This window comes from Mirounga angustirostris, unplaced genomic scaffold (genome assembly GCF_029215605.1).
Source record: "Mirounga angustirostris isolate CCGP_5_RB_7025 unplaced genomic scaffold, mMirAng1.0.hap1 SCAF_13, whole genome shotgun sequence".
In the NCBI taxonomy this organism is placed as follows: Eukaryota; Metazoa; Chordata; class Mammalia; order Carnivora; family Phocidae; genus Mirounga; species Mirounga angustirostris.
The window spans coordinates 877,877-1,016,320 of NW_026991721.1; the positions used below are offsets into that span (position 1 = coordinate 877,877).

The 138,444-nt window shown below is 60.9% G+C and overlaps 5 protein-coding genes across 7 annotated transcripts; 3 read left to right on the top strand and 2 right to left on the bottom strand.

Moving 5' to 3' along the window:
- Positions 1 to 573: 573 nt before the first annotated feature.
- Positions 574 to 29,583, top strand: MUC5AC (mucin 5AC, oligomeric mucus/gel-forming). Its single transcript, XM_064576419.1, is given in 58 exon segments — positions 574 to 646; positions 1,926 to 1,997; positions 2,587 to 2,646; positions 2,853 to 3,114; positions 3,442 to 3,556; positions 3,871 to 3,961; positions 4,607 to 4,716; positions 4,846 to 5,038; positions 5,278 to 5,327; positions 5,329 to 5,546; positions 5,808 to 5,946; positions 6,134 to 6,244; positions 6,796 to 6,865; positions 6,941 to 7,078; positions 7,164 to 7,328; positions 7,679 to 7,773; positions 8,205 to 8,331; positions 8,503 to 8,758; positions 8,835 to 8,887; positions 9,217 to 9,317; positions 9,487 to 9,638; positions 9,859 to 9,997; positions 10,101 to 10,214; positions 10,309 to 10,488; positions 11,190 to 11,429; positions 11,652 to 11,808; positions 12,352 to 12,480; positions 12,704 to 12,866; positions 13,275 to 13,318; positions 13,406 to 13,594; positions 14,226 to 14,824; positions 14,953 to 16,481; positions 16,528 to 17,407; positions 17,674 to 18,192; positions 18,421 to 18,618; positions 18,698 to 18,970; positions 19,387 to 19,686; positions 19,915 to 20,105; positions 20,196 to 20,310; positions 20,395 to 20,609; positions 20,707 to 20,853; positions 21,865 to 21,905; positions 22,189 to 22,397; positions 22,789 to 22,963; positions 23,291 to 23,541; positions 23,626 to 23,809; positions 24,234 to 24,441; positions 24,786 to 24,964; positions 25,333 to 25,420; positions 25,526 to 25,629; positions 26,739 to 26,840; positions 27,089 to 27,126; positions 27,617 to 27,739; positions 27,825 to 27,923; positions 28,257 to 28,376; positions 28,595 to 28,658; positions 28,759 to 28,999; positions 29,244 to 29,583. Coding segments are annotated over 58 exon segments (11,538 nt in total).
- Positions 29,584 to 45,349: 15,766 nt separating this feature from the next.
- On the top strand, positions 45,350 to 74,896 carry MUC5B (mucin 5B, oligomeric mucus/gel-forming). The gene is given in 53 exon segments (XM_064576420.1): positions 45,350 to 45,419; positions 47,512 to 47,583; positions 48,000 to 48,047; positions 48,363 to 48,624; positions 48,743 to 48,857; positions 48,991 to 49,081; positions 49,336 to 49,442; positions 50,303 to 50,504; positions 50,965 to 51,090; positions 51,200 to 51,317; positions 51,415 to 51,553; positions 51,882 to 51,992; positions 52,241 to 52,310; positions 52,675 to 52,812; positions 53,184 to 53,348; positions 53,685 to 53,779; positions 54,680 to 54,806; positions 55,015 to 55,270; positions 55,580 to 55,635; positions 55,721 to 55,821; positions 55,904 to 56,055; positions 56,364 to 56,502; positions 56,587 to 56,700; positions 57,405 to 57,584; positions 58,835 to 59,074; positions 59,297 to 59,453; positions 59,997 to 60,125; positions 60,226 to 60,370; positions 60,463 to 60,506; positions 60,596 to 60,793; positions 60,995 to 64,305; positions 64,307 to 64,429; positions 64,492 to 64,663; positions 65,418 to 65,424; positions 66,333 to 68,161; positions 68,274 to 68,458; positions 68,721 to 68,892; positions 69,637 to 69,902; positions 70,111 to 70,297; positions 70,388 to 70,613; positions 70,694 to 70,872; positions 70,941 to 71,010; positions 71,237 to 71,337; positions 71,650 to 71,681; positions 71,972 to 72,152; positions 72,319 to 72,423; positions 72,515 to 72,552; positions 73,052 to 73,168; positions 73,327 to 73,413; positions 73,524 to 73,646; positions 73,853 to 73,898; positions 74,095 to 74,203; positions 74,595 to 74,896. Coding segments are annotated over 53 exon segments (11,838 nt in total). The 3' UTR covers positions 74,800 to 74,896.
- An 11,686-nt stretch (positions 74,897 to 86,582) lies between these two features.
- LOC123856829 (uncharacterized) lies at positions 86,583 to 87,957 on the bottom strand. Its single transcript, XM_045892983.2, has one exon. The coding sequence runs from the start codon at positions 87,955 to 87,957 to the stop codon at positions 86,899 to 86,901; it is 1,059 nt and encodes a 352-aa protein (XP_045748939.1). The 3' UTR covers positions 86,583 to 86,898.
- Positions 87,958 to 88,068: 111 nt separating this feature from the next.
- TOLLIP (toll interacting protein) lies at positions 88,069 to 106,620 on the bottom strand. Of its 3 annotated transcripts, XM_045892984.3 has the most exons (6): positions 106,457 to 106,618; positions 96,034 to 96,183; positions 94,135 to 94,317; positions 92,948 to 93,100; positions 92,099 to 92,189; positions 88,069 to 89,144 (listed from the first exon to the last, which is right to left on the bottom strand). In XM_045892984.3, the coding sequence occupies exons 1-6, from the start codon at positions 106,487 to 106,489 to the stop codon at positions 88,930 to 88,932; spliced, it is 825 nt and encodes a 274-aa protein (XP_045748940.1). In that variant the 5' UTR covers positions 106,490 to 106,618; the 3' UTR covers positions 88,069 to 88,929. The 3 variants fall into 3 exon arrangements, with proteins under 3 accessions (XP_045748940.1, XP_064432049.1, XP_064432048.1); XM_064575979.1 differs by lacking the exon at positions 92,948 to 93,100 and having other exon boundaries at positions 106,457 to 106,620; XM_064575978.1 differs by lacking the exon at positions 96,034 to 96,183 and having other exon boundaries at positions 106,457 to 106,619.
- A 119-nt stretch (positions 106,621 to 106,739) lies between these two features.
- LOC135362315 (basic proline-rich protein-like) lies at positions 106,740 to 108,463 on the top strand. Its single transcript, XM_064576421.1, has one exon. The coding sequence runs from the start codon at positions 106,740 to 106,742 to the stop codon at positions 107,982 to 107,984; it is 1,245 nt and encodes a 414-aa protein (XP_064432491.1). The 3' UTR covers positions 107,985 to 108,463.
- The last annotated feature ends 29,981 nt before the right edge of the window (positions 108,464 to 138,444 follow it).

The window sequence follows — 138,444 nt, forward strand, 5'->3', positions numbered from 1 at the left end:
GCTCCCCGGCCCAGTGGGTCCGGCCACTTCCACCCCTCGTGACCATGAGGCCACGTGTGACTCAAGCTGGCCTGGGGCTGCCCACTGCATGCCTAGAGCCAGGAGCCAGAAGCCCAGTCAAGGTCCGAGGCGGTGCCAAGCCGGGGGCTGCACTGTGGGGCAGGGTCCTGTCGCTGAGGGTGCTGCCCCCTGAGCCCCTCTTCGGAGAGGGTGAGGCCCTGGCAGCCCCAGCAGCCCCAGGAAGTCTGTGGGGTCCGGCTTCACAGAAGCATGCCTAAGGAAGCTGCAGGGGTGAGGGGCATGGCAGGAGGATCCCTGCAGGCCAGGACTGGAGAACCCTCAGGAAACCAGGCCCCACCTGGCAGCTACGCCCATCTCTGCCTGGCTCCGGCTGCTGGCCAGCCGAGAGTGAGTGCCCACTGTTTGCCTGAGTGAGGGGAATGGCAGGCCCTGTCCCGCCCACCCACGTGAAGCTACTGGGCCGGAGCCAGCTCTGGGGCTACAAAAGGCTCCTGCCCACTCAGGTCCTTCTTCAGACGCTGCCCCTGGGGACTTCTCCCCTCCCTCTGTAGGATGGGTGTCGGCTGGAGGAAGCTGGCCCCACTCTGGGCCCTGGCCCTCACCCTGGCCTGTGCCCAGCACACAGGTAAGGCTCCCACTGAGCGGCTTTCCCGGGGTGGCCCTGACCTGGCATCCCCGTGGTTCCCCTACATCCGGGGGCGGCTCTGGGCCCGGGAGGGCAGCAGGCAACTCCGAGGTCTTACCCTGGGCCCCAGGGAAGCTGAGAGTGGCTCCCGGCCCCTTGGCCCTGGGCTCTGGCCCTCGCTGTCTTGCAGTTGCCAGCTTGTGGGGTTGGGGAGCTCTCAGGGGCCGCGGGGGTCCACGTGGGGGCAGGGGCCCCTGAGGTGGGGAAGCAGGAACCCAGCGTCTCCGAGCCCCTCGTCTGTCTTCCTGTCCATCCATGTGTGATTTCCTGCTGCTTGCTGCCTCTGCCCCCTGCTCTGAGCAGGTCCTTGGGGCCCTGCAGCCTGGCAGAGCTGCCCACCTGTCCCTGGGAACCCCCTCACCACACGGCCCAGTCCACCAGCTCGTTTTCCACATCTGGGCCTTGAGAGGGGTTTCCAGGGGGCCTCAGCCATGGGGGGCGGGTGTGATCGTGAGGTCCACACCGTGAGGATGCTGGGGAGAGGCTCTTGGACCCTCTGAGGCCCCCTCCCACCCAGGTCTGCACCTTGTGGCCTCTGCGTCCCAGGGGATAGCTGGGTCCTGGGCAGGTGCTGGGTGACAGGGTGCTCCCAGAGGAGCTGCCCGGGGCAAGGGGGCAACGTTCCCGAGGCCCTCAGCACCATGGGCACCACAACATGGCACCCCGCGCGCCCGCACCCTGCAGTCCCCGGCCTCCTGCCACTGCGCGCACAGGGCCAGCCCTTGCTGGGCCCTCCCGGGGCATCTGCGTCAGGGATGAGCATAGACTGTCCCTGCAGGGTCAGGGCCTGGGCCGGGCAGCCTCACCCCACTCGGCTCCGCATCCCCCAGTCTATCCCAAATTCTCCCCCAGGGCCCTGGTTGTCTCCTGGCACACTCAGCCGACCCATAGCTTTTACCGTCTGGTCCCTCCACAGGCTGCCATGCAGTGTGCTCTTTATGTCCCAAGCAGGGAGATACTCAGTGTGAATGAAGGAATAGTGAATGAATGAATGCCACGTCAGGGCCTGGGGACCCCCAAGTGCTCGTGGGGCCAAGCTGAAGGAATGCCTATAGAAGCTCATGGGCCTGACGTGGGCAGCATGGGCAGAGACCCTCCCCGCAACCCCAGCCCTGCGCAGAGAGAACCCCCACCTGTTCTGGGCCCTTCCGTCTGCTCGTCCCTCTCTCTGTGCCCTGCCCGCCTGGCTCAGGCCCAGTGTCCTCTCTTCTTCCCATAGGCCAGGCTCAGGATGGCTCTGTGGAACATGGCCACAAGTCCCCAGACCTTCCCGTCCCCCAGGAGCTTGGTGGTGAGTCGACCCCCACCTGTCAGGGCTGCCCTGCCCCACTCCCTCGGGGCCAGAACTTGGGGGGCTGGAGGACACCCCCACACACAGCCCCGGTCGGTCACCTGGGGGCCCCCGAAGGCTGCTTGTGTCCCCGTGGCGGCTTCAGACAGGAGGACAGGCTAGAGGCCCGAGCTCACAGCGACGTCCTCCTGTCTCCGCATAAGTCCTGATCCCTTAGCCACATATGCGTCCCCTTGGCCTGGGGCGGGGGGCTGGCGGGTGGCCTCTCTGGGGATTCCTGTGCCGCCATGCTGGGCGTGCTGCCCTGGGAGAGAGTCATTCCCCCAAACTGGGCTCAGAGGGAGGCTCGTCCGTGCCTGGCCTCAGCGCCCAAGGGGTCGTCCTGGGCACCTGGTGCTGACTCGGGCATTTCTGAGACTCTGGGCACCAGGGACGAGTTCTGGGCAGAGTCCCGGGCCAGACAGCTCACAGCCCCTCGGGGCGGCCCAGAGGGAGTGGTGCCGGCAGGCTTGGCGAGGGCAGCAGAGACGCCCGACTCCGGCCACAGCCGTGCTTGTGGGCAGCCTGACACGGTGCCGCATTCCCGCAGGCCACCCACTCCGTGTGATGACCGTCCTGCCCCCTCTGAGGACAGCCCCGGTGGTGCGAGGTGAGAGAGGGTCTGTGAGGCTGGGCAAGGGGGCGGCTGGAAGGGGTCCCTCTGCCCAGGTGGACGCGGAGTAAGTCCTGGAGGGGGTCTGTGTTCCCAGGACGGCCTGGGTCCAGGCAGCTCCTCCCCAGCCGCCCGGGCCCCGGGCAGCCGCGTCCCAGGCTCGGGGCGCAGGGCAGCACCCTCAGGCCCGCCTTGGCCCACAGCCCGGAACCCCGCGCACAACGGGCGCGTGTGCAGCGCCTGGGGCGACTTCCACTACAAGACCTTCGACGGCGACGTCTTCCGCTTCCCGGGCTTGTGCAACTACGTCTTCTCAGCGCACTGCGGAGCTGCCTACGAGGACTTCAACATCCAGCTGCGCCGCGGCCGGGCGTCCAACGCCACCACGGTCATCGGAGTCACCATGAAGCTCGATGGCGTGGTCATCCAGCTGACCAAGAGCTCCATCCTGGTCAACGGCCGCCCGTGAGTCTGGGTGGTAGTGGGGGGACGTGGGGTCGTCCCCGAGCACCGGTCCCCCCGGGCACTCCCCAGGTCTCTGTGCTGGGTGCCTGCACACGCCCCCAGAGGCCCAGGGCTCTTTTCCTGCCTGCGGAAGTAGCCCCCTTCCTAGTTCCTCTGTGCCACCGGAGCTCCGGGGTCCCCCGTCCTTCTCGCGCCTGGGGCACTGTCCGTGGGCACAGGGATCTCGTCACAAACGTGCCCGTAGGGGCCCTCCCTGGCCAAGGGCCAGACCTCCATTGCCCTGTCCCTGAGTGCCCTCGGAGCCTCAGCCTGGCCCTCTCTCCGCAGAACTCAGCTGCCCTTCAGCCAGTCCGGGGTCCTCATCGAGTTCAGCGGCAGCTACCTGAAGGTGGTGGCCAAGCTGGGCCTGGTCTTCATGTGGAGCCAAGATGATAGCCTCCTGGTGAGGCCGGGGCCCGGGCCGGGGAGGGGGGCACCGCCAGCCCAACAGCCTCCCCAGAGAAGGAAGAAAGTGGTCTGGGCAAGGGTGGGTGGGATGGCCAGACCCCACTGCACAGGGCCGGTGAGGCGGGGCCCGGGGGACCTAGTCCCCCCCCGATGAAGACCCTGCTGGCGTGGGGGGCAGGGGTCCACAGCCCACGACACTTCTGTGAGGAGCCCCCAGCCCCTCCTTGGGAATGTCCCACACCTCCTCTGTCCTCCCTGTCCTGAGACGTCCCTGTGGGGCCAGGCGTCTGACATGCATTCTCATTCCAGCTGGAGCTGGACCCCAAGTACGCCAACCAGACCTGTGGGCTCTGCGGAGACTTCAGCGGCCAGCCGGTGTTCAATGAGTTCTTCTCCCATGGTAAGCCCCCTCCCCGCGGCTGCCCCACGGTAGCCGGGCCCCTTCCTCAGCGCTGCCTGGAAGGCTGTCTTCCAGAATGTCCTCAGCTTGTGTGCCCGTGTGCACGCACACTCAGAGCCGCACGCACGCGCCCACACGTGCTCACACGCACCAGCTCACACGCACACGGGCCTCCCGCGCCCTCTGCACCGTCTCCGAGCGGACCCTCTCACCGTTTCTTGGGCCTCCTGCTGCCGGGAAGTGGTATTTCGTGTGACCCACACCAGCCAGAGGCCCCCACCCCCAGATCCCCCTTGCCAGGCCTGTGAAGCCCACAGGAAGCTCACCCATAAGGGGCTTGCAGCCCAGGGGAACGCACCTGCCCAAGCATCTGGGGGCCCCGTACAGGCTTGGCTGGGCTCCGAGGGCCGGGGTAGGTCAGGGTCACTCTCCAGCCCTCTGGGCTGCGTGCTGACAGGCCTAAGCCCTCTGCCTGCAACCCCGAATGACTTGGGTGGTTCCTCACTTAATCCTCAGACTCCCCGAACATCCTTTAACCCAGCAGCGTGGATGGGGGAGGAGGTGCAGCGGGGACCCCTCGGGCACCTTGGGGGAAGGTGCAGAGGCACCGGGAACCTAAAAAGCCTGGCGTTGTGCTTCCTGCAGGTGTCAAGCTGACCCCCATCGAGTTTGGGAATCTGCAGAAGATGGACGGCCCCACGGAGCAGTGTCAGGACCCTGTCCTTGTACCCCTGAGGGACTGCTCACCTGGCCCTGTAAGCCCTGACGTGAATGGGCGCCGGGGGTGGGTCCTGCGCCTGCGGGGCCGAGGCGGGGTGGGGGCCGGGACTCCAGGGGAGGGTCCGGAGCCTGCACTCAGCCTGGCCTCCTGGCTCCGCGCCCAGGGTGTCTGCGAGGAGATCCTGAGCGGCTGGCTGTTCTCGGGCTGCCGCGCTCTGGTGGACCCCCGCCGCTACGTGCAGGCCTGCCGGCAGGACCTCTGCCTCTGTGAGCACGCTACCCACACCAGCTGCATCTGCCACACGCTCGCCGAGTACTCCCGCCAGTGTGCCCACGCCGGGGGGCAGCCCCTGGACTGGAGGGGCCCCCACCTCTGCCGTGAGTGCCCCCGTCGTGTTGCCCTGCTTTGGCCCGGAGGTGGGTGCGGGATGTGACTCGGCTGCGTCCTCCCCGCTGCAGCCCAGACCTGCCCCCTCAACATGGAGTATCACGAGTGCAGCTCGCCCTGCGCGGACACCTGCTCCAACCTGGAGCACTCCCAGCTCTGCGAGGACCACTGTGTGGCTGGCTGCTTCTGCCCCGAGGGTGAGAGGAGCCCCCCGAGAATCACACAGATGCCTTCGGGGCCCCTGGGTCTGAGGAGCCCCTGAAGGGCAGAGCGACCGTGGGCAGAGGGCGGGTCCCCTCCCCCTGCTCAGGGGGCGGACTCAGCCTGGCACCTGCCGTACGGCCTGCCCGCTTCTGCAGGGATGGTGCTCGATGACCTCGGCCAGGCCGGCTGCATCCCTGCAACCCAGTGCTCCTGTGTGTACAACGGGGCCGTCTACGCTCCAGGAGCGAGCTACACCACAGACTGCACCAACTGGTAGGACCCCAGGCCCCCGCCCTCCCGTACCCCTGGACGTGTCCTGGGATGGCCCCCGGGAGGCTGTGGCCCAAGTGCCGGCTGTCATCTCTCACCTGGGGCCCCGGGCACGGGCCAGGGGCTCGTCATGCAGACACCGGGGGGCCCGGTCTGTGCAGTGGTGCAGGCGGGTCTGGGCCAGACCCGTGTCCACCTGCCAGTGTGGAGGCTGGGCTGGACGCTCCCAGGGGCTGCACACGCATGGTCTCTGCCCGTACTCAGCACCTGCTCCGGGGGCCAGTGGAGATGCCGGGAGCTGCCGTGCCCGGGCACCTGCTCGGTGCTGGGGGGCCCCCACGTCTCCACGTTCGACGAGAGAGAGTACACAGTGCACGGGGACTGCAGCTACGTGCTGGCCAAGGTGCGGGCCCCAGGTCCTTGCTCCAACACAGCGCTTTCAGCCGCGGCCGCCCCGCCCGGGCTGCAGACAGCTGCGGCATCTGTGGCCCCCCGCTCCTGGCGCCACCCCAAAGGATTTCCAGGGTGGGCGGGGAGGCGGGGCGGGGGGCTGGCGCCTCTGGGCCAAGCGTGAGGACCTGTGTCTGCAGCCCTGTAAGAGCAGTGCGTTCACTGTGCTGGCCGAGATGCGTGGGTGCGGCCGGACGGACACCGAGACCTGCCTGAGGAGCCTGACGCTGAGCCTGGGCGGGGGGCACACGGTGAGAGCAGACATGGGGGCCGGGGGGCGCACGGTGAGAGCAGACCCGGGGGTTGGGGGAGTCTGTGTCCCTCATGCAAGTGACCTCTGCCCAAGCCCTTGACCTGGCGTGGGCAGCGAGGGGCCGGGGCTCAGCCTGAGGACCCTCCCACCCCACGGGTCTCTGAGTGTTGGTCCCTAGATGGAACCGCTTGGGGGAGGGGCACCATGGCCTCCACGCCTGCCCCCACCAGCCCTGAAAGGAGGGACCAGGGCACCCCCGGTAGCTCAGCTTCATTGAAGACACCTTGTCTCTATTTTATTTTTTATTTATTTTTGTTCTTTATTTTTAGTTTTTCATAAAATCACTTGGGTTTTTACCTGAGAGAATGCTCGGTCCTTGAGGGAAACGTAGACAAACAAACTGAGCCCAGGGCAGAACTCAGCTCGTCAGCCCCTCCTCAAGGGAGCCTGTGGCCCCCTGGGGGAAGGGGTCCTGCAGGCACATGTCACAGCCTCTGGGGCCACCGGGGGCGCTGGCTGAGCCCTGACCCCGCTCCCTGCTCCTCCCAGGTCATCACGGTCAAGGCCGGCGGGGAGGTGTTTGTGAACCAGATCTACACCCAGATGCCCATCTCAGCAGGTGAGAGTGTCGGGCCTGCCCCCCGAGGGTCCCGCCCCTCACAGCCCACTGAGGCCTTGTCCCCTGTGTCCACAGCCAATGTCACGCTCTTCAGACCCTCAACCTTCTTCATCATCGCCCAGACCAACCTGGGCCTGCAGTTGAGTATCCAGCTGGTGCCTATCATGCAGGTGTTCGTGAGGCTGGGGCCCGAGCTCCGCGGGCTGACCTGTGGTAAGAGGCGCCGCCTGCCCTGGGAGCCCGGGCCCACCCTCAGCGGCCAGGGCTCACGGGGCCTCATGCTTGCCCTCCCGCCCAGGCCTGTGCGGGAACTTCAACCAGAACCAGGCCGATGACTTCCGGACCCTCAGCGGCGTGGTGGAGGGCACGGCTGCCGCCTTCGCCAACACCTGGAAGACCCAGGCCGCCTGCCCCAACGTCAAGAACAGCTTCGAGGACCCCTGCTCCCTCAGCGTGGAGAACGGTACGTGGGTCCCCGAAGTCCCAGGGCCCACCTGGGTGCCAGTGACCCCGGGCCACAGAATCCACTCTGGCCCTGGAGGAGGGATTCAGGAGGTAAACAGGCAAACTCGCCAACGAATTTCCCATCACTTCTGGTAAAGCTGTGGTAACTTCTGGAAGAAGAGGAACAGGGTGTTGTGGGGGTGGTGGAGGCGCGCCCTGAGCGTGCCCGCCCGCCCACCGTAGCAGGGGCGCCCGGGAGGGAGCCTGGGACCCTGTGTGCTCCTGGCGCCCTTCCCTACGGGAGGTTGCACACGTCTGTGTAGCTTCCACTGGACGCCAACCGTCCAGCCTGCTGACCTCTGTCCACAGAGAAGTATGCCCAGCACTGGTGCTCCCGGCTGATGGACGCCCACGGCCCCTTCGCCCGGTGCCATGCTGCCGTGAACCCTGGCACCTACTACTCGGTAACGCCCACCCACCCACCTCTCCCCCCCGGCCACACGGCTGCCCTCGGTGCGGGGAGAGGGGCTCCGTGAGGGTCCGACGTGGTCCGCGGTCTGGAGTTCATCGGTGCCTCCAGCCCTGTAACCAGGCACTGGGGCCGACAAGCCCTGGGGGTTGTGGCTGGCTGGGCCCTGGAGTCCACGTGGCAGATCGGTGGTGGCCGAGACGCTCTGGGGTCTAAGCCTGACCACACGGGCTGGCACCTGTCAGGTCCCAGACAGGAGGGGCTGTGGTCCTTCCAGCACTCACCTGGAGGGGAGCTTGGTGCCAAGATGGTGTGCGGAGGGCGTGGGGGCCCCTGGTGCGGGCGCGAGGAGGGGTCCTAGAGGAGGCAGGGGCGGCAGCGTGGGGGATGCTCATGGCGTGTGGGTGACGACGGCCCCGTCCCCAGAACTGCATGTTCGACACGTGTAACTGTGAGAAGAGCGAGGACTGCCTGTGCGCGGCCCTGTCCTCCTACGTGCACGCCTGCACTGCCAAGGGGGTGCTGCTCAGCGGCTGGAGGGACGGCATGTGCAGTGAGTGTCCCCCGGACATGTGCTCTGGGGCCTCGGCCCCGTGCGGGCTCGGAGCCCTGGAGCGCCCCGGCCAGCCGGGCCTGGGACCCTGCGGCTGGGGCAGGGGAGGCGGGGGTGGGTGCGGGCGATGGTTGCCGTCCTGACTGCCTCCCCCCACCTGGCATCCCGCAGCGAAGCCCATGACCAGCTGCCCAAAGTCGCTGACCTACCGCTATCACATCAGCACCTGCCAGCCCACCTGCCGGGCCCGGAGTCACGAGGACGTCACCTGCGGCATCAGCTTTGTCCCCGTGGACGGCTGCACCTGTCCCCAGGGCACCTTCATGGATGATGCGGGCAAATGTGTGCCAGCCACCAGCTGTCCCTGCTACCACGGGGGCTCCGTGGTGCCCAACGGGGAGTCGCTGCATGAGCGTGGGGTCATCTGGTAGGAGCCCTGCCGGCTGGGCTTGGTGGGCAGGGCGGCCGGGATGGGCGACCCTCTGACCACCCTCTCGTCCCAGCACCTGCACACAAGGCACGCTGACCTGCGTCGGAGGCCAGGCTCCCACCCCCGGTGAGTCCACAGTGAGGGAGGGGCTCTCGTTGTCGCCAAGCTTTCGGGTGGCCGCCCCCCAGTCAGTGTGACTGGTGGGTGTGGAGGGGTTTCTCTGTCGGGCCTGCTCAGTGAGGGGGTGGTGGCGTGTGTGAGCACGCCCCGCACACGCGCCCTGTGGACACTCACACGCTCACACACACGCGCTACGCACACACGCACCCTGCTGGCCGAGCCTCAGGGCGGGCGGCACAGACTCGGCCGCTGGGACACACCGTGTGCAGCCGTGTCTCTCAGAGCCAGCCTGGCGGGTGGCGGGTGGGGACCCTGAACGGCCCCTACCTCCCCAGTCTGCACCGCACCCATGGTCTACGTCGACTGTCGCAACGCCACGCCGGGGGCTGCCGGGGCCGGCTGTCAGAAGAGCTGCTTCACCCTGGACATGGACTGTGTGAGAGCCCCCACCCCCAGTGACCCCCGTGGGCTCCTGCCGAGGGGCCCTCTAGGGCTGCTCCCGGGAAGACGGCTGCCTGAGGGCTCCCTGGGCTCACTGTGGGCCGTGGGGGGGCCCTCGGCTGTTGACCCCCGGCCGGCTGAGCCGTGTCTCCTGCTCCCCACAGTACAGCTCCCAGTGCGAGCCTGGCTGCGTGTGTCCCGACGGGCTGGTGGCTGATGGTGAGGGCCACTGCCTCCCTGCAGCCGATTGCCCCTGTGTGCACAACGGGGCCAGCTACCCGCCCGGCCAGACCATCCGGGTGGGCTGCAACACCTGGTACGCGGCGGGGAGGGGGCTCCCTGCAGTGGGTGGTGCGGCCCCAGCCCTCGAGGTCTCCGGGGGGGGCCGCAACACCCGGTACGCAGTGGGGAGGGGGCTCCCTGCAGTGGGTGGTGCGGCCCCAGCCCTCGAGGTCTGCCCATGGTCCCCGCAGGGCCCATCCCCACCCCCACTGCCCATGCCCAGCTTGGGCCTGACCGGTGCCCCCTGCCCCCAGCACCTGTAAGAACAGGATGTGGCAGTGCACAGAGGACGCCTGCCTGGCCACCTGTGCAGTGTACGGGGACGGCCACCACCTCACCTTCGACGGAAAGAGCTACAGCTTCAGTGGGGACTGTGGGTACACGCTGGTCCAGGTACGTGGTCCCGGGGGCTCCCCGGCTGTCCCATGCGGTCCTGCAGTGCAGCTCTGGGCACCCCAGCCTCCCAGCTGCAGGAACACCCTCTGCCTGGCCACAGGACCACTGTGGGGGCAACAGCACCACCAACCGCACCTTCCGCGTGGTCACCGAGAACGTCCCCTGCGGGACCACGGGCGTCACCTGCTCCAAGGCCATCAGGCTGTTCCTGGGGGTGAGTGGGGGGTGGTGGGAAGGGACGGGGACCACCTTGGAGGGACGCCTGGGAAAGCGAGCGGGGACAGGCCTGAGTGACCCCTTCTGCGCAGAGCTACGAGCTGAGGCTGAGTGATGGCGGTGTGGAGGTGACAGAGAAGGGGGCGGGGCAGGAGGCCCCCTACTCCATTCGCCAGATGGGCATCTACCTGGTGGTGGACACCGAGGCTGGCCTGGTGCTTCTGTGGGACAGGAAGACCAGCATCTTCCTCAAACTCAGCCCTGAGTTCAAGGTGGGCCCCCCTCCCCGGGACGGCCCGCCCTCACCCCGGACCAGATGGCGTGCCTCGAGGGAGGCGGCAGGAGGGAGGCCCTTTGCTGTGCGTGCTGTGTCTTGCAACTGCTGGGACGCTGTCACAAACGCGTGGCTCCTTCTCGTGGTTCTGGACACTCGAAGTCCCGTGCAACTATCCCCAGGCCCGCTCACTCTGGGGGCTCTGGGGGAGGATCCCTCCTGCCCCCTCCAGCGTCTGGGGCCCCAGGGACGCTCCTGCCTCTGCCTGCATCCTCATGTTACTGTCTTCACTCGTGTCTGTGCCCACACGTCCCCATGGCCACAGCCCATGCCCACCCAGGGCGTCCTCACCTCAGCGGGATCCCCGTCTGCAGTGGCCCTATTTCCACATGAGGCCACGCTCACGGGTCCCGGGTCAGGACCTGAGCTGGTCTGCAGGGGACACCACGTGGCCCCCAGTGCTCCTCTCCTGCACCCCCTTTCCTGCAGGAGGGACGCCACCGTGACCCTGTGTGCTGAGTGGGGCCCCACACACGGTGAAGGCGGAGAGCCACCTGCACACCTGGGGCCCCCCTCCTCCTGGGGGCCGTGGGGATGTGGGGCCCCAGGGGAGCGTGTGGGGTCACAGGAGGCTGGGCTGGGCTCTGGCCCCTCCTACACACGCCCTGAGCCCCCCGTGCCGCCGTCCCCCGTCTGCAGGGCCGGGTCTGTGGGCTGTGTGGGAACTTTGACGACAACGCCATCAATGACTTCACCACGCGGAGCCAGTCCGTGGTGAGCAGCGCCCTGGAGTTCGGCAACAGCTGGAAGTTCTCCCCATCCTGCCCCGACGCCCCGGCCCCCAGGGACCCCTGCACCGCCAACCCGTATCGCAAGTCCTGGGCCCAGAAGCAGTGCAGCATCATCAACAGCGCCACCTTCGCCGCCTGCCACGCCCACGTATGCGGCCGTTCCCCGGGGCGCCCGGGAAGGAAGGGGCGGGCAGAAGTCGGGGGGCCCACGTCACCGTCCACCCTTTAGGCCAGCCTGTGGTCAGCCCCGGGGGCCCACGCGTCCGCTGTCCCTCGCTCTGGGGGAGACCGGCCCAGGTCGGGCCACACCGCAGGCCTGACCCCCAGGAGCCCCAGACCCCGAATCCGAAGGCTCTTCCCCTCCCCCCAGGTCGACCCCGCCAGGTACTACGAGGCCTGCGTGGGCGACGCGTGCGCCTGTGACTCGGGGGGCGATTGTGAGTGTTTCTGCACGGCGGTGGCTGCCTACGCCCAGGCCTGCCACGACGTGGGCGTGTGTGTGTCCTGGCGGACCCCGGCCATCTGCCGTGAGTGCACATGCTGCGTCGTCAGGGTGGAGGGGGCCGCAGGGACTGACAGAGTAGTGTGTGGTTAAGGCTGGTCGGCTACGGGTTGGGCCGGAGGCGTTGGAAAGGGAAGTGAAACGTGGGAATGGGGGGTGGGTGTCGCCGGTGGAGAGATGGCAGAGTGTTCTGGAGCCGAGAGGGGTTAGCAGAGCCCCCACCTCCCACCCGGTTGGCACCTGGCCAGTGGGGAGCATCGCTGTGGGGCCGCTCTGGCCGGAGTCCCCCACCCCAATGGGTGGCACCCCCAAGAAGCCAGGGGACCCACGGCTGCATCTGACCACGGGCATCCGAGGCCCATCTGCTCCAAGGCCCCATCCGGAAGGCGCAGGGAGGGAATGGCGTGAGAGCAGCCCACGAGACTTGGTGGAAGGCTGGGGGCAGGGGAGCTTGCCCGGCCCGTGTGGGGCCCCCAAGGCCACCTTGCAAGGGCAGCACCCCGCTGGGGCCGCAGGGTGGCTCACTCCGGGCCGGAGCTGGCCCACTGAGCCGCCCGCTTGCCCACAGCCCTGTTCTGCGACTACTACAACCCCGAGGGCCAGTGTGAATGGCACTACCAGCCATGCGGGGCGCCCTGCATGAGGACCTGCCGGAACCCGAGCGGCCGCTGTCTGCACGACCTGCCGGGCCTGGAAGGTAGGCTGCCACCACGCTGGCCAGAGGGGGCTGCCCTGGGGGCCCTGGCACCCTCGGCTGGGCTGGACTCTTCCCAACCCCTTGAGGCGCCTTCGTGAGCGCAGCCCCACGCGTCCGCCGTGCTGTGGGTGAGAACTGGGGCCAGGGCTGAGCCAAGGCCCCGGGAGGGGGGAGGTGGTCAGGCAGGGGGTCTGGCTGGGACTCAGGCTTCTCTGGCCTGCAGGCTGCTACCCCAAGTGCCCGCCCGGGGCCCCCATCTTCGACGAGGACCAGATGCAGTGTGTGGCCATGTGCCCAACCCCACCCCCGCCGCTGCCCTGCCGCGTCCAGGGCAAGTCATACCGGCCAGGCACAGCGGTGCCCTCCAACAAGAACTGCCACTCCTGGTGAGTCGTGTGGCCAGAGGGGCGAGGAGCCTGGAGTGTGCGCGAGATTCGGCCGGCCACCTCCTTCAGACTGGTGGGGGGCTGCCACAGCCTGGGGGTCCTGGGGTCCAGCTGGGAGCCTCCCTGTTGCAGAATGGGGGTGGGCAGCCTGAGGGATGGCAGGGAAGGGGGTCAAGCAGGAGCCGAGTCATGATGCCACCCCGAGGACCCCCTGGAAGTGTTGCCCCGGAGAGGAAATATCCATCAGAATGTCACCAGGGTGCGTGGCCTGCTAGATGCCTGCCTCCATCGCTCGGCGATTGGAAGGGGCTCCCCGAGGCTCCGTGTCCACCGGCCAGGCTGAGGGGCGGCTCTGGCACGGCGGGGTGCCCTACACCCCCAGACTCACTTCCTCCTTCCTGCCACCAGCGTTTGCTCCGAGAGCGGCGTGCAGTGTGCCTACGACTTGGAGGGTGAGCAGCAGGGGGCCTTCCTGGGGTCTGGGGACTCGGGGTCCCTGCCTGCCCACAGCCCTAACGTGCCCGACCGTCTCCTCACAGCCTGTGTCTGCATCTACGACGGACGGCGCTTCCGCCCGGGGGATGTCATCTACCACACGACAGACGGCACAGGCGGGTGCATCTCTGCCCGCTGCTCCGCAAGCGGCGCCATCGAGAGGCGCGTCTACGCCTGCAGCTCCATGACCCCCACACCGCCAACCACCTTCTCCTTCTCCACGTCCCCGCTCGGTAAGGCAGACACGCTGGGCGCCTCTCCCTGAAAGTCCAGGAGGGGCCCGGAGCTGGGCAGCCTGCCTTCCTTGCGGCTGGGAAGGCCCAGCTCAGCCCGTCTCCCTGGCAGAGACTAGTGTCCTCAGTGGCACCATCAGGGCTGGGGCTCCCAGCACAGGGCAGAGGCCATGGGCAAAGGTACCCGAGGCCGGCCTCTGGGACGAGGGCCACCGGGAGCACCCTGGGAAGTTCTTGCCCGGCCACGGCTACCTGCTCACCTTACATTGCACTGAGGGGCAGGCAGCCCGACTCCTCTCCCTCCGCTGGGGGCATCTTAGAGCCTTGTCAGGGCTTCCCTCAGAGTGCAAGTTCTGCTCAGGGCGTGCCTGGGGAGCAGGCTTCCCCCTAAATGAGATCAGTTCACCTGTTCTTTCAACTGCTGTGGGCTCCACACCTGCCTGAGCCCGGTGTGTCCCGGGGACTTGGTGCTTGCTCTCCCCAAGCGCCCATTGTAGGTGGAGACAGTCACACCAGCTTGACATGGTGAAACCCACCAGGCTGCTGATGGAGGGGGGCAGGGACAGGGGAGGAGGGGATGCCTCAAAGACCCCAGGAGACTTAGCCCTTCCGCCTTCTTTCCTGTCCTCAGTTGTGAGCTCAACACGCCCGCCCCGCACGTCCCCCACGCGTGCCAAGAGCACGGTGCACACAGGCATAACATCTAGTCCGGTTGTCCAGCCCCGCCAGACCTGTGGGGAGGAGTGCCAGTGGTCGCCGTGGCTGGATGTCAGCCACCCGGGGCGGGGCATCGACAGCGGTGACTTCGACACACTGGAGAACCTCCGTGCCCATGGGCACCAGGTCTGCACAGCACCGAAGAGGGTGGAGTGCCAAGTTGAGGGGGCCCCTGGAGTGCAGCTCCAGGCCCTGGGGCAGCATGTGGAGTGCAGCCCCACGGTAGGCCTGACCTGTTACAACCGCAACCAGACGTCAGGGCTCTGCCACAACTACCAGATTAGGGCTCTGTGCTGCTCCCCCTCGACCTGCCCCCGCTCCGGCAGCCTGGCCTGGACCACCTCTCCTGCAGCTTCCAGGAGGACAGACACTGGGCCCACACAGAGGGTTAGCAGGACCCCATCTGTGCCAACGGAGAGCAGAACTTCCCCAGCCACTGTCACTTCAACTGGCACAAACACTCTCTCTACAACTAGCGGAACACCTGCTCCAGGTACCCCTACACCCGTCCAAGTTACCTCTACAACCACCCGAGGTACCCCTACACCTGCCCCGGGTACCGCCACGACCACCCTGGGAACTCCTACACCTGCCCCAGGTACCATCACAACCACACCAGGCACTCCGACACCTGCCCGAAGGACCACTACAACCACCCCAGGGACTACACCTGTCCCGGGTACCACTCTAACCACTCCGGGTACTACACCTGCCCCAAGGACCACCACGACCACCCCAGGAACTCCTACATCTGCCCCGGGTACCACCACAACCACTGCAGGTACTCCTACACCTGCCCCGGGTACCACCACAACCACACCAGGTACGACACCTGTCCCAAGGACCACTACAACCACCCCAGGAACTCCTACATCTGCCCCGGGTACCACCACAACCACACCAGGTACGACACCTGTCCCAAGGACCGCTACCACCGCCCCAGGGACTACACCTGCCCCGGGTACCACCACGACCATACCAGGTACGACACCTGTCCCAAGGACCACTACAACCACCCCAGGGACTACACCTGTCCCGGGTACCACTCCGACCACTCCGGGTACTACACCTGCCCCAAGGACCACCACGACCACCCCAGGAACTCCTACACCTGCCCCGGGTACCACCACGACCATACCAGGTACGACACCTGTCCCAAGGACCACTACAACCACCCCAGGGACTACACCTGTCCCGGGTACCACTCTAACCACTCTGGGTACTACACCTGCCCCAAGGACCACCACGACCACCCCAGGAACTCCTACATCTGCCCCGGGTACCACCACAACCACACCAGGTACGACACCTGTCCCAAGGACCGCTACCACCGCCCCAGGGACTACACCTGCCCCGGGTACCACCACGACCACCCCAGGTACTACACCTTCCCCGGGTACCACTCTGACCACTCTGAGTACTACACCTGCCCCAAGGACCACCACGACCACCCCAGGGACTACACCTGCTACGGGTACCGCCACGACCACACCAGGTACTCCTACATCTGCCCCAAGGACCGCTACCACTGCCCCAGGGACTACACCTGTCCCAAGGACCACTACAACCACCCCAGGGACTACACCTGCCCCGGGTACCACTCTAACCACTCCGGGTACTACACCTGCCCCAAGGACCACCACGACCACCCCAGGAACTCCTACATCTGCCCCGGGTACCATCACGACCACACCAGGTACGACACCTGTCCCAAGGACCGCTACCACCGCCCCAGGGACTACACCTGCCTTGGGTACCACCACGACCACCACAGGTACTACACCTTCCCCGGGTACCACTCTGACCACTCTGGGTACTACACCTGCCCCAAGGACCACCACGACCACCCCAGGGACTACACCTGCCACGGGTACCGCCACGACCACACCAGGTACTGCTACATCTGCCCCAAGGACTGCTACCACTGCCCCAGGGACTACACCTGTCCCAAGGACCACTACAACCACCCCAGGGACTACACCTGCCCCGGGTACCACTCTAACCACTCTGGGTACTACACCTGCCCCAAGGACCACCACGACCACCCCAGGAACTCCTACATCTGCCCCGGGTACCATCACGACCACACCAGGTACGACACCTGTCCCAAGGACCGCTACCACCGCCCCAGGGACTACACCTGCCCCGGGTACCACCACGACCACCGCAGGTACTCCTACACATACCCAGGTGAAAACTACTCTCTTAACTCCAAGCCCAATGCCAGTTTCAACAACACGTGAGCCTTGTTTCAAAAAGTGTAGATGGACCCAGTGGTTCGACAGCAGCTACCCTGGGCCTGGTATAAACAGTGGAGATTTTGACACTTTTCCTAATTTGAGATCCAAAGGACATAAATTCTGTGAAAAACCCAGTAATGTGGAGTGCAGGGCAAAGTTTTTCCCAAACATCCCACTGGAAGAGTTGGGGCAGGATGTGATCTGTGACAAGAGTGTGGGGCTGATATGCCTGAATCAGAACCAGTCACCCCCAATCTGCTATAACTATGAAATCCGGATTGAGTGCTGTGAGCTGGTGGATACGTGTAGAAGCACCAAACACCCTGTGACTTCTGAGACCACACACTCAACTCCAAAGGAAACCGAGACCCAAACACAGCTTGCTCGGACCACTGGAATTTCCTCGTCTCCCACACATGTCATTGTCATCTCAACGCCGGTGCACCACTCAACCAACACCATAACTGAGTCACACTTGGTCTCCTCACCTACGACTGTCACCTGCCAGCCACAATGCACGTGGACCAAGTGGTTTGACGTGGACTTCCCGTCCCCGGGGCCACATGGAGGAGACATGGAAACCTACATCAACATCAAGAAAAAGGAAGAGAAAATCTGCCGCCAGCCCGAATACATCTCGCAGCTGGAGTGCCGGGCCGAGAGCCACCCCGAGGTCAGCATCGAGAATCTGGGCCAGGTGGTGCAGTGCAACCTCAGCAAGGGCCTGGTGTGCCGGAACCGGGACCAGGAGGGCGATGTCGGGATGTGCCTCAACTATGAGGTCCGGGTTTTGTGCTGTGAGCCCCCAGAGAACTGCTCTACCCACAAAACTGTCACAGTCCCTCACACCCCAAGTGTGAGCCCCACCAGCCTAACCGAGACCACCACCCACCTGGTGACATCTCACTCAACATCTGTGCCATCAACCACTCCAAACTCTCTCCCAACAACCAGCTCAACCTCTGTCCCAACAACCAGCCCAACCTATGTGCCCGAAACCAGCAAAACCACTGTGCCAACCACCATCCTGACATCTGCACCAGAAACCAGCAAAACCACTGTGCCACCAACCAGCCCAACCTCTGTCCCAACAACCAGCTCAACCCTTGTGCCTGAAACCAGCTCAACCTCTGTCCCAACAGCCAGCCCAACCTCTGTGCCACCGAGAAGCCCAACCTCTGTGCCAGAAACCAGCTCAACTTCTGTGCCAACAACCAGCCCAACCTATGTGCCCGAAACCAGCAAAACCACTGTGCCAACAACCAGCCCAACCTTTGTGCCAGAAACCAGCTCAAACTCTGTGCCAGAATCCAGCAGCCCAACCTCTGTCCCAACAACCAGCTCAACCCCTGTGCCACCAAGCAGCCCAACCTCTGTCCCAATAACCAGGTCAACCTCCGTCCCAACAACCAGCTCAACCTCTGTGCCACCAAGAAGCCCAACCTCTGTGCCAGAAACCAGCTCAACTTCTGTGCCAACAACCAGCCCAACCTATGTGCCCGAAACCAGCAAAACCACTGTGCCAACAACCAGCCCAACATTTGCACCAGAAACCAGCAAAACCACTGTGCCAACCACCAGCCTGACATCTGTGCCAGGAACCAGCTCATCCTCTGTTCCACCAACCACCCCAACCTCTGTGCCTGAAACCAGCTCAACCTCTGTGCCAGAATCCAGCCCAACCTCTGTCCCAACAAGCAGCTCAACCTCTGTGCCAGGAACCAGCTCATCCTCTGTGCCAACAATCAGCCCAACCTCTGTCCCAACAACCAGCTCAACCCCTGTGCCTAAAACCAGCTCATCCTCTGTCCCAACAAGCAGCTCAACCTCTGTGCCAACAACCAGCCCATCCCCTGTGCCTGAAACCAGCTCAACCTCTGTGCCACCAAGCAGCCCAACTTCTGTCCCAACAACCAGGTCAACCTCTGTCCCAACAACCAGCTCAACCTCTGTGCCAGGAACCAGCTCATCCTCTGTGCCAACAACCAGCCCAACCTCTGTGCCAACAACCAGCCCATCCCCTGTGCCAGAAACCAGCTCAACCTCTGTGCCCAAATCCGGTACTTCGTCTGCTCTTACAACCAGCACAACCCCTGTTCTCACATCTGAAACAACCCACTCCCCTCATGTGACTGTCACCTGCCAGCCACAATGCACGTGGACCAAGTGGTTTGACGTGGACTTCCCGTCCCCGGGGCCACATGGAGGAGACACGGAAACCTACTGCAACATCAAGAAAAGGGGAGAGAAAATCTGCCGCCGGCCCGAATCCATCTCGCAGCTGGAGTGCCGGGCCGAGAGCCACCCCGAGGTCAGCATCGAGAATCTGGGCCAGGTGGTGCAGTGCAACCTCAGCAAGGGCCTGGTGTGCCGGAACCGGGACCAGGAGGGCGATGTCGGGATGTGCCTCAACTATGAGGTCCGGGTTTTGTGCTGTGAGCCCCCAGAGAACTGCTCTACCCACAAAACTGTCACAGTCCCTCACACCCCAAGTGTGAGCCCCACCAGCCTAACCGAGACCACCATCCACCTGGTGACATCTCACTCAACATCTGTGCCATCAACCAGTCCAAACTCTCTCCCAACAACCAGCTCAACCTCTGTCCCAACAACCAGCTCAACTTCTGTGCCAACAACCAGCCCAACCTATGTGCCCGAAACCAGCAAAACCACTGTGCCAACCACCATCCTGACATCTGCACCAGAAACCAGCAAAACCACTGTGCCACCAACTAGCCCAACCTTTGTGCCAGAAACCAGCTCAAACTCTGTGCCAGAATCCAGCAGCCCAACCTCTGTCCCAACAACCAGCTCAACCCCTGTGCCTGAAACCAGCTCAACCTCTGTGCCACCAAGCAGCCCAACCTCTGTCCCAATAACCAGGTCAACCTCCATCCCAACAACCAGCTCAACCTCTGTGCCACCAAGAAGCCCAATCACTGTGCCAGAAACCAGCTCAACTTCTGTGCCAACAACCAGCCCAACCTATGTGCCCGAAACCAGCAAAACCACTGTGCCAACAACCAGCCCAACATTTGCACCAGAAACCAGCAAAACCACTGTGCCAACCACCAGCCTGACATCTGTGCCAGGAACCAGCTCATCCTCTGTTCCACCAACCACCCCAACCTCTGTGCCTGAAACCAGCTCAACCTCTGTGCCAGAATCCAGCCCAACCTCTGTCCCAACAAGCAGCTCAACCTCTGTGCCAGGAACCAGCTCATCCTCTGTGCCAACAATCAGCCCAACCTCTGTCCCAACAACCAGCTCAACCCCTGTGCCTAAAACCAGCTCATCCTCTGTCCCAACAAGCAGCTCAACCTCTGTGCCAACAACCAGCCCATCCCCTGTGCCTGAAACCAGCTCAACCTCTGTGCCACCAAGCAGCCCAACTTCTGTCCCAACAACCAGGTCAACCTCTGTCCCAACAACCAGCTCAACCTCTGTGCCACCAAGAAGCCCAATCACTGTGCCAGAAACCAGCTCAACTTCTGTGCCAACAACCAGCCCAACCTATGTGCCCGAAACCAGCAAAACCACTGTGCCAACCACCAGCCTGACATCTGTGCCAGGAACCAGCTCATCCTCTGTTCTACCAACCACCCCAACCTCTGTGCCTGAAACCAGCTCAACCTCTGTGCCAGAATCCAGCCCAACCTCTGTCCCAACAAGCAGCTCAACCTCTGTGCCAGGAACCAGCTCATCCTCTGTGCCAACAATCAGCCCAACCTCTGTCCCAACAACCAGCTCAACCCCTGTGCCTAAAACCAGCTCATCCTCTGTCCCAACAAGCAGCTCAACCTCTGTGCCAACAACCAGCCCATCCCCTGTGCCTGAAACCAGCTCAACCTCTGTGCCACCAAGCAGCCCAACCTCTGTCCCAACAACCAGGTCAACCTCTGTCCCAACAACCAGCTCAACCTCTGTGCCACCAAGAAGCCCAACCTCTGTGCCAGAAACCAGCTCAACTTCTGTGCCAACAACCAGCCCAACCTATGTGCCCGAAACCAGCAAAACCACTGTGCCAACAACCAGCCCAACATTTGCACCAGAAACCAGCAAAACCACTGTGCCAACCACCAGCCTGACATCTGTGCCAGGAACCAGCTCATCCTCTGTTCCACCAACCACCCCAACCTCTGTGCCTGAAACCAGCTCAACCTCTGTGCCAGAATCCAGCCCAACCTCTGTCCCAACAAGCAGCTCAACCTCTGTGCCAGGAACCAGCTCATCCTCTGTGCCAACAATCAGCCCAACCTCTGTCCCAACAACCAGCTCAACCCCTGTGCCTAAAACCAGCTCATCCTCTGTCCCAACAAGCAGCTCAACCTCTGTGCCAACAACCAGCCCATCCCCTGTGCCTGAAACCAGCTCAACCTCTGTGCCACCAAGCAGCCCAACTTCTGTCCCAACAACCAGGTCAACCTCTGTCCCAACAACCAGCTCAACCTCTGTGCCACCAAGAAGCCCAATCACTGTGCCAGAAACCAGCTCAACTTCTGTGCCAACAACCAGCCCAACCTATGTGCCCGAAACCAGCAAAACCACTGTGCCAACCACCAGCCTGACATCTGTGCCAGGAACCAGCTCATCCTCTGTTCTACCAACCACCCCAACCTCTGTGCCTGAAACCAGCTCAACCTCTGTGCCAGAATCCAGCCCAACCTCTGTCCCAACAAGCAGCTCAACCTCTGTGCCAGGAACCAGCTCATCCTCTGTGCCAACAACCAGTCCAACCTCTGTGCCAACAACCAGCCCATCCCCTGTGCCAGAAACCAGCTCAACCTCTGTGCCCAAATCCGGTACTTCGTCTGCTCTTACAACCAGCACAACCCCTGTTCTCACATCTGAAACAACCCACTCCCCTCATGTGACTGTCACCTGCCAGCCACAATGCACGTGGACCAAGTGGTTTGACGTGGACTTCCCGTCCCCGGGGCCACATGGAGGAGACACGGAAACCTACTGCAACATCAAGAAAAGGGGAGAGAAAATCTGCCGCCGGCCCGAATCCATCTCGCAGCTGGAGTGCCGGGCCGAGAGCCACCCCGAGGTCAGCATCGAGAATCTGGGCCAGGTGGTGCAGTGCAACCTCAGCAAGGGCCTGGTGTGCCGGAACCGGGACCAGGAGGGCGATGTCGGGATGTGCCTCAACTATGAGGTCCGGGTTTTGTGCTGTGAGCCCCCAGAGAACTGCAGTCACACTTCTGTGAAGCCCCACGTGACTTCACCTACCAAGCGCTCGTCCCCTCCCGAGCCTACCTCCGTGGTGTCCGCTGTGCCTTTGCCCAGCTCCGTGGCGCCACCCACCACGACGTGCTACTGCAGCGTGTCTGGCAAGCTCTACTCCGCAGGTATGTGCACCGCGTGTGGTGCCCCCGGCCGCTGCTGTCCTGTGCACAGGAAGCCGTGGTGTCTGGGAGAGGGGCGGGTCCCTTGCCCGTGCCGCTGGGCTACAGGGTGTCTCCGAGCGCGGCACTGAGCCATCTTTGAGGATTTCTTCCTTTTGTTTCTGGGCAGGAAGGCCTCTACCAGGTCTGCCCTTCGTGTGGACGTGGAGCTTGGAAGAGCCACTCTGGGCTGCGGCTCTCCCCCAGCACGGCTCCGCTCACCCCCGCCTGGTCTTTTCTCTCACAGGATCCATCGTTTACCAACAGACCGACCTCGCCGGTCACTGCTACTATGCCGTGTGCACTCTGGACTGCCGCGTGGTCAGGCGGACGGACCAGTCCTGCCCCAGCAGCGTGTCACCTCCTGCCCCGGCCACCTCCCCCCACGGCTTCTCCCCGTCGACCTCCGTGCCTATCACTGAGCAGGGGTGCCCCAACGCAGTCCCCCCAAGAATGGTAACTCCCCCTCTCTGCCCTTCTCAGAGGCTGGTACAGGGACTCTCGGCATCTTTCCAGTTCAGCTGTGGGCGGGAAAGTCAGTCACCCGCGGGCTGAAGCAGGCTGACTGTTGGGAAGTGGCCGGTTCTGGTCCTGCAGGGCTGCCGAGAGGGGGTGCCAACCGGGGAGCCGGGAGTGTGTGCAACCAGCAGATGACGGGTGCCCGAGCGGGTGGGGCCGGGCAGCCGGGGAGGGAGTGTGGGGTCGGGGCAGCGCTCCGGGGGGAGGCCCTGTGTGTGGAACAGGGTGGCAGGGGCTGGACAGGGCAGGTCCCGTCCCCTGCTGGCTTCCCGCGGCTCCCGTCTTGGGGGACTGCAGGCTCCCCAGGCTGAGAGCCGTCCTTCCACAGAAAGGCGAGACCTGGCCCACGCCCAACTGCTCTCAGGCCACTTGTGAGGGCAACGCAGTCATCAGCGTGCACCAGCGCCGCTGTCCCCACGCTCAGCCGCCGACCTGTGCCAACGGCTTCCCCCCCGCCAAGGTGGCCGACCACGACGGCTGTTGTCCAGGCTACCAGTGCCAGTGTGAGCCGGGAGCCAGGCGGGGCAGTGGGGCCCAGGGTGTCCCGCCGAGGGGGCGGGATGCACTTGGGTGAGCCAGCAGGGAGGACTGCCCGACAGCGAGGTGGGGAATGGATGGCGCCAGGCCTCCACCGGGGCGCCGAGGGGAATCCCGCCCGAGCCCCAGGGCCCCCGGGGCCGTGTCAGGAGGCAGGAGGCGAGAGGGCCTGGCCCCCCGCTCAGGCCTCCTCGGCTCCCGCCGGACGGAGTCCTGTGCCAGTGCGGGCAAGTGCGTCCCGGGGCAGACGAGCCAGTCGGGAGGCCCCGCGTAAGGCCGCTCTGCGCCCGCAGGTGTGTGCAGCGGCTGGGGCGACCCCCACTACGTCACCTTCGACGGCACGTACTACACATTCCTGGGCAACTGCACATACGTGCTGGTGCAGCAGATCATGCCCGTGTATGAGCATTTCCGCGTGCTCATCAACAACTACTTCTGTGGGGCCGAGGACGGGCTCTCCTGCCCGCAGTCCATCATCGTCGAGTACCGGCAGGACCGCGTCGTGCTGACCCGCAAGCCCGTCCTCGGTGTGATGACCAACGAGGTGGGGAGCCCCCCCGGCAGCTCCCCGCGGACCGGGGCGGCCGGGGGCGCCGCCTCATTCTGCCTCGTCCTCGGCCGTGTCTAGATCATCTTCAATGAGAAAGTGGTCAGGCCCGGCTTCCAGAAGGATGGCATGAATGTGTTCCAAATCGGCATCAAGATGTACGTGACCATCCCCGAGCTTGGCGTCCAGGTCATGTTCTCCGGCCTCATCTTCTCGGTGGAGGTGCCTTTCAGCAAGTTTGCTAACAACACAGAGGGCCAGTGCGGTGAGTCCCGTCCCCACCGGGCCCTGCGGACGCGGGGCCCTTTCTCTGCGGGAGGCACATAGCCGAGAGTGTCCGCCGTGGGAAGGGTCGCGCGGGGGGAGACCCCCGGGGACCGCGTTCTCGGCCGGGGCGGAGGCTGCTCGCGTGGCCCCGAGCCTGCAGGTGTTTCTGCTTTCCAGCCGCACCGAGAATGTGCGGGACGTGCACCGGAGGGGCCGGGGCCTGTGCCCCACGCCCGAGGCTCACACCCATCCACCCTCCACAGGGGGTAGGGAAACGCCTAGGGTCAGGTCCTTCAGCCAACCCATCAGGGCTGCCCCGAGCGCCAGGGCCCCACCCCCAGCTCGGGGGCCCCGCGGCCCGCGGGTCGGGGGCTCTCGGCTGTCCCCTGCCGGCCTGACGCCCAACCCCCCTCCGACCCCAGGCACCTGCACCAATGACAAGAAGGATGAGTGTCGCCTGCCTGGGGGGGCGGTGGCGGCCTCCTGCTCCGATATGTCCGGCCACTGGAAGGTGACAGCACCCCACCAGCCACTCTGCCACGAACCTTCCCCGACGCCCCCTCCAGCCAGGCCCACGCCTTCGCCCACCCCGTGCTCGTCGTCCTCAATCTGCCAGCTGATTCTGAGCAAGTGAGATTTGGGGAGGGGCCCAGGCAGGCAGCCCCCCGACCCCACCCTCCACCGCCTACGCGGCTCCCAAGGGAGCAGGGGGTCGGGGCGGGTGGAGCAGAGCCGCGGGTCGCTGCTGGGACACCAGGCGCCGGGCCGGCCGGGTGGGTCGGCTTCCGCTAGCTCGCTGTGGGTCTGGGCCCGCGTCATCACCCCAGGGCAGCACCCGGTCTCCGGGCCGACGGGGAGGCCCAGGGGAGAATCTGAGAAAGAAACAGCCGTGCTGCGGCGGGCCGTCCTCCTCGGGGCACGCACACCTAGGGCAAAGCCCGGGCTGCCCCCTGACCTGGCCTCGCTGGCCACAGGGTCTTTGAGCAGTGCCACGCTGTGATCCCCCCGATGACCTTCTACCAAGGCTGCGTCTTCGACTGGTGCCATAAGACCGACTCGGACGTGGTATGCTCCAGCCTGGAGCTGTACGCGTCCCTCTGCGCCTCCCGCGGCGTGTGCATCCACTGGAGGAACCACACCAGCCACGCGTGCCGTGAGTGCCTGCCCTGTCCCGGCGAGCCACGGTGGGCGGCTAGTGGCCGAGGGACAGACACGCCGGGCTGGCGGTCAGCAGCTGGGCTTCCTGGAGGAGGAGGCTTGACTCCAGGGCAGAGTGTACTCAGCTCCTGGCGAGTAGTGGGGGCCCCCAGGTCGGGGTGCCCGGGGCCTGGAGCGCAGGGGTGGCAGTTGTGGGCAGGCAGGGCATGCAGGGGTGGGGCCCTAGGGGGCCAGCTTCTGGGCTGCAGAGCCCCCGGCAGGCGTCAGGCACTCAGTGGGTTCCTAGGGATGAGGCTCACGGCAAGGCCTGGAGTTTGCTCTGGGCTGGTGCCCTTGGCCTCAGCTGTGCCCCCCACCCCACAGCGTTCACCTGCCCCACTGACAAGGTGTACCAGCCCTGTGGCCCGTCCAAGCTCTCCTACTGCTACGGGAGCGACAACACCAGCCTCATGTACGCACCTGCCTCTCCCTCCTAGGCCTTCCCCAGAGCCCCCGGCTGGCCTTCTCCTACCCTGGGGGGCATAGGGACCAGGCCAGCCCTCTGCTGTCCCCACAGGGCTCTGCAGGACGCTGGCCCCATCACAGAAGGCTGCTTCTGTCCAGAGGACATGATGCCTTTCAGCACGAGCTCTGACGTCTGTGTGCCCATAGACTGCCACAGTATGTGCCCATGGGTGGGGCTGGGGGCTGGCAGGTGCACAGGACCAGCTCCCCCCATGGATCTGTGCTTCCCAGCCAGATCCTGGGGCTTTCTGCTGCGGCTCGGGACCGCCTGGGCCCCCAACATGGGTCCTGCCCCTGAAAGGTGGGGGGCCGCGGCTGCCCACCTGTGACCTCAATCTCTCTCCCTCCAGAGTGCCTGGGGCCCCACGGGGAGCCTGTGGAGGTGAGTGTGGCCAGCTGGGGTGGGGGGCGGGGCGTCCTCTCAGTGCCAGAGCCTCAGAGGAGGGGCAGGGAGGGGTCAAGGCTCCCAGAGGGGGGCGCCCGCCCCTGGGGTGGCCCTGTCCTATCCTCTAGTGGGGCCCCCTCCTGCTCCACTGGTTCACAGTGAGAACGGAGGTGGTCACCCACCTGGCGCCTCCCACCCATCTCCCGCCCCTGAAGCCCTCTTCCCCGCCGGCTCCCCCCGGCTCCCCCCGGCTCCCCCGCCGGCCCTCAGCCGTGGGCTCCCGGCACCCCTCTGTCTGGCTGCAGCCATGCTTGGACCGGCGGGGGCCAGGCCCAGGGTCCTGGGCTCACTCGTGCCTCGCCTGCAGCCCGGCCACACCATCCACGTGGACTGTCAGGAGTGCACCTGTGGGAACAGCACGCTGACCTTGATCTGTCAGAGGAAGCCCTGCCCCCTGCCCCCAGCCTGCCCCGTGCCCGGCTTCGTGCCCGTGCCTGCAGCCCCCCAGGCCGACCAGTGCTGTCCCCAGTACAACTGCGGTGAGCTCGGAGTTGCTGCCCCCCTGCCTCCGCCTGAGTGCACAGGGCCCCTGCCCACCAGCTGCACGGGGGGGGGGGGCACAACCAAGGGGACAGCAGCCCCCCGCCCCCCACAAGGCCTCAGCCGGTGACCCCCCCCAACAGACGTGCTCTGGGACGGGTGGGTATGCCAGGAGGGCAGGGGCTCCTCTGCCCAGGCCACCCAGAGTGGCCCGGCCCTTGGAGAGCTGGCCCGCTGGGTGGGCGGCACTGCTGGGGACCCCTGGGGACAGCACTGGGCTGGAGTGGGGGCGTGCAGAGCCGGACGCAGGCCCCTGAGTGGACCCTCCCGTCCACCGCAGCCTGTGACCCCAGCTACTGCCCCAAGCCCGTGGCCTGTCCCGAGGGCTCCGGCCTGATCTTGACCTACGAGGAGGGGGCCTGCTGCCCGAGCCAGAACTGCAGTGAGTGTCTGCAACCTCCTCGTGGGCCGCCCGGGCACTGCGCAGGGGGGGTGGGGGAGTCTCTCTCAGGGTCCTCTGTGGCTCGGGGTGACCCTGGACAAAGGCGCAGCTGGGGCACCACTGCCTGATGCCCGTGGCCAGCCCACTCCCGCGATACGTGCGGTCTCCACTGCTCTGGGGGCCGGGGGGCCGGGGGGCGGCAGGGGGTGAGGGTGGATCTGTGAGACTGCGCGTCCCCTCTCGGACAGGCTGGAGTGTCTGCAGCATCAATGGCACCTTGTACCAGGTAAGAGCGACACGGAGGCTGGGACCCCCGTGGCACCCAGGGAGCTGAGCCCTCCCTGTCCCTGCCCCTGCCAGCTTCGCCCCGAGATGGGGCCTGCCGGCCGTGCCAGGCCCCCCGCCAGCCCGGGTGCACCTCCAGCAGCCGTGAGCTCTCGGGGACCACAGCCCACAGCCCCGCGTAGCTGAGGCCAAGTTCGGCTCCCCGGCTTCGCCGCTCCTCAGCGTCAGCAGGGTGGGCGAGGCCCGCATCCCTCGGCTCTCTCCTGAACGTGACGAGGGCCCCCAACCTCAGTTTCCCCCGGCTGGGCCCTCTTGAGCATGTGACCTCCCTGGGCACCCTGGTCACAGGGCGCAGGCTTGGGGCCCCCCGCCCCCCCACCAGGAGGCAGCACCTAGGGTCACCCAGCGGGCCCGGCCTGCCTAGCGGGGGCCAGACCCGGAGGGGGACGTTCCGGAAGCTCACCGGCCCTGGCCGCCCCGACTCTCCCCAGCCCGGCTCCGTGGTCTCCTCCAGTCTGTGTGAAACGTGCCGATGCGAGGTGCCCGGCCGTCCCTCTTCGGACACGGCCGTGATCAGCTGCGAGATCCAGATTTGCGACACCCGCTGCCCCTTGGTGAGTGCCTGCTGCCACCGCCCCGTCCTGCCGCCCGGGGCAGCCGGTGCTGGGGCTCAGGCTGCATGGCCACGTCTCCCCGCAGGGCTTCGAGTACCGGGAGCAGAGCGGGCGGTGCTGCGGTGGGTGCGAGCCGCAGGCCTGCGTCCTCAACACCAGCGACAGCTCCGTCCACGTCTTCTACGTGAGTCCTGGCTGTGGGCGGGCTCGGGGCCACGGGGCCGCGGGTGAGCCCTGGCTGGGGCGAGGCCACACTTCCCAGGAGCTCCGGGGGAGGCCGGGGCTCGGGGCCAGGTCCCACCCCTGCCTGGATGGAGCTGCTGTGAGGTGCACAGTGGCAGCAGGGGTGGGGAGTGCTGAGCCGGCCGCGTCCTGGCGCACTGGGGGTCCCTGGGGAGCGGTCATTGTGGGGCTTGCGCCTGGCAGAGGCCAGGAGGGCTCTGGAAGCCCACAGGCCGGGAGGCGGACAACAGGCCTCCCCTGCCCGCTCACCCTGCTGGCCGGCTCCTCCTTGCAGCCCGGCCAGTCCTGGTCAGACCCTGGGAACCCCTGTGTGACCCACGAGTGTGAGGAGCACCGGGACGGGCTTGTGGTGGTGACCAGGAAGAAGGCGTGTCCCCCACTCCGCTGTCCTGCGGTGAGCTCTGGGAGCCCACAGCCCCGCCTGGCCCCCTGGGCGCCCACGGGAGGCCACCGCAAGATTCGCCCGGGGGTGGGGGTGGGGAGCCGAGGTCGGCCCGGTGCGGTGGCCGTGGGGGTGCTGCCCGCCTCCGTGGGGCACTGTCCCCTCCTGTGCGTCCCCCCACTTCTGGGACGGCTGCCCCGGCCCTCACGGCAGCCCTTTTGTCGGCACAGGACCAGGCCCGGCCGAGCGCGGATGGTTGCTGTGTGTCCTGTCCTCCATTCCCATCCCAGCCCAGTGAGCGGGGATGTCCTCGGGGGGTGGCCGATCCGCCCGGGGGGGCCCAGGGCTCCCGGCCAGTCCTGACCCTCTGCACGGCCTCCTGTGTCGCCCCCAGACTCGCGCTGCGCCATGTTTAACGAGTCCCGGGTCATCAAGCAGCAAGGCTGCAGCTCCCTCCAGCCTGTGCCCCTGGCCTACTGCCAGGGCAACTGTGGGGACAGCGCCTCCATGTACGTGAGCCCCTTCCTCAGCCCGGCCCGCTTGCGCGGGGCAGGGTCTACACTGGGCGCGGGGATGGAGAAGGGCGGGGGCAGGGCGGCGGGGGCGGCGGCCCGTGGACTGTCGGGCATCCGGCTGTTGGGTTTGGGGACCACAGACTCAACGGCCCCGTTGGTGGCATGCCTGGGGGTCAGCCGTGGCTCTCTGGCGGCCTGGTCAGCTGCGGGAGTGTTCACACCCCACAAGGGGCGCGTGGGCGCGTGCGCCTGTTACAGGCCGGAGCGCCTCTGAGAGCAGGTGGCCGCGACACAGGTGGGGCGCTTGGGGTCTGACGTGGCTGCGGGCCACGTGGCGCCCGCGCTGAGCAGGCCCCGCCCACAGGTACTCCCAGGAGGCCAACGCCATGCAGCACCGCTGTGAGTGCTGCCAGGGGCTGCGCGTCTCCCTGAGGAACGTGACCCTGCACTGCAAGGACGGCTCCAGCCAGGCCTTCAGCTACCCCCACGTGGAGGAGTGTGGCTGCGTGGGGCAGCGCTGTGGATCTCACGGCACCCCGGGCCACGCGGAGGGGTCGGGGTCTATGCAGAGCGATGAGGACCAGAGCCAGGAGATGGAGCGTGCGGGCGGGAAGAGCGGGGCCAGGGCCACAGGCCCTCCCAGCCGACTGACCAGCACCCGTCCTCAGGGCTCCCGGCCACCCCCGTCTGGGATACACCGATAAGAGCGTCCTATTCCCTACAGCCTCGGCTCCAGGGGACCGAGACCAGGCTGCCCTGCCCGCCCACCTCGCCCCTCCCCGGGGTCCGGCTGGCCCTTGGATGTGCGGCGGCCCCGACCAACCTGCAGCCCCGCTTGGGACCAGGCTGGGGCGGGCAGGGCTCCTCTGGCCGCGGGTCCAGCCTGCGTTCCCAGGACTTGAGCATCACGGTGGTCGCTTGGACTGGGTGCCCGGCTGTTTGGCCTGCCACCAGGAGGCACAGCCTCACCCTGTCGGCCCTGGGCCACAGGAAGTGACCAACTGGATTCACAAATACACTTGGAGCATTTTGCAACGTGTGGACTCTGTGGTTTTTAAGCTTGTCTGTAAAACCCAGGAATGGGGTGGGGACAGACTGGGTGCCAGAGGGCCCACTCCACACCCTCAGCCGGCCCCCAGGACCAGGCAGCCAGGGAGGTCGGCCGGGGCCCTGCTGCCTCCAGCTGCTGGGGAACAGCACGTATCCATGCACAGAATAGAGGGAGGGAGGGCGTCCTGTATGGCCCTGCCTATCCACCCCGCTGGTCACACCGGACACCAGTAGGCCTTGCGTGCTGAAGGAACCTTCTAGAAGAGGGCTCCGTCTTTTACCCACAAAGCATCAGACCCCTCACCACATAGACACCGGGTTGGGTGTGTGTGCACTCGTGAGCACAAAGGCCCACCGCAGACCAAACCCTTGCCCCTCCCCTCATCCTCCCTGGGACCCCAACTCTGCCCTGAGAACCTCCACGTTCCTCAACCCCTTCCTTGGAGGCCCTGGGGGAGGCCCCAGACCACACCCCCAGCAACACGCTGGCCTCAGGCTGGACCCAGCCCCACAGCAGCCCTGGGAGTGTGGACAGGGCTCACCTTGCTCCCAAGACCTGGTCAGAGCAGCCCGGGTGTGGCCGGCACCACCCTTCAGTTTCTGTAGTGCACCCACCAGGACAGTGTTGCCCTCACCCCTGGTCCAGTCCCCAGCCCGGCCCGGCCCAGCCGTCGCTGCAGCCACACGGCAAGGGGGACCGACCTCGGAGCTTGACCCCTCCTATCAGTGACCAGCTGGTGCCGGAGGGGTTCCCTTGGGCTCAGGAGACCACCTGAGTGTGAGGTGGACGGCCACGGCCACACGGGGGCAGGGAACAGGCTGCTGGCCCCGCGGACGCCCTCCTTGGGAGCCGCACATTCTCAGGCCTCTGGCTTCGGGAGCCGCTCTTCCACTGACCGCTTGACCCCGCGGGTGTGGGCGGCACCCACGTCAGTGCCACTGACCCCCCTGAGCGGCTCGGGTGTCAGAGGGAGCCGCCTCTTCCTCGGGGTGGAGGGTGCAGTGACTAATCCCCCACCCCCTGGGGACGGCCCAGCCCCCTGCCTGGATCTGGGGCTGGCGGCAGGAAGTAACCAGAGAGCGGGTCCCTGCCCGCCAGCCCCAGCCCCAGCAGCCCTGGCCAGATTATGCAAGTTGTTTCTGGAAAGAGCTGCAAGCTAGGTGTAGCCACCAAGACCCCCAGGAGGCTCTTCCCACAGGGAGGCTGCAGGAGGCTGTGGGGATGAGTTGTCATCTCTGGGGTGGGGATAAGTGACCAGAAGTGGCCCCCATGGGCCTGGCTGCCCTGGGCAGCTCCAGACCCCACCTCCCACGGCCTCTTCCGAGTCTGGCCCGGAGAGCCTTCCAGGGCCGGGTGGGATGCTGGTGGCTCTGACGGGAAGAGCTGTTCCGCACTCGTGCTTGGAGAGTCCAGATGGGGAGGCAGCTTCTGCCCAAACCAGGGACACCAAGCGCGCCCAGAGATGGACACAGGATGCTGGGGAGCCTGTGACCATGTGGGCGGGTTGCAGCTGCTTCCAGAGCCAGAGCCCCAAGGCCCCGGGGCGCGCGGGGGCTACAACTCTGACCTCTTTGGCCACAGACCTGGGCCTTGGTGCTGGGTTGGCTTCGCAGAGAGCCCAGGGGCCTTGGGTGACGGACACAGAGGCCTCTGGGGCGGCCCCCTAAGCTTTGGGAGCAGAGACCAAAGAAGGATGATTTTGGGGACAGAGTGAGGACTTCTGGGCTTGGGAATGAGGCAGGAGGGCAGCTGGTAGACTCCTGCTGGACGCTGGACACACGGGTGCTGCCCTCGGGGCGCCCCCTTCCAGGTGGGCATGGCGTGCCGGCAGTGGGCCGGCCCCTGTGAAGACCTGGGCGCACCTCAGCCCAGTGACACACTCTGTGGGCAGGAAGCAGCAGACGAAGTGTCCACCTACAAGAGAAAACCCAGCGGAATCAGCAGAAGCCACCAGAAGCAACGACAGTCTGGCTTGGTGGCCGGACCCATGACCCTCGGCCCCTCTGGAAACGTCCATAGTGTCAGAACCGTGCTGTGAACGGCCGTCCGGCGGGCGGTGGGGGCGGGGAATGGCCGCGCCTTGGACTGGGGACATGTGGGACACAGAGCAGGACCGGAAGAAGGAGCCGAGGGGAGTGTGCGCCCGAGACGGCTGCCCCACGTGGCCCCAGGCGGAGCCGCCGCGGTGAGGTCTGGGGAGGAAGTTGGCAAATGCATTGTGTCAGAGGCCCTCACACGTCCAGTCTGCTGTGACAAGGCACAGGGAAGTCAGACCCAGGGGTGCACGCTGGAGCACGGCAGCCCCCGCTGGCCAGGGGGGCTGGGGCCTGAGGGAGACCCTCCTGCTCCCGGGCCTGGCTGAGCTGGGCAATGGTGGGCAGAGCACACAGATTACTCGGAAGAAGGCCGCCGGGCAGTAAGGCAGAAAAGGGCAAGAGGTTGAGGTGGGGGGATTCTGGGGCCTGTGGGCGGGGGGCAGGGGTCCCAGGCTGTACACGCTGCTGGTGCGTCCGAGGTAGGCCAAGAGAAAGGTGGCCAGGTGGTCGAGTGGGGTGCAAGGGTCAGCGAGGACCAGGCTGTAGTCCTGGGGGCCCTTAGTGAGGGGGCCCTGGGGGTCCGGGCAGAGGTGGTTCAGCCCTGCCTTGTCCTTCAGACCCCCACTGCTGGTTGAGGATGGACAGAGGGGTGATGGAAGGAGCGGGAGAGCAGCTGGGAGGCTGGGCTCAGGGCAGGTGGGGAGTGAGGAGGGGTCAGGGGTAAAGGTGATAGGCCAGCCAATGGACAACAGGCAGGAGGGGCTGGGAGGCCGGAGCTCCACAGGGCCACGCTGGAGGTGACGGTGGGAGGGGAGGGGAAGGAAGGGGAGCAGAGGGGAGGGTGGGCCTCCTCGCTGTACTCCCAGACTGAGGACCCTGCAGGGGAAGACGTGGACGTGGGGAGAGATCCCTTGGACGAGACTGAAAATACCAGCTGTGCCCAACAGCTTGGGAAAACACTTTGATGACCTGGGCTTCCTAAGTGCCCTGTTCTGGGCCCAGGACCCCGGGCTGCCCAGTGCCCGCCCCAGGGTCTCAGGCGCCTGAGCAGGGGTTGCCTGGTGGGGCTGGAAGCGGGGTTCCGGGAAGGGTGCCAAGGACAGGTCGGATCCGAGGCCGCCCGACGAGGACCCTCCACTCCTCCAAGGCAAACAGCTTGGGTGGCCCCCCAGTGGGGCTCAGGGGACACGTGCCCCACTTCCCACTCCATCAGTGCCCCTGCCAAGCCCAGGGTCACCCGTCCCTGTGTGAGCACCACAGCCCATCCCCCACGCAGTGACAGAGCAGGTCGGGTGCCCTCAGGGGATGGGGGAGGGGGGACCCAGCCCATTTCAGGGGCTCCGTCTGAGTAGGGGGACCCAGAAACTCCCACCTTGGCCCCAGCCCCTCCTCCTCCCAGGGGAAGCAGCCCCAGGAGCACCCCAGCTGAACACGGAGCCAGGAGCCCTAAGCAGTAGCCCTGCCTTGCATCTTGGTTGGTCCCAAGTAGAGCCCAGGGGTGGAGGGCTCCTTCCTGCACTCCACCCCCACAGCCGTTGGCCCTGGCCCCAGGAGGCCGCCTAACCTGGTCTCAGCAGGAAGCTGGGGCCTGGGGCTCCTCCGTGGGGGGGTTGGGGGGCACATTCCCTGATAGCCCCAGCCCGGACAAGGGTCCTGTTGTCCAGAAGCCTTGTTCTGTCCTCAACCGATGGCTCCCAAGCTTCCATGGGTCCGCGAGAGGACCAGTCAGTGCTAGCGCTTTGTGGAAACCAACAAGAAGCCGAGCCCTGTGGAGAGCAGCCCTGGTGGGGGCCACACCCCACGATGGGTCAGGACCTGCCCCGGAGCCCGGTCGTACGCCCGGCACCTCATCCGCTTAGTGGGAGCTTGCTTGGCTCACGAAGCCCACTGAGTTCTCGTGGGGACTCCACCTCCCCGCCCACGGTCATCACAGATCGCTGTCCCTGGGCAGCATCCACACCTCCAACTCCGGCCATCGGGGAAACCGAGTCTCTGTTTCTGGAGAAACAGAGCTGCTCTTCCGTCTGCATGTGGGTGTGCGTATCACACACACACGGTCTTGGCGTGATGTGCAGATGTGGACACAGGTGGGGGGCACCAGAGCCCCGGGAACAGCAGGAGCCCCTCTTCCAGAGAGGCCGTTGCTGGGCAGAGGGGCCTGGCTCTGACCCTCACCCACCCACACCCCCACACCCCCCCACACAAAGTCCAGCTCACCATGCGTGCCCCCAGCAGCCTTTCCTGACCGCCCAGACATTGCTAGGCACTGCCCCGCCAACCCCGTGAGCTGGGTTAACAGTTCAGAGTTAAATTCACTGACCACTGACCCAGGGGCGGCTCTAGCCCCAGCCTATGGCCTCACGACCCGAGCCTGGGGATGTAATCTTGCGTCCCCACAGGAGCAGCATGGACATGCTCACGTCTAGTGTCTTAGCTCCGCACGCTCCACACCTACTTACTGAGCGCGATGGCCACGTCCCCGCCTTTGGGATGCAGCAGGGGCCCTGGCAGAACACAAGTAAGAAGACATCCAGGCACCAGGGGTCCCCTGACAGCCTCCCCAAGAAAATGTAAGAGGGTGAAGTCGGTGGCTGCTGGAGATGGTGCCGGGCCCCACAGAGGGACAGTGCTCTGCTGCTCAGCCTCCCCAACTGTGGGGCCTGAGCCAGGACAAGGCTGGCATGCAGGATGCGGGTGTGTCCCGCCCCCACCCCCGTCCCTTCTCCAGGTCACTGGTCACTGCTGGGGCCCTGGGGCTGGTGGGGTGGGCCAGCGGGGGGAGTTGGTGGGCGGGCCTTGGTGTGGATGCCCTGGTGCCCCGGCCACCGGCATTGACACCTCTCTCTGCATGAAGTGGGGGAAGTGGGCCCCTCTGCCAATCTTGTGGGTGCTGAGTCAACACTGGGGTTCCTGGAGGAAAGGGAGGGTCTGTTTGCCGGTTGACACTTGGTAATCTCTGCCTTCCACTAGGACGCTGCTGTCCCTCCTGCTGTTTGCTCTCCCTCTACTGTGTTAATCTTGAGCAAACCAGACTCAGTGGTTTGCCTCTGACCTTCTCTTCTGTCCACACCGGCCCTGCCCATGCTGGGCCATGCCTGCTCCCCCCCCCACAACCAGGCTCCCAGACTTCCCAAGACCATGCATGGGGGTGCTGCTTCTCCTGGAGATTCACCAGGGCTGGGGGGAAGGCGGAGGGAGGGGGAGACGGGGAGGAGGAGGCACCTGGTGCACCTGCCTTAGGACCAGCCACAGGGCGGGGCCCCTGGAAGTGCAGGATCCCCTTGTGTGCACGTCAGCCACCTCCTTGGGCTGGCTTTGCCCAGAAGATGGAGTGGCTGCCCGCCCCCTATTTCCTCCTCCACTCCCGGCCTTGTCATCTCCCCTCCACTGCTTGCTGTGTGCTGGCCTCCCTCAAGTCCATTCCCCAGATGGCAGCCAGAATGGAGCTTTCTGGAGAACCTTTTATTTTGATGTGGTTTCAAGTTTATGGGTAAGTTGCAGAGAGAGTATAAAGAGCTCCTGTCTGCCTTTATCCAGATACACGGATGTTTGCATCTCGCTCCCTTCGCTTTTGCTGTTTGCTCTCATGTGTGTGCGTGCACCTGCCTGCCCTCTGTATCCGAGCCATGTGGGTTTAAGAGGCATGCCCCTTCACCCTGACATAGGTGGGTGTGTGCCTCCTAGAAACAAGACAGGGGTCACGCTCAGCGGACTCAGCAGTGACACACAGCACCCTCTAAACCACAGTCCTGATTTTCCGATCCTGATTGTCATAGCCACACATTCTCCCAGACCAGGATTTGATCCAGGACCCCATGTCCCATGAGCACCATCCCTCTTCTCCTTTAGTCTGGGATCTGTCCTCAGCCTTTTGCTGTGTTCCTTGACCATGATCTTTTCAAGGGGTGCAGACTTGTTAGGTTGTGCAGCACCCCCAAATCTGGGTCTGTGTGCAGCTTCCTCACTTTAGGCAGGAAAAATACCACAGAGCAAACGTGTGCTTCTCTGTACTTCGCACCTGGAGGCACCTGGAGGCACCCGACGTCGACTGGACCCATTGCCAGGATGGATGTCCACCTGCATCACTCAGGGTGTGTCTGGCAGGTCGCTCCACTGGAAACCAACAGTCTGCCCCTCGGAACCAAGAAGGGTCTGATGGGAGATGTCTGGGGCCTGCAGGTGCCTCGCCCCTCAGGCTGTCACCGTGACCGATGCCTTTCTAGTCCCGTCCACTCTTCTTGGTTGGCATTCTTCTGCAGGAAGAGCTCTCTCTTCTTTCCCATTTACTTATTTTTAATTTATTCATTTATATCAGAACAGGCTCATGAACTTCTGTTTTCAGTACAAATCTTTTTAAAAATATAAACCAATCAGGAATTAGTGGAGCTGGTAGCTCTAAGTGTTTGTCCACCGTAGAAACACTGAAAAAAACAAGGACAAATGGTCTGAGCCAACTTTGTGGAGCTCTATACATGAAGGTTTACAGAAACCAAGCTAATGTCCAAGCAAGAAAAGGCCATCTTCAAAATGGTCGGAAATTCCTGTGGCAATTTTTTCTCATCCTTGCCCCCACCCCAATCCCAGTGCATTGATGGCTTTGTCCTTGGATTGGCAGCCTGGTCCCCATTCCTCCCCCCAAACCAGAGGGAGCAGAGAATGTCATGTCTGCAGGTTGCTGTGCTCATCTGCTCTAAGCTGTCTGGTAGGTGGGTACCTGGAGGGCTGACACAAGGTGCTCACCTCTGTTTTGCTTACCTTGGCACTCACGTGGCTGAAGCAGCAGGCACTGCTCTCACAAGTTGCTAGGTGACTACAGAACCACAGACTCCTGGAGCAAGCAATCACAGGTGGGGACACACAATAGTCCCCCTTTGGCCTGCACAGGTTGAGGTAGGGCTTTTTGGAAAATTAGGACATCTGAAAGCAGGTACGTGCACATGGGGATTTGGAAAGCCACGACCATGCTCGGGCAAGATCCCCAGGCTCAGAGCAAGCCTACCCGAGTGCTGTGGACTGTCCCAGCACAGAGCCACGCTGCAAGATGGGAGAGCTCTGGAGAGGCAAGGAAACTCTGCCAGAGCATTAGCTGGACATGAACTAAAGGAGCAGAGACTTCAGTGATCATACCAGGTGATCCCTGAAGTGATCAACATTGTTTGGAAAAGTCTCAAAACAAAGGGACACTTCAGCCTTTGACAACAATGAAAGGAAGGAGGAAAAGAAAAGAAAAAAAACCCAGCAAACACCAGAGAAGGGTGAGAACCTAACTTCCAAAACTACCATATTATAATAGTCAAATCCCCAATTTTCAACAAAAATCAAGGGGCTCACAAAGAAACAAGAAAGCATGGCTATTAAAGGGAACAAAATAAACTGACAGACATCATCCCCGAGGAAGTCCAGGTGTCAGAATTACTAGACAAGGACTTTGCAACAACTGGGTTAGGTGTGTCCCGAGGGCCAGAGCAAAGCCTGGACGGGACCAAAGGCAATCAGAACATCGATCCACGCACAAAACGAGAATGTCAACAAACAGATAAAAAAGAGTATGAAAAAAACCACACAGGAATTCTAGAGCTGAAATGCACTACAACCGAAGCAGGAAATTTGCTCGAAGACAGTTATGAGGGGATGTGAGCAGGCAGGACACCATTGAGTCGGCTAACACAGGCATGACGAGGGTCCCAGAAAAGACGAGAAAGGGGCAGAGGTGTTGTTTGAAGAAATCAAAGTGAAAACTTCCAAGAAGCTCAAGAAACTCCAAGTAGGATAAACTCAGAGAGATCGACACTGACACTGTATAATCAGACTGCTGGCAGACATCGCGGGGATCCTGAAGGCACCTCGAGACAGGCAGCTCGTCACCTGCAAATTCTCCCCAAAGACACCGTTAGCTGACTTGACTGCGAAGATCTCAGAAGACAGAAGGCCGTGGACGATAGAGCTTGACGTCCTGAAAGAAGCTGCGGTCAGCCACGGATTCACTATCTGGCAGAACTGTTGTTCAAAAACGAGGGAGTAATTAAGCCATTTCCAGGTAAACAAACGCTGGGGGAGAGCTTCAGGACAAGCCCTCCTCTACAAGAGGTATTGAAAGGAGCCCCTCGGGCTGAAAGGAAGGACACCAGATGGTCAGTCAAAGCTGTATGCGGAAGGAAAGGTCTGCCATCAAGCTAAGCCTGTGGGCAAATAAAGAAGTCAAAATTGCCATAATTTCTGTTTGTCACTCCACTCTTAATTTCGTATGGGATCAGATGCACAAAAACAACCATAAATCTGTGTTGTACCCCCACCAAAGCAGGTGTGATTTGTCACAACAACACAAGGAGGGTGGGGCCACACAGGGGCATGAACAGCGGGAGCTCAGCCGGCACCAAGTCTGAGTAGGCTGTGTGGTGACCCCACGGCCAGCACACAGAGAGGGTCTGCACAACAGACACAAAAGGAAATGAGAAGAGAATAAGAATTTATCACTACACACTGGGTGTTATGCACAAACAATGAATCATGGAACACTTCATCTAAAACTAATGATGTAATGTATGGGGATTAACATAAGAATAAAAAAAAAGAAATTATTTCATTTGAAAAAAAAAAATTATCACTACAGAACCAACCAAGCACATGGAGAACAAAAAGCCAGAAGACACACGGAAGACAAACAGTAACCCGGTGGAGGCCAGTCTGTCCTTATCAGTCATTTCCGCAAATGTACAGACATTGGCGGGATTGATTCAAAAAACACAACCCAACTCCACACCGTCTGCAAGACACTCGTGTTAGAACCAAGGTTACAGGGGCACCTGGGTGGCTCAGGCGTTAAGCATCTGCCTTAGGCTCAGGTCACAATCCCGGGATCCTGGGATCGAGCCCCGCATCGGGCTCCCTGCTCAGCGGGAAGCCCGCTTCTCCCTCTCCCACTCCCCCTGCTTGTGTTCCCTCTCTCCCTGTGTCTCTCTCTGTCAAATAAATAAATAAAAATCTTTAAATAAAAAAAAAAGAACTAAGATTACAGACAGGTAGAAAGCGAAAGCTTAGAAAAATATATTCCATGCAAATAGTAACCAAAAGAGAGGGAGGGTGGCCACATCAATAGCACATAAAGTAGACCTTCAATTCCAAACGATTAGGAGAGAGAGAGTAGGATATTCTGTATTGATAAAAAGTCAATTCCACAAGAACATACTGTAATTATAAAGACACATGCCCCACACCGCACAGATGTAACCGTATGACGCACACAGGACAGTGCGGAGGGAGGAGGCTACAGTCCCATGCACTCCGTGATGGGCAGGACAACCCAACCAGGCTAATAAGGAAACGGAGGACTTGCACACGCCATAAACCTGTCATACCTGCAGACAAATGGAACACCCTCAACAGCAGAAGACCCGAGTTTCTCAAATGCACATGGAACATTCTCTGGGATAAACTATGTGTTATGCTCCGAAACAGGTTTTAATACATTTTAAAATGTCAAAATCATACGAAGCATTTTTCCTGACTACAAAGGCATGAAGCTGCAGATCAACAGTAGAAGGAGAAGTGTGGGGGCGCCTGGGTGTCGCCGTTGGTCGAGCGTCCAACTCTTGGTTCCGGCTGAGGTCATGATCTCTGGGTCCTGGGATGGAGCCCTGCGTTGGGGTTCCATGCTCCGCGGGGAGTCTATTTGAGATTCTCTCTCTCCCTCTGCTCCTCCCCTGCTCCCGCTCTTTAAAGTAAGTAAGTAAATCTTTAAAAAATAAAAGAAAAGAAAAAGTGTGACATTCACAGGTATGTGAATATTAAACAACATGGTATTTTTTTTTTAAAGATTCTATTTATTTATTTGAGGGAGTGAGAGAGCACAAGCAGGGGGGAAAGAGGCAGAGGGAGAAGCAGACTTCCCACTGAGCAGGGAGCCCGATGCGGGACTTGATCCCAGGACCCTGATCATGACCTGAGCCGAAGGCAGATGCTTCACCGACTGAGCCACCCAGGCGCCCCTCAACAACACAGTCTTAACCAACAACAGGTGAAGAAGAGATTAGGGAATACTTAAAGATCAGTGAAAACAGTGAAACACGACATGCCAAAGCCTAGGAGGCTCAGCAAGGGGAGTGCTGAGGGGAGATGCTCGGCTGTGAGCACCGACATGAGGAAGGGTCGCAAATCGGCAGCCACGTGGCACTCCCCAAGGCAGCAGCAAGAGAAGCGAGAACTGAACCTGGAGCTCTGGGGAGGAAGGCGCTCGTGACTGTCAGAGCAGGGATAAAGAAAACAGGACAGAAAGCTGCAGAGAGAACCAGCAAATCCAAAAGTTGTGTCTCTGCAAAGACAAACAGAACTGACAGGCCACGGCGACAAGAGGGAAGACTCAGCGCCCAAGTCAAAAACGGAAGGGATGTTGTTACTGATCTTACAGAAATAAATGTGATCTTAAAGAGTCCTACGAACAATTTTATCAGGTTTGATAAACTGGAAGAGATCGACGAACCAGACAGACGTGCCGTTAGCGTGGAGGGGGATCGGCAGTCACAGCCCTCCCCACAAAGAAATCTCGGGACAAGAAGGCCTCACGGGTGTGGTCTGCCGCGTGTTTAGAGAAGAGCCAGCACCGAAACTTCCCAAAGTCCTCCAAAGCACCGCAGAGGATGGACCCGCTCCTGCCTGGCTCTGTGAGGCCAGCGATCCCCCAATACTGGAGCCGCACACAGACCCGTAACCACCGTGAACGCGGGTGCGGCAGTCCTCAACAAAATACCAGCAAACCAATTCAGAAACGCGTGAGAAAATTATACACCACGACCAAGTGGGTCGTACTCCTGGAGCGCAGGAACAGCTCCGCACACACGAATCAACCAGTCACCCCATTAATAGACTGGGGGGCACATGGCCATCTCAATGGAGGCAGAAATAGAATCTGCCAGAATTCAACACCCTTTCATGATAAAAACAGCCAACCAACCAGGATTAGAAGGACACTCTGTCATAGTAAAAGTGACATATGACAAGCCCACCCCTGATGTCGTCCCCGGCGGTGAAAGATGAGAGCTTTTCCTGTAAGATGGGGAATAAGACAACGACGCCCACTCTCAACACTCCTATTCAGCAGAGTGCTGGAAATTCAGGCCAGAGCAATCAGGCAAGAAAAAGAAATACAAGGTACCACGGCCTGGATTGGAAAGGATGTCACAGATGACATGGTCTTAGGTGTAGAAAGCTCTAAACACTGTTTAGAGTGTTTAGAGTTTAGTCTTAGGTTTAGAAAACTCTAAACTCTGTAAGCTTCCTGCAGTCTGAATATGACCTCCCCAAATCCCTATGTTGAAGTCCTCACCCCAAGAGGTGATGGGGGCTCTGGGAGGTGACTGGGTCATGAGGGTGGAGCCCACACGGATGGGGTCAGTGCCATCGGGAAAGAGCCCCCGCAGAGCCCCCTGACGCCTTGTCGGTTTTGCAAGAAGTCGGGAGTCTGCGCCCCAGGGGAGAGCGTTCTTCACCAGAGCCCTGCCCTTGGTGCCCTCCTGGTGGGAATGTAAAATGCTGCCCCTATTGTGGAATTCCCTAGAAAGTTAAGCACAGAATTATGACATGATTCAGCAAGTCCACTCCTGGGTCCATCCCCAAAGAAACTGCAAGCAGGGACTCGGGCAGATACTTGCACTCCCGTGTTCACGGCAGCCAACGGCTGGAAACAACCCCGTGTCCATCAACAGATGACACGGGAAACAAGATCTGCGTAGTGACACAGTGAGATACCCCTGAGCCTAAGAAAGGGAGGGCATTCTGACACCTGCCGCCACACCTCACAGGCATGATGCTGAGCAGATAAGCCAGACCCGAGGGGTAGGCACTGCATGGTCCCGCTCCTATGGTCCCCGGGGCCATCAAATCCAGAGACAGAGAGGGGAGGGTGGGCACCAGGGCCCAAGGAGTCTCTAATGGACGGAGTCTCTTTTTGGGGAAAGATTAACGGTGATCTGGACGGACGGTGGTGAAGGTTGCAAACCATCCCCCCGCCCCCCGCAGAGCTATCACTCTCTCTGTCCCTCCAAAGCTCCTCTTGTGGCCCCAGATGGCCCTGTGTATTGTGAGCTCCATGCAGCAGGACCTTCATTCTCCTTGTCCAAGTTGCATTCCCAGGGCCCAGGGCAGCCCCACCCTGGGGCTCAGAATTTGCTAGAAGGAAGGAAGGAGGCAGGGACAGAGGACAAGGGCAAGGAAAAGGATCTGTGTGAAGAGCAGAAAAAAGTAGAAGAGGTTGGGGGGACTCATGGTCTCCACCTGGGGCACAGGGTGTCCTGTGGGAGGCTCTCTACATGCTTACAGCCTGGGGGGCGGGGTGGGAGGAACGGGCATGGCCCTTCTCACAGTGGGGTTGGCTCCAGGGCCCAGCCCCCAACACAGCCTCACGCACCACCACCCCAGGGTGACTTGCCCCTCCAGCGGGGTGGTCAAGGACCCCTCTCTGCATCCCAAATGCCTGGCATGGGGCGGAGGTGCTCAGGAATGTCTGTCGATGGACAAGCTGGGGGCCTCAGGGGCCGTGATGTCCCAGAGCATCCTCCACCTGTTTCTTCTGGACCAAGCTGGTCCCCTGAGTCATGCTGGAAACACCCTGAGTGGGTTAGGGGCAGGAATGAGGCCCTGCCTTCCCAAAGCCAGAAGAAAGTGGCCTGTCACCCACATGTCACCTGGGATGCTTCCTTGCCTTGGCCACCCTCCCCACCGGGGTCAATCGGCCTGCACTGTCTGGCTAGCCTGGTAGTCACACCACTGGGCCCCTTGGCCATGGGGAGTGCAAGCCCCGGGGCATAGACCAGGGCTGCCAGGATCAGCTGTCTGGGGGGCAGAAGGCGGCAGGTGTGAAAGGCACCATCCCAGTGACAGTCCGGGGCGTGCTCTGAGCAGACCCAGAGCCAGCTATGCCTGTGCCCCCCCAGGGCCACGCCCCAATCCTCCTGCACCCTCCACAGTGCCCGAGGTGAATCTGGGCAGACCGGCCATGCTCAATAAAGGCCTGAGTCCTGGTGCATCCTGGGAGCCTCGTCCTCGTGTCTGCGCGTCCACGCTGCTGGGATGCAGGGATGCAGGGAGGGGTGAGCTCAGAAGGGGCCCCGGGGTTGCTGAAGACCCCTGCGCACCCAGCAAGCCCTTGAGGGGTGGGGGCAGTCCGCCTCTGGGCTCCGCGGGGCCCCTGGGTCTGTGGGCTGAGCGAGGACAGGGGTGGACCCAGGGCGGGACAGGCTCCTGGCACAGTCCCTGGCGGAGCCCTCCCGAGCTCCAGGAGGCCGCTCCTTCCCGGCAGCCCGCTCTCCTTCCTTCCCTTTATCTCTGTCCTCAGCTCCGTCAAGTGTGAAGCGGTAAACTGGCTGAGCAAACAGGCTCCTGAGCCGCATCCGGGATGTCTCAATAGCTGTGCCCCTGCGGGCCCTCCACCCGTCTCTGCCCAGAGGACAGTGCTCACGGGGAGGGGCCGCGGCAGGCACTGGGCCACGCCAGGTCCCTTGGCTGCCTACTGTGTGCAAGCTGTGGACTGTGGGCAAGGCCCCTGCCCGCATGAAGCTCTCCTTCCGAGGTGGGGGCGGGGAGGGATAGACGGCCAACTCGAAGCCCCGAATAACTTACATTCAGGTCCCGAGTCCAAGGCTCACATGTGCAGGGGTTGGGGGGCGACTGGTGGGGCCCTTTGAAGGCTGGGGGTGCTCGCTGAGTCAGGGGGCCGAGGGATGGGCCAGCGGGGCAGGTGCCTGGGTGTGGCCGGGCGCCCAGTGGGGCACGGACCAAGAACCGGAGCCCTCAGGGAAGCAGGGGCCAGGCCCCGAGGGCTCAGGCTGAGGGAGGCCTGGAGGTTCACAGGGCCGCGGATGCAAGTGGGCAGCATGCCAGGCCCGTCTGCGGGAGCTCTGACGCCAGGGAGCAGGGGCCGGCTCCCGGGCCGGGGCACCTGCTCTAAAGACGCCAGGAGCCAGCAGAGCCCGCACGGCCTGAGGGCCCGTCAGCCAAGCAGAGGTGTGACCGCCCGGCGAAACGCTTCGTGGAAGCTTTGGAGATGGTTTTCCCGTTGCCCCAGCAATTCCACTTCCGTGACTCAATCCTCGGAAAGACAAAGGCAGGGGGATCCCAGGTGTGCGCGCCCACATGGCGAAGCTGCCCGAGGGGATCCCGCGCCTCCCAGCGGGGGTCCGCCCCAGGGGTCACTCTCAGACACACGCAGCCTGGGGTGAGGGTGCCCAGCGTTCTTGCCAGAGCCAGAGAATAAGACACCTGGAGTGTGAATCAGAAGGGGGCAGCTGGTGAGGCCGAGCTGGTCACTGACCCGGAAAAGGTTACCGTGTGACCCCTGCAACCGGGGAGCTGGGACTTCGTGGCTCGCACTCAGGGCAGGACTGGGGTTGAGAGACCCCCAGGCCCCCGAGGTGACCCTGTCAGTCCTGCCGGGGGCCCCCAGGAGCATGCCACCGTGTAGACATCGGCCCCTGCATGGCCTGCTGTCAGCCGAGGACCCTGGTGGCTCAGAGACCATGAGGAGTTGCAGCTTCCTCTGGGTTACCCGGCCTTGGGTCACCTAGCCAACTAAGGAGCGAGGTGAGGGTCAAACCCACCATGCTGGGAGCTCCTGGTCCTGCCTTGGCCAGGGCAGGTGATGGACAAGGGCCAGCCTGGGTGTCCACTCCCAGGGCCTCAGTTTCCCCTCAAATCTGAACTTGGTGACAGAGAGGAGCCTAGAGATCCGCAGGGGCACTGGTCAGCATGGCTAAGGTCTCTGGGCATGGAGCCTCCTCCCAGGACCCCCACAAGCCATGCAGCCCAGGTACCCTGCCCTCCACACATGGCTGACCACCCCTAGCTGGGCAGAAGCCCCAGGGACCAGGGGTGAGTGCCCCCGGCCAGTGCCCAAGGCTGCCCAATGGCTGAGGCCTTGGCCAGGTTCCTGGGAGGGGATCGACGTGCGGGCTGAGTGTGGGGTCGTGCTGACCACCTCCCTACTGAGTGAGCGAGACATGACCAGGGCGGCCCAGGGCGGCCGCATGCAGGGGCTTTGCCACCCAGGATGGGCTGCCGGCACCACCCTCTGGGCACCAGGCTGCCGCCCCTCTCCCTTTGATTCTCAGAAGCTGCGGAGGGGCGGGGGAGGGGGGGAGAGTGGGGGCAGGGGTCCTGTGAATCTGGGGCCCACAGCTGCAAATCCTTCCTCCTCCAGGTGTCTTTCCTGCCGCGGCCCCTCCCCGAAAGCAAACACACGTGGCTGCCCCAGGGGAAAGGACGGAGCCCTGCGTGGCCCAGGAGCCGGGCGCGGGGCCAAGGCTTCTTGCTATATAAGCCCCAGGGCCCCCAGGGAGCGAGCACTGGGGCCCACTCCCTCCCAGCCACCTGCCCGCCGCTGTGCCAGCCTCCAGGATGGGTGCCCCAAGCGGGTGCCTGGTGCTGGCCTGGGTCCTCGCGGCCCTGCTCCTGGTGCAGAAGACAGGTGAGGACGAAGAGCCCGGCTCCGTCTCTGCAGCAGGGGGCCCAGCAGGTCGCTCGCTGGGGGTTCTCCTGCTGGGAACGGCAGGCAGGACCCTGCCCGTGCATCCCCAGTGCGGCCCCCAGGCTCTCAGCCCGCACCCAGAGAAGCTGGGTCCCCCGGGAGAACCGCCGAGAGAGTGTTGGGGTGGGGGCTGAGGCTGGGCGTCTCTCTGGTCCTGGAGCCCCCACGGCAGCTCCAGAATTCCTCCTCAGATTAGGGTTGGAACCGCTGACAGGTGATCGAGCAGCAGGGCAGCTCCATCTGAGCCCACCGCCCGGGCCTCCGGCCTCCCCGGCCGCCCCGTGCACTTAGCATCTAGGGGAAGCACCACTGGCCCTAACACCTACTGTCAACATGAAAGACGGCCTCAGGGGCTGCCTAGGTGACACCCAGCAGGACTGGCCTGGAGCCCTGGCCACTGCAGGCCGCCCCGCCCGGTCCCGGCCCTGAGCGCTGCTCCCGTGAGGCCTCCCCGTGGTGCCTCGCCCAGGCTCGGGGGCCTGGGCAGGTGGACACTGGCCCACGGCTCTCCATCAGTCGTCTCCCAGAGCCCCTGCCCCAAGCCGCCTTTCCTGGGGGCTGAGCAGGGCTCGGAGGTGGGGGGACTTCCCCGGAGTGACTCCCAGCGGGGGTGCCGGGCCCCCCGCCTGCTGTGCGATTCAGGTGCCCATCTGCTGGTTTGCGCAGCCGGCCCCCACTCCTCCCAACTCTTCCAGGCTCATCTGGGCCATGCCGGCCCCAGACCACGTGCCTGACGAGTGGGTCTCGCCAGCGAGCCTCCTCATCCTCCACCTGCGTCTCTCTGGGGGGCAAATCCCGCTGGGGCGGGCGAAGGCGGTCTGAGAGGAGGACCCCACGTCGGGGGGGCTGCCATCAGCCGCGGTGTGAAGGGACAGTCGGGAGCGGGCATTTCTCAGGCCCGGTGATGGAGACCAGGTCTCGCTGGGCGAGTGACCCCACCTGAGGAGGGCCCCGAGTTGAGCCAATTCTTGTGGAAACCGGGCCTGGATGGGGAGGCGGTGTGGGGTGCAAACTGCCACTGGGACACCCTCTGGCTTCTGACTGTGGGGTGCGGCCAGCATCTGGCCCTAGCCAGGCTCACGCGGGAGGGGCTGCCGCTCTGGGGTCAGGGGTGGACGGCGGGAGCAGCTGCGCCTGTGGGAAAGGCAGTCACCTGGGGCCCTCGGAAGGAAAGTTTAATGCCGGGCCAGTCCCTGTGGTTTCCATATGCGAGGTCCCCGCTGGGATAGTGGAACGGAATAGAGGCCTCACTGTGCCCCTCGCCGAGCTGGTTGCACCAGGGACGTGGGGACATCGGGGCCCCCCCTCCCACTCCCCAGGAAGCTCAGATTTGGGCTGAGCGTGGAGACTCCTGGCAGACCGCAGGAAGGAGGTCAGGGCCATGTGAAGGGGGTGCCGCAGCCTGAGCTCGGCAGAGGGGCCTGGGAGGGCTCCCTACGCCCACCACGGCAGCGAGGGGATGTGGGAGCCCGGCCACCGGGGGAGTCAGGCTGGCGGAGGAGGCCCTGCCTGGAGGCGGTGGGCGCACAGGGCCCCAGGCGCAGCCACCCCAGCACCAGGGCCCCCAGGCCTCCCGCCGCCATGACGGACAGTTCTAACTCCAATCTGGCTCTGGTCTTGGGTTTCTGCTAAGTCATGCCCAGAAGCCTCCCCAACTGCGTGAGTCTTTCTCCCCAACAAAGCCAGTCTTTGTCCTTCTCCAAGGGACGCCCGGGATGGGGCCGAACCCTCTTCTGGGGTGGCCAGGGTCAATGGGCCAACGCCTTTTCCTGATTCCATTCTCCCGCCCGGAGCCAGCAGCACCAACTGCCCCATCCCGGAGAGATGAGGCGCCACCCTGGATTTGTAGATGGGGTGGGTGGGGGTCAGCGCAAGGCCACCGGTAGCTGCGGCTCCCTGCAGAGGCCTCCTATCCCAGCGGAGCCTTGCTTTCCACCAAGTCGAGTGTTCACGGGGCCGCCCCCCTGAAGCCTGCCGAGGAAGGATGGCGAATGTCCGGCTTCTCACGGACCCCCGTCCCCTTTCCCTGCAGAGACCCAGGGCAGCGTGGAGCCCAGCCAGGCGAGCACAGAGGCTGCGCCGCATAGTCGGAGGGCAGACGTCGGTATGTGGCCCAGGCTCTGCAGGCAGGAGGGGCTGGGCTCCCAGTGGGCCGGGGATCTGGACATCAGATTTCCACATCAGCTGCATGTCACACAGAGACCCTCCTGGATCCCACCCGCCCACAAGAAGGGACGGCAGGGGGCATGGGTCCCGGAAAGCTAAGGCACAGGGCAGAAAGGCTGAAATGCTCACACGTACTCACACGCCGCGCACATTCACGCGCACGCACACACACTCAGGGCAGCCGTGTGTGTTGGGCAGATGGGGAGGGCCGCGGAGGGGCAGCCCTAGTCCTGGGGCTCGCTGGGCTGGGTCAGGGCGGCCTGCACCTCTCTGTTGCCCCAGGGCCCAACCAGGGAGGAGGATGAGGGGTCCCCGCCTGGCCGCATTTCTAGTGTGACCCACCCTCCTCTGCAGCTTGGAGCACCGTCATCCCGCCCATCACCGTCTTGCCCACCATGAGCTGTGAGTGGACGCTGCCCACTGCTGACGGGGTGGGGGTGGGGGCTCACAGATCTGGGGGGTAAAGCTGGTACGCTGTGGGCGACTGAATGGCCTTGGTCCTGCTGGGAGCCTTCCCTGGGCCAGCCCTCCTGGGGGCTGACCCTGGACGCTGGTGTAGGATCAGGGCTCTCAGGGAGCATCAGGGCGGCTCAGGGCAGCGAGGCGGGCGAGCGGCTGCCCTCCTGGCTCCGCAGCCCAAATCCGGGGACGGCTGCTGGTGGGTGGCTGGGCGAGGCTGGTGGCATCTGCCGGGACCCCAGCACGCGCTCCCCACAGCCCGGAAGCCCGCGCACAACGGGCGCGTGTGCAGCACCTGGGGCGACTTCCACTACAAGACCTTCGACGGCGACGTCTTCCGCTTCCCGGGCTTGTGCAACTACGTCTTCTCAGCGCACTGCGGAGCCGCCTACGAGGACTTCAACATCCAGCTGCGCCGCGGCTGGGCCGGCTCCAGGCCCACCATCACCCACATCGTCCTCAAGACGCAGGGGCTGGTGCTGGAGGCCTACAACGGCTCCATCCTCATCAACGGGCAGCGGTGCGCCTGGCGCAGGCTGGGGAGGGGCTGGGACTCTGGGGCTCGCGGCTCAGGGCTCGGTGGGGGAGGGCCCTGCTGGACACCCTGGCCGCAGGGCGACCGGAACTTTCCACCCCAGGGGGGAGCTGCCCTACAGCCGTGCGGGCCTGCTGGTGGAGCAGAGCAGCGTCTACATCAAGGTCACCGTCCGGCTGATGCTGACCTTCATGTGGAACAGAGAGGGCAGTGCCCTGGTGAGGGCGCCCCCCCACGCCCCTCCCAGCCCGTCCAGGACGGCCTCCCAGCCCCGGGGGGCCAGGGCAGCAGGGGTGGCGGGGCTGAGGGCTTGGCTGGCTGAGGCTGGAGCTGCCCCCCCTCTACCCCCAGCTGGAGCTGGACCCCAAGTACGCCAACCAGACGTGCGGTCTGTGCGGGGACTTCAATGGGCTCCCGGCGGTCCAAGAGTTCTACTCCCATAGTGAGTGCTGCCTGGGGTCAGGGCGGGGTCAGGGAACGGCCGGAAGCCAAGCTGTGGGTCCTGCCCGGGGCACTGGATGCTCCCGAGGAGGCGGGGGGGGGGGGCAGCCTGGGCACTGGACAACACTCAAGCCAGTGACGCCCCAGGAGAAGTTTGGGGTGCCCCGGGCATGGGCAGGGGCCCCCTGGCAGCCACGGCCCACACTGCCTCCAGGGGCCCTCAGCATGCTCCACACCAGCATCTCCTGTCCGCAGATGCCAGGCTGACCCCTCTGCAGTTCGGGAATCTACAGAAGCTGGACGGGCCCACAGAGCAGTGCCAGGACCCCCTGCCTTCCCCGGCCAGCAACTGCACAGACGGGGTGAGCTCCCCCTCCCCGGGCATGGGGACAGCCAGGAGGGCGGGTTCAGGCTTCCTGGGCTGGGTCCTGGGGTGTCCAGGGAGAGAGAGTCTCCTAGCCCTCGGGTGGCGGAGGACGTGGCCACCACTCTGGAGACACACCCTCTCACCTACTCACCTCCCCCGACCGCACACCTGTTCTGAGAGTGTGGGCAATGCACATGTGTGTGCAAACACGTGTCCGCACATATGCAGTCCTGCCCGCGGTGAGGCACTTGGGAGCCCAGGTGAAGGAGCCCTACAAGGAAGTTGGGAGGACCCCACCTTTAGAATCTATCCATGAGCCTTAAATCAGGATGTGGAGCTGCAGTCCCCACCCCCCCAGCTGGTTGGGGGCAGGGGGAGGGGTGCCGGGGAAGGAGGAAGCATTCCTCGGCAGGCTGGCTTTGGCTCTGCTGGGGCTGCCTGAGGGCCTCCCCCTTCTCTGACTGGCCTCTGGGGGTTGGGGCACCTTTCCTGGGGGCTCACACCATGCGCAGGTGTGTCCTGGAGCCCTGGGGGGCGGGTGGAGTCCACAGTCATGGCTCAGTCCCCAGAGCCAAGCAGAACTCTGCACCCAGTGGTGGCAAGTCCACGGTGGTTGAGGGGAGGAAGGGAGGGTGGCCAGCTGGCCGGCTGGCTGGGCGGACGGATGCATGGGAGGATGGAGGGATGATAGGCGATGGGTAATTTGTGGGTAGATGGACAGACGGACAGACGGATGGAGGGATGAAAGGGAACCTCAAGGGGAGGAAGGGGGCCCCCTGGCCTGGAAAAGTCTGCAGGGCCCGGGGTGCCCCACACACGCCGAGGGTGGACGGTGCCAAGCCTCTGTGCTCCCAGGAGGGCATCTGCCACCGCACCCTGCTCGGCCGGGCCTTTGCAGAGTGCAACACGCTGGTGGACCCTGCCGCGTACGTGGCCGCCTGCACCCAGGACCTGTGTTGCTGCCCCACCTGCCCTTGCGCCACCTTCGCAGAGTACTCCCGCCAGTGCGCCCACGCGGGGGGACAGCCCCAGAACTGGAGGGGCCCGGACCTCTGCCGTGAGTGGCCCCCGACCAGGGCCAGCCCCAGCCCCACACCCACTCCGGGTCCCTGGGGACGGGGGAGGGACCCCTGTGTAGGACATCCGGCATCTGGCTGGGGGCCCGGGACAGTCGGCCGGGAGGGTGGCCAGGAGAACAGAAAGGGGACCGGGAGGCTCAGAGGGAGGACCCGGCCTGGGTGCAGGGAGCTGAGCTCACCCCAGAAGCCAGGCGGGCCCAGGGGGGCTGTCCGGGAGGCGCTGCACCCCAGGCTCCCTTACCTGCCGCCTCACCCAGAAGTCAGCTGGGGGCCGGGATAGGCGGGGCCCAGCCTCCCAAGGCGAGGGGCTCCCTGAGCCCGGCTGTGGCTTTGGGGGGCCCCTGATGGCACACGGAAGGCTGGGGGCGGAGGTGGCCTGCCTGGGCGCCCCACGCCTGGGCAGCTTCCTGGGGCCCAAGTGCGTCCTCCCCCCTGCAGCCCAGACCTGCCCCCTCAACATGCAGCACCGCGAGTGCGGCTCGCCCTGCGCGGATACCTGCTCCAACCCCCAGCGCTCCCAGCTCTGCGAGGACCACTGCGTGGATGGCTGCTTCTGCCCCCCAGGCAGGTCCTCCTGGCCCTCGGGGACCGGCCCCCACCCTCCCGGCTGCCCCCGGTCACTGAGGTTCCAACAGCCGCCCCGGCCCACTTATGAGGCCCCTGCTGTCCCCAGGCACGGTGCTGGATGACGTCACCCACAGGGGCTGCCTGCCCCTGGAACAGTGCCCCTGCACCCACGGCGGCCACACCTACGCCCCGGGGGCCTCCTTCACCACCGTCTGCAGCGCCTGGTAGGCCTCCCGGCTGCCCTGCCCCGGGGGTGGGTGCATGGGCTGGGGTCTGCCTCCTGCACATCACGCCCTCTCTGCTCACGGCCTCCCTTCCCAGCACCTGCTCCGCGGGGCTGTGGCGGTGCCAGAACCTTCCCTGCCCTGGCACCTGCTCTGTCCAGGGCGGGTCCCACATCTCCACCTATGACGAGAGGCTCTATGACGTGCACGGAGACTGCAGCTACGTCCTGTCCAAGGTAGGGCCCCGTGGGCTTTGCGGGCCTGCCCGGGCACTCTCGGGCCCCCGCTGCCCCTGCGCAGGGCCCCGTGGTGGCCATCAGAGGGGGCGAGGGCCCCTGGATCTCCTCCTGGGGTCGCATCCCCAAAGGGAAGCCCCCAGGCTCACACTCACGGGGCCAGGGGCTCCCAGGCCCTGAGACAAGCTGCCTGGAGGTGGCCACCGGCGCCCCAGGCCAGGGTGAGCTGCCGTCCGTCTGCACCCACCCGGCAATGCTGGGAACAGGCCACCCTGCCTGTGCTGGGGAGTGGCTGTCCCCCAACGCGCTGGTGGCTTCGCCCTGTCAGACGTGTGCAGAGAACAGCTTCAGCGTGCTGGCCGAGCTGCGCAGGTGTGGCCTGACGGACAACGAGAACTGCCTCAAATCGGTGGCACTCAGCGTGAACGGCGGGGACACGGTGAGGCTCCAGCGGGGGAGGGGTGGACACAGGGAAGCTGGCAAGACACACAGGCCCCAGGGACGTGGATCCCGGTCCTCCTTAAACCCCACGGCCCCGGCCCAGCCCCCAGCCCCGGTCCTAAGCGTCCCACGGAGCTGGAGGCTCGAGGCCAGAGCTCTGCGCCCGGCTCTGGCCCCTGGGGCGCTCCCTGGCCCCCGAGGCAGGCGGGCTCCTCCCCCACCGACCTGGCTGCCTCCCCTCCCCAGATCATCCAGATCCAGGCCAACGGCGGGGTGTTCCTGAACTCCATCTACACCCAGCTGCCCATGTCAGCAGGTATGGGCCCGGGACGGCTGGGCCAGGCTGCGGCGAGGCGGCCTGCCCCCCAGAGCCTACACACAGCCAGCTAGGTCCCTTGCTAGTTCCTCATGGCCTGGGGCAGTTCTGGAATATCCCGTGGTTGGTTTCCTGTCTGCAAGCGGGTATGGTCCGATCTGTGGGGACCTGGTGTGGAGCACGCTCGGTGCCCGGCCTCCTGGGGACCAGGACCGGTCACTCCCAGCACTGCCCACTCCCAGGGCCCACCAGACACCTGTCTCCTCCCAGCCCATCCCCAGAGGACCCGCCCCGCCCCCCGGGCTGTCCCAGGAGCAAGGGGGTTCCGTCGGGCCAGACTCTGACTTGGTCCCCATCCCTGCAGCCAACATCACGATCTTCAGGCCCACCTCCTTCTTCGTCCTGGTGCACACGGGCCTCGGGCTGCAGCTGCAGGTGCAGCTGGTGCCGCTCATGCAGCTGTTCCTCAGGCTGGAGCCCTCCTACCGCGGACAGATGTGCGGTGAGGCCGGCTGGGTGGGCTCGGGGGCCGCTGGTCCCTGGACTCAGCAGCAAGGGGATGCGCTAGAGTCTGGCAGGGAGTGGGGATTGGGAGGGAGCTGCTCCCAGGGAACCCCGCATCCGACCTGCTGCCCCCGGGAGGTGACCTGGGGTGGGGGGTGGACAGTGAGCCACGCTGTCCTTACTAGGGCAGGCTTTGCACAGGGGCTGATCCCCACCAGGGCTTATCTGCAGATGGCTCTGGAACCAAAATCCTGGGATGGAGCTCTCTGGCTGGTCTCCTTGTGATGGTTTCTAGAGGGACTGCGGGGCCAGCAGGATGGCCAGGCTGGACGCCCCACTAATGCTCCATCCCTGGGCCCCGGCCCCCAGGCCTGTGCGGGAACTTCAACCAGAACCAGGCCGATGACTTCCGGACCCTCAGCGGTGTGGTGGAGGGCACGGCTGCCGCCTTCGCCAACACCTGGAAGACCCAGGCCGCCTGCCCCAACGTCAAGAACAGCTTCGAGGACCCCTGCTCCCTCAGCGTGGAGAACGGTACTCCCACCCCTGGGAGCCCTCCGTTTACCGGGGCCGGGCCTAGGAGCAAAAGCTTCCCGTCTCACCAGGCCCTGGGGTGGGTGGGGCTGGGGGACCCCGATATCCGGGATGCATGCGTGCATGCTGGCGGCAGGGCCTGGGGCCCGTCTCTGGGGCGAGCGCCCTGCTGTCCCATTAGCATCATGGGTCAGCCCCACATTCCAGCTCAGCTCTCCCGGGGCGGTGGGGGCCCGGGGGCCTGGGTGCAGGAGCCTAGGCTGCCGGGGTGGACGGCCGTGGGGGAGGAGGGGTGCAGGTGGTGGCCAGCCAGCCAGCTCACCTTCCCTGTCCCAGAGAACTACGCCCAGCACTGGTGCTCCCTGCTGACTGACCCGGCCGGAGCCTTCTCCCGCTGCCACTCTGTCCTCAACCCCGCGCCCTTCTACTCGGTGAGACCCCCAGCTCCCCGGTGCTTCCCTGGCTCAAGGACCCCACAGCACATGCACGGGTCGGTCAGTCCTCCCCTGGGCCACCGTGGGTGTGGCTGTTGGTGTCACCGAGGAGCACAAACCAGGTCGCTAAAAACTAGAGAAATTGCTTCTGGTCCCAGTCCTGGAGGACAGAAGTCCACAAGCAAGGGGTGGGCAGGGCCACGCTCCCTCCTACAGCTACAGGCCCTCCTCCTGCATCTCCCAGCCTCTCGAGGCCCCAGGTACCCCTGGGCTTGTGGCTACATCACCCCAACCCTGCCTCCGTGCCCCTCCCCTGTGTCTGTGTCCAAATTCAGGGCCCATCCCGATGACCTTACCTTAATCACATCTGCAAAGGCCCTATTTCCAATAAGGTCATTTTCTTAGGCCCTGGAGGTTAGGGCTTCTGCATATCTTTTGGGGACACCCAACCCAACCCACAACAGTTGGCTGGTAGGCCACTTTTGCAGAAGCTCGAAGGCCTACCGTGCACACGAATGCACCCCCAGGAGTGTGTGTCTGCAGGTGGAAGCCCTGGCCCACCTCTGCCCATGTTGGGGGTGGCATAGCTCCACCCTCTTCACCCCACGTGCCCCCCATAAGCAGCACAAGCAGTGATGTATGCGGAATGCGGTCGGACCCGGCCCTGGTCCCGCGGAGGCCCCTGCTGACCCTGACCTTGGCCCGGCCTCGTGCCTCCTTGCTGCCCCCTCCCCGACCTGGCCTGTGCGGTCCCTTAGTGCACCAGCTGCCCTCCTGGGCGCCTCACAGATCTGTGGGTGCCGAGGGCCCGGGTGGGAGTCCCAGGAAGGACGCACGGGGAGAGAGGGGCCTCGGTGGGCTGGGGTCCCTGACGGCCCCCCGCGGCCCCGTCCCCAGAACTGCATGTTCGACACGTGTAACTGTGAGAAGAGCGAGGACTGCCTGTGCGCGGCCCTGTCCTCCTACGTGCACGCCTGCACTGCCAAGGGGGTGCTGCTCAGCGGCTGGAGGGACGGCGTGTGCAGTGAGTGTCCCCGGCCAGCCTGGCAGCACCGGGGGAGGGGCGGGGGGCTGGGGACCCCCACTCCCACGTTCTCAGCCAGAGCTTCACGCTTCCTCGTCTGGGCCAGCCAAGGGCCTGGTGTCAGAGGGGAAACTGAACCTCGGGCTGTGTGAGCCCCAGCCTGGAGGGGCCCTCCGGCCACTGACTGGAGCGCTGCCCCTGCCCCCAGCCAAGTATGTGAGTAGCTGCCCCAAGTCCCAGCACTACAGCTACGTGGCGCATGGCTGCCAGCCCTCCTGCCGCGCTCTGAGCCAGGTGGACGTCACCTGCGGCATCGCCTTCGTGCCCGTGGACGGATGCATCTGCCCCTCGGGCACCTTCCTGGACGACTCGGGCGCCTGCGTGTCCGCCGACGCCTGCCCCTGCTACTTCCGTGGCTCTGTGGTGGCCCCGGGGGACGTGGTGCATGACAACGGCGTGGTCTGGTAAGCAGCCAGCTGGGCCCGTGCCCCCCCGCCCCCTGTTCTGGGCCCACAACGGTCTCGCCCCCCGTGTCACACCCGAAGACCCCTGGGCCTCCCCAGAGGATTGTGAAACACAGAGGGGCTCCCTGGGGAGGGCCCCCACCCCTCAGCCGTGCAGTAAAGAGGGACCCCTCCCCTGGCCAGGGAGAGGGTTCCGAGGGTCCAGCGCCCAGGAGGGCGTGTGTGTTGGGCTCTGGGCAGAGCTCTGGGTGGGGTCTGCGGGGCGGTGGGTGGGCAGTGGGCCCAGGCAGGGCGGTCTGTCTCCCACAGCTCGTGTGCGGGTGGGAAGCTGAGTTGCCTGGGAGCGGCGGAGCAGAAGAGCTCAGGTAGGGCCCCCCGCCGCGCCCGGGGGCAGGGGCTTCTGCGGGCCCGGGCTGGGGCCCCTCCCAGCCCAGCTGCCTCCCTCTGCAGGGTGTGCGGCCCCCATGGTGTACCTGGACTGCAACAGCGCCTCGGCGGGCACGCCCGGGGCTGAGTGTCTCAGGAGCTGCCACACGCTGGACGTGGACTGCGTGAGTGGCCGGGGAGGGCGTGCCGCCCCCCAGTGTCCCCGGGCACGGGGGGGACGAGCACTGACGCCGTGCCCGTCCACAGTTCAGCACCCACTGCGTGTCTGGCTGTGTCTGCCCCCCGGGGCTGGTGTCGGACGGGAGTGGGGGCTGCGTGGCCGAGGAGGACTGCCCCTGTCTGCACAACGAGGCCACCTACAAACCCGGGGACACCATCAGGGTGGACTGTAACACCTGGTGAGTCAGGGCTTCCTCCACGGGAGGGAGAGAGGTGGGGGGGAGCGGGGGCCTGGTGTGGCCCCCAGCCCCGGGGAAGCCCTGGACGGTCCCCTCTGTCCTAGGAAGGTCCCCCAGGGCCAGGCCTTCAGAGCTGCCGCCAGGGCCCCCAGCCCCGCCTCACTGCAGGCGCCAAGGGCCTGGAAGCCAGAGACGGGCGGGCGGCGGGCCCGTGCCTGCGCTCCCCCCTTCACTCAGCCCTCTGGAGAGTGCGGCGGGGCGGGGCTGGTCCTGGGCAGCGGGCAAGCAGGTGTCCCCTGCCCTCACAGCACGTGCAAGAACCGCAGGTGGGAGTGCGGCCACAAGCCCTGCCTGGGCACCTGCGTGGCCTACGGGGACGGCCACTTCATCACCTTCGACGGGGAGCGCTACAGCTTCGAGGGGAGCTGTGCGTACACGCTGGCCCAGGTACGCGGGGGCCCCCTCCGCGCCCCCCTCCTCCGCCCGCCCACTCCCGCAGCCCTGAGCTCAGCCTGACCCCCCCTGGCCCAGGACCACTGTGGGGGCAACAGCACCGCCAACGGCACCTTCCGTGTGGTCACCGAGAACGTCCCCTGCGGGACCACGGGCGTCACCTGCTCCAAGGCCATCAAGCTGTTCCTGGAGGTGAGGGGCCACCGGGAGCCCTGTCCCTCCCTCTGCCCTCCGGCTGGATGTCCTAGGGCTGCCTGGACAAATGGCCACAGCTGGGGGGACCTGAAGCTAGAGAAATGCATTCTCTCTCGGTCCTGAGCAGCAGGTGTCCCAGGGCCGAGCCCCCCGCCAGCCTCCAGGGGGGCTCCCTCCTGCCTCCCCCAGCCCCGGGGCTCCACCGGCCCCTCCCCCCGCGGGCCCGCCCCCTCTCTCCTGTCACAGGGACACCTGTGTTTGGACTGAGGCCCACCCTAATCCAGGAGGAGCTCATCCCTCACTGACCCCTGCAGAGACCGTTTTTCCAAACAAGGTCGCATTCACAGGTTCCAGGGGCTGGAATGTGGACACACCTTTTGGGGGGCCTGCGTTCAGCCCACTACATCAGGGTACCCAATTCCAGCAGAGGGACGCCAGAGTTCACCAGACAGGGAGCCGCACGGTTGGCCGGGGGCATCAGCCCCACTGGCCTGTGGCCCCAACCTTCCACGTGACCTCCCCGGGCTCCCAGCACACCCTGCTTGGCCTCTGGCTTCCTGTTCGCTGACAGTGTCCGGAGCCAGCTCATCCTTGACCCCAGTCCTGTGCCTTGGGCCCCTGACTACTGTAGGTCGGTGGGCTCTGGCCCCCAAGCATGCCTCTCAGTCCCTGCAGCCACCACCTCCGTGTGCCCTCTGCAGAACTATGAGCTGGTCTTGCATGAAGGCACCTACAAGGTGGTGCAGAGGGGGCCGGGCGGAGACCTGCCCTACAAGGTCCGGTACATGGGCATCTACCTGACCGTGGAGACTCACAGTGGCCTGGTGCTGTCCTGGGACCGGAAGACAAGCCTGTTCATCCGACTGCAGCAGGACTACAAGGTGAGAATGGGCGGGCTGTGGACCCCTTCAGGCAGGGTCAGAGCCCCTACTCCTAGATCTGGCTCCCAAGGGGCCGTCTGGCAGCTGACACTCCACTGAGGGCCAGGGCGAGTCCACTCACAACGCCGATTTCTGAAAGGCCTGTGTTGAGACCAAACAGACCAATAGGCAGAGTCCTGCTTAGAATGCTGTTCTTGCTCCCTGGTGTCCCCATGCCCACTGGGCCTGCTTGCCCACCTGTCCACTCCCCATCTGCCCACCTGCCTGCCTGCCCGCTGCTCACCTGTCCACCTGCCTGCCTGCCCCCTGCTCACCTGTCCACCTGCCTGCCTGCCCCCTGCACCTGTCCACCTGTCTGCCTGTCCACTGTACCTGTCCACCTGCCTGCCTGCCCCCTGCTCACCTGTCCACCTGCCTGCCTGCCTGCCCCCTGCACCCGTCCACCTGTCTGCCTGTCCACTGTACCTGTCCACCTGCCTGCCTGCCCCCTGCTCACCTGTCCACCTGCCTGCCTGCCTGCTGCTCAAGTGTCCATTTGCCTGCCTGCCTGCCCCCTGCACCTGTCCACCTGTCTGCCTGTCTGCCTGTCCACTGTACCTGTCCACCTGCCTGCCTGCCCCCTGCTCACCTGTCCACCTGCCTGCCTGCCTGCTCCCTGCACCCGTCCACCTGTCTGCCTGTCCACTGTACCTGTCCACCTGCCTGCCTGCCCCCTGCTCACCTGTCCACCTGCCTGCCTGCCTGCTGCTCAAGTGTCCATTTGCCTGCCTGTCCCCTGCTCACCTGTCCACCTGCCTGCCTGCCCCCTGCTCACCTGCCCACCTGCCTGTCCCCTGCTCACTTGTCCACCTGCCTGCCTGCCTGTCCCCGGCACTTGTCCACCTGCCTGCCTGCCCCCTGCTCACCTGTCCACCTGCCTGCCTGTCCCCTGCTCACCTGTCCACCTGCCTGCCTGCCTGTCCCCTGCACCTGCCCACCCGCCTGCCTGTCCCCTCCTCACCTGTCCACCTGCCTGCCTGTCCCCTGCTCACCTGTCCACCTGCCTGCCTGCCCCCTGCACCTGTCCACCTGCCTGCCTGCCCCCTGCTCACCTGTCCACTTGCCCCCTGCTGACCATAGGGCCCACTGTGTGCCCCGCCATCCTGCAAGTTCACAGGGCACTGCCCCGGAGTGCCCCTTGCCGGGCTGGGCTGGGCTCTGGCCCCTCCTGCACGCCCTGAGCCCCCCGTGCCGCCGTCCCCCGTCTGCAGGGCCGGGTCTGTGGGCTGTGTGGGAACTTTGACGACAACGCCATCAATGACTTCACCACGCGGAGCCAGTCCGTGGTGAGCAGCGCCCTGGAGTTCGGCAACAGCTGGAAGTTCTCCCCGTCCTGCCCCGACGCCCTGGCCCCCAGGGACCCCTGCACCGCCAACCCGTATCGCAAGTCCTGGGCCCAGAAGCAGTGCAGCATCATCAACAGCGCCACCTTCGCCGCCTGCCATGCCCACGTATGCGGCCGTTCCCCGGGGCGCCCGGGAAGGAAGGGGCGGGCAGAAGTCGGGGGGCCCACGTCACCGTCCACCCTTTAGGTCAGCCTGTGGTCAGCCCCGGGGGCCCACGCATCCGCTGTCCCTGGCTCTGGGGGAGACCGGCCCAGGTCGGGCCACACCGCAGGCCTGACCCCCAGGAGCCCCAGACCCCGAATCCGAAGGCTCTTCCCCTCCCCCCAGGTCGACCCCGCCAGGTACTACGAGGCCTGCGTGGGCGACGTGTGCGCCTGTGACTCGGGGGGCGATTCTGAGTGTTTCTGCACGGCGGTGGCCGCCTACGCCCAGGCCTGCCACGACGTGGGCGTGTGCGTGTCCTGGCGGACCCCGGCCATCTGCCGTGAGTGCACATGCTGCGTCGTCAGGGTGGAGGGGGCCGCAGGGACTGACAGAGTAGTGTGTGGTTAAGGCTGGTCGGCTACGGGTTGGGCCGGAGGCGTTGGAAAGGGAAGTGAAACGTGGGAATGGGGGGTGGGTGTCGCCGGTGGAGAGATGGCAGAGTGTTCTGGAGCCGAGAGGGGTTAGCAGAGCCCCCACCTCCCACCCGGTTGGCACCTGGCCAGTGGGGAGCATCGCTGTGGGGCCGCTCTGGCCGGAGTCCCCCACCCCAATGGGTGGCACCCCCAAGAAGCCAGGGGACCCACGGCTGCATCTGACCACGGGCATCCGAGGCCCATCTGCTCCAAGGCCCCATCCGGAAGGCGCAGGGAGGGAATGGCGTGAGAGCAGCCCACGAGACTTGGTGGAAGGCTGGGGGCAGGGGAGCTTGCCCGGCCCGTGTGGGGCCCCCAAGGCCACCTTGCAAGGGCAGCACCCCGCTGGGGCCGCAGGGTGGCTCACTCCGGGCCGGAGCTGGCCCACTGAGCCGCCCGCTTGCCCACAGCCCTGTTCTGCGACTACTACAACCCCGAGGACCAGTGTGAATGGCACTACCAGCCATGCGGGGCGCCCTGCATGAGGACCTGCCGGAACCCGAGCGGCCGCTGTCTGCACGACCTGCCGGGCCTGGAAGGTGAGGGGCAGGGAAGGGCACAGGCGGCGGGGTGACCACCCTGGGCAGCACCCAGCACCTGGCCACAAGGGTGAGTCTCCTCCGCGCTGTGCCCGCCCAGGCTGCTACCCGAAGTGCCCACCCAGCGAGCCGTTCTTTAGCGAGGACCAGATGAAGTGCGTGGCCCAGTGTGGCTGCTATGATGAGGACGGGAACTACCACGATGTGGGCGCGAGGGTCCCCGCAGCAGAGAACTGCCAGAGCTGGTGAGGGGGCGGGTGGTGAGTAGGCCGGGGCGCCCGGGAGGGGTGCTGGTGCGGCCAGCAGGCCCTCAGCACTCTCCTCTCCTCCTCCCCAGTGAATGCAGTGCTGGCGGCCTCCGGTGCACGCACAGCCTTGCGGGTAAGGCTGAGGGGCGCCACACGGGGCTGGGGGCTGGGGGCTGGGGGCTGGGGGCTGCAAGTGAGCCCTGTGCCGGCCCTGTCTCCCAGCCTGCACCTGCGTCTACAAGGGCAGGACCTACCATTACGAGGACGTCATCTACAACATGACCGATGGGCTCGGCGCCTGCTTGATGGCCATCTGTGGACACAACGGAACGATCCTGCGCAGGGCTGTGGAATGTCCTGGAACCCCATCCACAACATCCTCCACCTTCACCACTACCGTGGCCCCGCTCTCCTCGACAGGTGAGCCTGGCAGACGCCCTGCTGGGCCTGCCCCCTCCTCCTGAGCCCCAACCCCAGGCAACAGTCTGGGCAGAGCGGGAGGAGGTCAGAGCAGGCGTCCTCGGCGCGACCCACGACCCACGGCCCCAGGTCACCGCTGCTCCTGGGCATGGCTGGCAGGGGTGCAGAGGAGGCTGACGAGGTCCCCGCCCCCGCCCCCAGGCTCGAGCCCCATCGTCTCCACCGTGTGTGTGCATGAGCTCTGCCTCTGGTCCGACTGGTTCGACGGCGGCCCCCCAGAGCCCGGCATGGCAGGTGGGGACTTCGAGACGTTTGTGAACCTGAGGCAGAGGGGCTACCAGGTGTGCCTGGCCCCGGCGAGCATCGAGTGCCGGGCACAGAAGCTCCCCGACACCCCGCTGCAGCAGCTGGGCCAGAAGGTGGAGTGCGATGTGGCCCGGGGGCTGACCTGCCTCAACAGCGAGCAGAGCCCCCCGCTCTGCCACAACTACGAGCTGCGGGTCCTCTGCTGTGACTACCTGCCCTGCGGCACCTCCCCTGGGGCCACCACCCCGCAGCCACCGGCCAGGACCCTGTCCACCCCCGCCACGCAGACCCCGCCTGCGGAGCCCACCACGATAGGAACCCCGGCGCCAAGCAGCACCCCGGCCTTGGCCACCACCTCCTGCCGGCCCCGGTGTCAGTGGACGGAGTGGTTCGACGAGGACTACCCCAAGTCTGAGGAGGCCGGGGGGGACATCGAGTCGTACGACAAGATCAGGAGCGCAGGAGGGGCCGTGTGCGAGCAGCCTCTGGACATAGAGTGCCAGGCTGAGAACTTCCCCGGCAGCAGCCCCGCGGAGCTGGGCCAGCGCGTGCTCTGTGACGCCAGCTTCGGCCTGGTGTGTAGGAACGAGGAGCAGGTGGGCCCGTTCAGGATGTGCTACAACTACAGGATCCGCGTGCTCTGCTGCAGCCACGACCACTGTGCAGAGCCCACCCCTGGGCCACGGACACAGACCACGGTGCAGAGAACCACAGGAAGCCCCTCCAGGGGGACCCCACCTATCCACACGACTTCCACAGTGACGGGAGCCACAACAGGCACCGTGGCCACCAGAGCCCCGTCCACCCCACCCACAGAGATGCACACGACCACAGCAAGGACATCGCCGGGGACCCTGGGAATGGCCACGCCCAAGACCACTGCCACGCAGAGCACAGCGGGCTGTCAGCCACAGTGCGAGTGGACAGACTGGTTTGACGTGGACTTCCCGACCTCCGGGGTCGAGGGTGGGGACCTGGAGACCTTCGAAAACATCAGGGCTGCCGGGGGCACGCTGTGCGAGGAGCCCCAGAAGATCGAGTGCCGCGCAGAGAACTACCCTGAGGTCAGCATCGACCGGATCGGACAGGTGCTCAGCTGCAGCCTGCACACGGGGCTGGTCTGCAAGAACCGGGACCAGAAGGCGCCTTTCAACATATGCTTCAACTACAACGTCCGCGTGCTCTGTTGCCTCCCGGTGCCACACTGCCCCAGCACCGCCGCCCCCAGCACCCGCAGCACCGCCACCGGGGGCCCCACGTCGCCGAGGCCAGGAGCCACGACCACAGCGTCCAGCCAGACCCATGCCTCCTCCCCCGGGACCACCCTGGGGGTCCCTGTCTCCACCACCCAGACGCTTGCTACCCCTGCCAGGACCACAGAGAGGGTCTCCAGCCCCGGTCCCTCTGCCTCCCTGAGGACCCCGACGGCCACCACCAAGCCCACTTCACCCAGTGCACCCACTACGGTCCCCGTGGTGACCTCCAGCACGTGGATCCCCCCCGAGTCCACGCCCAACACGGCCACCCTTGGGACCACGCTGGTCTCCACGTCCCCGCCGCCCAGCTCCACCACGCACTCCATGGCCACCTCGTCCTCCACGGGCTGCAGCCCCCGGTGCACGTGGACAGACTGGTTCGATGAGGACTACCCCATACCGGGCCTGGACGGCGGGGACTTCGAGACCTTCTCGGTTTTCCGCTCAGCGGGGCACGACTTCTGCCAGCGCCCCTGGGACATCCAGTGCCGATCGGAGAGGGCGCCGCACGCGCGTCTGGAGGACTTGGGCCAGGTGGTCCAGTGCAACGTGAGCTTCGGGTTGGTGTGCCGCAACCGCGAGCAGCCGGGGCCCCTGCCCTACTGCCACAACTACCACGTGCGCGTGCTCTGCTGTGAGGACCCCGGCCACTGTGCAGGCGCCACGGCCACGGGGCCCACCACGCCGTCCCCAGCGACGCCCACCACGGGGCGCACCACATCGTCCCCAGGCACGCCCACCATGGGGGCCACCACGCCGTCCCCAGGCACACCCACCACGGGGCCCACCACGCCGTCCCCAGTGACGCCCTCCACGGGGGCCACCACGCCGTCCCCAGGCACACCCACCACGGGGGCCACCACGCCGTCCCCAGCGACGCCCTCCACGGGGGCCACCACGCCATCCCCAGCGACGCCCACCACGGGGCGCACCACGTCGTCCCCAGTGACGCCCTCCACGGGGGCCACCACGCCGTCCCCAGGCACACCCACCATGGGGGCCACCACGCCGTCCCCAACGACGCCCTCCACGGGGGCCACCACGCCGTCCCCAGCGACACCCTCCACGGGGGCCACCACGCTGTCCCCAGCGACACCCACCACGGGGCGCACCACGCCATCCCCAGGCACGCCCACCACGGGGCGCGCCACGCCGTCCCCAGGCACGCCCACCACGGGGGCCACCACGCCATTCCACTCTGTGCCCCTTATCCGGGTCTCCACGGCCTCCACACTCAGCCCCCAAGGCAGTGCATCCACACCTTGGCACACCAAGACCTGGCCCGGCCTCCCCAGTACTGTGCCCAGCACAGCCCCGGCCACCTCCAGCACAGGGCCCAGCCCTGGAGCCTCCCTATCACCCCCCACGCCCTCGGCCACCAGCTCTCCGCCCGGCACCACCTTGGGCCTCTCCACGGCCGCCTCCAGGGCCACGGCACCCACGGGCAAATTCGAGATCCCCCAGCCTGTGACCTCCAGTCACACACAGGCCCCCCCATCCCCCGTGGCCGGGTCCACGGCCTGTGAGCCCCGCTGTGCGTGGACGGACTGGCTAGACGAGAGCTACCCGGTGCCGGGGGCCTCTGGTGGGGACTTCGAGACCTTCGCCAACCTCCGGACCACGGGCAAAGCCATCTGCAAGCAGCCGCTGGAACTGCAATGCCGGGCGGAGGGGCGGCCAGAGACGCCCCTGCAGGAGCTGGGCCAGGTGGTGCGCTGCAGCCTGGAGGACGGCCTGGTGTGCCGTAATCAGGACCAGGCCGGCCCGGTCAAGATGTGCCTCAACTATCACATCCGTGTGCTCTGCTGTGAGGACTACGGCCACTGCCCCAGCACCCTGGCCACCACCGTGGTCACCACGCAGAGCACCAGGCTGGGTCTGACCCCCACGCCGGCCACCAGCACCACGGCCTCCAGTCCTACGGCCCCCAAAACCGGCCGGACCGCGGCCTCCTCCAAGTGCCAGCCCGCCTGCCGCTGGACCGCCTGGCTGGACAGCGACCAGCCCCTGCCCGGCCGCTACGGGGGGGACATCGAGACCTACTACCACATCTGGGACACTGGCAGCCAGCTCTGTATGGAGCCCGAGGCCATCGAGTGCCAGGCTGTGCTCTACCCGGATGTGCCCTTGGGGCAGCTGGGCCAGGACGTGCGGTGTGATGTGAACTATGGGCTCATTTGCAGGAACAACTGGCAGAGGGGGGGCCGTACCTGCCTCAACTACCACATCCGCGTGCTCTGCTGTGAAGACAAGAGCCACTGCACCAACTCCCCCGCCACGGAGCCCACCAGCACCAGCACTCGACGAAGTTCATCGGGGGTCACGAGCCCCACCTCCCAGACCGGCCCCTCCTCCCCCGGGACCACCCTGGGGGTCACTAGCCTCATCTCCCAGATGGGACCCTCCTCCCCCGGGACCACCCTGGGGGTCACTAGTCCCACCTCCCAGACGGGCCCCTCCTCCCCCGGGACCACCCTGGGGGTCACTAGTCCCACCTCCCAGACGGGACCCTCCTCCCCTGAGACCACCCTGGGGGTCACTAGCCTCACCTCCCAGACAGGACCCTCTTCCCCCAGGACCACCCTGAGGGTCACTAGCCCCACCTCCCAGATAGGACCCTACTCCCCTGGGACCACCCTGAGGGTCACTAGTCCCACCTCCCAGATAGGACCCTCCTCCCCTGGGACCACCCTGAGGGTCACTAGTCCCACCTCCCAGACAGGACCCTCCTCCCCTGGGACCACCCTGGGGATCACGAGCCCCACCTCCCAGATAGGACCCTCCTCACCCGGGACCACCCTGGGGGTCACTAGTCCCACCTCCCAGACGGGACTCTCCTCACCCGGGACCACCCTGGGGGTCACTAGTCCCACCTCCCAGACAGGACCCTCCTCACCCGGGACCACCCTGGGGGTCACTAGTCCCACCTCCCAGACGGGACCCTCCTCCCCTGGGACTACCCTGAGGGTCACTAACCCCACCTCCGAGACAGGACCCTACTCCTCAGGGACCACCCTCGGGGTCACTAGCCTCACCTCCCAGACAGGACCCTCTTCCCCCAGGACCACCGTGAGGGTCACTAGCCCCACCTCCCAGATGGGACCCTCCTCACCCGGGACCACCGTGGGGGTCACTAGCTTCAGCTCCCAGAGAGGACCCTCTTCCACTGGAACCACCCTGGGGGTCACTAGCCTCACCTCCCAGACGGGACCCTCCTCACCCGGGACCACCCTGGGGGTCATTAGCCCCACCTCCCAGACAGGACCCTACTCCTCAGGGACCACCCTCGGGGTCACTAGCCTCACCTCCCAGACAGGACCTTCCTCCCCCAGAATTACCCTGAGGGTCACTAGCTCCACCTCCCAGACAGGACCCTCCTCCCCTTGGGCCACCGTGAGGGTCACTAGCCTCACATCCCAGACAGGACCCTCCTCCCTTGGGACCACCCTGGGGGTCACTAGCCCCACCTCCCAGACTGGCCCCTCCTCCCCCAGGACCACCCTGGGGGTCACTAGCCTCACCTCCCAGACCGGCCCCTCCTCCCCCAAGACCACCCTAGGGGGCACTAGCCTCACCTCCCAGACAGGACCCTCCTCCCCTGGGACCACCCTGGGGGTCACTAGCCTCACCTCCCAGACCGGCCCCTCCTCCCCCGGGACCACCCTGGGGGTCACTAGCCTCACCTCCCAGACTGGCCCCTCCTCCCCCAAGACCACCCTAGGGGGCACTAGCCTCACCTCCCAGACAGGACCCTCCTCCCCTGGGACCACCCTGGGGGTCACTAGCCTCACCTCCCAGACAGGACCCTCCTCCCCTGGGACCACCCTGGGGGTCACTGTCTCTACCACCAGCCCTAGCTTAGGCCAAATGTCATCTGGGGTCATTAAGCTGAGCACCACCACCACCCAGCCCTCCTCCCCAGAGACCATGCAGAGAGTCACTGTATCCACCACCCAGATTTTTCCTTCCTCCCCCAGGACCACCCAGTCAGGATCCTCCTCCCCCGAGACCACCCAGGGGGTCCCTGTCTCCACCACCCAGACGCTTGCTACCCCTGCCAGGACCACAGAGAGGGTCTCCAGCCCCGGTCCCTCTGCCTCCCTGAGGACCCCGACGGCCACCACCAAGCCCACCTCACCCAGTGCACCCACCACAGTCCCCGTGGTGACCTCCAGCACGTGGATCCCCCCCGAGTCCACGCCCAACACGGCCACCCTCGGGACCACGCTGGTCTCCACGTCCCTGCCGCCCAGCTCCACCACGCACTCTGTGGCCACCTCGTCCTCCACGGGCTGCAGCCCACGGTGCACGTGGACAGACTGGTTCGATGAGGACTACCCCATACCGGGCCTGGACGGCGGGGACTTCGAGACCTTCTCGGTTTTCCGCTCAGCGGGGCACGACTTCTGCCAGCGCCCCTGGGACATCCAGTGCCGATCGGAGAGGGCGCCGCACGCGCGTCTGGAGGACTTGGGCCAGGTGGTCCAGTGCAACGTGAGCTTCGGGCTGGTGTGCCGCAACCGCGAGCAGCCGGGGCCCCTGCCCTACTGCCACAACTACCACGTGCGCGTGCTCTGCTGTGAGGACCCCGGCCACTGTGCAGGAGCCACGGCCACGGGGCCCACCACGCCGTCCCCAGCGACGCCCTCCACGGGGGCCACCACGCCGTCCCCAGCGACGCCCACCACGGGGCGCACCACGTCGTCCCCAGGCACGCCCACCATGGGGGCCACCACGCCGTCCCCAGGCACACCCACCACGGGGCGCACCACGCCATCCCCAGGCACGCCCAACATGGGGGCCACCACGCCATCCCCGGCGACACCCACCACGGGGGCCACCACGCCGTCCCCAGCGACGCCCTCCATGGGGGCCACCACGCCGTCCCCAGGCACACCCACCACGGGGGCCACCACGCCGTCCCCAGTGACGCCCTCCACGGGGGCCACCACGCCATCCCCAGTGACGCCCACCACGGGGCGCACCACGTCGTCCCCAGGCACGCCCAACATGGGGGCCACCATGCCATCCCCGGCGACACCCACCACGGGGGCCACCACGCCGTCCCCGGCGACGCCCTCCACGGGGGCCACCACGCCGTCCCCAGCGACGCCCTCCACGGGGGCCACCACGCCGTCCCCAGCGACACCCACCACGGGGCGCATCACGCCATCCCCAGCGACGCCCTCCACGGGGGCCACCACGCCGTCCCCAGCGACACCCACCACGGGTCGCACCACGCCATCCCCAGGCACGCCCACCACGGGGGCCACCATGCCGTCCCCAGGCATGCCCACCACGAGGGCCACCACGCCATCCCCAGCGACGCCCTCCACGGGGGCCACCACGCCATCCCCAGCGACGCCCACCACGGGGGCCACCACGCCATCCCCAGCGACGCCCACCAGGGGGCCCACCACGCCATTCCACTCTGTGCCCCTTATCCGGGTCTCCACGGCCTCCACACTCAGCCCCCAAGGCAGTGCATCCACACCCTGGCACACCAAGACCTGGCCCGGCCTCCCCAGTACTGTGCCCAGCACAGCCCCGGCCACCTCCAGCACAGGGCCCAGCCCTGGAGCCTCCCTATCACCCCCCACGCCCTCGGCCACCAGCTCTCCGCCCGGCACCACCTTGGGCCTCTCCACGGCCGCCTCCAGGGCCACGGCCACCCATACCTTGCCAGCAGTGACAGTGACCATGGCGTCCACATCTGTCCTCAGCACCCCGGGGACCCCTGTGTCCCCCAGCTGGAACTTCACCACCCCCTGCCTCTGCCGGGTGTTTGGGCAGCTCTTCTCACCTGGTGAGTGGAGGAGCCCGTCATTCCCTGCCCACTGTCCACCCCGCGCACTGTGCCTCCCGACCTCTCCGGAGCTGACGCTGCCGTGTCTGTCTTGGTGATTCTCTCCTCACAGGGGACGTGGTCTACAATAAGACAGACGGTGCGGGCTGCTCCTTCTATGCCATCTGCAACCAGCACTGCGACATTGACCGCTTCCAGGACACCTGCCCCACCTCTTCGCCCCCCGAGTCCTCTTCGGCCCCCACGGCCTCGTCCTCCCAGCCTCAGGGCTGCGACCTCATCGTCCCTGCCCGACAGGTGCGCCTCCTGCCTGCGCTGTGTGCCTGGTTGGGGCGCTGATGGGGGGCCCAGCCCGGCCCGGGGTCACTGTGGCCCCCTGGAGCCCTGCACGGCAGCTCTGGCTGGAGGAAGGCACTCGGGGTTGGGGCTGGGACGGCACCGGGGTGGCCAGGACCCAGGGCAGCTCTGCCCCGGGAAGGCGGGACCTGAGGCTGTGGCGGGGCGGTGGGGGCAGGTCTCGTGGTCCCAGCTGGTGAGCACCATGCCCACTCTCTCCCAGGTGAACGAGTCCTGGACCCTGTCGGACTGCACGGTGGCTCTGTGTGAGGGCCACAACCGGGTGGTCCTGCTGGGGCGGAAGCCGGCGGCCAGCATCCGCTGCGTGAACGGACACCCTCCGGTCAGAGTGTCGCAGGAGAGCGAGCCGTGTGACTTCCACTTCGAGTGCGAGTGTAAGCGGGGGCGGGTGAGGGGCGGTCGCTCCGGGCAGAGGGCATCGGGGGCACGCAGGGAGCCAGGGCCGTAGCACATAGTGCCGGCCAGAGAGGGTGACGCGCCGCCAGAGCAGGGGGAAGGCCCAGGTTTGCTGAGCCCACCCGCACGGCAGCCTCTGTGGCTGGAAGGGGGCCCGGGGTCAGGGGGCTGTCATCCCAGGGATTCCTGAGCGTCCCTCCTGGAGCTTCCTGCGGGGAGCGCTTCTGGCTTGGCCCCTGGATGGTGTGGGCGTCAGGTTCTGGGGGGAAGCGAGTGCCACACATGGGGGTCACAACATCAGCAATGACCAATTCTCTCTCTCCGGAGGCTGCAGGGAGGGCCCTTCCTGCCTTCTCAGCTTTGGGGGCTCCAGGCATCCAGGACTTGTGGCTGCGAGCCTCCAGCCACGGCCTCGTCTTCCGACGGCCGCTCCTCTCTCTCCTGCAAGGACACTTGTCACTGGGTTAGGGCCACCTGGGTGATCCCGGCTGGTGTCATCTCGGGGTCCTTAACTTAATCACAGACACGAAGATCTCTTCCCAGATGAGGGCACATTCTCAGGGTCTGGGTTGGACATGGGGACACGCCTTTGGGGCCACCATGCAACCCACTCCACCCCCTTTTATAAGAAAGGCAGCCAGGGCCAACTGGGGCCCAGGGGGCTCCCCTGAGGTGGCCATTTTGGGGTGGCACTGGGTGAGGGGACCGTCCATGCCCCGCAGGCTCCTGCAGCGGCTGGGGGGACTCGCACTACACCACTTTCGACGGCACTTCCTACTCCTTTCGGGACAACTGCACCCACGTGCTCATGAAGGAGATCCGCCCACGCTACGGGAACCTCAGCATCTACATGAACAACTACTACTGCGGGCCCACCGGGGCCACCACGGCCGCCGCCCACTGTCCCCGTGCCCTCAGCATCCACTACAAGTCCATGGAGGTCATCCTTACCACCAGCACCAGCATCCGCGGGCAGGAGCAGAGCCTGGTGAGTGGCCCTGTCCCGGCGTCACCAGGGAAGGGCTGCGGGCCCGGAGGTCAGCTCCCAGAGGCACCTGGGGCAGGGACCTGAGCATGGCCGACTGGGGCCCCAGGCCCCAAGGGGAGCATCTGCACTTTGGGGTGTGAGGCCGAGCCCCGAAGGCAGGCCCTGCTGCCCCAACACCCAGTCATGGATCCCCCCGACACATCCCCAGATCCTGTTCGACCAAATCCAAGTGAGCTCGGGCTTCAGCAAGAATGGCGTGAGTGTGTCGGTGACGGGGACGACCACGATGGGCATCGACATCCCTGCCATTGGCGTGAACATCACCTTCAACGGGCACCTCTTCCACATCCAGCTGTCCTACAGCCGCTTCAGCCACAACACCGAGGGCCAGTGTGGTGCGTGGGGGCCAGGGGCGCCCCGGCCACAGCCGCTCAGCACGGGTGGGGGGGGGGTGGAGAGCTTGACCCTGCTGCCCCGCCTCCCAGGCACCTGCACCAACAGCCAGACGGACGACTGCCGCCAGCCCGGCGGAACCATGGCCCCCACCTGCCAAGACATGGCCCACCGCTGGCTGGTTCCCGAGAGGGGCCGGGAGGCCTGCTGGGCGCCTACCCGCCCGCCCCCGACGGCTGGCCCCGCGCCCTCAGCACCCAGCACGCCCGCCTCCTCCCCGTGCCCCCCGGCGCCCCTCTGCGAACTGCTGCGGAGCCCGTGAGTCGCTCCTGCGGGTCTGGCGGTCGTGGGGCGGCAGGCTGCCCCCTGCCCCGGCCTCTGACCGCCCCTTCCCGCAGGCTCTTCGCAGAGTGCCACACCCTCATCCCACCCGACCCGTTCGTCAGCTCCTGCGTCAGTGACGGCTGCCAGGCGGACAGCCCCAGGGCGCCCTGCGGGAGCCTGGAGGCCTATGCGGCCCTCTGCCGCGCCCGGGGCGCCTGCAGCAACTGGCGGAATGCCACCAGCGGGCTGTGCGGTGAGTCAGGGCGGCCCCGGGCGCTCCGGCCCCCTCGGCCCACCTGACTCCTGTCTCTGTGATCCCAGACTTCACCTGCCCGCCCGACAAGGTGTACCAGCCCTGCGGCCCTGCACAGCCCGCATCCTGCGACTCCAGGTAAAGCCTGCCTGAAGAGTGTGCGGCGGGCCGGGAGGGTCTGCAATGCGCCCCCAGCCTCAGGTCCCTGGGGCTTCCTTCCCCGCAGCCCGACCTCTGAACCCCGCCTCCGGGCCCTGGGCGGCTGGTCAACCCAGCACTCTGCCATGCCCTCTGCCCTTCCCCCCACCCCGGACTGCCGCTTCCATGGTTCGAGGGTCCCAGGAATGCCCTCCTGGCCTTGCAGGAGCCAGAGCAGAGCGGGCAGGGGGCTGGCAGAAGGCTGCTTCTGCCCCGACGGACACACCCTCTTCAACACACACACGAACGTCTGCGTGCTCGAGTGCGGTGAGCACAGCCCCAGCGGCCCTGACCCCGGAGCTGCTGCAGAGCCGGAGGCCGAGGGCCTGGGGTGGGAAGACCCTAGCGGGGGACCATCCCTCCCGGGTGCTTGCTCTCCTAGCCCAGTGCCCACCCTGAGGGTGCAGTGTGGCCACGACACCGAGTTCTCCGGGGCTCCTGTCCCCAGCAGGAAGAAGAGCCCTGGCTGGGGGTGGGGCGGCCAGGCCTGCAAGGACACGTGTCAGGGCCTGTGATCTCTGCCCACTGGGTCTGGGACCCCCGCACGCCAACTGAACCCCTTTTCTTCTTCCCTTCCAGCCTGTGTGGGACCAGATGGGTTTCCCAAATCTGTGAGTGTTCTGCTCCTCAGCTACCTGCCCCCTGGCTTGAGCAGAGGGAGGGAGGGCCCCATCTCAGGGCACCCTGCTCTGCCCGGGCAGCCCCTGTGGGGGCTGGTGTGGGGCACCCCGGTGTGAGACACAGCCCTGTCCCGTGGGCTGCTCCAGGATGGCAGCTTGAGCGGGAGGCCGAGGGCTGAGCTGGCCACACTGAGGCTGGGGCCTTCCCTGCTGCTGGAGGCAGCCCAAGAGGCCAGGGCCCGGTCCAGGAGTCTCCAGGGACCCTAACTGCTCTGTTCCAGCCTGGGGAGCGGTGGGTCAGCAACTGCCAGGACTGCGAGTGCCACGAGGGCTCCTTGTCAGTGCAGTGCACCCCCGTGCTGTGTGAGGCCCCGGAACAGCCCCCGCAGTGCAGCCAGGCGGGCTTTGTGGCCGAGACCAGGCCTCTGGCCAACAACTCATGCTGTCTGGGGACGCTGTGCGGTGAGCCCTGTGCCCCACTGGCCGGAGGGTGACGGGGGGGCGGGGGTAGTTGCGGGCCGAGGAGTGGCTGAGGCTGGACCAGTGTGGCAGGAGAATGAGGCCGCCGACCTCTGGTGTGCCCTGGTACAGCGAGGGGCCCCCTGACGGCACCCCAACTCTCCCACAGTCTGCGACACGACCACCTGCCCCCAGAGCCCACCCAAATGTGGGCCGGGAGAGGAGCTGATCCGCACCCAGAAGGAGGGTGATTGCTGCCCCACCTTCATCTGCCGTGAGTGGGGCTGGAGGCTCGGGGGTGGGGGAGTGTCGGAGCCCTTCCTGCCCACCAGCCGGGCAGGTGCTCAGCCCCCCTTTCCTTCCAGGACCTCAGCTGTGTTACTACAATCACACTGCCTACGAGGTAAGGGCTCACCGCCGGGCGGCTGAGTGGGATGAGTAGCAGCGGGTGGGGCCCCAGGCTCAGCTCATCCACATGGGACCTCCACCCCTCATCTGCACATGCCCGGCCCCGCCTGCACCCTCCTGCAGGACAGGGGATAAGCGTGGGGGCTCCGGGCCCTTTAGAGCCACGTGGGGACACGGCGAGGGGGACACGGGGCAGCCCTGTCTGTCGAGCACCTGGGGGAGCTGCTGGCTTGGGGTGTCCCAGGAGCGTCCTCATGGCAAGAGTGTTGGGGTGGGACCGTGCCCTCCCAGCCCCTCCAGCCGGCCTGGGGTCCTGCCTCTGCCCTGGTCTGTGCTCAGCCAGGGGCACAAGCATAATTCCATTTGAAGAAGAAAGAACCCGCTCTCTGTAGGCCTCCCCTTCTCCCAGCCCATCCAGCCGCAGGGAGGGGTCCTGGCCCTGGGGCCCCCGCCACTGTCCTCAATGTCACCTCCACTCACCCGGTCCACTGCAGATCGGTACAACCTTCCCATCCGTCACTCCCTGCCACACGTGCACCTGCCTGTCCGGGGACACCCAGGGCCCAATCGTGCAGTGTGAGGAGAACATCTGTAACACTACCTGCCGCCAGGTAAGCCCTCCTGGGCACACCCAGCCCTGGGCAGGGACATGGCTTCACAGGGACCGGGGTTGCCAAGGAGGTCGCTGGGCCCTTAGGGTGTGGACGGGAGGGCAGGAGGGCTGGGGAGTAGGACTGGGGGTACCCATGGAACCACCCCTGTCCCTCAGGGCTACGAGTACTGGAAGGTGGCCGGACAATGCTGTGGGGAGTGCGTGCAGACAGCCTGTCCCACGGAGGATGGCTGGCTGGTCCAGGTAAGAGGGGGTTCGGTCTCAGCCCCCCAGCTGGGAGACCCTTCCTTTCGGCCCCTCTCAGCTCACCAGATAATTCCCTGCGAGCCTCCACCTTCCCCGTTGCATTTCAGCCCAACGAGACCTGGGTCAACAGCCTCGTGGACAACTGCACGGAGTACCGCTGCGAGGTCAAGAACGGGCTCCACGTGCTCACTCTGAGGCCCACGCCCTGCCCGGACGTGTCCAGCTGCCAGGTGTGTCCTGGGGCTCGGGCTGCCCCAAGGCAGAGGCCCAGCCCAACACACCCCAGAGTCTCAGCCTGGACCCCCACAGCCTCGGAGGCTCCGCCCACATCTCCAACGGGAGGCCCCGCCCCCCCAGATCATCCGCCCGCCCCCCACCGCCCTGGAGGCCCCGCCCCGCCCCCAGCCCACCCTCTGTCTCCCCCCAACCCTTTCAGGGCATCCTCAGGAAAACCGGCTGCTGTTACTCCTGTGAGGAAGTGGGTAAGTCCAGGCCCGCCTACCCGCCCTCCACCTCCGCCCAGTCTCCATCCGTTGATTTCTGCCCGAAGCTGCCCTTGGCCCCAGGACCCCACCCTGAGCGCGGGGCTCGGGAGGGTGGCGCGCGGGGAGCGGCCCTAGGTCGGGATCCTCAGAGGTCCCCTCCCGCACCTCCACCGCCTTTCCTCCATCTGCCCAGACAAGTGCCAAGTCCGCGTCAACAGAACAATCCTGACACACCAGGGCTGCGCCACTCGGGCCCCGGTCAACCTCACGTTCTGCGGGGGCTCATGCCCCGGAGTGTCCAAGTGAGCGAGCCCTGCGCCCCTCCCGAGAGGCCCCTCCCCGCCCCACACTGCCCTGGCTTCGCCAGGTGTGAGCAGTGCGCTTAAAGAGCAGAAGGACCGGTGCGGGGCTGGCTCAAGACCCAGGGAAGGTTCCCCGGGGGGAGGGTCCTGCCGGGTCAGCAAGTTCCGTGAGCTGGTTCTAAGACGAGAGGGGGCCTGGCGCGGGAAGGTCAGAGTTCAGTGACCCTGAGCACCGTCCCGGGCCAGGTCAGAGAAGCCCCTAGTGCTCGGAGGATGAGCTCAGGGCTGCCGGGAGTGGGTCGGGGCCATTGGCTCCAGACCCCAGAGACACCAGGAGCTCGGGGGCTGGGGCTGGACCCGGCGGGTCCTGAGGGCGGCCCTGCGTTTGCAGGTACTCCGTGGAGGCCCAGGCTATGGAGCACCAGTGTACCTGCTGCCAGGAGGCAGGGGTTCATGAGGAGGTGGTGACCATGCAGTGTCCCGACGGGACCACCGTCCAGCGCACCTACACCCACGTGGACAAGTGCAGCTGTGCCCCATCCTGCGTCCGCTCGCCTGAGGCTCCCGAGGACAGCACCCCCATCTTCCTGACCTAGGGCTCCACCACTGTCTGTTGCCATTCTGACCCCCTCCCGCCAGGCCCCCCACCCCAGTCTGGAGCCAGGACACACACCACCCAGCCACGGAAAGCTCGGCCAGCCTGCGGCAGGAGCCCGGGCACCCCTGCCACCTGGGCCCTCGTGGGACCTGTGCCTTGGGGGCTGCCCTAGAGGACAATGGCACAGCGAGGAACTGCTTGAGGAGGGCTCCGGCGGGGGCCTTGCCCTCGGAGCCCCTCCAGCACGTCTTGGCCACTTGCCTGGCCGTCAGGGCCTGGCCCTCATCTGAGACAAGTGCCTGTGCTGCCTGGACTCACCCCCTTCTTCGTGTCAGAGGGGTGCCCTGGAGCTGCTGTGCTGTCCCCCGCTGTGGGCCTGCGTGCGCCCCGCTGCTCCCCAAGCCCCGTGGAGCGGGTTCCTGCTGGCCACCTCCTGCACCGGGATGTGGGCTGGGGCCTGTCCACTGGCCACCAGCTGCCTCCGGGGGGCGGTGTCAGGCAGGGTGGCTGCCCACCCACATGTGAACCTGGGCCTGGGGTGACCACGGCCGCTGGGAGGTGGGCCAGGGAGGGGTTGGTGCTCCCCAGCACTCCCTCTGCCCACCCTGCCCCCATCTTGCAAATAAACGCTGAGCAGTGTGTACACTTGTTGGTCCTGGTGTCTTTTCTGCCCACTGAGTCCCCTGGGCTTCTCCTCTGTCTGGTTGTATGGTACCCCCAGGCTCATGCTGCCCCTCCCCTCTGGGAGGGACAGGTGGGAGGAGGGGTCTGGAGGCCCTCAGGGTCAGTCTCAGGCTGTGGGGCACTGGCTGGGGCCAGGGATGAGCCAGGGGCTCAAAAATGACCCTCTCCATTATTTCCAACCCAGGGGATTTATAAGGAAGCTGGTTCACTGATGTGGAAAGTTTGGGGACCCTGCGGGAGGCATGGCTGTGGCCCAGGTGTGTCAGTGCAGGAAGCAGTGGCCTCGTGGGCTGGGGGCGCACAGAAGGAGGGGTGCCCAGTGCTGCTCGGGCCCCAGGGGGGTTGCCAGCCGCTGCAGTCCCCGCTCCCTGCCTGCCACAGCTCACTGAATTTTCTCCAGGGCGCCTGTCCCACCTCAGCTTGCTCTAGGACTGGCCTTCTTTTCTCATCTCCCCCGAGGGCGGGGATTTCTCGCCAGACAGCTCCACGAGCGTGTGGTGGGGTGCGGGAAGAGCGGGGAGCAGGCGTGGGGTGTGGCAGACAGGAGACGTGCCTGGCTTAACTGGGCAGGAAGGACGAGACATGGCTCCCCAAGGGGCAGGGTGGCTTCCGGTGGGGCTGCCACCTGGGGAGGCAAAGACAGTGCTTGAAGGAAGCTGCTGGCGGGGGGTACGTGGGAGGGTCCTCCCCCCTCCCGAGTCGCATGACCTGCCTCTGCCCTCAGTGTGGTTCCCATGGTGGGGCCGCTGCAGGGGCTCAGCGAGGAGGGCCTGGGCTCTCTTCAGGCCATTGCTGTCCTTTCCCACCCCCGTCACAAGGTCTGGGCAGGGTAGGCCACCCTGGGACCCGGCCGGGCCGGACGGGGACGGCTGCCGGGCTGGCGAGGTGTGTCTGCAAATGAGGCTGGCCGTCCTGGGTCGCCTTCGGAAAGCGGACCCAGAGCCTCACAGTCTGATTTCCCGGGGGCTGTGGCCGTGCCCCCGGCTGAGTCTTTGTGAACCCAGGTGCAAAACAACAGTCTTCCCTAAGCCCCTCCCTGTCATTCCCTGGCACAGTCCCTTCCTTAAACGCATGTGCCTCTCACCAAATCTAAACATGCTCCTAAGGCACCAGGAATATGGGTGTCACGTGCCGTGGACTAGGGCTCGCCTGTGCCACGTGCTGCCTGTGTGCCAGGGGATGCTCTCATTCAATCCTGACAACACCCTATGCAATGTGTGCCATTATTTCCTCTCACTTTACAGATGGGGAAAGCGAGGCACACTGCAATGTGCTCCAGAGTCCACACTGTCAGCCAGAGGTGCCCCGTCGCCCTGGAGAAGGTAACTCTAAAACAACACGGCGCATAAAAACAAAACAGTTACTAAACTTCAAATATTTTTAAAAAGGGGTTTCTGGTTTCCAGATGGAAAAGCATCTTCCCCACAGGCACAAAATTTACCACGACAAAGATAGAAAGAAATTTTAAAATAGAAGAGTGGAAAACAAGGAAGTGAATGATCTGTAAACCCGACAGACATCCTGAACGAAGGGAGGTTTTGGGGGACGTGCCCGTGGTGCGCAGGGGGGAGGGGGCGTGGCCTCAGGGCAATATTTGGATCCACATGTAAGAACAATGATCTCTCAGAACTGAAGGCATGAGCTCTTGACCGAAAGTACTCGGTGAGTGCCAAGGAAGGCCAAGAGGTACATCCATTCAGATACTTGGGGGTGAGATCTGAGGGCATCAAGGTAGAGAAAAACTCGGAGCTGCTGGGGAGACATGACCGTGTGCCCATGCTGGGGTGAACGGGCACCAGAGCCCGGAGACTCTGGCAGGGCCCCTCTGTGGTGCCGAAGGCACAGAACTTGAACGCTGAATCCCACACCCAAGTAAACTATCATTTAAGAGTGATAATGAGGGGCATCTGGGTGGCTCAGTCGTTAAGCATCTGCCTTCAGCTCAGGTCATGATCGCAGGGTCCTGGGATCGAGCCTCGCATCGGGCTCCCTGCTCGGCGGGAAGCCTGCTTCTCCCTCTCCCTCTCCCCGTGCTTGTGTTCCCTCTCTCTCTTTATCTATCTCTGTCAAGTAAATAAATAAAATCTTTAAAAAAAAAAGATAATGAAAAAAGGCATTTTCAACATACAAGGACTCAGAACAGACATCTCACAAGACCCTGTGCGAGAGAAACCGGCAACATGGCGTCACATCTCAGAAACCAAAACGTGGCACGCAGAAGTTCGTAACTTTAATGAGTCGGAGTCACCAGTATTTTTCTTCACAGGTAGCGCTTCCTGGTCCTATTTCACAAAACCTTCCCTGCCTTAAGATCAGAAATATGGTCGGGGCGCCTGGGTGGCTCAGTCGGTTAAGCGACTGCCTTCGGCTCAGGTCATGATCCTGGAGTCCCGGGATCGAGTCCTGCATCGGGCTCCCTGCTCGGCGGGGAGTCTGCTTCTCCCTCTGACCCTCCCCCCTCTCATGTGTTCTCTCTCAAATAAATAAATAAAATCTTAAAAAAAAAAAAGATCAGAAATATGGTCTTCTGGATTATTTTCTAAAAGCTTGACAATTTTGCCTTCCACTTAACTTTTTTTTTACTGGTATAAAACATACATAACATAAAATTTACCATCTTAACCATTTTTAAGTGTACAGCTTAGTGGTATAAAATACACTCACACTATTGTCCGTCCACCCATCCACCCATCCATCCATCCCTACAATCCCTTTAACTTTACCAGAGACTCTATACCCAGGAGGCCGTGCATTTACCTTTATTGAGATCTTTATTTCTCCACATAAAGTTACTAACATCCTTTTATTTCAGTTTACAAAACCCACTTGAGTATTTCTTGCAGGGCAGGTCTAGTGATCACAAACTCCCTCTTTTGCTTATCTGGGAATGTCTCAATTTATCCCTCACTCTTGAAGGAGAGTACCTCTGGACATAGGATTCTTGGTTGGCAGGTTTTTTCTTTTAGCATTTGAATGTATCGACCCACTGCCTTCTGGCCTCCAAAGTTTTCTCATGAAAAATCTGTTGATAATTTATTGAGGACCCCTGTACGTGAGGATTCCCTTCTCTTGCTGCTTTCAGATTCCTTGTCTTTGGGTCTGGAAGTTTGATTACAGTGTTTCTTAGCGTGGATCGCTTTAAGTTCATCTTCCTTGGTGTTTGTTGAGCTTCCTGGAAGTTTATATTCATGTCTTTCCTCAAATTTGGGAAGTCTCCAGGCATTATTTCTTCAAGTATTCTCTTTGCCCCTTTCTCTCTCTTCCCCTTCTGGGACTCCCACAGTGCATATATTGGTCTGCCTGCTGGTGTCCTGAGCTCAGGTCCCTTAAGCTCTGTCCCGTTTTCTTCCAACTTTTTCCTTTGTCTTCCTTGGACTTGATAATTTCCCATCCTCTCTTCAAGTTCACTAATTTTTTTTTTTTTTTGTCTGCACAATTCTGTCTTGGAACCTCTCTAGTGAATTTTTCATTTCAGTTATTGTACTTTTTAGCTCCAGAGTTTCTTTTTGGTTTCCCATCTGTTTATCGGTATTTTCATTTGGTTCATACATGGTTTTCTTGGCTTTCTCCACAACTTCTTTTAGTTGTTTTAAAGTCTTTGTCTAGTGTATCTGTGATCAGGTCTTTTTCAGAGAGAATTTCACTGATTTTTTTTTTCCTTTTTATAACCCATACTTTCTGGTTTCTTTGTATGCTTTGTGATTTTTAAAAAATTCATTTATTTGAGAGAGATGTAGAGAAAGAGCAAGCACAGAGAGAGAGTGAGAGAAGAAGCAGGCTCTCCACCGAGCAGGGAGCCCATGCGGGGCTCCATCCCAGGACCCTGGGATCATGACCTGAGCCGAAGGCAGACGCTTAACCGATTGAGCCCCCCAGGTGCCCCTGCCTTGTGATTTTCTTACTGAACACGGGACATTTGAATTGAATAATGTGGTAACTTTGGAATTCTGATTCTCCCCCTTCCCCTGGACTGGCTGGTTTTTTGTTTTTATTTTATTTTTATTATTGCTGTACACTGTCTCTGTGGATCAGCAGGATCAGCCTGACCTGTAAATATAATGTCTGCTCAGGTCTTTTCTGAGCCTTTTCCCGGGCATCCAAGATCATGTTCTAACTTTCCCCTTATTCGTAGTTGTTTTTGAATGTCCTAGTCTTTAACACCCGGCTCCCAGGAAGGGAAAGAGAGAAAAATGAAGGGAGAGAAGAGCACTAGCCCTTTCCATCCTCTGGAAGTCACTTCAGCTTAAGGGGGGGCGTGTGACAACAGGGGTGGGGTGCGACATGGTTACCTAGCTGTTTGCACCTCTGTGATCAGAGCACAGGTCCCCAGCATCTGCAGGGCAGGGTCCTTTTTGCCCACCAGCTCCCACAAGCTGTGTGCAGACGGCTCCAGGGACACACGCGCGACTGCCTGCCTGGGGCCGGGGGCCAGGCAGCTGCTGTGCTGAGAGCAAACACTGACTGAGATGGACAGCGACTCACTCCCCAAGGACTCCCCCCAAGAGCTGCAAGCCTTCAACAGACTGCAGGGCTCAAAGCAGTTCCATCGGACACGCCCATGCAGCTGTCCAGGCGGGGAGACTGGTTCTCCCCTCACAGACCTTCCTCTGCCTCCTTCCCAGAATCTTCCTGCCTTTACATATTGAGTCCGTCCAGAACTGATGTTTGGAAGTGGCACAAAGCAGGGGCCTGACTGCACTTATCTTGCGTCTGGCTCACTGCACCACTGTCACCCTGCCCTCTGGTCTCTGCCCGGTTCCACTGGACTCTCCATCTGTCATCTTAATGCAGACAACAGTCCTTACAGTCTCGGTTTCTACCTGAGCAGGCTTCCCATTTCGTGCTTCTTTTGCACGAATGCCTGGATTCGTCTTAGCCTTTTGGACTTCCACATGCATAGCATCAACGTCCCAAGTCTTTTTTTTTTTTTTTTTTTTTGAAGATTTTATTTATTTGGCAGAGAGAGACACAGCGAGAGAGAGAACACAAGCAGGGGGAGCGGGAGAGGGAGAAGCAGGCTTCCCACGGAGCAGGGAGCCCGATGTGGGGCTCGATCCCAGGACCCTGGGATCATGACCTGGGCCGAAGGCAGATGCTTAACGACCGAGCCACCCAGGTGCCCCATCAACGTCCCAAGTCTTACACACAACAAAAAGCAGGACTTGTGGGGAAGGAGGTCATGTCGAGTGAATTACTGTGACAGAAACCAACATCTGCACATACCACTTCAATCCATGAACACTGGTCACCCCTCCACCTATTGTGGCCCCCACCCTCCACCCCATAGCACTGCCTGAACTGCTCAGACTTGCTAGAAGCATCTGAGTTCCCCCTTTGTCATATTTTCAAACATTTCAGAAAGAAGTTTTAAACATATGCGATTAGCATTTTGGGGGCTGTTTTCAATGGGGATGTTCCCAATAAACCTAACTTGCTGTATCCCTGTTCCCCCTCAGGAAGGGCTAGTCTGTCCTCTTCCCAAAGGGGCTGCCGTACTGTGCCTCATCTATGAGCACAAGCCATCGAGGGACCCCCCTGGAGGTCCGGGTCTGCTCAGACAGGCCATCCCCAGCTTGCAGGGGACTCCCTGGCGGGCTCTCCTGGGAGAGACTCTGCCACTGTGCCCCTTCGGAAAGGAGCGAGTGCTCTGCCAGACAGAAGGAGGACCCTTCCTTCCTCCTCACGGCCACTCTGGACCGAGCGTCTGGGTGTGCTCCACGTGGCCTCGCTCTCTGCCCGGGCAAGCGGCACTCCACCTTGCCCCACTTCTCCCTGCGGTCAAGGACAGGAACGTCTCCATAACCAGAGTCACTGAGGGCTGAGAGGTGGGGCATCCGCTGCTGGTCCTGCCCACGGTGCCCACTGAGACCCTGTGACCCCTGGGTGCTGCCCCAGCCCCCGGACACTGTGCTCTCAGCTCGCTCCGAGTCCCACCGCCAGTGCCCCGGGCCAGCCCTGCATGCAGGGGCTGCTGTGCCTCCCTCCTGGGCCTGGGGAGCCCCTGACCCATCAGACATCCCCTGCCACCGTCACCGCTTTGCCTGGCAGTGCGGTCCGCCTGGGTGCCGGCCGAGGCCTGCATGTCCCTGCTGAGTGGACCCAGTTCTACTGCCAGGCTCACCAGAGGGAGGGGCCCAAGGCCATGGGACTCACCAAGGGCACAGGGGGCAGGTCGCAGCCATTTCTAGAACTCTGCTGGTGTGTGCTTCACTCGACAACTTGTCCCAAACCTCATCCTACAAGGGGTACTGGCAGGCACCCACGAGAGCTGAGTGACCCCCATGTCATGGTGACCTTCCCCGGAGTCTGAGTAACCTGGGGGTCACGTCCTCATTCTCCCCTGCAAGCTGCTCCTTCCATGGATGGCAGCCACGTGGGTCCACGACGGCCCAGCTGTCTGGGGCCTGAGGTGGGGGACTGGAAGCACGGGGCATGGAGCTTCACGGTGGGTCAGCTTTGAGGGCAGAGCTCCCACCCCACAATCTCAGGGGTGCCGTCCAGCCGCCGAGGGGCGGTCCATCTTCCGCGGGCAGAGCCCCACCCAGCCCAGGGCCCCGGCCAGACCCTCCTCCTCAACACCCCTCAGTCTGGCTACACACACCCCGCGGCCCAGGCGTGAATGCCATGCGCTCTGTTCATTCCTCACTCCCCCACACGGACGCGTATGTCTGCAGGACGACGGCAAAGCAGGGCCACACGTCACGGGGGAGACAGACGGAGCACTCCACGCTGAGTCAGCGAGTCCCGCATCGTAACGTCCATTAGCTTGCTCACGTTTCCACCGTCGTGAGGTTTGTTGCTTGCATTTGGGGGACACCTTACAGTGACGGACGTTACAAGTGCATACACAAGGTACTTTGCATTCCGCCGGGGCTAATGTTTCCACGAGCACGCCAGCAGCCAGGAGCGGACGCTCTGAGGAACCGGCTGCGCTCCGGTCACCACGGACGCACACAGCGAGCCCCGCGCGCGCTGCCCCGCCTCACGGGTCTGTTCCCTGTCCACCGACCGTCAGCACACGTCTCCACTGCCCCCCGCCATGGCAGGGTGGGGCCGGCATTTTCTCCGGGGGGCTTTGCCCAGTGGGACGCAGCACAGCCCTCGACGCGGTCCTTGTACGTCTCCCGACCTGAGAGCTTCAAGCCTCGTGTAAAACCTGGCTGTGGCTTTTCTTCCGCAAAGACTGCTCTTCAGAAAGGAACAGTTCAAAAGGCGTTTGGATCGAAGAGGTCATGACAACAACTCAGCTCCCTCAGCACCAGGGAAGAGGCCCGGAAGGCCTGGGGCCTGTGTGCACCCAGACGCAGGGCGCCCCATGCACTCGCGCCCCGGAGGCGACTGGAGGGCCTTCCTGGTTACTCCAGGGCCGCAGCGCGCGTGAGGCTGGGACCCTAGCCCTTCCTCCCTTTGCCCGCGTGTGGACCAGGCACCTGCTGTGTGGGCACCGGCGAAATGAGCAGCAGACCCCGCTCCCCGAGTTCCCAAGCCAGCCAGCATCTGCACAAGGATGGTGAGAAGGTAACAATGTGTGTCAGTCCAGAAGGTCCAGGAGGTGTGGGAAGGCGCAGGGAGTTGCCGGGGTGGCCAGGAAAGCGGCCCAAGGAGGGGACATTTAGGAGAGGCTAGAGGGAGGACAGCATCTGTGCAAAGGCCCTGGGGTGGGGCTCACCAGCAGTGGCTGGAGCTGGGGGGGAAGTGGGTGGAGGAGAGCAGTCTCGGGGCCCAAGCAAGACGGGGCTGCTGGGCACTCAGAGCACAGGAAGGAGGTGACCCAGCCCGAGCAGATGTGAGGGAGATGCAGCAGTGTGCAGAGGTGGGAGCAGGACTCCGAAGCCCCTGCCCCCGCCATCCTCGGTCCCCACTCCTGTCCCAAACATCCTCTCCTGGCTTGGCCCTCCAGCCGCACCTTCTCCCACTGGAACCCTGAGCCTCTGGGCTGTGCCCAACACGGCAAGGCTTCTGGGGGGCTGCGACCACGGGCTCCGTGTCCACACCCCAGCTCCTCACCTGTGGCTGCTCGCGTTCTGCGTCAGAGCTGTCCCGGCCCCCAGAATGCGAGCAGAAGAGTCCTCCCACCCGCCCTGCCTCCCCCTCTCCTCCGGCATCTCTGCCCCCGCCCCAGGGTGTGCATCTGCAGGGCCACAGGGCGCGGAGCGAGCAGCAGGGGCCTGGCCTCCTTCTGGCCCTCTAGGCAGGGGGCCTGTTTGTCCTCAGTCCTCATCTCTCGCGCTTGTGTGGAGGCATGAGGGGTGCGGCACGGGGAAGACGAAAAGCCGTCTGCTGGGACTGAATGAGTGATGGTGTCTGGACGTGCGGCCGTGGGCAGGTGCAGTCCCCACGATGCAACGGGTGCCTTGTGGAGAGGCCCAGGGAGCCGCCCCGCCCCTTCTGCCACATGAGGACACGGAGGGGACATCAGCCCTCGGAGCTGGGAGGCGGAATCGTCCGTGCTGCACGCCCCGGGCCCGGGTGCCGTCACAGCAGCAGGGACGGACTTTCGGGGATATCCTCACACATACGGAAAACCCAGAAGAGCCGATGCAAAAGCCAGAGCAGAGAGCTGAGAGGCGGCAGGCGGCGAGCCAGGAGCAGCGAGAGCAGCGAACGCGCGCGTCCACGCAGCCCCGGGGACGTGTTCTGGGCGGCGGCAGGGCTCTGGAGCAGCCGGGCCGGGGCTGGAGCTTGACTGCATGGCGCTGGCTTGGCTCTGGGAAGTTGGGCACCCGCCTGAATGACCCTGGGGTGCTGAGGAAGGGACCAGAAGGCTCAGCCTGTGTTCCCAGGGCGGCACACGTGAGGAGGGCACCTGGACCGGGAACCTCGGAGTCGCGGACACCGTGACAAAACCAGTTCCCCAGAGAGCAGAGGCAAGGGCGGCGAGAAGCTGCAGGGACAGGCTTTGGGCCCTGGGGCTCCGGGTCAAGCTGGAGGGGCCGCATGCTCACACGGAACAGCACATGGAACAGTCTCCTCGACGGAGGCCGGCAGCCTCCCCCAGCGTCCAGACCTGAGCTGCCGGCTGGAGGACGGTCCTGCAACACCATGCCGGCAACACAGGGCGGCGACCCCAGATGGGACACCAGGGCCCCACTAAAACTGGGGCTTATGGGGTCGCCTGGGTGGCTCAGTCAGTTGGGCGTCCAGGTCCTGGGATCTCAGGGCCCTGGGATGGAGCCCCGCGCCGGGCTCTGCACTCAGCGGGGCCTCAGCTTGGGGATTCTCTCCCTCCCTCCCTCCCTCTGCCCCCCCCCCACGTGTGTGCACTCTCTCTCAAATAAGTAAATCTTTAACAAAATAAAAATAAATAAAAAATAAAATCGGGTCATGTCCCCAAGCCTGTAATGTGTGATTGGGGTGGACAGGCTTACTGCCAGCAGAGCCCACCAGTGACCCCTTCACTGTTCAGTAACCGCTGGTGCAGCTAGGGGGGAGCCCTGAACCCCAGGTCAAACCGCCTGTCCGAACCACGGCACGGGGGAGGGGCTGGCAGAGCGCAGGGCCGCCTGCAAGGACAGCCCCATCTAGCCCCTGCCCCGACCCGGGGCCACGTCCTGCACTTGCATGCCAGGACCACGGAGCCACTGGGCTCACGGTAACAGGCAGCGTGACTCACACGGAGCGAGCCGGCGTCTCGAGTCCTCCACATCACCGCTGTCCCTGAACTAGAACCCGTGTGCCCCACGTCACACACGCGTTTCCCAGTCGGTACAGATGTGTGTCGCGGAGGTGACGGGCACTTAGTCCCACGCCCCGTGGGGCTCACTGTGACTCCTGACCCGAGTCGAGCGTCCCCCCTCCCACCCCTTCGCTCCCCGGGGGCAGCGGTCTCCCGGGCAGTGCCCAGCCTTCCACCGATCTCCAGTGGCCGCGTCTTCACTGCCAGTAGCTGTCGGGCTCTGTCCCATCCTGTGCACAGCCTCCTGGTCTCTGCTCGCACTGTTTTGTCCTGTTTGCACATTTAGGTCCCTGTGTGGCGCTCAGTGGAGTCCGACTCTGTGGAGGTTTGGTCGTGCGGATTCTGCTGCTGAGCCTTGCTCATGGCTGCTCCCTGCTCGTGCGGACCGTCTCCCCAAGCACGCACGAAGCCGCGTGCGCTTGAGTCCTCCGAGGCCCAACCAACACCACGTTCCTCCAGGAAGAATGTGCCTCTGCTTCCACCAGCCCAGGACGGCTTTCTCCTCCGGGGCTTCCTGGGCCACGTCGGGCTTCTGGCAATCTCCCGTCACCTCCTTCTGCGGCGGGCGCTTTCCTTCGAGCTCACCCTCGCGGCAAGCTGGACACCGGCCCCTCATCAGGAGCCATGCCTGAGGCTGTTAGAACAGAACCAAGGCGGCTCGCGCCCAGACACCCAGGACTTTAGCACCTCCAAACACGACCGGGCGCCTGCCTTGTGCACACTCGGGAACGTGCTAAGCAGACAGACCCCCACCCCACTGCGCTGACCCTCCGTGCAGCCCCTGCACCCGCCTGGGGTACTCCTAGAGCTTGGCTGTGCCCATGGCATCCTGGGCACTCTGTCCCAAGCTTCAGAACAGAAGCACTCCTTGCCTCCTCACATTGTGTTGGGCTCGAGCACACGCGCTTCCCTCCGCTGCTTTGGGCAAAAGACATTCATGGCGACACACAGCGAGTGGCAGCGAGCCACATGGAGGAAGCACTGTGCGGAACCCCACCTTGGGGACAGGGTGGGGGCACGCAGCTGCCTCCCCTGCTGGCCCCGAACCTTCTCCCTGTCATTTCTTTTTTAAGATTTTATTTGTTTGAAAGAGACAGAGATAGCGACAGAGAGCACAGCGGGGAGGAGAGGGAGAAGCAGACTCCCCTCTGAGCAGGGACCCGATGTGGGGCTCGGTCCCAGGACTCCAGGATCGTGACCTGAGCCGAATGCAGAGGGTTAACCGACCGAGCCACCCAGGCACCTCTCTCCCCATCGTATTTTAACCGAAAAACAAAACTTCATGCTTGGTATAAATACTTCAGGTTAACGTTCTGAATCCAGCCATTAAATTTCACCTGTACTCACACAACCGTCGTGTAGTTTGTTAGCGAGTGAACGTATCCTGAGCTAAATTAAAAACCACTCAGGAACAAAAACAGTAAAGTTTCACTGGAGAAGTTTAATTCTCTACTTTTATAGATACCATGTATTAAATTAGAAGGCCGAAAAGCAAAAATATACTTTACAATCAAAGATAACTCCGGACACCGGACCCCGACAGAAGCATCGGAAACAGCTCTGAGAATCGTTCCCACCAGCGCACAGAGCTGCGGCCAGAGGAGTCGGTAAGGGGAGGGGCGCCTCCAGGAACGCTGGAGGGGAGGCGGGAGGAATCCCCGGCACGCACCACTGCTCCGTCCTCGCTGACAGCGTGGGGGGGGAGGGCTGCATCTGGAGGAAAGGCCACCGACCAGCTCACGGAGGCCCCCGGGGTCTGCCACCTGGCCGTGCACAGGGCCACGAGGGACGGGGCCCCAGACACCAGCAGCCGCCCTGGCTCGCGGGAGTCCGTGGTGGCCACGCTGCGGCCACGTCATCGGCCCGTCCCAGGCCTGCTTCAGAGGAACTGCAACATGACCCCCCTTCCCCAGGAGCAACAGGCCACCACAGGCCACGAGCCCACAGACAGGACGGTCGGGCGTGAACAAGGAAAGGAGGGCCTAACACAACCAGGGAAGGCCCTGCAGAGTGTGAGCTCTCTCCGATGTCACAGTGTTCACAAGGGAGCACAAGGGACAGGTTTAGTTTAGAGTCCCTCTCCCGCCACCTGAGGTCCCGCGAGTGAGCCCGCTGGGCTGCTTGCAGGGTTCTGTGCCTGCCCCACAGGGAGCACGTCCCCGAGGCGCCCAGACATCCCAGCAGTGGGGAGGCGGGAAGCGGCACTGGGGCCACTGGGACCCGGGTCCTGTGCTGAACGTCTGTGCAGGTTGTCCCCACAGGAGAGAGCTGCAGGCCTGCCTGACACTTTTTTCCGTCTGGGGAGAAATGTGCTGCACGGCCCCAAACTGACTGAACAGGGAGCTCGCGTTCCACGAGAAAGCAGAGCTCACACGTCCAAGCCAGCGGTCGGCGTCCACCGGCTGGCGGCGTCTTCACTGAGGAGCCCGGCCGGTGTGTGGTCACCGTGCCACCAGCACGCGCTCCTTCAGCCTTCTGGGCACACATCTCCGACTGACCCGCGCCTGCTGGCAGCAGAAGCAGCGTCCTCCAGCCGACAGCAAACCCCCAGGCAGGGGGAAGGCGGCACAGGAGTCCACCCTCATGCCGACCCCTCGCAGGGCCACGCTGCTGGGGCCCGTCGCGCCCACGGCGGAACGACTCCCTCTCCAGAGGCAGGCGTCTCGTGCGCAGGCTGCAAGCAGCACCTGAGAAACCTCTCACGTGGCGGATTTTCACGAGATGCCCCCCACCCGCCTGTCCCAGTCCCGTGGCCATGGCTGCCACGCAGCCCACGGCGCAGCCCACGTACCTCATGCCTCCCGGGAAGACTTAAACATTCACCAGATTGCTGCTTCTTTCACCCAAAGTAAATTCACAGGCCTGGTACAGTGTTTACTCAAATTAACGTCAGTAGTAAGCCAACGGTTCCTAAATACCCTTTAATAAACAAATACAAAGTACTGGACCTACCACTTCTTACTCCCAGTTTCAAGGTTCTGTTCCAAGGGTTGGTCAGAGGATGGAGCGGCAAGCCCTCGGAGTCACACCCCACAGAGTTGGCAGGAGACACAGCAGGAAAAGGCATCATGGGGTCCCCGGGGCGTAGGACGGCCCTGCTCCAGAGCCCGTGGGTGGGGACAGGCGGGCCGCTGGGCTCAGCGGCCCCCGGATCCAGTGTGATCTGCATCTGTGCAGACCCTGCCGCTGGGCGGGCAACACGGAAGTCGGTCTGCCCAAGACACTGGTGAGCAGCCCAGAACCACACACAAGGAACATCCACAGAAAGATGTGAAATTTAAGGTTGAAAGTTGTAAAAATAACCCAAATTGGCTGTTAATGTTCTATGTGCCTGAAATAATAGGTCTACCCCGGTTAAGTAAACTAACTGCATGCCATTAATCAAACCCGGAGAACAGCGACACTTTCTAAAGCGTTGGCAGAGGCAGATGCTTGTGGAGAGCGATCTTGGGACAGCGTGCGGAGGAGGAGCCCACGGCCCTTGAAGACACTTGTCCCCAAGGGGCAGGAGGGCGAGTGTGCGTACACAGGACACGGCCCACGTGCCCACTCTGCTCCCAACCAAGCCAGGAGGAGAGGCACGCACACCCACCCTGAGCGACGAAGGGCCCAGCGGCCGGGGACCAACCACCCACATGCATCCCACACGAAGGTGAGGACTGGGACTACACACGCCCGAGAAAAGGCTACACGGGGCTCCTTCACAGGAGGGGGGGAGGGGCCGGGCCAGCATGTCGGGAGGGCCGAGGCCACGTGGCGGCTGGGGCTCTAGGACTCCTCGCCCATTTGGAGCAGGGAGTTGATGGCTGCGTCCCTGTCCCCTCTCTGGGCTTCCAGCACGGAGCGGATCACCTCCCGGTCCATGTTGGGGAACATGTCCTGGATGGCTCTCAGGTCTTCCTCGCTGCAGCGGGGCTGGGCGCTCACGGCTGCCGGGGGCAGGGCCACGGGCACCACGCCGGGGCTGCACACGGCAGGAACACCTGCAAGCACAAGACGCCGCTTAGGGGCGCACAGCGGCACCAGGGCCCACGCCGAGCGCCGGCCCCGGGGTCAAGAACGTGCGCCCCCGCCCGCGGCCCCCATGCACAAATCCACTGCCCGCAGCCCTCCTCCCCAGCAGGTGCACCGTCCACGCTCTCAGCTCAGAGCCCGACAGGCTGCTCACGCTGCGGTCCCTTCAAACTCTGATGTTCACTGACTGAAGGCCACAAAACACTCTGTCAGGAAGGAACAACACACGGGATGGGAGGCCCTGACGGTCCCACATCAGCGGGCGACTGTGGGGCAGACCGTGCACCAGGTGGGTCCCTCCGACGCCAACAAGCACGCGAAACCCAAGAGCAAGGCGCACACCGGAGCATTTCCTATCACGGGCCCAGGTGGTGAGACGCTGAGAGCCCAACTCCCAGCTGACCGTCTCCAGGGTGGATGAAATCACGGGGCAGGGGCGCCTGGGTGGCTCAGTTGGTTAAGCGACTGCCTTCGGCTCAGGTCATGATCCTGGAGTCCCGGGATCGAGTCCTGCCTCAGGCTCCCTGCTTGGCAGAGAGTCTGCTTCTCCCTCTGACCTTCCTCCCTCTCATGCTCTCTCTCATGCTCTCTGTCTCAAATAAATAAATAAAATCTTTAAAAAAATAAAAAGAAAAAGAAATCACGGGGCAGAACAGCAGTGCGAAGGCTTTCCCACCCCGGGCAGCACTGTCCCCATCTGGTGGGCACAGCCTCCATGCAGCCCACGCACTGCTCAGCGCACAAAGACCCTGCTGCACGCTTCAAAAAGGCTCTCACCCCCACCCCAGGGTTAACTCCCCCGTGGGACCCCCACCTGTCGGGGGGCAGCACCTGCAGGCAGCCCCCCTCCCGCGGGAGCAGGGTCTGCACACACGCACCTCCCCACATCACACACGTGCACACGCGTGCCATGCACACACACGCACTCGCACGCACACACCAATACTGCAGATCACACGTGCACGCACTCATCACTCATCACACGTGCACACGCACGCACACCTCGACAAGGTTAGGGATGTAAGTTTTTCACAGCAGAGAAGGCTCTGAAGCACAAGCCTCACACGAACACGGGCAGCGGGTGCAAGTCCCTGTTTGTAGGAAACGCATTGGAGCAGGTGGGCAGCTCGGCCTCGAGGTCCAGGCAAAAGCTCCTTCCTTTCCTTGGCCACCTCCTGCGAGTAGGTCACTGTCCCAAAGCTTACAAATGTGCATCAAAAGAGAAGTTCAAAGTCTCCATTTATACAGAAGTCTGCCTTTCCCCGAATAAACGTTTTAGGACAAACTTTAAAAGCATTTACAAAGACAGCTAAGAAACCATAAAAACATGTCTCCTGACACAGTGGACTTTTCGTTACTCAAACAGGTCCCGGGGCAGTGACGCCGTGGCTGAAGTGTGCGCCCAGAAAGATGAACAAGACCTCACCTGGCCATCTGGAGCAGGGTCCTGATCAAAGGAGTGCCTGGGCCACAGGCACCGACCCTCAGGAGGGGCTTTGTGACCGTGAGGGCCATGGGGGCCGAAGCTGCGGCAGTGCAGCTAGGAAGGGTCCTGTCCGGCTCTGTGCCTCCGCCTCTAGGTACCGCAGCCCGGCCCACACCCTGATTCTGCTGGACTTTGGCCTCCAGAGTGGAGAGCAGACGATCCTGCGGGTTTAACCGGCCCCAGCGCACTCACACCTTTGCCCATAAGGTGCCTGTTCCTGCTCAAACCTCCAAGGCAGGCAGTCAAACCCCGATCTCACACAGACCCTGAAACTGCTGCAGGGAAGGGGCAGGGAGAGGCCCCACGGAGCGCCCCCCTGAGGCAAAGGAGGTGCCCAGCCGTTGGACCACTCCAGCAGGAGGGATGTTCCCCGAATCAGTGTGCTTCCCAGGCCAAATACATACCCTTGGTTTTCCTCAGTTTCCGGGTCTCTGCCGAGGTTCCCTCTTCCCACTTAGTAAGACACTCTTTAATTCTGTGAATGAGTCCTGGCTACTCTGGAGCTCCTGGGCCACTGAGGCCACTTCCTCTTGACTGGTTCTGCCCCAACCAGGGCTCACCCTTTCCCCCTCTTATCTGCTGGACGGCGGCCTGTGGAAACCGGAGTCCACGGCTCTCCCCGCTTCCTGAACCTGTGTGGGCACCCTGGACGCGGGTACAGCCTGCCCGCCCCGCCCCCTTCCTTGTGGGGCTATGGCTAGGCTCCGGGGTGAAGGTCAGCCCAAGGCGACACCCTGGTCCTGCACCAACCGCACTGCACAATGATGAGGCCTCTCTTCTCTGGCTGGTTGGAAACCCCAGCCCTGAGGCAGCACGGCCCCTGCCCCACAGCGTCCTGCCCCAGTCCAGCCCCTCTGGCACGGAGGGACAGCCACGCCGCCTCGGGCAGAGACCGCGGTGGCCAGGGGCTCCTCCGCCTCCCTTCTCTTGGGGCTCACAGCCCTACAGGCCTGTTTGCCGATGCCCGATCACAGCTGCCGCCTCGTCCGTTCTGCCCGGGTTCATGGCTGCTTGCGGCAGGGGCTGGTTGAGTCCAGTTACCATGAACCGATGGCTGACGTTAACATTTGAAAATCCAAAGACGTGAAAGCAACCCGACTGCCGTCACAAACTGCTAGTTTACAAAGATGAACGAACACGACAGAACAGGAATGTTTGGGCACACGGCTCACTGCACCCCACACGGCAGGATCTTTCGTGACGGTAACTCATATACTAACATGTTCAGAGGTTACATTTCTACACCTCCACAAAAGTTCAACTCGCCAACAGTCTGGGGGAAAAAAACCTATATCCCAGACGTATAAAATAATTCAAGCCTAAGACCACATCCTCGTGTTTGGAAGGATCCCGTGAGTCATGCGCAGACAGGACTTAGCCTGCATGCTGCGCCGCAAGCCCCCGAGGACAGTGCTGGGAAGGGGGAGTGACACACACCTGTGATGGGCACGTAGCCGATGCCTTGCTGGTACACGGTGGGCATCAGGACCACAGGCTGAGGCGGCATCATCACGGTGGCCGGCAGCGACTGGAACACACGGAAGACGATCGTGGCGTCACAGAGAACACAGCACCCATGGAAACGGACACCCTAACACTGTCCTGGTGGAAGGCTGGGGCGAGCGGCTTGGCTACAGGGGCTGTTACAGAGCCGTGGCCGACTGACGCGGAATCAGAAGGGAACGCGGCCCCGGGAAGCAAACGGGTACTTTCAGGACCTACACCTGTAATGCTTCCCGACTGCCTCTAGATTGCTACCGGCTCCGTTAACAGAACCGGGGTTGTGTGTTCGCGTGAAAACAGCAGTTGTGTAATCAACGTCTACGAGTCCAATCACACTGATGCTGGGATTTGCTTTTAACAGCCCAGGGCTAAAGAAGGGGAATGAAGCTCTGTTGGGCTGGGACACCTGCAGGGAACTTCCTCCAGGCAGAGTTAAAACAACAGGGACACCACCACCGCCTCGGTGACACAAAGGTGTCCCAGATCCCCACCTGCCCCAAGAGCAGCAGGCCGCGGGCCATGGAGCCCGCACGAGCCAAGAGACCTGAGGGCCAGAGGGCCAGCAGCCGCTCCCTTAAACCCCATGTGAGACCCCTCCCTACCGCCTGGTGGGCCCGCTCTGGCCACGGGGGCGGCCGTACCCTGAGGGACAGGCCACCAACCCATACTGCTCCTCCCACCCGGACGCCCGACGCCTGCGAGCCAAGGTCCCAGTCCCTCGGGGACAAACAGCTCCGCTGAGCTGAGGCTGCCACTCAGCCGGCCCTCCTGCCCCACCCTCACCGTGTAGGACATGACCAGGTTGATCATGCCCTCCTTGTCGTCGCCCTGCCGGCCGCTCAGGCTGTACCACTCGTCCTCCACCTTGCCCTGCTTCAGGGACTCGGGAATGGTGACGTGTGTCCAGGCGATGCGGTCGTCCATGGAGAAGGCCCGCTGAGGGATATGGGTGCCCAGGTGCTGCCGTCACCCCGAGGCCCGGCCCTGAGGCCCTGCCCCTGCCGCCCCACCTCCTGCCCTGCCACCCCACTTCCCCACCGGTGCCCTCACAGCCCCTCAGCCCCGCCCACACCCCCACCCTCACCCTGCCCCTGGGGGGCCACCGCCTCCAAGAGTTACCCCCCACTCCCCCCAAGGTCTGGCTCCCCCACCACACACACAGGACCCACCACCCTCATCCCCATGAGGCCAGGAGGGCCTCCGCCCACCCTCTCGGGATCCCTTGCAAGTCCAAAGCCTAGTGGGCATGGGTGGAGGGAAGGAGGCCCTTTCCCTGCTAAGCAGGCCCTCCTTTCTACCCCCGTTTAGAGTAAAGGAAGAGGAAGAGTAGGAGGGAGGAACCTAGAAGGAAAGAGGGAGGACAAAGGGCACTGCACCAGGTGGGGGGTCACCTCCAGGCCCTGCTGCCCAACCCCCAGCCCTCCGACCTCTCATCCTGCCAACCAATCCCCTGAGGCTCCCTGGACGGCCATGGAGGACTGGGCTGCCCCACACAGGTGCCCAGAGGACCATGCTCAGGAAGAGCCCCAGTGTATCTATCTGACCCTCCCAGGGACACTTGGGGGGCTGGCAACTTGCCCAAGAACCCCATTCCACCCAGTGTGGGGTCTGACCCACTTTACGTCCAACCTGGTTGAAGAGCTGGCCTCTGTGTGCCTTTGGTTTGGGGAAGTGTTTGGGGCTTGGAGAAGGAGTACAGTCAACACTGTCTCCTCGGAGTGCCCAGTGTTCCCATCCCTGCTGATGCTGTTTCTGAGTCTAATGGGTGCAAGGATCTGCGTGAGACTGTGTACTCTTCACTGCTGCTGGGGACACCCGGACACCCGTCACAAAGCAACGACACGCCCTGTGTCTGGGCACGCCTGCAGCTCCTGGACGGCCTCGGCGGTGGAAGACAGGGCAGCGTGGCTCCCGTGTGGCCACGCGTGGCCCGCACCCGCTGGGCCCGTGATGGTGGGCGGCCCTCTCACCTCGTCGAAGATCTCCAGGTAGAAGGAGTCCACGCCTGGGGGCACCGTGCACTGGATGACTTTATTCCAGCGAGGATTCTTGGCACCGTTGTGGGCGGTGGGCGTCTCGTAGACTGCGTAGCCAAGGCGCAGTCGGCAGTATGGGTCCATGCGGGTCATGCCGTAATTCTTCGCCAACTTAGCCTGAAATACAGCCAATGTTACTGAACGAGCAGCTGCCGTCGGAGTGAGAGACATGCGCTCACCTAAGCTGTCCAGCCCCTTCGCGTCATCAACCCCAGGGTTTTCCATGGAACAGGACACGGCCGAAACTGTTCCTGGGCACCAGGTGCCGAAGGTCCCGGCTCAAGTCAAGGGAGCTGCTGTGCCGTGTGGGGCAGCTCCTTCTCCAGCATCCCCTCAGAAGAGGCTGCAGAGCAGGGTGACAGGCAGGCTGTCCTGGGCCAGAGCCGAGAGCCGAGAGCCACCCGGGACACGGGGCTTGAGAGCCAGCCTGGAGCAGCGGGGTGGCGAGTTCAGGGCACCTGGCCCAGCCACCGCCTGGCTCCCTTTTCTGCCCTCTGTCCACTGCTGCAGGTTATGGATCCCGCGGAGCCCAACCTCCAGCCAGACAGGCTGCCTTTGCAGGGGAAGAAAGCACAGGAACTGATGAAGAGCTACGGCTCTGGCTGCCTAGGAAACCCGTCAGCAAACGTCCTTCCAAGCGCATCACACACTGGAACGTAAAACCAAAAACCACACAACTTCGACGTGGAGACACCTGGGCAGGACAGCACCACCACGGCCCCGGCCCGCCAGCACCACCAGCACGGACCTGCCCGCACGGAGAGAGGTGCACGGCAGGCAGGCATATGACGCAGCACCAGGCCCAGGACAGGGCCTCTCAAGCCGCAGCGACGAGAACACAGCCCAGTGGAACGTGGGCGAAGGCCGTCAGCCGTCACAGACACAAGGGAAACCCCAACAAGCCCAAACCAAACCAGCCCTGTCCTTAGTGCACGAAGCACCTGCACCCCACATGCGGGGAGCAGACGACACGCCTACTGGACACCCAGAAAGAGGCCCCGCGGGCTGTGGTGTGGATGCTCCCATCTGCAGCTGAGTGGAGGGCTGGCCTGGGCGTGGGGGCAGGGAGGGGAGAGGGGAGCCAGGGGCCCGACCGCAGAGCGCTCTGCTCCAACGGCAGGGACCACCAGGGACACGCCGGGGAGGGAGGCCAGGAAGCACGGTGGGGCCGCCCGCAGACCGAGGGGAGAAAGGCTTATCACAAAGGGCCATGGGCCACACCGAGAGGCCCAGCAGGCAAAATGGGGCTGGAAGGACAGTGTGGAGGGTGCGGACCGGCTGCTCGTGTGGGCGCGTGAGAAGTCGGACTTTCAGAAACACGTGAGTATCTGAGGTGACCCCATCAGCCCCGCAAGTGTGGCCAGGTGTCTGGGGTGCAGTCCCCTTAAAACCCACGGCATTCGCAAGGCCCGACTGTGACTCTGCCTCCCAGTGACTCCCCTTTCTTCTTGGTTTCACAGAAAGCTGTGGTGACCAAAGCCACGTTAGATCCTGACCGCGCCTTTGGCTTTCCTGGGGTCCGTTCGGCAGCCGGGGCCTCCCTCCGTGCCCCCACCTCCCCAGCAGCTGTGAGGGTTGGGAAGGGCGGTGCCCAGCACACAGCACATGCCCAGCACATCCCTCACTGGCTCTTCCTGCTGTTTCTGGTAGAAGCCTGGGTCATCCTCAGCATCTCACTTACATCGTTTCTCATCAAGTATGTTTCAAGGAAAACGAATCACGAAAACCATTTGTCCACACAGAAAACGCGGCCCGGCAGCCACTGCCCACAGAGCAGCCGCACGCGGGGCCGCCCCCACCCCGAGCAGGCCCCAGGGAGGCCCCGACACCCACCTGCACCACGGTGATGCTGAGGCGGCCCACCGTGCCCGCCGCCGCTCCGTACTGCAGCCGCTGGGCCGCCTGCCCGTCCAGCTGCACCTGCTGCTGCGTGGCCGTGGGCGTGATGCGGAGGAAGTCCTGCGGGAGCTCGCCGACATACACCTTCAGGGCGAGCACAGGAGTTAGTGTGGCAGGAGCTCAGGGCGTCATCTACAAAGCGAGGGGCCCACGGGGTCCAGGGTCTCCAGCCCGAGTGCCTCGAGCCACCACGATGCCCTCCAGCACGGAGCCCACTCCTGGTGGACACAGAAACGCACACCAGCCTCTGCTCGGGCCCTGACGGCAGGTTCTCATGCTCAGAACGGCTCCTTGACGGTCTCTCGGGCCGTGGTCAGGAGTCACACGCCCTCTGCCTACGTGTCCGTCATTGGCTTTCCCCGCGGGCTGCAAGGCACTGGTTGAAACCAAGCAGTGAGACAAAATCGGAAGCTTGGATTTCCAGTTGTACGGAACCCCCCCCACCCCCCGTGCTGACACAGCTCAAATGCAACAACAGCCCAGAAGACCCCACGAAGCCCCAAACACCTCCCTTCTGCCTCTTGCCGAACCCCTTGTCCACGAGGCTGCCTGGCCTCCCAGAGATGGGGCCGGGGACGTGCAGGACGGTGGCCTGTGCAGAGGCCCCGAGGGTTCCCAGAAGCCAGTCTTCCAGGAAGAGGCAGCGGCTACCTCGGGAGCCGGCTGCCACACGTGGCCGTGGCTGTGAGTAAGGCTTCCCCTGCAGAGATGAGCAGAGCACGGCCCCGCTGGGTGTCGGACGCCCAGGTAGCCTGCACTCCGCTCCTTCCCAGGCAGGTTGGGTTCAGGGCGCACAGGTCCCGGTGGGAGGGAGCAGCAGAGCTACAGCCCAGGGCCCGCCTGCAGGGGTCCCCGGGTCCTCCTCGGCCGCCCCGAGGGGACATCACAAGGCCAAGAGCCTTGAAGAAGCGTTATTTTCAGGAAATGCCAAAAGGAAACCCCCACGTGTCACAGGGCGTTGTGGCAAACTGCATTTCCTGACAGCAAGCGCTGGGGACCACCTCATATGTCCACGCACCAAGTATCCTAAGGCCTCGATCGCTCAAGCTCTGGCCTTCCAGATGACACGGATCTGGCAGGATTCCAGAAGGTTCCGCACCTGCTGAGGTCACAAGCACCAATGGGAAAGCATTTCGCCCGAGGCGCCTTGTGCTGTTTCATTTCAAATATCCCTAGAAAGGTCTAGGTTCCTGTCCTCCATGTCCCCATCTCGGGCCTGGAGATCACCCAAACCAGGCACTGAAACCGATGGAAACCCACTCAAGACCCTGGGGTCAGGGGCTCCGCCCCGGCCACTCCCACCTCGGCGCCCATCAGCTTGGAGCTCCAACTGCTTCCCCTGCGGAGCAAGGGCACCCTTCTCCCGGCAGGACCCCACACCAGGCCGACTCAAGCACCTGGGGAGGACAGCATCTCGCACCTTCTCGGTCTGGAGTGGGCGGCCCCGATGGGCCCACAGGGGCCCCGAGCACTCATTACAGACGAAAGGGAAAGCGGCGGTGCCCGGGAGGCCCAGGGTTGCCAGGGGAGGAGTGCACTGCCTCCCGAGGGGCCTCGTAGGTGCCGTTCCCCCGGTGTGCCACGTGGCTCACCAGCAGGGCCCAGGGCTTGCCCCGGAAAGAAGGCCACACACCCTCCATCACGGCTGAGATGCTGCGGCTGGCCTGGCGGCTACCAGACCAACGCCCATCACCAGTCGCTGGGGCAACCGGGAGCCATACTCCCAGCCAGCGCTCTTCCCAGCGGACACAGGGCCGGACGCTGCCTTGCCAGTCGGCCTCGGGCCTCCCAGCCTCCGCCTGCAGGGGCCGTGCTGAGCTCTGCCCGCTCCCGTGAACACAATCTGCAGACACAGACTCACGTCAACCAGATTCTCATTTATTCTGACAAATAACCGCTCACCCCGTATCACACACGGCAGCTCTGAGGATCCAGCAGGGAACGGCCATGCCCTTGGGGGGTACACCGGGGATGGCCGGGCACGCGTCTGCGGCGACCGTGGTGACAGGGTGTGCTCAGGCATGGGGATCATTATTTCTGTTTCCCATCATCCCATCATCCGAATGGGACTTGCAGAACCACGTTTCCTTTCTACTGTACTCATCTGGGTTTCTTCAAGGAAAACACACTCCTTTTTAATGGGGGAAATAAAATTGTATCAAAGGTCAGAGATCGGGGCGCCGGGGTGGCTCAGTCGGTTGAGTGTCCGACTCTTGATTTCGGCACAGGCCACGATCTCAGGGTCCTGGGATGGAGCCCCATGATGGGCTCCTTGCTCAGAGAGGAGTCTGCTTGGGACTCACTCTCCCTCTACCCCTCCCCCTGTGCTCGCGTGTGCTCTTTCAAGTAACTAAACCTTTACAAAAAAAAAAAAAAAAGGTCAAACATCTAGTGCTCTTTCTCAACCATGTTTTAACTATAAAACTATAAATGTGAAACGAGGATCTTTACAACATAAATTAAGAGTGCAAACAAAACACGGGAAGGGGACAGAAGTTGAGCCCCCCCAGCCAACGCCAGCACTGACAGGCTGGGGGATGCCGGGTTCCTGAAAAGCCGCAAGGACGATACCACGTCCCGGAGGCTTCTTCCCACCCAAGGGACAGGCTACAAAATCCCTGACCGGCAGACCCCAAAACAAGGAAAGTCTGAGATGGTCCCAGAGAGCAGGCCACTGAGGGTCCGTGGCAGCTCCGTGCCCTGTGGGGTCCGGGCTGGAACCCTAGGACAGAAGGGACAGTGAGGCAAACGCGGGGCATCCAGAAGCCTGGAGCGAGCAGTCACACACCAAAGCCAGGTCTCTGGTTGTGACAGACGTACCCTGCTGACATCACCAGTGAGGATCGCACACAAGGTGCAAAGACACTGGGGCTCTCCGAACTGTTACAGCCGTTCCGTAACTCTAACATGCGAAGTTTGCCAGAAAACATGTCAACTTAACTAAAAAAAAAGGAAGCAGCGCCCTACTTCTTACAAAACACTGAGCTCTTGGTCATGCAAGCAGCACTCGCGGCCCCGGGAGCCGGCAGACAGGTCTGCCCACTGCTCCAACCGCGGCAGAGTCCGTCCACGTGAGCGGACTCCCACACCTGCAGTCAGCACTGCGGACGAAACCAGTCCTCGGTCAGGCCTGACAGGCGAGCCCGGGCGCCGACACGAGCCCGACCGCTTCAGAGACCAGCCGGGGAAGGTTGTCGTGAGCGCCTGCGTTACTGACGTACGGAAGTTCAGGGCTAATCCTAAAATTTACTTTTGCCATATGATGACGGAGGAAACGTCTGAACAGTCACATTAAAATACATGCTTTATCCTGGCTCAAGGACTAGAGAGAATGATTAATCTTGATCAGAAATAAATAACAGACATTGTAAACTGTCATTTGGCTCACGCTTACAAGATGGATACAGAGTCCAAAACGGACTGTCAGCCGTGCACTGGCCGGGGCAGGGGGCCCTCTGGGCCTGTCTGTCGTCACTGTCCCCGCAAGGACCATCTACCCCATCTCTCCTCGCCGCCCTCACAGTCTGCAGATAGTGTCTATCAGTCCACATCCCGTACACGGACTCATGCTCTGCGTACAAACAGCACTCCTGAGTTAAAGCAGGGTTACGATAAAGTTTTTAGGGGCACCTGGGTTGCTCAGTTGGTTAAGTGCCTGCTGTTGGTTTAGGTCATGATCTCAGGGTCCTGGGATGGAGCCTGGGATTGGGCTCCCTGCTTCTCCCTCTGCCCCTCCACCCTGCTGGTTTGTGTCCACTCTAACAAATAAATAAAATCTTAAAAAAAAAAAAAAAAAAGGAATAAAGTTTTTAAGTTAAAAGTTAGGTTAAAAACCGAAAACCTATTAATGCTTTGTATCTGTATTTGTTGAGAACCTTGAACATATTTACTTATAAGTTATAATGTGTCAAATTACGCACACAAACCAGCAATTTATATAAACACAGTACCAATGTAATCAATTAAAAATTCATTCAACTGTTACTCTTCCAGTAAAACATCTGGAAAATTTTATTAGAAAATATTTTTAGTGAACTTTTAACTTTTGCTTGAAACGAGAGAACACTTTTTAGCCACCTGCTGGATGTTCTTTTTGGCGCCCCGACATAGTGACTGGATGGAGAATGCCTGTGGCACGAAAACAAACATGAGAACGGCGGCCACGAGGCAGAGCTCCCGTGTCCACGTGCCCCACCAAGCCGATGGCCACGTGACGCCCAACGAAACGGCACGACGATGCCGCGAGGAGCGGAAGCCCCAGTGCGGGCCGCCAGCCACCACGAGGCCTTCCGTTCGCTCTGCCTCGTCTGAGAACCTGCCCCGCCCTCTGGGGCCGGCGTCACCCGTGAGAACACAGGCGCTCAGGGCTCCGAGCCCCCGCCATGGTCCGAAGAGACGCCCCAACACAAACGCCTCCTTAGCCCACAGCTGTCACTCAGCTCTCGGTCCACATCACTCACACTGGAATCATGGCCGAAAGGGACGGAGGAAGGTGACAACAGAGACACAGAGAAGCCCATGTGGCCACGAGCTGTAGAGGGGCCGAGGGCCAGGTGGTGAAGTCAGCAGCGCACAGGATGGGGAGCCCCAACCTCGGGACGGCGTCTGGTGGGCCGGGAGCCCTGAGCCTCCCTGGCGTCGCAGGGGCCTGCCCTGCTGAAGGCCCTGCAAGGGCACACCTGCCACTAGATCCACCGAGGCCACAGCTCAGCAGGTTCCATCATCTGCCCGGGAGAAACTGCCTGTCCCCCCAGTGACTGCATGAGGGGTGGCTCTGACCCCCAGCCTGGCTGCTGACAGAATCCTGGCTGTACCGCGGCCAAGGCGCTGGCCTGGCACCCTGCGGGAGGGGGCCCAGGCAGGTGAGGAGCCGGGCCTGCCGTGCCCCCCGTCTGGCAGAGCCGGGCACCTGCTGCAGGGTGTGACAGCCGGCGGGCCAGTGGGGCGGGAGAGGCGGTGTGTGGGCGGGGCACAGGCCGAGAACCAGACTGTCTGCTCAGAAGGCTCAGCAGCAGGACTACCCACGGGATCATCCTGACTGACGTCTGGAGCGTTCCAGGGCAAGGAGCAGCAGAACGCAGGGACCTGGCGTTCAGAAGGAGGCGGGGAGAAGGCAGGGAGTCATGGTCGTGTTAGGGACCCAAAGCTGGGGTCCCCGAGGGAGAGGACACACAGAAAAAGAGGAGGACGGGCCGGTGGAAGGAGGCCCACAGGGGATGGCTGTTTCCCGAGGGCCCGAGAACTCACCTAGGGGAGCTTGTGAACACCTGACACCAGCCGCTCTGTGCCCCTGCTCGGGCGTCCTCGGCCTCCTCCAGGGGCCTTGCTGCCCCTCCACGGACACGGCTGCCCTCCCGGGGGCCACAGCCCCGCCCCCCAGCTCCCAGCGTCCCGCAGGTGTTGAAGCAGAATGGTGGGGCCAAGGGCAGTGGTAAATGGTGCGCGCGGAACTGCAGGCAAAGATGACCACGAGGGAGAGCCAGGTGTTTTGAGGGATGCAAGCTAACTCCTCGGGCCCATCAGCTCACCTGTTCAGGACTTCCTACAGGCCAGGCTGGGACAAGCACGCCACACACACGGACTCAGTCCATCCTTGCACAAACGCGCGAGGCCACCGAGGCTCAGCAGCTGGCCCAGAGTCAGAGAGCTGACTGTTGCTCAGGGATGGCAGTGGTGACCAGAAGAGGGACAAAAGGGCGTGGGGAGTGCGGTGGACACGCGGAGCTGCAGGGGCAGGAGGGTCAACCGCTGACTGCCCCAGGCCAGCCGCCGCCGCCGGGACACACACACTAAGATCCGCGCGTGCGGGGCGCCACACGAGCAAGAAGAGCTTCCAGGAGTTGGAGAAGGGCACTCACGAACAGAGCCTGGAAAAGTCCGCCACCAAAGCAAACTCAAAAAGACAAACTGAAAGCAAAAGCACAGTGGTCCCACGGTGTGAGGGGCAGGAAAGGAAGCAGCGTCCGGGCTGGGAAGGGGGCCCCCAAGATCACATACCCCTCAGGAGGAGCGCAAACACAGCGGCTGACTTACACCCTGCTGAGTCTGCACAGGGAAGCTTCTACCATAACCACCAGGAGAACAGAAATCGGTGTGTTTTCCAGACCAGGACAGAACGAACACCGGGATTTGAGAAACTATTTAATCGCCCAAAGAACGCAAGGAGAGACATGGACACAGAAAAGGTAAACCTGAGCACAGAGGACAACAGCGGAAGGAAACGCATGTGCGTGATCACAATTACTTAACGTGTTCCCGCTAAGAGACAAAGACACTTCTTAGATTTGACTTTTTAAAGGTCTAACAACATGCTGATGATAAACCAACCTTAGACAGACAGAAAGACGTCTGGTTGAAGAATGAAGACACGAACACAGGCGGATACTCCCACGCTAGCACGGGTCCAAACAAGAAAGGCTCCGTGCAGCCAACAAGGGCACCGCACCCCAACCCTGGACACACCCCCACCCAGCTCAGAGAGGCGGGAGGGAGAGGCCCGGGCTGTCAGCCGGGAGGACCTGGGCCAGCCGGCAGGGCGAGCAGGCAAGCCACGGCAGGCAGGCTGTGCACATGAGGCCCACGGGCTCACGACGGTGCTCAAGGAAATGCTGCCACGCACAAGCCTAAAGAGAAAGCCAGGCCTTCCCTCCGAGTCCTGGAAACCGACGGGCAAGAGCTGAGCATTTCCCGACCTCTCTTGCACAACTGTGTTTCAGCACAGACAGACAGCGGACCATCTGCAAAGGCATCTTAGCAAACAGTCCCAATTAATAAAAACAGAACAAGCCATAAAATACAAGTATCACCCTTTGCCATCCCTAAAGAAGTCACTGATCCAGCAATAATTATCAATATCGAAGTTATTATTTACATTTACCACTTGAATTTATCTGTGTGTATATATATATATACATATTTTTAAGATTTTATTTATTTGACAGAGAGAGACAGCGAGAGCAGGAACACAAGCAGGGGGAGTGGGAGCGGGAGAAGCAGGCTTCCCGCCGAGCAGGGAGCCCGATGTGGGGCTCCATCCCAGGACCCTGGGATCATGACCTGAGCTGAAGGCAGACGCTGAACGACTGAGCCACCCAGGCGCCCCTGTATATATATATTTTATATTTATATGGAATTAAGAACGTTGTTACTACGTCATTATCAAAAACAATCATCATCATCAAGGGTGACAAGGACCTGGACAGTCTCAAGTCACCCAAGTGTCGCCCAGCAGACCAGCTCGCGTCAGGAGAGAAAAGGCATCATGAGGAGGGCAGCAGTGCGCTTGGCCTGAACCCGCTGACTGATCAGCACCTCCAGGAGGAGGACGAGTGGTTGTGGTCAGCCTGAACTCCGGGGGGCCCACCCACACATCTGGGAGGGAGGCTGGAAAGGCCCCTGCAGCCCTGACTGAACCTCGATCGCCATCCCCATGAGCTGACAAGCACTATGTGGTTTAAAGCAGCGTGTCCTACAAACTCCCCAAGTTCTAACAAGGAAGGCAGGGGGGCCCATCAGGTGCTTCTGAACGATCTGTGGACTGGACAGAAACCCTGGACAGAAAATGGACGTTGTCACAAGAATACTAGCAACGTGAAAAGCGGGGCAAACAGCATAGGCCTGGGGCATGGCTCAGTGGCGATTCAGGGAAGGAACTAGCCTGGACAGACAGATGCCTAAGAACCATCTGAGTCCCACCGAGGGAAGCAGTCAGCACTGCCCCACCCTCAGCCCACCCTCAGGCTTCCCTGTGCAAGGACATGGGAAACACCCTGTCTCCACTACCAGGCAGACTCCCGTTCCTCCTTCACATCCCCAAGGACGCTGCCTTCACTTCTTTGTCGCAAGTGGGAGGTGATGGTCAGACTTCAGAGTAGGCCCCACACGTGTGAGTCCAGGCTCTGGGCTCCCTGGAGCCCCGGTGGAGCCCTGGGTGCCGTGCACAGGGATGCAGCCCAGCGGCTCGGGGCTAATGCTCAGGAGAGCTGCCCAGTCATCACCCAGCGCCTGAGCCCCGCCCAATGCTCCTTCACCACCACCTGCTGGGATGGCAGAGCACCCAGCACCCAGTGGAGTCTGGGCACCCTGGGTAAAGGAAGAAGCCCACCAGACTCGAACAATGCCAACACGGTCCTTACAAGGACTGTTTAGCCCAGAGGGGAGCAGGGGGCACGAAGAGGCTGTGTGCCAGGCAAAAAGCTTTCTTAAAAAGTTAACACTATAGTGACCAGATAAAACTCAAGCACCCAACCCATTTGCTGCCTGCTGGCCTCTCATCTGGAAAAGCACCCTGGCCATGCCTGTTACTCGAACCAGCACAGGTACCCACCCCGCCCTGGCCTTCCAGCAGCAGCCCACCCTGTCTCCCTCCAGGCCCAGCCCCTGCCCACGGGCCAGCCCCACCACACGGGCTCCTCCTTCAAGTGTTACATCAGGTGCCATCTCCCCCCAGGAACCTTACCCACCTCAACCACGGCCCATGACAGGCCACCTTCATATCTAAGTCTTGACTTAAGACCCACAGCTCTGGGGCGCCTGGGGTGCTCAGTCAGTTGAGCATCTGACTTTTGGTTTCAGCGCAGGTCATGACCCAGGGTCGTGGGATCGAGCCCCACATCGGACTTCGCGCTCAGTGCAGAGTCTGCTTGTCCCTCTCCCTCTGCTCCTCCCCTGCTCATGCGCTCTTCTCTCGAACTCTCTCTCTCCCCAATAAATAAATAAAATCTTAAAAAAAAAAAAGACCCACAGCTCTGAGTGTGCAGCTCACCAGCTCGCAGGCTGTTTGCTGCGCTGCCCTATAAGATCCTGATGGGGTCACCACACCTGGGTGTTCACTGTATCGTGCTGCCCCAAATACCATGATCGATAACACTGGCTGAGGAGGAAGTCACATGCCCTGCGCTGGCACTCAAGACCCCAGCCCCGGATGACACCTTCCTGGAGCCCCCACCAGCTCCGGCCCAGCCCTGCCATTACTGCGTGTTTGCGGGTCACGGAGGGCACCCCACACTGCACACCAACACACACACGTAAGGCCACGGCATGGTCACACGTGCCGGGAAACACCCTACGCACGGAGTCAACAGAGAAGCAGCACGGGACAGCACAGGCCCCACGTGTGTGAACACTCGGACGCTCCTGCTCCCTCCCTCAGGACTGTAGGGGCTTCGGCTTTAGCTGCCACTGAACTGAGTGTTCCGCTGGTAACAGGACGAGCTGAGCTCCACGGAGCGCTCCCTTCACGCCAGACACCGCGCCCAACTTTGTGCGTGTTTACACTGAGTCCCATGCCTCCAGGGAAGTCCCACACAAGGGCACTGGGTTCCCAGGAGGCTGAGGACACACGACAGGCCAGGGCGGGGGCTGTCCTGCCCGACCATTAAGCCCGCTGCTCCCCGGCGGGGGGTGTGGGAGGGCAAGGAAAGGAGCCGCTGGGGTTCCCTTGCTCTCGATCAGCCGATCAGCCCGTTGCATAAACATGAGAAATCCTGGCAGCGAACCTGCTGTAATTTGCTGTGAAGATGGAGCGCTGGAAGCCCCAGGATGAGCCCAGAACTCTCGCCACTGGCTCCGGGACCTTCCCACACCCAAGTCCGGCAGGGAGTGTGGGTCAGGTCCCCTTCAGAGCTCTCAGAAAGAGCACCCGTGCCCAAAGGGGAATTCCTACGAAGCCAGGGTCTTCCTTTCAACCTCAGAAAAGGCGTTCTGTGAAAAGATCCTCCTCCAGTGCGCACAAACGAGATCCACCCACGTCCAGCTCTAGGGGTGAGAAGCCCTGGGAGTGGGACCTCGCCCTCAGCAGCTGACTGTGAGATCACATCACAGGAACCCTTTTTCCTGCTCAAAAGGACCCAAATGTTCCCCTGCTGTGCATCTTGAGCTTCTGTCCATACAAACTTCACGTCTGCGACAACCCGCCCCTGATGCAGTCCGATCGGGCCGCTGGGAGGCCACGTTAGCGCCGGGCCGTCCTGAGCCAGTCTACCAGCTCTGCGCAGCGGAGGCGGGGGGTCCACGCAGGAGCCCTCCGAGGGAGGACGGGGAAGGGCCCTCCCAGGTCCTCGGTTCCCACCCTCTCATTTGCAAGTGAAAAACTGACGGTATGACCGGTGGCCCCTAAGTGGGGACGCAGCTGGGCTAGCGAGCCTTACTCTGCGCGGGGGCACGACGGGCACCGTCCGGGCTTCAGGGTCCTCCGCTAGAGGGACAGCCGGGGGGGCTGCTCCATGTGAGGAGCATCGGGGCACAGGGGACCCTCCTCGGTCCGGGGGCCCCGCCCGGAGCCCGTCGCCGGGCCCTCCCCGGAGGCTACGGAGCCCACGCCCGCCGCCCGCCGCCCGCCACCTGCCCGCAGCCTCACCGGCCCGCGCTGCGTGCTGACGGTGGTCGCCATGGTGCTACCCGGCCCCCGCCTCGCCCACCGGGAGCCAACGCGCCCGCGACCCTCGGCGCCGGAGCCTGCGACGCCGACTGCTGTCCCACGGAAGCCGCCGCCGCCGCCTCGGTCAGCTGACGGCTGGCCCCGCCCCCACGCTGCTCACGGCGCAGGCGCCGCGCCCGCCCCGCCCCTTCCGGCACCGCACGCACGCGCGCTCCCGGCGGGCGCCTGCGCGGTCGCTCTCCCCGGGCCGCGGCCCCGCGAAATGGCTCCCGAGCTGGCCGTGTGCGCATGCCCGCCAGCGGCCGGCCCGCGCCGGTCACGTGGTCCGCTGAGGGGGGAGGGGGGAGGGGGCCCGCCCCCGCCCCCGCCCCCGCCCCCTGCCCCCCAGTCCCCGCTTGGGGTGGGTGCTGCGGCCGCCGCGGGCCCTGGGGCGGGCGACTTCAGGGTTCCCCGTCGTGGAGTCAAAGCGACGGCGTGGCCCTGCAACTGCCTCAGATGTTGGGGCGCGGGAGTCGGGCCCTCGGAGCGGCGGCAGCGCGGCCGTCTCAGGTCCGTCGGCGGTGCCCGCTGTCGCGCGAGGGCCGGGCCACGGGCCGCGAGGCTCGCACGGCCACTCGCGACCCCGAGGCGCGGCCCGGACGCCCCGGGGCCAGGACGGGCGCCCCCGTTCCGCCGGCCCTCCGCGCCCCCGTGGGTCCCGCGCCCCCCGCCGGGACGGCGGCGCCCACCCGCCGCGCGCCCCGCCCGGGGCTGCGGCTCTGCCCTCCGCTGGCCTCTCGGTCCCGGCGACAATCATTACGGAGCCGCGCCTTGGAACGCGCTGTGCCCCCTGACGGCGGCGGACCCGCACAGCGCCCGCTTCCTTAAACCGGCGCGATCGCCCGCCGAACCCGGGCCTCCGTGGCCCTGCGTGGCCCTCCGTGGCCCTGCGTGGCCCTCCGTGGCCCTGCGTGGCCCTGCGTGGTGGGTGTTCGCGCTCGGAAGCCCACCTTGCTCAGCGGGGGGCCTACACGCAGCCCCGGGTCCTTTCCCACCGTGCAGCTCCCCAGGGCTGTCGCGAGGGGCCAGCCCGCCGCGTCTGTGTGGTCACCGTGTTTGCCGGGGCACCTGGGCATCCCAGCCACTGGCTGCCCATCTGTTCGCGCCCCGCTTGCCTGGGTCCCGTGGCACCACCGGTGAGAATCCAAAGAAGCGGCATGCTGGCGCAGGACCCGTCCCTAGCGCTCAAGTGCCCCCTGGCAAGGATTTTATCCCCGTGCTGGTCAAACGGACGGGCAACTCGACCCTGGAACCCCGTTTGAGGGTCTGTTTTCTGGGGCCACTTCTGGTGGCAATTACCGTATCAGTCAGGGTCCCAGCAAGAAACAGATGGCATGCTCACAGAGATGATCGGAGGAATTTTAATAAACGCACGAGTTACAAGGAGGAAGAGTTAAGTGAAGGAGCAAGGCTTGGTGAGGGAGGCCGCAGTGAGCAGGGGAAGAGGCTCCCTCAGCAAAAGGCTTAGCCTAGCAGAAGAATGAAGCCCCCCTGAACCCCAGGCCTGGGGGAGGGGTCTGGGGAAATAAATACTCCAACACTCCCCCCCCACACACACATCTCCAGGTGTCTCCCATTAACCCAGCCAGGTGACCAGTTTGCAGAGGTCCCCTTCCTGGAGCACAAACAAAGTCAGACGAAGGTGGAGGGTGAATCTGGAGCATGCGGAGACTGCCCTACACATGCATTAAATACCAGCACTCACCGGAGGGTACAATTCTGTAAAATAGAATGTCTAGGGGTCCCTGGGTGGCTCAGTCGTTAAGCGTCTGCCTTCAGCTCAGGTCGTGATCCCGGGGTCCTGGGATTGAGCCCCACATCGGGCTCCCTGCTCTGTGGGAAGCCTGCTTCTCCCTCTCCCTCTCCCCCTGCTTGTGTTCCCTCTCTCACTGTGTCTCTGTCAAATAAATAAATAAAATCTTAAAAAAAAAAAAACCTTCTGAAGATCGTTAGGGAAAAATTATAAAACTTTATTGAAAGACATTAAAGAGTACCTGAATAAATTGAGAACTATATTCGTGGATAGGAATGTTCAGTATCAGAAATACATCAATTCTTCCCCAAATTGCCCTACAAAAGAAATTCTCATTGAAACCCCAGAAGGGCTTTTTAAAAGAAATTTAGCAAACTGATTCTAAATGTGTATGGAAGAACACAGGCTGAATAATAGCTGGAACATTCGAGAAGAAGGCAGAGATGGAAAGGAACTGTCCTAGGAGATGTCAAAATATTTTAAAACTAGCAATCGAGGTTCTGGTGTCGATGTGGGGATAGACAGATTCACCAGTGGGACACAGTATGGAAATTATTTACAAGCATGCCGGCCTGGCTGAGCAGTTGGGAAAGGAAAATTTTTTCCATCAGTGTGCTAAAACAATTAGCTGTACTTGGGGAAAAATTTAAATTGGACCCCTATTTTATGCCAAACAAAAGAGCAATTCCTGGCTGGGATGGAATTGATCCAAAAGATACTTGATGGATCCCACATCTATGTTATGTTTGGGAAAAGATAAAATGAGGATGAGCTGTTACGTCTGCTCTGATCCATCTGGAAAGACGTGAGCAGGAGTCGAGGAGTTGGGAGGTGGCCCTTATAATGGGAGGGGAGCTATTTAGTGAACCCAGCGCGCGAGCAAATTGTTCAGCAGACCACGCAGCCTGAGTCGGGGCACAGACCAAATGTCCCTGAGAAGGGGACAGGGATCCAGAAGGTGGAAAAAAAGAGAGTGAGGCAGGCCAGAGAGGGGGTTTTCAAACCCAGAGTGGGGAGTCGGGTGAAATAATGAGCTGTCCTCATGGGGCTTTCATGAGCAGAGCGGGGTGGAGAACACGCCTTTGCCAGAATTAGATGCCAACTGTATTTCCGTGAAGGGAGCTGTCACGTGGACACTGGTTCCCCCGACTGATGGCTCATGGTGTCTCACAGACCCAGTGCCAACAGTTGGAGCCCCGGCCCCGTGTGTCACCGAGTGGTGTCTGCCCATGGGATCACTGCTCCCAGGCCATTGCCACATTGTCACGGGAGTCCCACCCTCCCTGGCCTTTCTGTGTCCGGGTTTCAATGGCACACGTGGGTCTCAGTATTTGTGGGGCACCTTAATGTGCCCAGGAGCCCCAGACGGACTTTCTGGGTGTCTTGGGTGGGATTCTTGAGAAATAATAATGTTAAAATAACATTTTGAGTGTTTAGTCTGTGCCAGGTATCGTTCTGCATGCTTGATGCATATCATCTCACGAGTTTGCACGACGGTCCTACGGAGGGCGTGCTTTTCTTCTCTGCGTTACAGATAGGGGTAACAAGTGAAGGATGCACATGTTTACAATGTCTACCTCCAATAAGTAACTAGTACCGACAATATACAAATACTTCCCGCAAGTCGCAAAATCCTGTAAAACGAAAAAGGAGGCCAGGCAGGTAAAGGAACAGGTGTTTCAAACTGGCGATTCAAAGCTTTGACAGGTGTATGGAGGGGCACCCAAACTCGCTAATAATAAGGGAGATAACATGACCATGAGGCACCACTTGACATTCACCAGAATAGTAAAAGTTAGGGAGGAAGGGCCACGGGTCAAGGCGAGGATCGTGATGGGAAGCTCTGGTGGTAGGAAGACAGACTGCTGGACGCTCTCCGAAAAGTAGTGCAGTCGTGCTTGGGAAGCGGTGCCGGTGAGCCGTCTCCTGAGGGCACATTCTGGAAACACACACACTGATCCACGAGGGAATGCGTTCAGGCTGTTTGCTGCACGGTTGTTTGTGCAGCAGAAGCGGGTGGCCTCATCACTCACCTTTAGAGGAACGAATTAACCCAGCGTGATGGGTATACAATACCGAACGCCGTGCGGTAGGGAGAAACAATAACCTGGATGTCTGCAGAACAACACATGTGCATTCAAACAATCCACACGAATGTTTTAGGCAGCAGCTTTCAGGACCCAACCATCAGGCAGCCAGGGCAGCATTCCCGTGAGACAGGAAACAAGAGGTGAGCCCGAGGGCTGCCCTGCTCACTGCCGACAGAGGGTTTCGGGGCTGCTGGGCAGGGAGGGGTGACTGAGGCGAGCACCAGCGGTCTCCCTGAGCCAGGAGACTTGGAGCCAGCAGGGTGGGGTTCAGGGAGGGGAGCCACACGGAGAAAGAGCAATGATACCAGCAGCACATCCCCCGCGGTCTTCGGCTGAGGACAGAGTGGCAAACACATGGGATAAAACTGCCCGAGGCTGGGAAAGAACCATTTGTAGGAATTACAGAGTAATACCACTAGCCCACCCAGGGTCTGGACCGGTTACTATTCCCACCAGTGAGAGCAAAAATCCACATGACCAGCAGGACCCCGAGTGGACCACTGGGCAGGGTCAGCCTTAAGACCACCAGGGTGAAGTTGGTCTCCCTAAAATGATAAGGGATAAACATATTAAGGGGACATAAGAACCCTACAAGTTTACATGTCCAGTTATAGAGCTTCGGAACACTTGGAACAGAATGTGTCAGACCACAACCCTCCCATCAACGTTCAGCTGGACAGACGGGAACTCAGTAAGGGCACACACGACCCAAGCAATGTAATCTGACCGACACAGAAAACAACAGTAAAATATGTATTTTTAAGTGCACACTGAACATTCACCAACATAGACCATATTTTGGGCCAGAAAACGGTCTAAAAGATTCAAATCATACAAATTATATTCTCTGGCCAAAATAGTATTACATTAGAAATCAATAAAAATATACCTAGAAAATCCCCCCGTTATTTGGAAACTAAATAGCCCATGTATCAGGGCGCCTGGGTGGCTCAGTCATTAAGCGTCTGCCTTCGGCTCAGGTCATGATCCCGGGGTCCTGGGATCGAGCCCCGCGTCAGGCTCCCTGCTCCGCGGGAAGCCTGCTTCTCCCTCTCCCACCCGCCCTGCTTGTGTTCCCTCTCTCACTGTCTCTCTCTGTCAAATAAATAAATAAAATCTTTTTAAAAATAATAAATAAATAAATAGCCCATGTATCAAAGAAGAAATTAAGAGGAAAATTAGTATTTTGATCTGAGTGAAGATTAAAAACTCGGCAGCGTATGTTTTGCAGGTGCAGCTAACACGGCATATAGGGGAAATCCATGGCTACATTAGAAAGGAAGAAAGATCTGAAGTCACTGACCTCAGCATTCACCTTTGGACATGAGAAAAAGAAGAGCAAAGTAAGTAAATTCTAAGTAAGCAGAAAACAAGGAAAAAATAAACATCATTAAATAAATCAATGACATAGAAAATAGACCACAGAGAAAATCAGTAAGAACAAAAGCTCTTTTTTTTTTTTGGAAGACCAATAAAATTGATAAACCCCCAGTCAGACTGATTAGGAAAAAGAGAGAGAAGACACACATTGCCAATACCAGGAATGAGAAAGTTGGCGTCACTACAAATTCTACAGATAGTAAAGGTATAATAAGGGGCCGGCGCAATCTTGAGAAGGAACAAAGCTGGAGGCACCGACCTCCCGGATCTCAAACTACACCACAAATATATAGTCATCAACACAGTGTGGTCAGATGCACAACTGACTGAGTTACCCAGCCGCCTCCCCCCAACATAGTTCTTTATTAAAGAAGTTAAAAGCCTTTCCACGAAGAAACTCCAGACTCAGATGGCTTCACTGGTGAATTCTACAAATATGTGAGAAGGAAATAACTTCATCTCTACGCAGACTCCTCTGGAAAAGAGACGAGGAAGCACTCCCCAGCTTATTTTGTGAGGGCTAGCACCAAAACCAGACACAGGCCTTGCAGGAAAACCCCAAACCAGAATTCCTCGTGACCAAGATGCAAAATTCTCAACACGATTTTTAGTACACCGAGCTCATCCACATGTAGAAGGGCTGATACATCATGACAACATGGCAGCGATCTCAGGAATACAAGGGCGGTTTAACACCTGGAAATCGTCCTATAATGTAACTCGCTGCAGTAATAGACTGAAGAAGAAAAGCCAGACGATCACCTGGAGTCAGGGAAGGCATTTGACAAAACCCCAAATCCATCCTAGATGTTAACTTTCTGCAAGACAGGAGTAGAAGGGGCAGCCCCAAGGGTGAAGGGCATCGGTAAGGTAGGCCCAGCGGGCGTCACACCAGCCCAGGAGCCAGACAAGGGTGCCCACTTTCGCCACTTCTATCCCACCTGTGCGGAGGCTGAAGGCAGGCCCGTCAGTCAAGGAAGAGAAACAAGGGGCATCCCCAATGAAAGAACCAGTGTTTACTCATAGACAAAATGGGTGTCCCCTTGACGCACGAGTTGCTTCTCCCGCGGTCCTTGGCCATTCTGCTGCGTTTCGCTGGGTCTCTGAGAAGGCAGACCGTCTGGTTTGACGTTTCTCTTCAGCTGGCCTCAGGTGCTGAGATTCTTCCGTCGGCCGCGTCCACTCTACAGATGACCCCATCGAAGACGTTCTTCATTTCCGTCCCAGTGTCGTCGATCTCCGGCGCCTCCTTCCCGTTTTCTCAGACTTCCTTCTGTCTGCTCACCTTGCCCGTCTGTCCTTGCATGCGGTCGGCCTGATGCATTAGAGCCCTGAGCATGTTCATCCTGGTCGTTTCAGAACGCTGGGCTGAGCGCTGCCGGAGCCCTGCCGCGTCTGGTTCTGTTGCTGCTCTGGGTCCTCCAGGAGCGGCGGTGGCTGGGCCGGGGGCGACTGGGCCCCCTGCCTCTTCTCCTGTGTATCAGTGGGAAAGCCTGTGTGGAGCTCGAGGTTCTCTCCCCCACCGTGGAGGCAGCGCCATGGTGGTGCCTTATGCTCAGGATTTTTTATTTTTCAGCCCTCGCCGCATGGACACCCTTCAGGGTCTGTGCTCTGGTCGACGGATGGGTCTCATTCCACGGCTCCTGGAGCCGGGGCCTCCCCCGGAATCACGAGGCACAGACAGGGCCCCACGTCAGAACTTGTATCTTCTTTCCGGAAAGAAGTGACCCACGTCATCCCAGGGAAAGGACGAAGGGCCGGCCATGCTCAGGCGAATCCCCCAGCAGGCACACAGCGTGCGGGAGGACGCGTAGGCGGGTGAGTGGGGCCACAAGCAGCCAAGTTACAGTGTGTGGAACATAAGGTTTAACAAAAGAAGCCAATTTGCTTGCCCTCCGCCCTCAGGACGAGCTGTTGGAAGCTCTGTGCCCCTGGGCATTAGTCACAGGAGGGCAGAGACGTGCCGGGCCAAATTACAGATCGGGAAAGGCCGGCCAGGTGAGAAATTATAAATATGACCTTTAAAACAAGCACAATAAAGGTTTTCTGCGGTGAAAGCTGCCAGGCCCAGAAGAAGCACGTCTCAGCCAGAGCGGGCCTGGTGGGCCTCCTGGCTCTGCGGTCCCAGAGCGCCGTAGGAGGTGACCTGCCATCTGTGGGTCGAGGTCGGCCAGGCGGGGGAGTCAGAAGTAAGCGGCCGCACACCCCTTCCTCTCCGAGCGGCCAGAACCTGCTGCTGGTCTCCCTTCCTCTGCCTGTGTGCAGACTGGGGCCCAGGCGAGGCTCTGCAGCTGGGGCCCCCGCAGGCAGCCGTCAGAGTCCACCCAGGAGACCCAGGCCGCTCCACTGCCTGCCTGGCCTCGGTCCCTGCGGCCTGTTCCTGCTTCTGCCCCAGGAAAGGAGACTGGGCTGCCTTCTGAGGATGCGGGATGTGACCCGCGTGTGGTGCAGAACCCAGTGGCTGGGAAATGAGGTCCCAGCCAGTGGACTGTGGCCCTGGTGTCGGAAAGAGGCAAGGACGGATTCTGGGGGTCCATTCGCAGTCCCCTGTGTTCAGCGTCCTCCACGTCCACCGCCTGCTTCGTCCTGCTCTGGGTCGTCTCAGCCCTGCTTGTTACCCAGGGGCCCGCACAGCCTGGGCTGCCTCCCTGGCCCTCCCCCTCCCCAGTTCGCACACCCTACAAGCCACCCTTTCACCCCATGCAACTCGATGGCGCTCAGGGCGTCCAGAGTTGTGCATGCCTCACCACACCAATTTTAGAACACTCCCAACCCCCCCAAAAAAGCTCTGCACCCCCTTCGCTCTCACCGCTGCCCCGGCCCAGCCCCTGGCAACCACAAATCCTTTCTGTCTCTCTAGACTTGCCTCATCTGGACATTTTCTTCTTTCACATAATATCACGTCCCCCAGGGCCATCCACGCTGCGGCAGGTGTCAGCGTGTCCCTCCGTGTTCAGGCTGAGTGACAGTCCGGTGTGTGGATGGACCACGTGGCCCATGACCACGGCGATGGACACCGGGCTGCTTCTACCTTTTCCCTGTCATGAGTAATGCTGCCGTGAACCGGGATGAGCCAGGGGCTCTGAGCTCCTGCTTTCATTTCCACCTCATTTCTTTCTGCTGACCAAACAACATTCCATGGATGGCGACGGCATCTTGCTTACCTGCTGTTCCCACGTGTTGCCTTTATGAATGACCTCGCTATGGACACTGCAAGTTTTAACGTGGACGTGTTTTCATTCTTCTTGGTTATTATAACACTTGGTTTTCCCCACAGCCCCACACAATCCCCTGGCACCAGCCGGGGGTCCTACAGATTTAATTCAATTCTGACCGGTGTCTCTGGGGACAGCATCAGGCTCCACAGGCAAAGCCTGGGTCCCACAAGACGGCCCCCAGTGCAGACAGCCGTCCAAGCTGTCACTGTGCTTCTGACCTACCCGCTACAGATCGGAGATTCCCACGACTCTCCTTGGATTGGGTTAATTTGCTGGAGCGGCAGATAGGACTCAGGAAACCAGCTAACTTACTAGATTACTGGCTTATTACGAAGGACATTAGAGGGTACAGATGAGGAGATCCACGGGTCAGGTCTTTCTTGCTGAGTGCGCCACTCGGAGGAATCATCCTGTGTTCATCCACCTGATTCCTCTGCCTACCAGTCCCTCTCCACCACCCGCTTCATAGAAAACTCCTCTTCAGCCATCGAGACTCGCTCCATGTCACCTCCGTGGTAAGGTTCTGCTCACACTCCCAGGCAGCTGTGACTGCTCCCTCAGACCTAGTCTCAGGCCGACAGGGAAACTGAGGTCAGGCAACCTGAGCACCTTGCCCAAGATCAAACGCCAAGAACGAGGGGGTGAGTGGGTGAGTTTGTGCAGGGGCGGAGTCCTGCGTGATGAGACTACGTAGACTGGGCAGGTGTGCCCAGGCCGCTGCAGGAAGTCAGCCATCCAGGAGGGAGACGGAGTCAGCTGGTGAAGAACAGCCTTTCTGGAGAATCTGCTAAATCCCAGATTCCTCTAAGTAGCAGCTCTTGCAAAGGATTGGGTGTTAATTTTCTAAGTGTTAACTAATTCAGAGATGTTTGGAGAGGCAAGTTTCAACTAACACAATCTCTGGGAGCAAAACTCTGTTGTAACAAAGCCCAGGTCTTCGTTGTTTTCTTTTGTTTTAAGTTTTTATTTATTTATGTAAGTGATCTCTACACCCAATGTCAACGTGGGGCTCAGAGGACGGAGAGATAAGAGTCACATGCTCTTGGACTGAGCCAGCCGGGCGCCCCATCATTTTTAATTCACGTTCTCACACATCGTCCAGATGGAGCTGGACCTCTGGCCGGCGGTTTGCTGCATGTCTGTCCGGCTGGTGGAGCCCCCACAGGCTTGCAGATCTGACTGCTAACTTCCCAGGGACTAACAAGCCCCGAATACACTGCTAAAAAGTAATGTATGTAAACCTCTAATTAAATAAATGATAGCAAAGACAAAGCCAGCAAATACTCAAAAACTCACCACCTCCTAATCACTGGGCAGCATCCTTGTGCGGTGGGGGGCTGCCTGGGTCTGTGGTGTGGGCGGGGACCTGCTCCAGATGCAGGCCTGAGCGCATCCTGCATGTCCGCCTGCAGCCCCAGGGCCGGGGCAGGGTTCACACCCGCACAGGCTGCAGCTTTGCTGCTATGGGGGCTGCAGAAAGAGCTAAAGTGTTGATAACCCGGATTAAAGGTAACGTGGTCACATGGAGGAGACGCCCTTCCAGAAAGTCCCTCGAGCCGAGGAGCGCCCACCGAAGCACGCAAGGCGGGGAGCAAGGGGTCCGCTGCACGCGTGACGCCTGGCTGCACGGGGCCCACTAGGACCTCAGGCTCCCTCTCGGCGGCCTCCCAGACTGTCTGCGACTCCCCCGCGGGGTCGGGCCCCTGCGTCCCGGAGCTCGGAGCTAGTTCCGCTCGCAGGGCCCCGCCTGTCGCGCTGCTCCCGCCCCCAGCGAGGCTTCTCTCCACTCCAGCCTCGGGAGAGGTGCTGTTGAGAAGACAGTGGGGGGCCGGGAGACTCCCCAGTCCGGCGCCGTCGCCTGTGGCCGGCTCCCGACCCCGTCCCCGGAGCTCGGCGGCGCCCTCTGGCGGCGCCCCGCGGGGATACGCGGCGTCCGAGCCCTGCGGAGAGGTGACCTGCGGGGACACGCGGTGCGGAGAGGTGACCCGCGGGGACACGTGGCACCCATGCCAGGAGGCGCCATGTGCAGGATTCTCCATCCATGGCTCCAGTTCATTGGGCAGGTGTCCCTGGATCCCATGACCCTTCCTCAGCAGAGTCCACCGTCCCCTCCAGACCCCACGAGCCAGCTCCTGGGGGTCCCCTGGGGAGGCCCTATCTCTGTCGCTGTCCGTGTGTCGCTGTCTTAATTTGTGTCTCTCTCTTCATCTCTGTCCTCTTCGTCTCTCTGTCTCTTTCTCCTTTTATCGCTCTGTCTCTGTGTCTCTCTGTCTCTCCCTCTCTGTCTCTGCGTCTCCCCCCCCCCCCCCCCCCCCGGCCAGGGTTCTCTTTCGTGTCCAGGTGCTCGTTCCCCACTTGCTGTGGTTGATCTTCCTCTGGATCTTCCTTCTGAGCCAGGATCTCCGAGCTCCCGAGCCTACCCATGGCCGAGGGTCCCGCCTTCCCCGCACCTGTCCTCGTCCTCCATCTGTCCCTGTCCCCCTGTGGCCCCATTTTCAGAGTGTGCCCCAGGGCTGGCAGCTGGGAGCCTTCCCTGCGCCGAGGCTCTTCGGTGACCGCTGGCTGCTGGCCGGCCAACAGCTGCCTGGCCACCAACAGGAAGTGGCTTCCTGCCTGTGTGGTTGAGCATCTGGAGACTCAGCTCCTGCAAGGGCCACACCAAGCCCATGTGCATTCCACACTCACCAGCGCGGTTTGGGGCCTCTCAGCCTGCCGTTCCTGGGTGTATCAGCAGCCCCTGCTCCTGGCATCCCAGCCCCGCACCTGTGGGGCCCGCGTGACAATGCACACACATGTGAGGATGCGTAGGGACGCCTGGGTGGGTGGTGCATCTGCACATGCGTGTGGGTGTGCGCGTGCACACGCATGTGTAGGGGGTTTGATGTGAGCCTTTCAAATCCAGCGTAAAAGGGCTTCTCCATTTCCGGGGAGAGCAGAGAGCCCCACCACGCCCGTGAGGGTGAAGGCCGCCGCCGCCCAGGGGCACGGGGTTCCAAAGACCATGGTGACCGGCAGGGCAGATGTCCACGTGTCCCCAGCATGCTCTGACCCTGCTCATCGGCGTCCATGGTACAGCGGTGCTCCCCTGCACACGGACCCTCGGGACGCCCCAAGGGGAGGTTGAGTCCTGCAGAATTCAAGTAGGGCGCAAACCGCCAGGCGTCCTCATGGACCAGGCAAGGTCAGGCAACGCAGCGAAAGACTGGAGGGGTGCCAGCAAGACCCTCTGTAAATCGGAGATGCAAAACGAGACACGAGAGAAAACACAGAGCCCTCGGTGGTCCCAGAGAAGCGTGGTGGGCTTCACTTCCAGGGACCTGCACAGACAGGGGGCCCTGACAGAAGAGAAAGGACGGGTCACGGCCTCACGCAGATAATATGGTTGGGTAGCCCAAATGTCCTTTTCAGTGGGCTTGAGATTGAAAAGGAGGGACTTCTGTATCGACTAAAGGGGTAGTCCCTCCCAGAAGATACCAGAAGTTTGGAGCGCACGGCTCCGTGCTCACCCCTGCAGTGCAGAAAGCAAACCCGGGATGTGGAGCAGATTCACTGGCACAGTGAGCCCCTCTGAGACTCTCGGAAAGTGAGGAAGGAGGAGAGAAGCAGGTGCCCGGGACCCGGTTCCCTTGCTTCTGAGTTAGACCGAGTGTGTGCATGAGCTCGAGGAGGGGAGAAGCAAACAGAACCCCGTCTTCTCAGGCACAGGCACAGGGGAAGCCGGCGGTCATGACAGGGCTGCTCCAGAGTCCCCAGGGCCCCGTTCTGGGGCAGAGCGGGGTCCTCCCGAGGCCTCTCTCCTGTGTGTGCATGGCCGGCCTCTCCCTCTATGCGTGTCTGTGTCCTGGTGTCCCCTTCTTTTTAAGATTTCACTTATTTATTGAGAGAGAGAGAAAGAGCATGGGGGGGAGGGCAAAGGGAGAAGCAGACTCCCCACGGAGCAGGGAGCCAGATGTGGGGCTCGATCCCAGGACCCTGAGATCATGACCTGAGCCGAAGGCAGATGCTCAATGACAGAGCCACCCAGGTGCCCCTAGTTTGACTATTGTTGATAATACTGCTATAAGCATTGGGGTGCATGTGCCCCTTCGGATCACTACGTTTTTATCTTTGGGGTAAATACCTAGTAGTGCAATTGCTGGGTCGTAGGGTAGCTCTATTTTCAACTTTTTGAGGAACCTCCATACTGTTTTCCAGAGTGGCTGCACCAGCTTGCATTCCCACCAACAATGTAGGAGGGTTCCCCTTTCTCCGCATCCCCGCCAACATCTGTCGTTTCCTGACTTGTTAATTTTAGCCATTCTGATTGGTGTGAGGTGGTATCTCATTGTGGTTTTGATTTGTATTTCCCTGATGGCTAGTGATGTTGAACATTTTTTCATGTATCTAGTCGTTTGTATGTCTTCTTTGGAGAACTGTCTGTTCATGTTTTCTGCCCATTTCTTGACCGTATTTTGTTTGTTTGTTTGGGTGTTGAGTTTGATAAGTTCTTTATAGAGTGGATGTCAGCCCTTTATCTGATAAAATATTTGCAAAAATATTCTCCTGTTTAGTAAGTTGTCTTTTGGTTTTGTCAACTGTTTCTTTTGCTGTGCAAAAGCTTTTTATCTTGATGAAGTCCCACTAGTTCATTTTTGCCTTTGTTTCCACTGCCTTTGGCGATGTTTCTAGGAAGAAGTTGCTGTGGCCAAGGTTGCTGCCTGTGTTCTCTTCTAGGATTTTGATGGACTCCTGTCTCACATTTAGGTCTTTCATCAATTTGGAGTCTATTTTTGTGTGTGGTGTAAGGAAATGGTCCAGTTTCATTCTTCTGCATGTGGCTGTCCCATTTTCCCAACACCATTTGTTAAAGAGATTGTCTTTTTTCCATTGGATAGTCTTTCCTGCTTTGTCGAAGATTAGTTGACTGTAGAATTGAGGGTCCGGTTTTGGGTTCTCTATTCTGTTCCATCGATCTATGTGTCTGTTTTTGTGCCAGTACCATACTGTCTTGATGATGACAGCTTTGTAATAGAGCTGGAAGTCTGGAATTGTGATGCCGCCAGCTTTGCTTTTCTTTTTCAACATTCCTCTGGCTATTCGGGGTATTTTCTGGTTCCATACAAATTTTAGGATTATTTGTTCCAGCTCTGTGAAAAAAGTTGATGGTATTTTGTTAGGGATTTTTTTGAATGTGTAGATTGCTCTAGGTAGCATAAACATTTTAACAGTATTTGTCTTTCCAATCCATGAGCATGGAATGTTTTTCCATTTCTTTGTGTCTGTCTCAATTTTTTCATAAGTGTTCTATAGTTTTCAGAGTACAGATTCTTTACCTCTTTGGTTAGGTTTATTCCTAGGTATCTTATGGTTTTTGGTGCAGTTGTAAATGGGATCAACTCCTTAATTTCTCTTTCTTCTGTCTCATTGTTGGTGTATAGAAATGCAACTGATTTCTGTGCCTTGATTTTGTATCCTGACACTTTGCTGAATTCCTGGGTGAGTTCTATCAATTTAAGGGTAGAGTATTTTGGGTTTTCTACCTAGAGTATCATGTCATCTACGAAGAGTGAGAGTTTGACTTCTTCTTTGCTGATTCAGATGCCTTTTATTTCTTTTTGTTGACTGATTGCTGAAGCTAAGACTTCCAGTACTATGTTGAACAGCAGTGGTGAGAGTGGACATCCCTGTCATGTTCCTGACCTTAAGGGGAAAGTTCTAAGTTTTTCCATATTTAGAATGATATTCACTGTGGGCTTTTCACATATGGCTTTTATGATATTGAGGTATGTGCCCTCTATCCCTACACTCTGAAGAGTTTTAATCAAGACAGGTTGCTGTACTTTGTCAAATGCTTTTTCTGCATCTATTGTGAGGATCATATAGCTCTTGTCCTTTCTTTTATTTATGTAGGGGATCAGATAGATTGATTTGAGGATGTTGAACCAAACTTGCAGCCCAGGAATAAATCCCACTTGGTGGCAGTGAATAATCCTTTTAATGTACTGTTGGATCCTATTGGCTAGGATCTTGTTGAGTATTTTGACATCCATGTTCATCAGGAATATTGGTCCTTAGTTCTCCTTTTTGGTGGGGTCTTTGTCTGGTTTTGGGATCAAGGTAACGCTGGCCTCATAGAAGGAGTTTGGACGTTTTCCTTCCATTTCTATTTTTTGAAACAGCTTCAGAAGAATAGGTATTAATTCTTCTTTAAATGTTTGGTAAAATTCTCCTGGGAAGCCATCTGGTCCTGGACTCTTGTTTGTTGGGAGATTTTTATTATTGCTTTGATTTCTTTGCTGGTTATGGGTCTGTTCAGGTTTTCTATTTCTTCCTGTTTCAGTTTTGGTAGTTTATATGTCTCTAGGAATGCATCCATTTCTTCCGGATTGCCTAATTTGTCTGCATATATTTGCCCATAATATGTTCTTATAGTTGTGTTTCTTTGGTATTGGTTATAATCTCTCCTTTCTTATTCATGATTTTATTTATTTGGGTCCTTTCTCTTTTCTTTTCAGTAAGTCTGGTCAGGGGGATATCAATCTTATTAATTCTTTCAAAGAACCAGCTCCTAGTTTTGTTGATCTGTTCTACTGTTCTTTTGGTTTCTATTTCATTGATTTCTGCTCTCATCTTTATTAATTCTCTTCTCCTGCTGGATTTAGACTTTATATGCTGTTCTTTCTCCAGGCCCTTTAGGTATAGGGTTAGGTTGTGTATTTGAGACCTTTCTTATTTCTTGAGGAAGGCTTGTATTGCTGTATACTTCCCTCTAGGACTGCCTTTGCTGCATCCCAAAGATTTTGAACAGTTGTGTTTTCTTTTTTTTATTATTATTATGTTATGTTAATCACCATACATTACATCATTAGTTTTTGATGTAGTGTTCCATGATTCATTATTTGCATATAACACCCAGTGTTCCATGCAGAACGTGCCCTCTTTAATACCCATCACCAGGCTAACCCATCCTCCCACCCCCTCCCCTCTAGAACCCTCAGTTTGTTTTTCAGAGTCCATCATCTCTCATGGTTCATCTCCCCTTCTGATTCCCCCCCCCCCGCTTCATTCTTCCCCTCCTGCCATCTTCTTCTTCTTCTTCTTTTTTTTAACATATAATGTATTATTTGTTTCAGAGGTACAGATCTGTGATTCAACAGTCTTGCACAATTCACAGCGCTCACCATAGCACATACCCTCCCCAATGTCTATCACCCAGCCGCCCCATCCCTCCCACTCCCCACTCCTCCAGCAATCCTCAGTTTGTTTCCTGAGATTAAAAATTCCTCATATCAGTGAGGTAATATGATACATGTCTTTCTCTGATTGACTTATTTCGCTCAGCGTAACACTCTCCAGTTCCATCCATGTCGTTGCAAATGGCAAGATTTCATTCCTTTTGATGACTGCAAAATATTCCATTGTATATATATACCACAACTTCTTTATCCATTCATCTGTTGATGGACATCTTGGCTCTTTCCACAGTTTGGCTATTGTGGACATTGCTGCTATAAACATCGGGGTGCACATACCCCTTCAGATCCCTACATTTGTATCTTTGGGGTAAATACCCAGTAGTGCAATTGCTGGATCGTATAGTAGCTCTATTTTCAACTTTTTAAAGAACCTCCATACAGTTTTCCAGAGTGGCTGCACCAGCTTGCATTCCCACAAACAGTGTAAGAGGGTTCCCCTTTCTCCGCATCCCTGCCAACATCTGTCGTTTCCTGACTTGTTAATTTTAGCCATTCTGACTGGTGTGATGTGATATCTCATTGAGGTTTTGATTTAGATTTCCCTGATGCCGAGCAATGTTGAGCATTTTTTCATGTGTCTGTTGGCCATTTGGATGTCCTCTTTGGAAAAATGTCTGTTCATGTCTTCTGCCCATTTCTTGATTGGATCATTCATTCTTTGGGTGTTGAGTTTAAGAAGTTCTTTATAGATTTTAGATACTAGCCCTTCATCTGATATGTCATTTGCAAATATCTTCTCCCATTCTGTCGGTTGTCTTTTGGTTTTGTTGACTGTTTCTTTGGCTGTGCAAAAGCTTTTTATCTTGATGAGGGCCCAATAGTTCATTTTTGCCCTTGCTTCCCTTGCCTTTGGTGATGTTTCTAGGAAGAAGTTGCTGTGGCTGAGGTCGAAGAGGTTGCTGCCTGTGTTCTCCTTTAGGATTTTGATGGATTCTTGTCTCACATTTAGGTCTTTCAGCCATTTTGAGTCTATTTTTGTGTGTGGTGTAAGGAAATGGTCCAGTTTCATTCTTCTGCATGTGGCTGTCCAATTTTCCCAACACCATTTATTGAATAGACTGTCTTTTTTCCATTGGCCATTCTTTCCTGCTTTGTCAAAGATTAGTTGACCATAGAGTTGAGGGTCCACTTCTGGGCTCTCTATTCTGTTCCATTGATCTATGTGTCTGTTTTTGTGCCAGTACCATACTGTCTTGATGATGACAGCTTTGTAATAGAGCTTGAAGTCCGGAACTGTGATGCTGCCAGCTTTGCTTTTCTTTTTCAACATTCCTCTGGCTATTCGGGGAAACAGTTGTGTTTTCATTTTCATTTGTTTCCATGAATTTTTTAAATTCTTCTTTAATTTCCTGGTTGACCCATTCATTCTTTAGTAGGATGCTCTTTAACCTCCATGTATTTGAGTTCTTTCCAAATTTTCTCTTGTGACTGAGTTCAAGTTTCAAAGCATTGTGGTCCAAAAATATACAGGAAATGATCCAATCTTTTGGTATCAGTTGAGACCTGATTTGCGACCCAGGATGTGATCTATTCTGGAGAATGTTCCATGTGCTCTGGAGAAGATCTTTTGGATTTTCTGAGTACCCAGTTCCAACACGTGTGCCAATGTCATTTTGTTTTCCCTCGAGTTTCTCTTTCTTACAGCACAGGTCAGGACCCTAGCACTGAACGTGGAGGGACAGGCTCCGAGCTTTCCTTAGCTCGCCAGCGAGTCGAGTTGAGGAAGTTCCATTCCGTTTGCCTGTTATTTTCTAAATCACCATCACCATCTGTGGAGTCAGGGTGAGTGCCGCAGAGCACGCAGTCTCATCATCCCTGTTGCCCAGGGAAGATCATGACATGATGTGTGGTCACTACCCGCACGTGGGACAACCTCAGGACCCGGCTGGATAACTGCATCTGCTCTGCATGTGTCACACAAAAAGCCACCAAAGACCCCCTGGAAAGAGGATGAGTCCAGACTCTTGTCTGAAGACCTGCTTTGCACCTTGCAGTGCTATTTTAAGTGCCAGCATCCAAAGTTGCAAAACAGGCGTCAGCCACTTAGGAGGGCCCCCGGGGAACACAGCTGGCCGGTGTTTCCAGGAAGGCCGCAGTGAAGTCTGGGCCGGAGAGTCCACGCCTCCCGGGCAGCCCAGGGCCCTCTCGCACACATGGGAGGTGCCTGGCCTTGGCAGAGCTCCCTGCTTCCTAAACAAGCCCACAGATTCAGAGGGACCCCCGCAGAGACACCAAGACACTGTTCCATGGAGTCAGAGCTGGTGACAAAGTTCTCAGGGAAAAGAAACACAGAGCGGGGACTGGAGCAGCCAACACGGGGATGTCCCCACAGCCCCCCCAAACCCTCTGGAAGCAGCGGTGCTGGTGCGGCTCAGCGGCGAGCACAGATCCTGGAGGGCCGGGTGCCATCTGGGACAGAGGCAGCATTGGGAACAATGGGGTCCACAATAAATGGCACTGGGGGAACCCAGTGGCCCTGTGGACAAGAGACGACCGCTCCAAACGGATTAGACAGGAAACAAGAAATGAAGCCGCAGGAACAGGAGAAAACACGATGGGGCCTCTTCACCCTCTGGGTGGGGAAAGGTGCTCCAGCCTGAGGCACAGTCCAGAGGGAGGAAAGGAAAACAATGGATAAATTAACTATGTTAATAAATGCTTTAATTGCTGGGCAAAACCCACAAAGCAGCAGCCCATGGCTTAGGTGGGGGAGAATTCTTGCTGGCCAAGCTGGCCGGGGACAAAGGCTCAAGTCCCGGGCGTCTAACGTCCCTTCCGAGTTGAGGGAAAGGAGATCAAACTCTGGAAAAACAGGGGGGAGACACGAACAATTCACAAACAAGGTGTAAAGTGGCCCCCAAACACATAGAAAGTACCTAAAGTCACTTATCCTTGGAGAAATGCAAATTGAAGTAAGGTGAGATCCCACTCCTCGCCCGACAGGCTGGCAATAATGGGGTGCAGCCGCAGGGAAGCCCCGGGCTCGCAGGGCGGGGTCCTCTGGTGGCTGTGGTGGACAGGCGGCACCCGTGTCCACCCCAGGGTGCAGCGCAGCTGGCGGCAGCTTCCTCAGGCACAGTGGGAGAGAAACCCCGGTGCTTCCAGGCTGGACCCCAAGGGAAGGAAGCCTCCGGGTCCGGGGCCAGCTGGTGCACCAGGGCCGCGGGTTTCAGAGGGCTGGCAGGCACAGGGGAGGGTCTGCTGCCTCGGCTAGCCTCTCCATCAGCCAGAATCAGCCCCACGAAGAGGGTGGCGAAAGCCGTGAACCGGTGCATGGAACCAGGATCTGTACCCACGTGGCAGGAAAGGACCAGATTGATCTCAGAAACAGGCCTTCGCCACTTCTGCAGGGGGCTCCCCGGCGAGCACTTATGCTAAATTCTGGAAACAAAATTTTTAAGATTTTATTTATTTATTTGAGAGACAGAGAGAGTGAGCGCATGAGTGGGAGGAGGGGTAGGCTGAGAGGGAGAAGCAGGCTCCCCCCTGAGCAGGGAGCCCCACGCTGGGCTCCATCCCAGGACCCAGAGATCATGACCTGAGCCATAGGCAGATGCTTAACCGACTAAGCCGCCCAGGTGACCCTGAAAAAAAATTTTTTTAAAAGCAATTCTCCCCCAAAGTAGATTGAAGGGCTTGCAGAACACCGACCCCTCCCAAACACAGAATGGCCTATGGTACCCTCACCCGGTTGGTTCCCACATCCCACCCTGGAAGACTGCTCCAGGATGGAGCACCTGCTGGTTGGAGGCCCACTGATGTGCCCCATCGGGGGTCATTGGGCACCAGGGCTGTGGGGCGGGGTCCGAGGTGAGCAGCGGAGTAAAGAGAGGCCCCAGGATGGTATGGCAGAGCTGACGCCCTCCTGTGCACAATGGACGGGACCCTGGAGCCTCTGATCCAGGGGAGCCGTGAGAGAGCCCGCCTTCCTCCTTTCTCTGCCGCCCCTGCTGGGGATGCCTGCGCTCCACACACCCGCCCTGGGGCTGCCACTGCCCACCTTCCTGCCTCCCCTTTTCTGTCCACGTCAGTCCTTCCCGGGGTACCCAGCTGCTGCCAGGACACCCGTCTGGGAGACAGGCCTTGGGGCTTGCTGCCCAGTGGCCCCTGGTGGATGACAGCAGGGTGTGAAGGCAAAGACTGTGTCGGGAGGGCCCAGCCTGAGTGTCCACACACTTTTCCTTACACGTCTGCTCATAAGGCCCATTTCCCTAACTTGGTCTTCAGGAAAGGGGGCTTTCTGATAGGTCTGCACACAGACTGTCATCGAATGGGTTGCTTTCTATTACTCTGATTTGGACAGTGAGGTCCCCCCTGCTCAGGGCCCAGATGAGCCCCAGACGTTGGTCAGGAGGGGACAGGGTGGTGGCGGGTAAGGCAGCTCCCAGGAGACCGGACTGTGCAGGTGTCCTCATGGCTGCACGAGCTGGAGGCCCAGGGAGGCACAGCCCTCGCAAACCTCACGGTGCCCACTGTGGAGGGGGGATGATGCCCCCTCAGGCAAGGCCCCAGGGGTGGCTCTGCAACAGCTTAATAACAAGGCGCTGCCTCCTGGACCCAGGGGCCCCAAAACTATGCAACCACGTCCACAGCTCTGGGGCAACGAAGACACGTGTGCAGTCAGGGCGCGTCTGTCCCATGAAATGGAATCGGGGAGAGAAATGAGCATTTCTAAGTAGACATGTTGCACAGTGACATGGTGTGTGAACTAATGATCAAAGGTCATCCTCCCACGTTTGTCCGCTCCAGCCCATCTCTGAAGGTTATCTGTCCGAGTCGACCAAACCTAAACATGCCTTTGTGTCGAGACAATGGGTGCTCACCTTACCTGCCTTCTGGGGCCCCTAATCTCTGAGTTTCTATTCCTTTATCTCTAGAATGTGGATGGGGATAGTTCCTCCATCATAGAATGACTATCAGGATTCATTACAAATGCGTTTAAACACAGAGAAGAATACCCCGTGCATGGCTATGTCCCACACGTTGGCCTTTATCAGTTTTACTACCGTTGTTCATACATGTCAGTAACTCCCGAGCTGGAGTCTGCAGCCCTGATTTCTCCCCAGGGCCCCGCACTCCCCTCCACACCATCCCTGTAAACAGAAGTGCCACCACCAGCTGTGTAGGCAGAAAGAAAGCTAAGAGTCGCTTGCGACTCTCCCCTCACCCTCACCCCCATTTCCAGTCCCTGGCTGGGGTCTGGCAGGAGGGTCACGTGATCTGCCTAGCGATTAGCTGGATATTCCTTTGGAATAAAATTCCAAGTCCTTACCGTGCCCGCCGGAACCCCCTCTGCAAGCCGTTCCACCTCTGTCCATGCCACCTTTCCCAGTGTGTGGCAGCCTCAGAGCCCCTCCCCGCTCATCGGACATGCTGTGGGGGTTCGCTGGCACCCCCTCCACTGCCCCCATTCTGGATCAAATGAGAACACAGACGCGAGCTAAGCTGGACACCCGAGTGGCTGCCCTGGGCACCGGTGCACACGGTTGCAGCCCAGTGTGGGGCACTAGAGGGTGAGCTGCGTCCTAGCACCAGGGGAATGGGCATTTGCAACTCATGCAAACAAGATGCCAGCTGGACTGACAGCTTCTCTGAAAATCCAGCCACTCATGGGACACACGTCTGTCCACGCCAGAGTGCTCAGCCTCAGAGTCCCACCTTGTGCTGGGGGAGGAGCGGTTCTGCAAGCCGACTGGGGCCGCTTGCCGTTCTTCCTGTGGCAGGTGGCATGATTCAAGGGGGTCCCTGGGAAAGCCACCAAGAGCATGCGTCCTGAGTTTCCTAGAGAAGAGCCCCCACTTCTGTGTGCCTCGCCTTGTGGGGCCTTGTGACCCTGGTGTGGACAGCTCTCAGCTTGCAGGCTGTCAGCAGGGGAGGCAGGGAAGGCAGCCCCAGGGAAGCCCCCTGCCTCCTGGCCCCTTTCCTATTAGAATTTAAATGAGGGTCCTTCAGTTTGATGGATGGTTTGTGGCTGTCGCTGGACCAAGAGCACAAAGGCCCTGAGTCCCCAAGGCCTCAGCTGCTCCATCTGGCCTGACTCTGGGGGAGGCCCGGCGCTCCAGCTGCTGTCTTTGTTGCCTTTGTCCTCCTCTAAGACCCAGGCTGTGGGGTCTCACCCTACAGGCCTGACAGTGACCCTGGGGGCTGGCCAGGTGCTGGGCTGGATGGCCTTTTAGAGTGCCCATGGCCTGCTGTTGAGGAACCTCAGAGTCCCCTGGGCATGGGCTTTGGGACTGTAGGTGGCCCAGGCTCAGACCCAAACACAGGCTGCTGTCCCTGGAGCAAGTCTCCACGTGTCCTGCTGGCCTTCTAGAACCTTCCGGTGGCCTCTCTTCCTGCCATCTTGGTGCTTCACCCTGGTTTGTCTTGGCTGACTCCCCTGCCTGTCACGACACCCAGCCCCCTCCTACCCACAAGCCCTCTGCAGTGCCCATCCCATCAGGTTTTCTTCCTGCCCTGGGGCTGAGCCTAACTTGAGGGCTCCATAGTCCTACCTGAGGCTGTTGGGGAAAGAGTCACTCCATCACTGTTCCCAAATGTCCCTCTCAGCCATACTTCGCTGCATGGACTGCCCCTGCTGTCCAGCCAGCCCTTGCTTATATTCCTGCACTTTCTGGGTCCCCCTCTTCTCTCCCTAGGAATGTATATCCCCCTCTATTTCCATGTTCAGTTGAAGGCTGGCCTTCTCCAGAAGTACCTCTGGCTGTCTGGTCCCATGCAGGCAAACATTTGCTACAGAACTTAATCAGTCTCTGAGTGGTTGCTTGTCTGAGGGCCTGTCATATGCTGGGGCAGAATGGTGAATGAAGCCAGATGGACCTGCACTCTAGGGAGGGAGTGGGCCAAGGAGGCACATCTCTGGTGGAGCAGGTTCTGGTCATACACCTTTGTCCTTAGTGTCATGTAACTGCCAGGGGCCACCTGCTGCTGTCACACCTCCTCCCAGGTGGGCACTGTCTTCCACTTCTGGGGCAGAAACCCTTACACACTCTTCCTCACGTAACTTTAGTCCCTGGCCTGACACTGTGGTCATGGGAGGTCTTCTATGACCTACTCCAACTGGACACACAGAGATGCTTCTAAGACTTTCCATTGGTCCCATGTCTCTCGAGTTGTTCACCACTGAGTTTGTGGCAATAGAAAACTACTACAGTAGGGTAGAACAATTGGAAAGAATTAAAGATAAAAGGGTAGCAATTGATGCAAGTAGAATATGTGGCAATAATAAACTCCAGGAAAAACAGTAAGTTGTACAAGGAAGGAAATATACACTATCTGTTCGCTAGGATGGGCGATATTTGGCCACAATGGCATAAATATTGACTATTCATTCAAATAAGCGTTTTCTTTATATTGAGTGTGTGGGCAAGGACAGGTGAGGGCTTATAGCAGAGCTAATCCTCATCTAGCATAATGGAAGTTAGTGAATAATGTCTAAAAGTGACCAGTTAAGAGGTAGTAGAGGATAGCAGATATTTTCACAGCATATGCGAATGCTCTTAATGCCATTGAATTTCACACTTAAGAATGAATGACATGGTGCACCTTATGTTATGTGTGTTTTACCAGAATTTAAAAATTTTGAAGAAATAAATAGCAAATAAAATTGTGTGCATCTAGAAAGTATTACTGAAGCCTCTGTGCACAAGGCAGATGAGGCCCCAGCCTGAGGAGACTACCTGGAGATGCAGAAATAAATGTCAAGTTGCACATTACCCTGCTGGGGATGGACAGTGCAGGGAAGAATAAAGGAGGGAGGGGCTGGTAGTACTGGTGTGTGTAGGGAGAGTGGTGGTGTAAACAGGGAGGAAAGTGTGTAGGGAGAGTGCTGGTGTAAACAGGGAGGAAAGTGAAGCCTCCTTGCCAGAATGCGCTGAGACCTCATACGGGGACAGCCATGTGCATATTCAAGAGAGGATGATTGTAGGGAGTGAGAACAGCATGTGCAATGGTCCCGGGGTGCAGCAGGCCCAGAGTGTGCAGCCTGCAAGTAGGCCAATGGGGCCAGACTTAGGGGGTGGCCAGGAGAGTTGGCAGAGGTAAGGTCAGGAAGGTGGCAAGGGCTCAGGTGATGGGGGGTTATTTAGTCACGGGAGGGTCTGAACAGAAGGTGATGGTATTTGGGTGCAACAATTCTGGCTGCTGGAATATCTACCCAGGGTTGGGGCAACTGCAAACAGTACCTCAGGCATTGCTGGAGGCTGGACGGCCGAGATGCATGTGCCCGAGGACCTGGTGTGTGGTGAGGACCTGGGCCCAGTGTGTAGATGGCTGTCTTCCCCTGCATCTTCACATGGTGGAGAGCAGGGAGAGCGAGAAGCAAACTGTCCCTGCTCCCTTCTGACAAGGGCATGAGTCCCACTCCTCAGGACTGCACCCTCATACCTGCTCACCCCAAAGGCCCCGCCTCTTAATGCTGGGGGTCAGGGCTCCCATGTAAGAATCGGGGCGGACACAGACATTCTGTCCATGCAGATAGCCATGCAGACGGAGTGTGAGCGACCTGAACCGCCAAGGATGTTAGGGAAGGTCATCGGAAAGACGTGACTACCAGTTGACCTGTGACCTGGGCACGAGATCCCAGCCGGGAGCTCCCGAGAGGGCTGTGAGCATCCGATGTCATGTGTCCCCCTTCCAAGGATCGGCAGGGGGGGCTGTGGGGACAGCAGACCTCAGAGGTCGCTGGGTCTTGCATCTCTCGTGATGGGTAGGTCACGTGGTCACTCGACGTCTGGATCCAGCTTTCACCCCCTACCATGGCCCTATGGAGAGGCAGGGGCCGAATCTCCCAGGATAGTGGGTATCTCACTGGGGCTCTTCCACCGGGCACACCAGGGGCTCCATACAGCATCCCTGTCTGACACGGGCTCTTCAGACACAGTCTTCTGAGTCATCGTGCAGAGGCCTGGAAGGCAGCCCAGACTTGCCACAGACCTGATTCTGGGAGCCCGTTTGAAACGGTATACCCTAAATAGAGTGCATCAACCCTCCTGATTCTGACAAGGCCCAGCGAACGTCGTGCCACCTCCTTTGTGGTGTGTGGTGCAAACAGCAGCTGTGGGGCGGCCACCCCCGGGCCACAGGGTGTCCACACGCTGCACTGCGAGGGCTGAGTCCTTGGTTTTGTGGGTTTATCTCCCCCTGCCAGCATCAGTGTGTCCTCCACGGGGGTGAGGGCATTCATTACTGCCCACCACCAGCCCCGATCACCATGATGCCATCAGCAGACTTCTTTTTTTTTAATGTTTTATTTATTTATTCATGAGAGTCAGAGAGAGAGAGAGAGAGAGAGAGAGAGAGAGAGAGAGGCAGAGGCAGAGGAAGAAGCAGGCTCCCCGTCTGGCAGGGAGCCCGATGCGGCACTTGATCCCAGGCTCCTGGGATCATGACCTGAGCCAAAGGCAGACGCTTAACCATCTGAGCCACCCAGGCGCCCCGCCATCAGCAGATTTAACTGGCCTTTTGTTCTATGGGATGACCTGAGGTCCTGAGGTCTGCATTTTGACAACAGGGGGCAGTAACAAATCCTGAGGCCGGCGGGTGGCTGCGTACTGCTGTCCCTGCCAGGTAGAGGCGGCCACCCCCCCCACCACCACCACCACTGTGGTCAGCTCCTGTGAGCGTTTGTCAGACAAGAGGTTCCTGTGTTGGGGGCACCTGGGGGGGCTCAGTCGTTTGAGCATCTGCCTTTGGCTCGGGTCATGATCTCAGGGTCCCGGGATCGGGCTCCGTGTCGGGCTCCCTGCTCAGAGGGGAGCCTGCTTCTCTCCTTCCCTCTGCCCCTCCCGCTCCTTCTTGTTCTCTCTCTCAAATAAATAAATAATCTTTAAAAAAAGAAGTTCCTGTGTTGCATGACACAGACCATGTCTGGCAGACCGGTCTGACTGTGTTGACAATAATCCGCTGTCATTCTCCCAAATCCGTCTGTTTCCTTCACAGTCCAAGTGGAAGGAAGAGGAAGATGGAAACATGGTCTGCGGTATTGGTGCAAGTTTGTACCGGAATGCTCCTCCCCGGTGTCCCCAGAGCAGGGGACACCGGCTCCAGTCCTGACTCCAGTCCCAGGTGAGACGCAGGAGCATCAAGACCAGGGGCTGTGTGACACCTACTCTGTCCTTGCAGCCCCTCAGCAGGACATGTGGACTCCTTTCATCCTGGGGCTCCGTGTGTGTGTGTGTGTGTGTGTGTGTGTGTGTGTGGCTCAGTTCTGGGACCCAGGGCAGGGTCATGAGTCTCCACCGTGCTGACCTGAGTCACTTCTCTGATCATTAGACCTGCAGCTGTTCCCGTGCACTCACAGGATCCATGACAACGCGGGTAGGCTGTCTATTCCCATCCCAGGGACACCGTGAGCTATCAGCTGCTGCCCACGGTGCTGCAGGGAAACTGTATTGGCTCTGCTCGGGCCATTTCCCACTGAGGCAATGACAGTCACCTTGTGGCTGGGAGTGCTTCCTGGCTTCTGACACTCAGGGTCACATCATGGCGTTGAGGCAGGGAGTCAGCCAAGGTGGGAGCATCTCTTACCATCATGCTCGTTCCTGGTCCTCCCCCATCAACATATTTCCTGATGCCTGCTTCCTGCAAAGAGACACCATTCGGGGTGGACAAACAGGTCCATGGATCTGGAGATAATGAGAGTTGGTGAGGGTGAGGCTTGAGAAGGGTCACCTCCTCCCCTGGTTGTCTCCCTGGCCGAGGTCCTCATAGGGGGGTCCTCGGGCACAGGCACACCTTCTCAGGTGGTGATAAATCACCGCTTCTGGGGAGAGGGTGGTTCCGGGGATTTGGTGCTCAGATTCAATAAAATCCACTCCAATTCCCATGGTCTCACTCTTTCCAAATGAATGCCCTTTTACTGAAGGGACTCGGAAAAACATTGACTTTTACTTCAGCTGTAACTCTTTAGACTGCAAGATTAAATTTGAGGTCCTCTTTTTATTTATTTATTTTTCTTATACTTGCTAAAGTTTACGAAATACTGTTTGTTTTTTTAATTTAAATTCTAGTTAGGTAGCATACAGTGCAATGTTGGTTTCTGGAGTGGAATTCAGGGATTCATCACTTACACACAATATCCAGTGCTCATCACAACAGGTGCCCTCCTTAATCTCCATCCCCCATCCAGCCCATCCCCCATCTCCCTCCATCCACCCTCCGTCTGTTCTCTATCGTTAAGAGTCTCCTATGGTCGGCTTCCTTCTCTTTCTCTTTTTTTTCCTTCTCCTATGTTCATCTGTTTTGTTTCTTACACTCCATATATGAGTGAGATAATATGATCATTGTCTTTCTCTGACTAATGTATTTCACTTAGCATAATACCCTCTAGTTCCATCGAGCCCCAATTCAGGCTTTGTGTTCAACTCAGAGTCTGCTTGCCCCTCTCCCTCTGCTCCTCCTCCCACCCAGGGGCACATGCTTTCTCTCTCAAATAACTAAATAACTAAATAAATAAAATCTTAAAAAAAAAACCCTCTAGCTCCAACCACATCATTGCAAATGGCAAGATTTCATTCTTTCTGATGGCTGAGTAATATTCCATGTAAATATATATACACCACATCTTCTTTATCCATTTGAGGTCCTCTTTAAAAAAAAAAAAATTGCCCTGGGGCGCCTGGGTGGCTCAGTTGTTGAGCAACGGCCTTCGGCTCAGGTCATGGTCCCAGAGTCCTGGGATCGAGCCCCTCATTGGGCTCCCTGCTTGGTGGGGAGCCTGCTTCTCCCTCTCCCGCTCCCCCTGCTTGTGTTCCCTCTCTTGCTGTGTCTCTTTCTGTCAAATAAATAAATAAAATCTTTTAAAAAAATTTAAAAATTTAAAAAAAATTTAAAAATATTGCCCTGAAAGCTACAAGAGATATTTTTTTTTTTTCCCAAAAGAGCCATAGATGGGCGCCTGGGTGGCTCAGTTGGTTAAGCAACTGCCTTAGGCTCAGGTCATGATCCTGGAGTCCCGGGATCGAGTCCCGCATCGGGCTCCCTGCTCGGCAGGGTGTCTGCTTCTCCCTCTAACCCTCCCCGCTCTCATGTACTCTCTCTCTCTCTCTCTCTCTCATTCTCGCTCTCGCAAATAAATAAATAAATCTTAAAAAAAAAAAAAAAGAGCCATAGAAGCCCTCTGTTTCTCTGGCTATGCTTTGAGCTGAGAATGAGGCCACAGCTTGTCACTTCCTCGCTGTCAACCCCCAGTGTACTCAGGAGTATCTCACCACTTCCATCGTAACATTCTGCTGCAAGAGCCCCTTCACAAACAATTAGAGGTGATAATTTTATTAGTAACTATATTCATGGACTATCTTTATCCTGCTTTTTAAAAAAAGGTTTATTTATTTATTTATTTGAGGGGAGAGAAGCAGAGGCAGAGGGAGAGGGAGAATCTCAAGCAGGATCCCTGCGGAGCACAGAGCCTGACTCGGAGTTTGACCTCACATCCCTGAGATCATGAGGTGAGCCAAAACCAAGACTCGGATGCCCAAACGACTGAGCCACCCAGGCGCCCCCTGTATCCTGCTTTATACTGGTCATAAGGTCATTACTGACATCAAACTTAACCTGACCTGATAACCAATCCCAGATTCCTATTTTTAAGGTTCTACATTCCTGGAAACACTGCTGGTACGTGGGAAGGTCAGAAGGGGGTAGTTGGTCAGAAAAACTGAATTCACGTTAGGTATTTTGGGTAGAGAGAGATATATTATAGGGAATTCCAGGCTTGCACAAACATTGAGAAATTTGGAAATTGCAGGGGAGGAAGGTCACTTTCAGAAAGAGCAGGGGGGCCATATCAGCGACCCCAGGTGACTGCAGCCCTGAAGTAGCTAGAGACTGCCCAGTGACCTCAGCCACCTGCAGCACCCAAGGAGAGTCTCAGGCTGACCCTGGAAGCCAAGGGAAGCTACCACCACCAACTGCAATGGCCCCCGTGCAGCTTCCATGGAAAGGAAGCTCTGTTCCTTCCCTCTGCGTTCCAAATCTTGCTCAAGTGTCTCTCACTGTCAGAGTGTACACTTAAGGGACCCTGGGAGCCCTGCTACTAGCTTCCTCTACTGGGACACAGAAGAGAATGCAGAGGGGAGAGGGATAATCCTGAATTAATAACAATCTGGTGCTAAATGCTTGTCTTCATTTCTAAATATATGAGTATTTTCTGCTTATCTTTTCTCTATCAGATTCTAGTTTAATTCCACTGTGGTCAGAGAACAGACCCTACACACTTTCAATCCTTTCCAATTTTTTAAAGACTTGCTTTACGGGCCAGGATAGTTTTTGTAAATGATCCACGTGCTTAAAAAAAACAAAGGTGCTATGTAGTTGTTAGGTGTAGTGTTCTATATACACCCATTAGGTCAAGATTATTGTTTGCTTTGTTCATATAATCTATGTGCTTACTCATACCTTCTCTACTTGTCGTATCAGTTACTGACAGTTTTATGTTAAAAAGTCCCACTATGATTGGGGATTATTCGCCTCTCTTTGAAGTACCGTGAATTTCTGTTTTACGTATTTTGAGGCCATGTTATTAGGTGCATACAATTTAGAATTCATACCTTCCTGGTGAAATAGTCCTGTTTTCATTATGAAGTGACCTCCTTATCTCTAGTAATGCTTTTTGCCTTACAGTTTACTTCTTTCTCTTTTTTTTTTAAAGATTTTTTTTTTTTATTTGACACAGAGAGACACAGCGAGAGAGGGAACACAAGCAGGGGAAGTGGGAGAGGGAGAAGCAGGCTCCCCGCGGAGCAGGGAGCCCGATGCGGGGCTTGATCCCAGGACCTGGAACCATGACCTGAGCCGAAGGCAGACGCTCAATGACTGAGCCACCCAGGCGCCCCCAGTTTACTTCTTTCTGATATTGATGTAGGGATCCCTTCTTTCTTTTGGTTGACATTTACATGGTATTTGCTTTCCCATCATTTATTTTCAGTCTTCTACATCTTTATGATTTAGATATGTTTCCTGTACACATCATGGAGTTGAGTTTTATTTATTTTTATCCTATCTAACAATCTTTGTCTTTCAGGTGGAATATTTATTCCATTTATGTCTAATATAGTTACAGATGTACCGGGGGCTAAAACACCACCTTATTACATGAGTTCTATTTATCCTGACTGTTCCATGTTTTTTTTTTTTCTACCCAATATTGCTTTCTATTGAATTGATTGAATCTTTTCTATTATTCCACATTTTCCCTTCTGCTAGTCTGTAACGTATATAGAATGTTGCAATGGCTTATCAAAGATTCAGACATGGTACCAGATTGGAGGGAAACACCTTACAAGGTTGGGTACTCTCTCAGAATGCCACCTGCCTAGCATTGATATATGCTGCTGTTCCTAGTGGTGGCAGCTTCTTGGAGCAGAGGCAGAAGCCCCTTTGGTGGCCAGGAATCTATGAGGATTGGGAATTGTTTCTAGAACAATGATTCCTGAGGAATTTTTGTGGGTTTTTTAAACAACTGCTTCTCTGCTCAAATTACCAGGAGTGGATTTTGTTGTCTGCAATTAAGAACCCCGATCAACACAGACTTCAATCCTTTATTTTTATTTTTGAACATTCTAAGTGCTCTTTGTCAGACTACTCTACAAAGTTAATTTTATATGATTATATAACTGATAAATAATATCCAGAATATATAAATAACTCTCACAACTCAACAACAAACAGATAATACTATTTTTAAATGGGCAGAGGACTTGAGTAGGCATTTCTCCAAAGATATATGAATGGCTAATAAGCACATGGAAAGATGCCCAACATCACTAATGACCAGGGAAATGCAAATGAGACATCACCTCACACCAATTATGACACCCATCTGATGACTGCTATCAGAAAAACCCAAAAGCTAACAAGTGATGGTGAGGATGTGGAAAAATTGGGATGCCGTGCACTGTCAGTGGGAATGTAAGTTGATGCAGATGCTGTGGAAACATGATCTGAATCCCACGGCTGGGTATTTATGCCAAAGAATTGAAAGCAGCAACTTGAGTGGTTGCTTGCACACCCATGTTCATAGCAGCTGACATGTGGAAGCAGCCCAAGTGTCATCAACAGACAAGGGGATAAACGTGGTCCATCCACACACCGGACCGTCACTCAGCCTGAACACGGAGGGACACACTGACACCTGCCAGAGCGTGGATGGACCTGGGGGACGTGATGCTGAGTGAGATAGGCCAGACACAGAGGGACAAGTACTGCAGGATTCCCCCCACATGAGGTCCTTAGAGTCTCCAGATTCACAGGGAACAGAGTGGACGGTGGGCGCCGGGGGAGGGGCAGGGGTCAGTGACTCAGGGGGACAGAGAGTGGATGGTGGGCTCTGGGCACTGGGGGAGGGATGGGGGTCGGTGACTCAGGGGGACAGAGAGTGGATGGTGGGCACCGGGGGAGGGATGGGGGTCGGTGTCTCAGGGGGACAGAGAGTGGACGGTGGGCACTGGGGCCAGGGGAGAGATGGGGGTCGGTGTCTTGGGGACAGAGAGTGGACGGTGGGCGCCAGGGGAGGACGGGGGTTGGTGACTCAGGGGGACAGAGAGTGGATGGTGGGCACCAGGAGAGGGATGGGGGTCAGTGACTCAGGGGGACAGAGAGTGGACGGTGGGCACCAGGGGAGGGGTGGGGGTCGGTGACTCAGGGGAACAGAGAATGGACGGTGGGCACCAGGGGAGGGGTGGGGGTCAGTGACTCAGGGGAACAGAGAGTGGACAGTGGGCGCCGGGGGAAGGGTGGGGGTCGGTGACTCAGGGGGACAGAGTCTCAGTTTGGGAAGATGGAAAGTTCTGGAGATGGATGGTGGGGACGGCTGCACAACATGAATGTGCTTAGTGTCCCTGAGCTATGGGTTTAGAGATGGTGAAGATGTTAAATTTTATACTTTGTATATTTTACCAAAATTTAAAAAAATTAATTTATCTGGAGTGCATTTGTGCTGTGACCACTGGCTCTGTTTCCATCACTTGTATTTTGGTTATATCTCCATCAAGCTGTGAAATCCTTTCAAAAATAAAGAATTTTAAAGCATGATTGTGTGTGAAAGAAGCCAGACACAAAAGACTGCACCCAGTTTGATTTCATTTATGTGAAATTTGAGCACAGGCAAGGCATGTGGGGCACTGGAAGTCAGAGCGGTGAGCGAGGGTCTCTGTGAGGGGCCCGTGGGAGCATCCCGGGCTGACAGCAGTGCGCCCGATCGCCCCCAAGGTGGAGTGTTGGTCACACACACGTGTGCGTTCATCAAAACACATGA

Excerpts from the sequence above, each read along its gene's own strand:
- LOC123856829 (XM_045892983.2), bottom strand. The coding sequence starts at position 87,957 with ATGAGGTACGTGGGCTGCGCCGTGGGCTGCGTGGCAGCCATGGCCACG.
- LOC135362315 (XM_064576421.1), top strand. The coding sequence starts at position 106,740 with ATGGCTCCCGAGCTGGCCGTGTGCGCATGCCCGCCAGCGGCCGGCCCG.
- TOLLIP (XM_045892984.3), bottom strand. The coding sequence starts at position 106,489 with ATGGCGACCACCGTCAGCACGCAGCGCGGGCCG. Across the intron at positions 96,184-106,456 it reads TCAGCACGCAGCGCGGGCCG|GTGTATGTCGGCGAGCTCCC; the intron begins GTGAGGCTGCGG and ends CTCGCCCTGAAG. Across the intron at positions 92,190-92,947 it reads ACCTGGTCATGTCCTACACG|TCGCTGCCGGCCACCGTGAT; the intron begins GTGAGGGTGGGG and ends CGTGTGTTCCAG.